Consider the following 144,179-nt stretch of genomic DNA (forward strand, 5'->3'; position numbering starts at 1 on the left):
TTGAAGCACTAAGAATCAATATGTAGCTTCAGGTCATTGTGGGCATGTGGAGCAGAAGAGGCTCAATCGGCTTGGACTAGAAAGATATTTAAGGATCACCACTATATCGACCTAAAGAGTAGGACCCGCCAAGAACGCAACACATTTATTCGCGTATTCCTTGAAGACAACCATTTATATGCGTCGCCCGAGGCTGGTCTGGCCTGTCTCTACCCAATCCATGTACTATCAGCTTGTGGTCACTTGGGAGCTCTCAGGTTCAGTCTAAAATGGCTTAATTCTAACATTCCAGACCTGTTATTCACATGCCGAATGAAACTCTCGGTACTGCATGTACATAGCCGTCTTACACAAGCAATACAAAACACTACGATACCTCTCCGGGCAACACTTTCCTTCAGACATTTATGGATTCCAGAAACGTTTCCAAAGCCATATCGGAAGATAATTCGCACTTTTCACTTGCAATACATCATGATAACATAAGGCGCTTTCTATCATGTTACGCGCTCACGAGAGATACTTCATTCCACTGATATCGGAGATGATGTCCGCAGCATTCAAGGCAGACTCCGAGAAAGTGTTACGATACTTCATTAATCGTCACGATTCTTTTGAAAGGTGTTTTGATTTAGCTACATCAGATAACATACTACGGGTCGTAATGGAAAGACACTCCACAAAACTTCTACAACTCCTGATAAGGAGACGGCTGTTTACATTAGATCAACTACTACAGGCAGCCATAGATTATTATGGTTCCATCAGAAAAAATGTCTTCTATTATTGTGGAAACCACATCAGTTTTCTTGCGTTGATGATGTGATGCACAGGGAAAATATATATCGGAAGAACATATTGTTGCAGAAGACGGGATAGGAGTCTCTGATACCAAAGTTAGGGAGGGATGGTAGTTTCTAATGGCCGAGTTAGGGAGGAATGGTAGTTTCTGATGGTCAAGGTAGGGAGTGAGGGGGTTTCTGAAGCCCGAGTAAAGGGCGTATCTCACTGGCGGAGACGTCGCCGCGATTGCCGCGACTGTGCGGCGACTCGGGAGAAAAAAAATGTTGTGCACTCTCACGAAGACGACACCAAGGCGACTTCCGAGAAGTTGACGATCAATTTGCACGAAAAGTCGCCGGGATGTCGCGGAAACGTCTCCTTAGTTGCGGCAGTATCGGCGATGTGAGCTTCGGGTGTGTCATGTGGTCTCTGAAATACGTCAAGCCCCAACGTCTCCTCAGTCTCAGTCTTATTAGTCTTTACTAGGTCATGGAGACGTCGCGTAAACATCTCTCTAGTCGCGGACAAAATTAATCTCCATCAGTTGCGGCGACGTTGCAGGGACGTCTCGGAGACGGCGCCGAGACTTGCTGGAGACCTACTGGAGACTAAAAAAAGTCTCCTAAAAAATTGAACATGTTCGATTCTCCCGCGACTCCACGGAGACTCGGTTAGTCTCAAGTAGGTCACCAGTTAGTCTCCAGGCCAGTGAGATACGCCCTTAAGGGAAGGATGGGGGTTTCTGAAGCCCAAGTAAGGGAGGGATGGGGGTTTCCGATGGCCGAGTTAGAGAAGGATAGGGGTTTCTAATGCCCAAGTAAGGAAGGGATGCCAGTTTCTGAAGTCGGAGTTACAGAGGAATGGGAGATTCTAATGCCCATGTTAGGGTGGGATGGGAATTGGTGATGTCCAAGTTAGGGAGGGTTGGGAATTGGTGATGCCCAAGATAGAACAGGATAGGAGTTTCTGACAATATCTGAACTCATGCCGGTTCTTGCAGAAAAAAGGTTTTTATATGAAATACATGTAAATATATTTGTATTAACATTATTGTATGTAGATAACGTGGAGGCTGCCAAAGTGATTCTTAAAAGGGGAGAGAAGAGAAAAGAGAGTTTATCTTCCAGCTATATTACATAGCTCTGTTTAGGATCCCCCAGCGTAACCCCTGGTACCATTTCCGAATACTACGAGAACTATAGGTTAGCCAGGACCATTGTGTGGGCAGAGGATTTCCATTTTAACGACTTTGTTTCAGTAATGGGTCAAAAAATCAATTTCCCTGAAATGAGTAAGTATTTACAAGGAATTAGCTATCTGCTCACCGACCTCTTTCATATAGAAATAAAGTCCAGCAAATTATCCAGAACAATGCTTTTAAGACGTTTGATAGACAAATGCTGGTCTGTGAATACGACAGATTCGTACAATATCACGCCTCTTATTAAAGCGTTCTACACGGATGCTGCTCTTTGCTGGAACAGATCCATGTTTAGGTGATGGATGTTTTTCTCTGTTGTGTAGGGAAGTTATCGGGGAAGTATTACATGTAAATATCGATATATACTTATATACATATATACATGCAATGTCTTTCAAACTTTAATATTGCAGGATGCAAATCCACGACTGAAGAATGAGAGCACTTCATAGTTTCCCTGTAGATCTGAAGGAACATCTTTCTCAAAGAATGGCTGGTTTTCTTAAGACCACTCCTCTACTCGAGAAATACATTCATGAACTAGATGATCTCATTAATCAGCCACGCCCTCTGTTTATTCTGTATAGAAATAGTCTGAGGATATACTTCCGAGTTCATATCCTCGATTTCGTCAGATCTGTTGAAGTACCCAATGAAGTTTTAAAAATATTACTTTTAGAAGACTGTTTACAAGACTTGTAAACCTAATGTAAATCACATATACACTTTTTATTTGTTTCCCGTTCGGAAATGTTGTCAGTGATTTCCGTTAGTTACGGGACACCATATTTTTTTTAAGAACACCCATCTTAATTCATCGTCCTGTTATGGTATCACCTTTAGTTTTGGTTTACTGATTCATTATTGGAAGTAATACTAGAGGTGTATTTTCCGTTTCTTTGTGGTGATCTTTGGTATAAAAACGATAAGACAGTTTTGTAGTATAATAATGGCTGGGTAGTTCATTGATCATTTTTATACATACGAATACAAAAACATTAACAATAAATACATTCAGGATTTATAAACTTGCAAATTGCGTACAATTCGTTCAGCAACTATAAATATGTACACAAGTTTACATGGTACGTGCAATATATCTTCTTTTACAAAAATACATTTACATATATACAAAACCTTTAGACATCAACATTCGTCTATGTACACATTACATAATGTTACAGGTTAGTGGATAGAACTTGCAATAACTCGTTAACAGTCGGGAGAATTGCTGTTATAACACACCAGTATATGAAGAAGCTGCCTTTCAGTCTGAATAATGTACAATATTTTGTAGCAGGTGTTACTAGTATTTGTTAGACCTAAGCCTGATGTAAGTATCTAACACTTTGATTAAAGATGCTATGAAATGAAGAATGGAGTTGAGTGACAAAACACACGTTTCAGATTACACTTCTGACATGACTCTGTATCCTTACACCAGAATTGTCACACGTACAAATACATCTCTGTATACTTACGTCTCTGTATCCTTACACAAGAATGTTCACACGTAGAAACAAGATATATTTTCTGTCAATGATGCCAGTTTTAACAAAGAATTAAAATCAATATAAAAATTCAGAAATATATACTACCAACATTCTCCCAAATATATCTAAGTATCTGCCATACGTACATATACGTCTATGTAATCCCACAACAAACAGACATACATACATACAGATAAGTCTGTGTATCCACATAATAAAAATGTAATACATACAGATACACATATGTATCCTCTTAACAGAAATGTATACACACAGATACCGTTGTGTATCCAAACAACAGAAATGTCATACATAAAGATATGTCTACGTATCATCTCAAATGAAATACCATACATACAGATACGCATCTGTATCCCCACAACAGAAATAACATACATACAACATATACATCTATGTATACTCTCTCAACAGAAATAACATGCATATATATACCTATTATGTATCTTAAAACCAGAATTGTCACACGTACAAATATGTCTCTGTACCCTTACGTCTCTGTATCCTTACGTCTCTGTATCCTTACGTCTCTGTACCATTACACCAGAATTGTAACACGCACAAATACATCTCTGTACCCTTACGTCTCTGTATCCTTACGTCTCTGTACCATTACACCAGAATTGTCACACGTACAAATACGTCTCTGTACCATTACACCAGAATTGTAACACGCACAAATACGTCTCTGTACCCTTACGTCTCTGTATCCATTACACCAGAATTGTAACACGCACAAATACGTCTCTGTACCATTACACCAGAATTGTAACACGCACAAATACGTCTCTGTACCATTACACCAGAATTGTAACACGCACAAATACGTCTCTGTACCATTACACCAGAATTTTCACACGTACAAATACCGGTACATCTCTGTACCCTTACGTCTCTGTACCATTACACCAGAATTGTCACACGTACAAATACATCTCTGTACCCTTACGTCTCTGTATCCTTACGTCTCTGTATCCTTACGTCTCTGTACCCTTACGTCTCTGTATCCTTACACCAGAATTGTCACACGCACAAATACATCTCTGTACCTTTACACCAGAATTTTCACATGTAAAAATATGTCTCTGTGAAAACGCAAGTGAAGAGAAACAAGGACAGTGGCTGAAAAAGACAAACCATTGTTGATTTTTAAAACTGAAAATCTGTAAATACAGATTATACAGAAGAGGATGTTTACATATCACTCTGGTATCTCTGGCAGTTGGGAAGGTAACATCAAAGGTACAGATAGAGTAAAGGTATTAACACTACAACATGTATCGTAAGTATTCATTATGCAATGACCTTGGGAAACACCACAATGTATGTAACACACACGTTATACTCTCCGGTTGACATGATACCACGGCTAACTTATACCTACATTTGTTAAGTTAATTGAATATGTCAAATGACAATGAAGCCTCTAATTGTAATGAAAATGTAAACATACCAATGTTTATGTACAAAAAATTGTTTCACCCCAAAAATCTGACTTGTATATCTACCTAAATTTAAGATTTAGGAAACCCAAACAACAAAATATATACAAATGATTCTTTTTTTTAAATGTAGAAAAAAAAATGAAATTTACATAGACTGTATATTGGTTAAAATTTAACAGTGTAAAAAATAACAAAAACATGCTGTCTATTGTTCTACTTAACAAGATAACTAATAACAAGAGGCCCAATGGGTCTGCATCAGTCACCTAGTATTCACTTATTTGATGATTCCAAGTCTTTCATTTAATCAGAAGAGCTTCATTCTAGGCCTTTCATGTGATCAAAGAATTATTAATTTTCACTCAGCCACAATTTGTGTGGAACAAGAGGTCAGAAAAATGTCTTTATGTATTTGAACAATTTGACCTAAAATATGGTTCAAAGCCAATTCTTTTCGCAAAATTTGTGGGGTCTCCATCATAGGGAACTAACAACCAAATATCATGATTATTAGCCTTTTGGTTAACATGAAGAAATTGTTAATGTTCCCTGTGACCTTGAATATGTGTCAAGGTTATTTTTTTCACAAACTTTGTGGAGCCTTAACTATGGAACCTTTTAGCTAAATATGATTCTTGGGGTTTTGATTAGCAAGAAGAAGTGTTTAAAGTTTTTAAGGAATTTGACACCTATGACCTTGAATATGGGTCAAGATAATTTCTTTCCGCAAACTTTGTCAGGTCTCATCCAAGGAACCCATCAGATTAATATCATGACTCTGAGACTTGGTAAGTGAGAAAAAGTTGTATAAATGGAAAAGTTGACACCAGACAGACGGATGGCACACCACAGCACAAGCTCACTTGGCCCTTTGAGCCAGGTGAACTAAAAACCTTAACACAAGGGCAGGGTTAATACAAAATTCTGTGCTCTATATCTATACATATCAAGCAGCACTTTCATTCTAAGCCATAGGCAATATGCACTTATCTTGGAAGAATATAAAAATAACTTTAATACATTAAATTTCAGAGAAGTAGCAATAGGGGTTTATAACTTTTGTTTACTTCTCACATATCTGTAAGTTAATTTGGTGTATTGAAACAATTTAAATCAAAATAAAGTATTAAATTTTAATAGGATATCAGAAAGCAACAGTTGTAAGATAGTGATATTCAAGGATGAAGATGGTACAGACAGGAGTGGTTTACAGTGATATTCACTGATAAAGTTAGTACAGACAGGAGTTGTTTACAGTGATATTCACTGATAAAGTTAGTACAGACAGGAGTTGTTTACAGTGATATTCACTGATAAAGTTAGTACAGACAGGAGTTGTTTACAGTGATATTCACTGATAAAGTTAGTACAGACAGGAGTTGTTTACAGTGATATTCACTGATAAAGTTAGTACAGACAGGAGTGGTTTACAGTGATATTCACGGATAAAGTTAGTACAGACAGGAGTTGTTTACAGTGATATTCACTGATAAAGTTAGTACAGACAGGAGTTGTTTACAGTGATATTCACTGATAAAGTTATTACAGACAGGAGTTGTTTACAGTGATATTCACGGATAAAGTTATTACAGACAGGAGTTGTTTACAGTGATATTCACTGATAAAGTTAGTACAGACAGGAGTTGTTTAGTGATATTCACTGATAAAGTTAGTACAGACAGGAGTTGTTTACAGTGATATTCACGGATAAAGTTATTACAGACAGGAGTTGTTTACAGTGATATTTACTGATAAAGTTAGTACAGACAGGAGTGGTTTACAGTGATATATACTGATAAAGTTAGTACAGACAGGAGTGATTTAAATGTGATCAATGATCATTATCGATGTCATCATTTTCAGGTTTTTAGGTTTGGACATTGAAAAAAGAAGATATACACTGAAGTACTAGGACATGACAAGACGGTCACCAGAACGACATTGGTGATCCTAGTATGCTAGAAATAGGCACTTAAGTCAACTTGGAATATTAGTCACATGCATTTTCTGTTCTCTATCTCTTCTAAGAGAACAGTCAATTGGCAAACAAATGTTTACCTTCAAAACCTTATAAATAAATTCAAATATCAACTATAGGATGTGCTGTCTTTTCTGTTGATATATAGTGGTAGTTATCAATACTTTAGGAAAAGTTTCATCATGAATGTTGGTTAACATCAGCTCATAGCCCAAACGAACCGTGTAGTGCATCCACTGTAATGGGGATATCTTAAATACTGTACAGACATAAAAATCATAGAAATATCATAATTAGCTTTTGGATGAGAAATAATAAAGTCTATATTGCACAAAAACATCATACAGTGTTAGTTTCAGGTTTAAAAGCTGTCAATTTTCAACACTGTGAATATTAGCACACACATATCAATGATGAAGTGGAAAATGTTCCACGGAACTTCCAATAAAGTTTGATATATTACTCAAAACGACATGAACAGCTTAAACCTTCCAGGAAAGCTCTGAACCCTGTATATTAAGGTAAATGACCAGTATAAAAAACAGAATGTCTACATTTCTTTTAGAAAATGTCTATATAGAGTAGAAACCAAGAAGTAACCAAACAATGTAACCAAACATGACAGCCTTGATTAATGAAATTTGAGTTTCCCTATGGCTTCCTTCAGGTGGTATCAGTACTAAGAATGAACTGAACGACTCTGTGTATCCATACAAAACACAACCAATCACCAACAGGTGTGTAGGATAAACATAATCTTACATGGGTCTGTTTCATGGACAGGGATACTTCAACCCGAGTTGAAGAGTTTGGCTGTTCAGCACAAGGCTTGCAGAGAGCTGGCCAGCCAAACCATTACACAAGGGTTGAGATATCCATCCACACAACTGGCCCATCTTTGATCATTTTCTCACACACTCATCAATAAACACAAAATTCCACTCTAAAAATATGTAATTCGTTCGCCAAAAAACATCCTATGGTTAAGATGGGGATTCCCCATTCACAACAATTCTATGTCACAAAACACAAAGCAATGACATCATGCCAGCAATTCATCATTATGATCCAGTAGTACCCTAAAACTGTGAAAAGGGCTATCACTCAAACAGAAAATGGAATATTGACACAGGGTTCAAACCCAAACTGTAATTCATTATGACAAAGCCACATACTCAGTTACAAATTGTAAAGAACAGTAAAGAAAAAGTCTGGAAAACTGAAGTGTCACAATGGACAAAGTGACAGCTAAGTGTCCCCCATTCTTCACAGGCGACACAACTAGGCAGAAAACTAATCTATTAGAAGAACTGAATCAAACATTAAAGCAGTTCTGATCATCTAACTTCAACATTATTTAACAATGAAAAATTGAAAATATTTTTTTTCACCAACAGTACTAGAAACAACCAAAACAATTCATTACCACAATCATACAGGCCCAACTCTACAGAAAATCAGTAGTCAAGTACTGTCAAGCAACAATTTACTATAACTATCACACAAAAATCCTACCAGTAGTCAATGATACTGTCAGATAAGCTAAGGATACTGTCAAAAAACAATTTACTACAACTATCACACAGACATTCTACCAGTAGTCAAGGATACTGTCAAACAAGAGAAGGATACGGACAGACAAACCAAGGATACTGTCATACAACAATTTACTGCAACTATCATACAGGCCAGGTTCTACAAGTAGCCATGTATACTGTCAGAAAAGCCAAAGATACTGTCAGACAACTATTTACTATTGACTATAACACAGGCCAAATTCTACCAGTAGTCAGGATACTTTCAGACAAGCCAAGGATACTGTCAGACAAAAATTTATTACAACCACCACACACACCTAATACTACCAGTAGTAAAGGATACTGCCAGACAAGCCAAGCCAAGGATTATGCCAGACAAGCCAAGCCAAGGATTGTGTCAGACAAGCCAAGCCAAGGATACTGCCAGACAAGCCAATCCAAGGATTATGTCAGACAAGCCAAGCCAAGGATTATGTCAGACAAGCCAAGCCAAGGATTATGCCAGACAAGCCAAGCCAAGGATACTGCCAGACAAGCCAAGCCAAGGATACTGCCAGACAAGCCAAGCCAAGGATACTGCCAGACAAGCCAAGCCAAGGATTATGTCAGACAAGCCAAGCCAAGGATACTGCCAGACAAGCCAAGCCAAGGATACTGCCAGACAAGCCAATCCAAGGATTATGTCAGACAAGCCAAGCCAAGGATTATGTCAGACAAGCCAAGCCAAGGATACTGCCAGACAAGCCAAGCCAAGGATTATGTCAGACAAGCCAAGCCAAGGATTATGTCAGACAAGCCAAGCCAAGGATACTGCCAGACAAGCCAAGCCAAGGATACTGCCAGACAAGCCAAGCCAAGGATTATGTCAGACAAGCCAAGCCAAGGATTATGTCAGACAAGCCAAGCCAAGGATACTGCCAGACAAGCCAAGCCAAGGATTATGTCAGACAAGCCAAGCCAAGGATTATGTCAGACAAGCCAAGCCAAGGATTATGTCAGACAAGCCAAGCCAAGGATTATGTCAGACAAGCCAAGCCAAGGATTATGTCAGACAAGCCAAGCCAAGGATTATGTCAGACAAGCCAAGCCAAGGATTATGTCAGACAAGCCAAGCCAAGGATACTGTCAGACAAGCCAAGCCAAGGATACTGCCAGACAAGCCAAGCCAAGGATACTGCCAGACAAGCCAAGCCAAGGATACTGCCAGACAAGCCAAGCCAAGGATTACTGTCAGACAAGCCAAGCCAAGGATTATGTCAGACAAGCCAAGCCAAGGATTATGTCAGACAAGCCAAGCCAAGGATACTGTCAGACAAGCCAAGCCAAGGATTACGTCAGACAAGCCAAGCCAAGGATACTGTCAGACAAAAATGTATTACAACCACCACACACACCTAATACTACCAGTAGTCAAGGATACTGCCAGACAAGCCAAGCCAAGGATTATGTCAGACAAGCCAAGCCAAGGATTATGTCAGACAAGCCAAGCCAAGGATTATGTCAGACAAGCCAAGCCAAGGATTATGTCAGACAAGCCAAGCCAAGGAAACTGCCAGACAAGCCAAGCCAAGGATTATGTCAGACAAGCCAAGCCAAGGATACTGCCAGACAAGCCAAGCCAAGGATTATGTCAGACAAGCCAAGCCAAGGATACTGCCAGACAAGCCAAGCCAAGGATTATGTCAGACAAGCCAAGTCAAGGATTATGTCAGACAAGCCAAGCCAAGGATTATGTCAGACAAGCCAAGGATACTGCCAGACAAGCCAGGAATACCGCCAGACAACAATTTACTACGACCACCACACAGACCTAATTCTACAGTAAATCTAACATTAACAAACAGCAGTACTGGAAGTTGGATTTGTAACAAGAGAGAAGCCTTTCTTTTTTTAACAAGCTGTTGATCATACTGATGAATGGTGATAGTCTACTTTCCCCGGCCTCTGTCAATAGATACAAAGCAAGTGGATTATTATCCCCCTCGTAGGCTTACTCTTCATCACCTTAATGATATGTTTAGACTTTTTATATGGTGAAAACGCATGTGTTTTTAATGACAAAAAGGAGATCACTCCAACATATAGATGGATAAAGCAGGTGAGAACTTTGTACATTGTCAGATCAATTCTCTTTGATACAAAACTTCATGTAGACTTGTCTATCTGATGTTGATCAGGCAAGGTTGTCCAAAGGAAACACATGACATATTATATCACACCGGTGAGACTGATGGAGATTTACAACTCCAGGGTGTCTAATTCCAAGTAAATAAACAATACATACCACACAAAGTTATACAGGAATAAATAACATAATACATATACAGTCTGTACCTCTTACAATAAAGAAGCTTCACAAGATAACACTTAGATTAATGTCTTGTTCAAACAACTTCTGTTCCACAGTGACAGTAAGATCAATATTTGCAATACAGATACCTTGATTGTGTATAATGGAAGGAGAACGACTTTCTATTTCATAAATCTGGAAGTGTAATTCTGGAAGTGTTTGACAAGTTCAATTGGGTAGTAACAATTTGGATAGTTTCAAATGTGTATTTAAAGGGTATCTCCTTTATTAGTACTTGATTGTGCGGAGGAAGAGTTCCACATTTGAGTGGAGTTTTTCACCTTTAATCATCCACAGTATTCTCCCTTAGATAACAAGATAGCACAACAAAAAGGAGCTTTCCGGTTTGGAGTTACTTCCCCTGCCACTGTGTTTTCCTTTAGATAAAAAGCCCAAAAGTTTACCACTGGTAATGTAAAGTTCAATTCTTCCAGAAATTCAGTCAAATGAGATAATGTAAAATGCATAGCCAAGTGTGATCAATGTGGTACACTTCTGCAGTAGAACATATCTTAATTTGATGGTGCACTTCACCTTAAGGAGGTATGCTACCTTTCAAAATCTAGGCGGCATATTGCATAAATAGTCAGGATGTAATACCAAAGTACATTCTGAAATTGCAGGGCATCCAGTAGACCCTTCAGAGTATGTTTTTGACTCTCCAAAATCATATCCAACTCTTTGGTTTGAAGGGACTTATCTATTTGACAGATGTTTTGACCCTTCAGATTTCTGAAAAAGTAATTTGATTTCTGAAATGGCTTAAAATCAAGGGTCAACTGGATGCCCTGAATTGCACATTAAATTTACTCCTACACATTCTATTGATTACTTTGCAATGAGGAATGTTACGTTACATTCCAACACACGTCCAATACATACCTATAGCAACACAATATTTTTTTCCCCATCAGATACAGGAGATTTTACTGTACAGTAGATTCAAGTCAATACCAGTACTACCAAGAGAGAGGAAATCTAAATAAAGAGGATAACCGACTACATACATGAAATCTAACTGGACACCGAACATGAAGCTGATGAACTGCAGCTGCAGATACAAAGATACGAATATTAGCACACATTCCAGCATTAACTGTCTGTGGAACAATGTCTGTGTCAATCTTCGCTCTTAGATCTGTGAACACTTGTGTTATACAGTATCACGAGGCTTGGATGATAACAACAATTCCTTGACTCGTTCTGGGGTTGGTCCCCACCTGGCAAAGCCAGCATTGTTCTGGAGGAACACCACCATTGTACCATGTAATGACTTGGAACTCATGTCCATCCTGAAATAGCAAAATAAATCTAATTTAATAGCAATAACATTTAAGACAAAATAATTTAGATTTATTTTCATGCTGATTTGTAGTGAAATAATTTAAAACAGGATCTAAAAAATAATTGGTTATAATTGCATTTGAAGCCCTGAAAAGAAATATTGCAGGTTACGAAGTACATGGTAAAAAAAAATATTACTGTTATGCTTAATACCATACAGCTTTCTTGTTCAACTTACTTTGGACAAATATGCTGAAAACCACTTCTATATTCATGCTCATACGGTGGAAATATCACCTGTTTTCTTTTAAATCTGAAAAAAGTTAAAATACAAAATATTTCATTTACTGAACAGTAAAACAAGCATATTGTCAAGTTGATGATTTTCAGAATGATTGATCTGATGGCATGTAAATACCAGTATGCTATCTAGTATATCTATAACCTAGAGTGTATATCTATAACCTATAGGGGTCAAAGAAGTAATATGAACAGTATAATCCAGATAACACTGGATCCTCACAGTATCCGCCTTCGGCCCACGTTTGCCGAAGGGTTCATTGTGGTTTCTCCAGTTACTAAAACATTATTCTTATTGTATTTTATTGTATTTCCAGTACTTCTTATATATATTATGTGATTGTATTTGTGATTTTTTGTGTTTTGATAAAGGGGTGGATTGCCTCGAAAATTTAACAAAACTTATTGTTTACACTGTTTGAATTACTTCTTTGCCCCATATAACCTAGAGTGTATATCTATAACCTAGAGTGTATATCTATAACCTAGAGTGTACATCTATAACCTAGAGTGTATATCTATAACCTAGATTGTATATCTATAACCTAGAGTGTATATCTATAACATATAGTGTATATCTATAACCTAGAGTGTATATCTATAACATAGAGTGTATATCTATAACATATAGTGTATATCTATAACATAGAGTGTATATCTATAACCTAGAGTGTATATCTATAACCTAGAGTGTATATCTATAACCTAGAGTGTATATCTATAATCTAGAGTGTATATCTATAACCTAGAGTGTATATCTATAACCTAGAGTGTATATATATAACCTAGAGTGTATATCTATAACCTAGAGTGTATATCTATAACCTATAGTGTATATCTATAACATAGAGTGTATATCTATAACATATAGTGTATATCTATAACCTATAGTGTATATCTATAACCTAGAGAGTATATCTATAACCTACAGTGTATATCTATAACCTAGAGTGTATATCTATAACATATAGTGTATATCTATAACCTATAGTGTATATCTATAACCTATAGTGTATATCTATAACCTAGAGTGTATATCTATAACCTAGAGTGTATATCTATAACCTAGAGTGTATATCTATAACCTAGAGTGTATATCTACAACCTATAGTGTATATCTATAACATAGAGTGTATATCTATAACCTAGAGTGTATATCTATAACCTAGAGTGTATATCTATAACCTAGATTGTATATCTATAACATATAGTGTATATCTATAACATAGAGTGTATATCTATAACATAGAGTGTATATCTATAACCTAGAGTGTATATATATAACCTAGAGTGTATATCTATAACCTAGAGTGTATATATATAACCTAGAGTGTATATCTATAACATATAGTGTATATCTATAACCTAGATTGTATATCTATAACATATAGTGTATATCTATAACATAGAGTGTATATCTATAACATAGAGTGTATATCTATAACATAGAGTGTATATATATAACCTAGAGTGTATATCTATAACCTAGAGTGTATATATATAACCTAGAGTGTATATCTATAACATATAGTGTATATCTATAACATAGAGTGTATATCTATAACCTAGAGTGTATATCTATAACCTAGAGTGTATATCTACAACCTATAGTGTATATCTATAACCTAGATTGTATATCTATAACCTAGAGAGTATATCTATAACCTATAGTGTATATCTATAACCTAGAGTGTATATCTATAACCTATAGAGTATATCTATAACCTATAGTGTATATCTATAACATATAGTGTATATCTATAACCTAGTGTATATCTATAACCTAGATTGTATATCTATAACCTAGAATGTATATCTATAACCTAGAGAGTATATCTATAACCTAGAGTGTATATCTATAACCTAGATTGTATATCTATAACCTAGAGAGTATATCTATAACCTAGAGTGTATATCTATAACCTAGAGTGTATATCTATAACCTAGAGAGTATATCTATAACCTATAGTGTATATCTATAACCTAGAGTGTATATCTATAACCTAGAGTGTATATCTATAACCTAGAGTGTATATCTATAACCTATAGTGTATATCTATAACCTAGAGTGTATATCTATAACCTAGATTGTATATCTATAATCTAGAATGTATATCTATAACCTATAGTGTATATCTTTAACCTAGAGTGTATATCTATAACCTAGAGTGTATATCTATACCCTAGAGTGTACATCTATAATCTAGAGTGTACATCTATAACCTATAGTGTATATCTATAACCTATAGTGTATATCTATAACCTATAGTGTATATCTATAACCTATAGTGTATATCTATAACCTAGAGTGTATATCTATAACCTAGAGTGTATATCTATAACATATAGTGTATATCTATAACCTAGAGTGTATATCTATAACCTAGAGTGTATATCTATAACCTAGAGTGTATATCTATAACCTAGAGTGTATATCTATAACCTAGAGTGTATATCTATAACCTAGAGTGTATATCTATAACCTAGAGTGTATATCTATAACCTAGATTGTATATCTATAACATATAGTGTATATCTATAACCTAGAGTGTATATCTATAACCTAGAGTGTATATCTATAATCTAGAGAGTATATCTATAACCTAGAGTGTATATCTATAACCTAGAGTGTATATCTATAACCTAGAGTGTATATCTATAACCTAGAGTGTATATCTATAACCTAGATTGTATATCTATAATCTAGAGTGTATATCTATAACCTAGAGTGTATATCTATAACCTAGAGTGTATATCTATAACCTAGAGTGTATATCTATAACCTAGAGTGTATATCTATAACCTAGAGTGTATATCTATAACCTAGAGTGTATATATATAACCTAGAGTGTATATCTATAACCTAGAGTGTATATCTATAACCTAGAGTGTATATCTATAACCTAGAATGTATATCTATAACCTAGAATGTATATATATAACCTAGAGTGTATATCTATAACCTAGAGTGTATATCTATAATCTAGAGTGTATATCTATAACCTAGAGTGTACATCTATAACCTAGAGTGTACATCTATAACCTAGAGTGTACATCTATAACCTAGAGTGTATATCTATAACCTAGAGTGTATATCTATAACCTAGAGTGTATATCTATAACCTAGATTGTATATCTATAATCTAGAGTGTATATCTATAACCTAGAGTGTATATCTATAACCTAGATTGTATATCTATAACCTAGAGTGTATATCTATAACCTAGAGTGTATATCTATAACCTAGAGTGTATATCTATAACCTAGAGTGTATATCTATAACCTAGATTGTATATCTATAATCTAGAGTGTATATCTATAACCTAGAGTGTATATCTATAACCTAGAGTGTATATCTATAACCTAGAGTGTATATCTATAACCTAGAGAGTATATCTATAACCTAGAGTGTATATCTATAACCTATAGTGTATATCTATAACCTATAGTGTATATCTATAACCTAGAGTGTATATCTATAACCTATAGTGTATATCTATAACCTATAGTGTATATCTATAACCTAGAGTGTATATCTATAACCTATAGTGTATATCTATAACCTAGAGTGTATATCTATAACCTATAGTGTATATCTATAACCTAGAGTGTATATCTATAACCTAGAGTGTATATCTATAACCTAGAGTGTATATATATAACCTAGAGTGTATATCTATAACCTAGGAGTGTATATCTATAACCTAGAGTGTATATCTATAACCTATAGTGTATATCTATAACCTATAGTGTATATCTATAACCTAGAGTGTATATCTATAACCTAGGAGTGTATATCTATAACCTATAGTGTATATCTATAACCTATAGTGTATATCTATAACCTATAGTGTATATCTATAACCTATAGTGTATATCTATAACCTAGGAGTGTATATCTATAACCTATAGTGTATATCTATAACCTATAGTGTATATCTATAACCTATAGTGTATATCTATAACCTATAGTGTATATCTATAACCTATAGTGTATATCTATAACCTATAGTGTATATCTATAACCTAGAGTGTATATCTATAACCTAGAGTGTATATCTATAACCTAGAGTGTATATATATAACCTATAGTGTACATCTATAACCTAGAGTGTATATCTATAACCTATAGTGTATATCTATAACCTATAGTGTATATCTATAACCTAGAGTGTATATCTATAACCTAGAGTGTATATCTATAACCTAGAGTGTATATATATAACCTATAGTGTACATCTATAACCTAGAGTGTATATCTATAACCTAGAGTGTATATCTATAACCTAGAGTGTATATCTATAACCTAGATTGTATATCTATAATCTAGAGTGTATATCTATAACCTAGAGTGTATATCTATAACCTAGAGTGTATATCTATAACCTAGAGTGTATATCTATAACCTAGAGTGTACATCTATAACCTAGAGTGTACATCTATAACCTAGAGTGTATATCTATAACCTAGAGTGTATATCTATAACCTAGAGTGTATATCTATAACCTAGAGTGTATATCTATAACCTAGAGTGTATATCTATAATCTAGAGAGTATATCTATAACCTAGAGTGTATATCTATAACCTAGAGTGTATATCTATAACCTAGAGTGTATATCTATAACCTAGAGTGTATATCTATAACCTAGATTGTATATCTATAATCTAGAGTGTATATCTATAACCTAGAGTGTATATCTATAACCTAGAGTGTATATCTATAACCTAGAGTGTATATCTATAACCTAGAGTGTATATCTATAATCTAGAGTGTATATCTATAACCTAGAGTGTATATCTATAACCTAGAGTGTATATATATAACCTAGAGTGTATATCTATAACCTAGAGTGTATATCTATAACCTAGAGTGTATATCTATAACCTAGAGTGTATATCTATAACCTAGAATGTATATCTATAACCTAGAATGTATATATATAACCTAGAGTGTATATCTATAACCTAGAGTGTATATCTATAACCTAGAGTGTATATCTATAACCTAGAGTGTACATCTATAACCTAGAGTGTACATCTATAACCTAGAGTGTACATCTATAACCTAGAGTGTATATCTATAACCTAGAGTGTATATCTATAACCTAGAGTGTATATCTATAACCTAGAGTGTATATCTATAACCTAGAGTGTATATCTATAACCTAGATTGTATATCTATAATCTAGAGTGTATATCTATAACCTAGAGTGTATATCTATAACCTAGAGTGTATATCTATAACCTAGATTGTATATCTATAATCTAGAGTGTATATCTATAACCTAGAGTGTATATCTATAACCTAGAGTGTATATCTATAACCTAGAGTGTATATCTATAACCTAGAGAGTATATCTATAACCTAGAGTGTATATCTATAACCTATAGTGTATATCTATAACCTATAGTGTATATCTATAACCTAGAGTGTATATCTATAACCTATAGTGTATATCTATAACCTAGAGTGTATATCTATAACCTAGGAGTGTATATCTATAACCTATAGTGTATATCTATAACCTATAGTGTATATCTATAACCTAGAGTGTATATCTATAACCTAGGAGTGTATATCTATAACCTATAGTGTATATCTATAACCTAGAGTGTATATCTATAACCTATAGTGTATATCTATAACCTATAGTGTATATCTATAACCTAGGAGTGTATATCTATAACCTATAGTGTATATCTATAACCTATAGTGTATATCTATAACCTATAGTGTATATCTATAACCTAGGAGTGTATATCTATAACCTATAGTGTATATCTATAACCTATAGTGTATATCTATAACCTATAGTGTATATCTATAACCTATAGTGTATATCTATAACCTATAGTGTATATCTATAACCTATAGTGTATATCTATAACCTAGAGTGTATATCTATTACCTAGAGTGTATATCTATAACCTAGAGTGTATATATATAACCTATAGTGTACATCTATAACCTAGAGTGTATATCTATAACCTATAGTGTATATCTATAACCTATAGTGTATATCTATAACCTAGAGTGTATATCTATAACCTAGAGTGTATATCTATAACCTAGAGTGTATATATATAACCTATAGTGTACATCTATAACCTAGAGTGTATATCTATAACCTAGAGTGTATATCTATAACCTAGAGTGTATATCTATAACCTAGAGTGTATATCTATAACCTAGATTGTATATCTATAACCTAGAGTGTATATCTATAACCTAGAGTGTATATCTATAACCTAGAGTGTATATCTATAACCTAGAGTGTACATCTATAACCTAGAGTGTACATCTATAACCTAGAGTGTATATCTATAACCTAGAGTGTACATCTATAACCTAGAGTGTATATCTATAACCTAGAGTGTATATCTATAACCTAGATTGTATATCTATAATCTAGAGTGTATATCTATAACCTAGAGTGTATATCTATAACCTAGAGTGTATATCTATAACCTAGAGTGTATATCTATAACCTAGAGAGTATATCTATAACCTAGAGTGTATATCTATAACCTATAGTGTATATCTATAACCTATAGTGTATATCTATAACCTAGAGTGTATATCTATAACCTAGAGTGTATATCTATAACCTAGAGTGTATATATATAACCTATAGTGTATATCTATAACCTAGAGTGTATATCTATAATCTAGAGTGTATATCTATAACCTAGAGTGTATATCTATAATCTAGAGTGTATATCTATAACCTAGAGTGTATATCTATAACCTATAGTGTATATCTATAACCTATAGTGTATATCTATAACCTAGAGTGTATATCTATAACCTAGAGTGTATATCTATAACCTAGAGTGTATATATATAACCTATAGTGTACATCTATAACCTAGAGTGTATATCTATAACCTAGAGTGTATATCTATAACATAGAGTGTATATCTATAACCTAGAGTGTATATCTATAATCTAGAGTGTATATCTATAACCTAGAGTGTATATCTATAGCCTAGAGTGTATATATATAACCTAGAGTGTATATCTATAACCTAGAGTGTATATCTATAACCTAGAGTGTATATCTATAACCTAGAGTGTATATCTATAACCTAGAGTGTATATCTATAACCTAGATTGTATATCTATAACCTAGAGTGTATATCTATAACCTATAGTGTACATCTATAACCTAGAGTGTATATCTATAACCTAGAGTGTATATCTATAACCTAGTGTATATCTATAACCTAGAGTGTATATATATAACCTAGAGTGTATATCTATAACCTAGAGTGTATATCTATAACCTAGAGTGTATGTCTATAACCTAGAGTGTATATCTATAACCTAGAGTGTATATCTATAACCTAGTGTATATCTATAACCTAGAGTGTATATCTATAACCTAGAGTGTATATCTATAACATAGAGTGTATATCTATAACCTAGAGTGTATATCTATAACCTAGAGTGTATATCTATAACCTAGAGTGTATATATATAACCTAGAGTGTATATCTACAACCTATAGTGTATATCTATAACCTAGAGTGTATATCTACAACCTATAGTGTACAGTCAAACCTGCTCTAACGACCCCCTGTATATAACGACTGCCTGTCTATAACGACCGGTTTTAAGATTCCCCGTGAGATTTTACTATATAACGACCCTCTGTATAGCGACTACCTGTCTAATGTGGCTAACGACCGGTGATTTCGGAACGGCGGTCGCTAATTTGTTTTCTATAGCGACCGATTTCTGTCAGCCATTTTCTGCTCTCGGCAGTCATCCCTCATAAAATCCCCGGAAAATTCAGACACATCGACCCTGGCTTGATTATACAAACAAAGGAGCACCACAACCCTGGCCTGAGTATATAAACAAAAGACCCCTACCACCTATTAGCCTATAATTACTGTAGCTGCCCTGGCCTGGGGCTCGGTAAGAGGGGAGTCGGGTCACCATGCGTGTCGGTATTACATTACAACTGTGCATAGGTGGCTTCATTTGACACGGACAGTTAATTTTGTGATTACAACTAGGATACACCACTTCAATAACAAACACTGGTCAAATCTGTCAACAAGATTTACTCACATGAAAGCCAATATTGCCTTTCTTAATCGTAGCTGTCGATACTAGCGTTTGTACTGCCGCCATCTTTAATTAGTCAATACTAATAAAAAGTCGTAAACTGACACAAATATTCGGATTTCAATTTGGGTCAGAAAAAAATATTTTGGTTTTAAGAAGTAAGACTATAACATGAAATAATTAGTAGTAACACAAATATAATTAATTAATTAATTATTGTGTATTCTTTTTCTTTATTTATGAAAGAAAGGGAGATAATTTGATAGATACATATAGCATTATTTCAGAACAAAATTAAAAAAAAAAAAATCTATAAGACCATTTTGAGTTATATTTTGTGTGTGGGTCCACAAATCATTAAATATTAAACCCTTCAGATTTATAAAGTTTATGCATTTATTTAACTTCTGACTGGTCTTCTGAATGCCCTGTTCAATGACAATTTATTTATGGCAGTTTTAAGTAAATTGGTTGGTGCAATAATTTTGACCTGTCTATAAAGGCAACCTGTCTATAGTGACCGTTTTTCTGCCTCCCCTTGGGCGGTCGCTATAGACAGGTTTGACTGTATATCTAGAACATAGAGTGTATATCTATAACCTAGTGTATATCTATAACCTAGAGTGTATATCTATAACCTAGAGTGTATATATATAACTTATAGTGTATATCTATAACCTATAGTGTATATCTATAACCTAGAGTGTATATCTATAACCTAGATTGTATATCTATAACATATAGTGTATATCTATAACCTAGAGTGTATATCTATAACCTAGAGTGTATATCTACAACCTATAGTGTATATCTATAACATAGAGTGTATATCTATAACCTAGAATGTATATCTATAACCTATAGTGTATATCTATAACCTATAGTGTAAGTGTCGATACATTTCCATAACCATATCAACATGACATCAGTATCGAATACATGTACATCCTATAAACTAGATTTTAAGTGTGGCTATCTTTTGATAAATACTACAGAATATCCTAAAATGAAATGATCCTTTATTAATTTAATTAATATCTAATTTAGATATTGGAGAGAGACTGTAGGGATGATTTGGATCAATCCATGTATGTCAATCAGATACTAACCTGCTGGACTCGAGGCGCATGAGGGCCTCAGTCGGAGGGTCTCTCCACTCCGGTATGAACACAATAAATGACAAAGGTTCCTGGGTATCGCCTAGCAAACCCTGCAAACATGTAAATGTCTTGTGTAAACTCACAATACATGTACTTATCAAGTATACAAGATTTAACTGAAACAGATGATCAACATTGTTAACCTAGCCAGCATTGATATAGTTGTCTCACTATAAAGTTGCACTAGTAATGAAGTTGTTTCTTTTTCCAGCCACTAGTAATCCAGCAGTCTGGCTATCCAGTTGATCCACTATCCAGTCACCACTAATCCAGTCACCACTAATCCAGTTGTCCTACTATCCAGTCACCACTAATCCATATGTCCTACTATCCAGTCACCACTAATCCATATGTCCTACTATCCAGTCACCACTAATCCATATGTCCTACTATCCAGTCACCACTAATCCATATGTCCTACTATCCAGTCACCACTAATCCATATGTCCTACTATCCAGTCACCACTAATCCATATGTCCTACTATCCAGTCACCACTAATCCATATGTCCTACTATCCAGTCACCACTAATCCAGTTGTCCTACTATCCAGTCACCACTAATCCAGTTGATCCACTATCCAGTCACCACTAATCCAGTTGTCCTTCTATCCAGTCACCACTAATCCATATGTCCCACTAATCCAGTTATCCTACTATCCAGTCACCACTAATCCAGTTATCCCACTATCCAGTCACCACTAATCCAGTTGATCCACTATCCAGTCACCACTAATCCAGTTGTCCTACTATCCAGTCACCACTAATCCATATGTCCCACTAATCCAGTTATCCTACTATCCAGTCACCACTAATCCAGTTATCCTACTATCCAGTCACCACTAATCCAGCTGTCCCACTAATCCAGTTGTCCTATTTTCCAGTCACCACTAATTCAGCTGTCCTACTATCCTGTCACTACCAATTTAGTTGTCCAACTATCCCGTCATCATTAATTAATCATTAAGAAAGCGTTTTTAACTTGGATAAATGAGTTGAAATTCTTACACCTTCTTACTCCCTATTCTCCTTGGATATGCTGAAAATATTACCTCAAAATGGTCCACCATTGCTTCCATGAGTTCCTCACAAAATGGTGGATTGGCTTCAAAAGACCCAGACACTGGATGGAATTTCAAAATTGATCTGTAAAATCAACATGCAAATTTTGTCAATGAATTTTACTGTATAATTCTAGAAAAGAAATTGTTTATAGCAATATAGCCAAATTGCCAAGTTTTTGCCCCACCCCTCAACCCCCGGGGCGGATCAGCCCAATGATTTGGATAATTTTGAATCCCAACCACTTTGGAGGGTCAGGTGCACCATTTGTACAATTTTAAATCATCATCACCTAGAGATGCTTCCAGTGATGTATTAGTGATATAAAATATGAGTGATATACAGTGCATAGTTCTAGAGATGGCGTTTATAACAATACAGCCAAATTGACCTCTTTTGGCCCTGCCCTTCAGTCCCCTGGCAGTCAACCTCACCATTTGTACAATTTTGAATCCCTTCCACCTTGTGATGCTTCCAGTCATATTAAGTTAAATTCCAATCAGTGGATTAAAGAAAAAGTTTTTTGAAGAACTTGATGGTGAAAAAACAGATGGCTATCAGATCACCTCTTCATACTACCAGAGTAACAAAATAGTAGCATAATCAAAGAAGTTTTCATGTACAATGTAAAGATGACTTACCCACGAGAACCAAAGTAAGAATCTGTATCTTCAAACGCTGAACAGTACTGCCTGAAGTAGCAGTTCAATGGGGATGCAAAACACTCAAATGAAACACCAAACACACGATTCAAACACTCAAACACAGGGACAGGAAGGGCTCCTTGTAAACCAAATCCTTCATTGGCATGAATCCCAAACAATGTCTGAAATACCAAGACAACAAATTGTGAGTAAATTATACTTCCCCACCAGAGCAAAAAACTATACTCCCCCACCACTCAACAGTAAGCAAACTATACTCCCCTACATGTGAACAGAAGACTAGAAAATGTCTGTAAAAAATGAACACTTGAAACCCCGAAACACAATTTGGTGAGGATCGCATCAGCAGTTCCTGAGATTAGCTAGGTTTTAATACATTGCATCGGGATGGGACGAAATGAGACGGAATGACAGGGGCATAAAAACCATACTCCCCAAACTTTGTCCAGAAAGAAAACCATATGTCCCAACCTCTCAACAGTAAGCAAACCAAACTCCCCCACCTGACCATAGAGAAAGCTATAATCCCCCCACTTCTACCCAGAAAGAAAACTATACTCCCCCATTTCTGACCAGTGGTATGTTACTACTTGGCTATTACTATCTAAAGTATGGCACATAATACTCTTCCATCCCAATAGGTATGCATTAATCAGTTTTCCAAGGTATACCCACACACAAATCATTAAGATCTTACACTCCAAAGTACAGGAAAAGCCCTGAATATTAGTTTCAGATAGACAAAAGTATATTGAATAGTAGCTCTCTTTTAGAATTCAAGGTATAGCTCACCTATATATTTCACCAAATTGACAAAAACTTCTATATGAATTATATAATAACCACTTTCCTAGTTAAGGATCTAAAATTGATTTAATTGGCATTGTTTAGTTTTAAAGAAGTTGTTTATATCAAATGCAGTCAAATTAATATAAATTGACCGACTTTGGCCCCCAAGGCCCCCAGGGGGTGGGGGGTCACCCTCACCATTTGTACAATTTTGGATCCCCACCCCATGGTGATGCTACCAGGCTTCATGGTTTCATCTACATCAATATAGCCAAACTGACCCCTTTTGGCCCCACTCCTCAGGACCCTAAGGGGTCAGCCCCGCCATTGTACAATTTTGAGTCCACACCCCATAAGGATGCTTCTGACCAAGTTTGGTCAAATTATGATCAGCGGTTATGAAGAAGTCAATTCCTTCAGATCAGGTGAGCTAAAAATGTGTTTCAAGACAAAGTCTAACATATACTTTCATCCAAAACGGCATTTGTATTAATAAAGAATAGTGATATCTATATTTATACACAACACACCAAAACAGTATGAAAGTCAAAAATTTATTGAATGGAACCAATAACTTGTTCAGGCTCATATTAAATATTATCTAAAGGTTTTGGCATTCTTAGGGGCTGCTCATTCTTACAACTAAATAACATCAACTAACAATATTACATAATAAATTTTTACTCGCTACTCAAAAGATACACCTAAACAATTAAGATACTAATTATACTATAGGGGCATGCAACCCCCAAGCTAGAGCGATCATAGCTTAGCTAGCTATGACTAATAGAGAGGAGAGAAACCTAGCTTGAGCGACCTCAAGCCACAGAGTAAGCAGTTGGTAGCTAAAAAGCAGGCAGTTCTGCTAAGACTGTTTCAGATGGGGCGACCCCCGAGCTTGGGCGATCCCAAGCATATCATCTACATAAGAAATAAATACACAAAATATGATATAATGAATTGGGGGCAAGAAATTCCCCGAATTTAAAAGTGCTAATATCACGGCGTGATAAATTCATTACTGTGAGTGATATCCTCTAACTATTCCTTACTAAGAAGAGCAGCCCAAAATAAAAATAAAAATGTGACAGCTTGCATTGTAACAAAATAAAGCTTATAATTAACCAACACAGATGTACAAAAAGGTGCTGCGAGCCGGCTGCCCCAACCTGAATCAGGGAGATAGGTTTATCCAATGCTCAGACCAGCTTGCCAGGTGTTGTCTCACCATGAGGCCTTACTTACCCCTAAACAAATGAGCCCGAAACAAGTAAAAAAGACATGTAATAAATATAAATATTATAAGTAAACACATATAATAAAAACAACATATACACATGAAAAGTACAGGCAATCAAAACAAAACAACAGTATATAAATATTAAAAGGTAATTATAATATAATATAAACAATTATACACAAACCACAGTAAAGAAAACTGCAAATTATCAAAGGTGGAGGTGGGGCGGATGGTGGATGATGAATAAAACACTGCTGCTACAAATAATCACGCTGCTTGAAAATGAATGCAGGTGGCGCTATCCCCTGACGTATTTCCATTGGTCAAGAACATCACGTGATCAAAGGCGCGAGGTTAGAAATAGATATTTACTAACATGAAGACTGTGACGGGGTTTTTAAATGTTGTGTACAAACAACTATTTAGTAAACAAAATATCATTTTATACACAACACACCAAAACAGTATGAAAGTCAAAAATTTATTGAATGGAACCAATAACTTGTTCAGGCTCATATTAAATATTATCTAAAGGTTTTGGCATTCTTAGGGGCTGCTCATTCTTACAACTAAATAACATCAACTAACAATATTACATAATAAATTTTTACTCGCTACTCAAAAGATACACCTAAACAATTAAGATACTAATTATACTATAGGGGCATGCAACCCCCAAGCTAGAGCGATCATAGCTTAGCTAGCTATGACTAATAGAGAGGAGAGAAACCTAGCTTGAGCGACCTCAAGCCACAGAGTAAGCAGTTGGTAGCTAAAAAGCAGGCAGTTCTGCTAAGACTGTTTCAGATGGGGCGACCCCCGAGCTTGGGCGATCCCAAGCATATCATCTACATAAGAAATAAATACACAAAATATGATATAATGAATTGGGGGCAAGAAATTCCCCGAATTTAAAAGGCCAAATCGAAGAGGTTACAATAAAGTAACCGAATGAGAGCCCCCATATACATAACGAGTACAAGAAATATTTAAAACATAAATAATAGGTAAGTTGAGGAGGTAGGAAATTAGACAATTAAATTAAATCATCTAACACTTACCTGATACCGCCGTAGCAAGCACCATACTCGGGCAAGAAAATGGTCAAACCTGGGATCATCCCTACAATTAAGTCTATAGAGCTGTTCCTGTAACATACACAAGTTTGTATTCGAGTCATCAGTGAACTTTGACCTAACATATCCAACCATCTACTGGTACAAACTAATTGCTGAATTTATACAGGGGCTTCAGTAATGTTTTTATTTATATGTATTAGACACCTATTAACTTGTTATACAGAAAGGCATGAAAGGGTCGAATTTTGTATGTATGAGACTTCTATTATACATAAAGGTATGATAGGGCAGAATTTTATATGTATTAGACATCTATTATACAGAAAGGTATGATAGGGCCGAATTTTATATGTATTAGACACCTATTATACATAAAGGTACAATAGGGCCAAATTTTATATGTATTAGACATCTATTATACAGAAAGGGACTAAAATTTTAACATCACAATTAACATATGTACTTGAAGACTTGGTTTATCAGTAAAAAAAATGACTGAGATTAATCACGTCTTAGAATTTTTGAATTCAACTCAGGATTCACATGCTTCTTACCAGTTTATGAAAATGTGAGCTGTTGATTCTTAGAGTTTCTGTTTTGAACTTAAGGCTGTGAACCTCATTTTCTGTCTGCATTTCGACCTGTGGCAGTCGCGGACATGGAATCACCATCTGTATTGGGTAACAAACTACCTTACGCTTGTGTGTTGGTTCTGGAAATGGTGGAACCTCTGAAAATGTAACAGAAACATCATGGTAAATTTATATGAGTATACAGCATGACATTGTACATGGAGAAGAAAGACTGAAAGTGATGCGTTAATTCTGTGTTAGTAAGTGAAAATTCTTGCATAAACTGTACAAGCTTTCATAAGTTGATCAACTATATCTGACAACCCCAATCCAAATAAACATTTTATTTTCCACAGAAAATGTTTCATAAACAGAAGGGGTAACTTGCTAACTCACGATTGATGTTGCTTTCTTTCAATATCTGCCAGTGTTTTTCATGCAGAGTTTTGACTGTGTCGACTGACATGTTGAAGATCTTACTACAGATGCCCTCCACCGATCCCTTAGCTGTTTCTGTGAGGTGAGGTTGACACTGCCGTTTGAGATGAGCAAGTCGTTCCTGTAACAAACAATGCTTACATTACGCAACAATATTATGTAACATACAGGAATGTGTAAATATGGGACCAATATGTAGATGATACATGTTGTAACATTTAGATAACATTATTGTATGGACCAATATGTAGGTGATACATGTTGTAACACTTCGATTACATTATTGTATGGACCAATATGTAGGTGATACATGTTGTAACACTTCGATTACATTATTGTATGGACCAATATGTAGGTGATACATGTTTTAACACTTCAATTACATTATTGTATGGACCAATATGTAGGTGATACATGTTTTAACACTTCGATTACATTATTGTATGGACCAATATGTAGGTGATACATGTTTTAACACTTCGATTACATTATTGTATGGACCAATATGTAGGTGATACATGTTTTAACACTTCAATTACATTATTGTATGGACCAATATGTAGGTGATACATGTTTTAACACTTCGATTACATTATTGTATGGACCAATATGTAGGTGATACATGTTTTAACACTTCGATTACATTATTGTATGGACCAATATGTAGGTGATACATGTTTTAACACTTCGATTACATTATTGTATGGACCAATATGTAGGTGATACATGTTTTAACACCTCGATTACATTATTGTATGGACCAATATGTAGGTGATACATGTTTTAACACTTCGATTACATTATTGTATGGACCAATATGTAGGTGATACATGTTTTAACACTTCGATTACATTATTGTATGGACCAATATGTAGGTGATACATGTTTTAACACTTCGATTACATTATTGTATGGACCAATATGTAGGTGATACATGTTTTAACACTTCGATTACATTATTGTATGGACCAATATGTAGGTGATACATGTTGTAACACTTGGATTACATTATTGTATGGACCAATATGTAGGTGGTACATGTTGTAACACTTGGATTACATTATTGTATGGACCAATATGTAGGTGGTACATGTTGTAACACTTTGATTACATTATTGTATGGACCAATATGTAGGTGATACATGTTGTAACACTTCGATTACATTATTGTATGGACCAATATGTAGGTGATACATGTTTTAACACCTCGATTACATTATTGTATGGACCAATATGTAGGTGATACATGTTTTAACACTTCGATTACATTATTGTATGGACCAATATGTAGGTGATACATGTTTTAACACTTCGATTACATTATTGTATGGACCAATATGTAGGTGATACATGTTTTAACACTTCGATTACATTATTGTATGGACCAATATGTAGGTGATACATGTTTTAACACTTCGATTACATTATTGTATGGACCAATATGTAGGTGATACATGTTGTAACACTTCGATTACATTATTGTATGGACCAATATGTAGGTGGTACATGTTGTAACACTTTGATTACATTATTGTATGGACCAATATGTAGGTGATACATGTTGTAACACTTCAATTACATTATTGTATGGACCAATATGTAGGTGATACATGTTTTAACACTTCGATTACATTATTGTATGGACCAATATGTAGGTGATACATGTTGTAACACTTCCATTACATTATTGTATGGACCAATATGTAGGTGATACATGTTTTAACACTTCGATTACATTATTGTATGGACCAATATGTAGGTGATACATGTTTTAACACTTCGATTACATTATTGTATGGACCAATATGTAGGTGATACATGTTTTAACACTTCGATTACATTATTGTATGGACCAATATGTAGGTGATACATGTTTTAACACTTCAATTACATTATTGTATGGACCAATATGTAGGTGATACATGTTGTAACACTTCGATTACATTATTGTATGGACCAATATGTAGGTGATGCATGTTGTAACACTTCGATTACATTATTGTATGGACCAATATGTAGGTGATGCATGTTTTAACACTTCAATTACATTATTGTATGGACCAATATGTAGGTGATACATGTTGTAACACTTCGATTACATTATTGTATGGACCAATATGTAGGTGATACATGTTTTAACACTTCGATTACATTATTGTATGGACCAATATGTAGGTGATGCATGTTGTAACACTTCAATTACATTATTGTATGGACCAATATGTAGGTGATACATGTTGTAACACTTCGATTACATTATTGTATGGACCAATATGTAGGTGATACATGTTGTAACACTTCGATTACATTATTGTATGGACCAATATGTAGGTGATACATGTTTATTGTATGGACCAATATGTAGGTGATAAATGTTGCATGTTGTAACACTTTGATTACATTATTGTATGGACCAATATGTAGGCGATACATGTTTATTGTATGGACCAATATGTAGGTGATAAATGTTGCATGTTGTAACACTTTGATTACATTATTGTATGGACCAATATGTAGGTGATGCATGTTGTAACATTTAGATTACATTATTGTATGGACCAATATGTAGGTGATACATGTTGTAACACTTTGATTACATTATTGTATGGACCAATATGTAGGTGATACATGTTGTAACACTTCAATTACATTATTGTATGGACCAATATGTTGGTGATACATGTTGTAACACTTCGATTACATTATTGTATGGACCAATATGTAGGTGATACATGTTGTAACACTTCGATTACATTATTGTATGGACCAATATGTAGGTGATACATGTTGTAACACTTAGATTACATTATTGTATGGACCAATATGTAGGTGATACATGTTGTAACACTTCGATATTATTATTAGATATGTAAAATGATGTCTGAAGAATTAACCCAATTAATATGCTAATTCTGTTCACGGTGTCCATATCGATTTTAGAATTTATTCAAATAGAGTTCCATATTTGTTATACTTACGAAAGATGATTCAGATCATTATGATAATATAAACAACCCCCAAACATAACACAAGAATCTCTTTAAAAGTTTACCAGGAAGTCCTCATAGCTTGCATTCTGTTGTTTTCTTAACCATGTGAATGTATCCTCTACATTCCATTTGACAATCTTGCGACTCTCAGAGGAAGCACTCCTACAGAACAAAATTTGAGGCAATTAAAAACATAGGAATAATATATAAATACATGTCCATCTCTTAAAACTGTCCACAAAATATCACACAAATGCTAACTTCTTTAGTAATGTATTCAATGTGGCCCATTTGAAAATAGTTGATTATACAATAAATATTCCTCAAATCCTGAAACTTGACTTCCAATTTTTCTTAGTTAATTATGATAATACTGCAAAATCATACAACAAATAAAGGAACATTGTTTTTCAAGTATTATTTTTAACCTATGAATTCTAACTTGAATAACAAACTCTTCAATTAGCAATTTACAGTATCAATATAAACCTCCAATAGGAGGATAGTTTAGAGATAATCACTATAGAGAGAATGTCCCTCAAAGGATTTAAGTGTACCAAGGCACAAGTATCATAACAAAGACACTTTTTCCACACTCAATCTATTTTTTAATGGCTAAGAGTAACTTCCCTTCACATGGAGTTCTATATACTAAAGCATTTACAGTTCCTGCATGGTAACATCCTCTTTTTAGTATGCAAGTTTAACATATCGGTATTGCAAATTGACTTGACATTCAAAAGCACTGCAGTAGAATGTAATTACCTGGTTTCAATCATTTTCTTTGCTGACTCAGCATATTTGAAGAGCTGTTTCTTGGCATCCCCAGAGTACTTGGGCTTGATCAGTTTCACAGGTATGTCATTCATAATTTCTCTGTACATAGATTGTGATATCTCAGGAGAGCACACCGATGGTAGGAAGGGGTCTGAACCCTTATCCATGACCTTTCTCTCCAGCAGCCACCTATTGAAGGACTCTGTAGGGGCATGTATTCCTGAAACAAAATCAACAACAAATACATACAAAAATAGTATATATTTAATCTGAGGCAGACATTCCATTCATTGAATTTCAGTTTATACAGCGATACCTTGTTAATGTAAAAATTTAGCATGGCGCCCCCCTACCCTTAGCTGGCTAACGCCACACTTACACAGCCAAATTCACTTGTTCCACCATGCATGTAATTGTTACCTTACACCCCTATTTTATATTGATTCCAAGCAGTTCCGTTTCTATAGGGTCCGAAAGTCATTACCTATGGTCCCTGTTTTTACAGGTGAACTAGGCCTAATTGATGAACAATAGGCGATCGCAACATTATGTTTTGATATAGTCGACTGACCTCTTGCTAATGTTTTGACCATGTGAACAAGAAATGTTGTGGTTGTATGGTTTTAGTCAGTACATCAGATAAAATGTACCAACAACATCAGAAAAGCTGCCGTCCTGACAAGATTCTACTTTCACAAGAATTAATATTCAGCTGGGATATTAGCAGAATGCAAGCCAATATTTGAGAAGCATGGATCAATTTTTGAAAATCCTTTCACGGCAGTGTCACCATGAAGAGAGGGGCAGATCAGATGTCCATCAGCTCCCTTTTTTGGAAAACCATCCAAATGACTTACAATCATGACACCTGATGGAAAACCTGCAGCCAACAGCACAAAATCTTCGAAACATTATGATACATTTTACAAGCCATGGCTACAGCAATACAAATGGATTATGTATGAAGATGACAAAGGTAAGCTTAAAATTAACCAAAATTGGATTTGATTGATTGATTCAGGAATATCTTGTGTACTTGGCTTTGGTTTTCTTGTCATGTGCTATTTTTAGAAAGTACCGTTAGAGTGATGTCCCTTCCCAAAATGTTCTCAAAACATAAAATAATATAAATAATCTCAGAATATCCCCTAAATCTCTGGATTTTATCATTTAATAACTGTTATCTATTCTTATCATAATTGGTGTTGTTTCTCGAAACGTGGCACCACATCATTTTGAAATTGTGGTGATCCCTGCTGCAGAATTTCTACAACTGTGATGTAATTTTCTGATAATGACCGAGTCATTGTCTCTGAACTACATTAATCTGAAAATCCCTTAAACTACACCAACCTTCTCTGGCTTGGCACAGCTCCTGGTAGTGTGTCCGGAGTCGGGCAACCATCTGTGCTCGGAGAATCTCCATGTCGGGATGTGGAGGAGGAAGCACAGGAGGAGCACGCTCAAATATAACAACATTACTTGGTACATCAAAATTCCAGAAAGGGCTGAAAAACATATTAATACATTTATGTTATACCTTTGGTTTTGAGTGTGAGGAAAACAAATATTTTTCAGGTCTCTGAATACATGATATATAGAAAGCAATCTCTCTTACCTATAAGCAAATGCAGGTCTCTTTGTTGGACTGAGTGGTCCCATCTCTGCACTAGACCGTCGCTTCTCCCCTACTTGTGCTGGTGGTATTTCTATACTTGGCCGACTCAGTCGGACGTCCCCTGAAATCTGAGGTGGTCCGGATCCTATACCCAGGGGGTCAGTCAACAAATCTGGCTGTTGCTACAAAACATCAACATCATTTCTTAGGATACTTGAAACGCAAGCATTATAAACATTGCAGCTATAACATCAAGTTCCCTCTGGGCAAGCAGAAATTAATTCCTCAGTATTTACCCCAATACTTCAATGTCTGGTGTTGGATTAAAGACGCCCAGTAATCCAGTTAAAACATTAATTCACACCAGAGTTTTATCACCTTGAATAAAGTATAAAAAGAAGTATTCACTTATCAAGTTATCATAAAATCATTCATGTTTCTTGAACTTATGTATCAATATGTATTACTATCTAATGCTAGCTCTTAAGCTTTCAACTTTTCTACTTACACCACCAATGGGTGGGGGCTGATCCCATAGAGATTCATTAGTGTTTTTGTTGAAAAAATATGGCCGTTGTTCTCGTTTGCTCCAAAACTTTCTCCATCCAGCCAGGAGTAGTTCCTCTGGCAGATCATGGACTGGGTCTGGAGACATGGGTTGCTGTGGTGACAGTGGGAGCGAGTCCTGTCGGGGGATGGGCGAGTGATTGATAGGTGGCGTCATAGTGATGCCATCCTTTGATAATCCTGCTACTGGGTCAATCACTTTCTTCAATTGGGGAGATCCATTGTCCCCATTCTGGGAAACCTTAGGCTGCGGTTCCATTTTCATCACCTACAATAATGCAGGAAAAGGTTAGTTTCTGAACTAAAATGTCTGCATTGCCATAGACATTTAAAATTAGTATACAATATAGCCAATTTAACCAGCACATGAAATTAAATATCTCCATAATTAACAGCAAATCATCATTGGCAACTTCAAGCAACCAGAATATATATGATATATGAACCTATATATACCTAGACACATGGAGATGCAATATCTTAAGTATACACTGGGACTTTGCATTGAATTTACCATCCTATTAATCAGCTTTGGGATAAAAACGATGAAATCAACTAAATATTTAAATCCAACCTAAATTCATGGGTCAATATGCAATTCACTAGTCAAGTTAATCCTTATCATACGACACATAAATTGTGCGATTTCTGGGCATTACATGTCATTGTTGAATTGTTATACATCTATATACAGCCACCATCTGCATAGCAGCTGCTTTGGAAATGTGTTCATAAAATAGCAGCTGCTTTGGAAATGTGTTCATAAAATATCTGATGTCGGCATTAGGGACTGTATTTATGGATGTCTGTGTAGATACTGAAATTTGTCTTGCTTATCCTTATTACGGATATGAATCAGATGACGTAATTTTGAGAACTGCGTCGCATATATTACTGGTGTAACATACAGCAAAATGTCCCCTTTTATTGATATAAGTGTTGCCATGAATTATATCCACATATTAAAAGAAATCACCAAGTACTTGCGAATGCCGCTACTTGTACTTGCTATCCTATTTCTATCTCGGTGTACACAGTTCAGTAACAACATAGACACTACGGGCACGAAATTTTCTTTCGTGTTCCATGATTTTGCATCCACAGATCGTGAATATCTTTTATCACATATAATAAACTAGTACATCCTCTATAATATGCACCAAAAATATATAACTACTTTCAGTTAACTTCCGCAAACACCGCTAAAAACGAGAGACGATCTCTCCCACGGCAAGCGAGATGACGCCATCGGCGGAGTGCTTTAATGAGGTAAATGTAAAATTATACCTCACTACAAAAATGAAACGAAAATGGTATTTAGAAATATTGTTAGAGCTATTACTGCTTTACAAAACAAAAATTCATAACACATGTAGTGAACGTATCATTGTATTAAAGTATAAAAAAAATGAGGATATTCTATAGATTTATTATTGTACACACAGAGAACTATAATATATTCCGTATGAAAAGTAAATCGGCATATTATATAGTCCAACGAGAACCCGGATGTTGATTCAGCACAATCAATCCAAATTCATTAGCATATTGTATGTAAATCTCATAGACTTGCTATAGTCCAACGAGAACCCGGATGTTGATTCAGCACAATCAATCCAAATTCATTAGCATATTGTATGTAAATCTCATTCACTTGCATTAGTCTAAATATTACGAGAGTCGTTCAATACATTTTTTCATTTTCCCAATTTTTGTGTGTTAAGTTTGGATCATATGTATATTATTAGAATCATAAGAATATAATTATTAGATCTGCAGCTTAATATTTTTGAAAGTTAATAGAGAAAAACAGGAGGCCCATGGGGCCTGTATTGTTCACCAAGCTATTTCAATAGACAATAATATTTTGGCAAAGCTTATAAGCACACAAGAGTTTCCCCATATTTTGGATCTAAAGCCTCTCAGTGTCACGCATTTCTGTCATTTTCTCCTTTAACTAAATATAACATAATGCTTCCAAAAGAAAATTGACAGTTCAACAATCAAGGCCCTGTAGCGTGGCTTTACTTATATATTGCTGAGGTTCAGTTTGATATATCTTCTTTTTTTCTTCTTCTTTTCTTCTTCTTCTTCTTCTTCTTCTTCTAATAATAATAATAACTCCCCTCCGTCAATAATGATGATTAATATGTGAAGTGTTGGGTGCACAGGGGTGCTAATTAAAAAGAGAGAGAGTTTAAAAAAAAAATTTGTATGGTTAAAAGGATAGTATGGTGCACTGTACTGCTGCTACCGAGAGGAGGTTCCATTGTGTAATTGTGTGAGGAAAGAAGGAGAATTTATATGTGTCGATATATGTGTCGACCTTTGTAGCAGATATGTGTTTGTAAGTGTAGGGGTGTGCTTGTCTGGTTCTAGTCTGTTGAGTGAAGGATGTTGCTGCATTCTATGGATACATGTTGGTGTATGATGTTGTAGAATAGAATGAGTCTTGTTTGTAGTCTTCTTGTTTGTAGTGATGTTGAGAAAAAATGTTCATCAGTGAAAAATTAGAAAAAATGACCTTGACCTTTAACTTTGGACATTTAGTTAGTTGACTCATTGATTAATTCCAAGCAATTTTGTTTTGTTTTTGTATATCATCATAAAATGTTTATTAGTGAAAAATCTGCCCCACACCTTTGACCCAATGACCTTGACATTTGGTCAGTTGACTTATTGTTTAATCATGACTAACGTTGCTTCATAATATCATCAAATGTATCAGTGAAGAGACACATTATTTTACCTTGACCTCTGACCCAGTGAACTTCACTTTCGGTCAGTTGATTCAATGTTTAATTCTGACCAATTTGTTTTGTAATGTTATAAAATGTTCTACATTGAAAAAAAAACAGGTGAGTTGTTCTTTAATTCCAATCCAACTTTTATACAAAATTGCAACTCTAATACAAGATTGGTTTCCCTTTACCCAAGGATGCTTAAGGCGAAATATTGACCAAAGTCTTTCATTCCTATAGAAGACGAAGAATTTGCTATATTTCCTCTATTGGGCCCTGCCCCTTATGCCCCTGGGGTTCCAGCTAGACATGTTCCCACTGTTTCTACAAAATTTGTTTCCCTTCATCTAAAAATGCTTCAGACCAAATTTAATATGGACCAATTTCTTTCATTTCTACAGATGAAGATTTTTAAATAATTTGCTATACATTTGTATTTCCCCTATTGGGTCCCACCCCTCAGGCCCCTGAGATTCCAGGCCCACTGTTTTTACAAAATAGGTTCTCCCTTTACCATTGGATGCTTAAGACCAAATACTTTTAATTCTATGGATGCAGAGGATTTTGAAGAATTTACCTGGGAGGCCACATTCACCGTTTATTTAAAATTGGTTCCCTTTAACCCAAGGATGTTTAAGACCTTTGGTCAAAATCCATTGACTGGTAATAGTAATTTAATGTAGGAAAAGTTGACAGATGTACAACACACAGATGTCAGAGGCCATATGTGCCAGGTGAGTAACAAGTGAACATAACTAATCTATACCTGTAGTATTCCTGAGTGCTATTTATGTGTATACGTTTTATAAATACATTTATTTTGTATATGTTAAACTTATTTTACAACAATTGCGAAACAAGTTACATCAACTTACATGTTATCAGGCCTGTTGGCTTGCATTGGAAGCAGGTTATTTTATAACATGCAGTCCCAATTCAGTTGGTCTGTATAGCTGATCAGTAATTCAGTGCTGTAAATGTCAAAGAAAGTCAAAACTGAATTCACTTGAACAATTTATAGCCTTTCACACCAAGATGCTACAAGGTGTATGATCTCTTGTGACCTTGAAAGTTGTCATTCATTACAAGCTAATGGTAGCAATACAATTGATACAATGCTGCATATAAATATAGGCATTATAGACTCACCTGCCCTCAGACACCAGGATAGAAGCTTGATCGTCTGTTTTTTTTAATTACTGTACCAATCAATTTCCCTGCTTCATCTCCATCCCCTTTACAATACTCTATACAATGAACCTGCCATCCCAAGACAATTATTTTCATTTCAAATGAAGAATAATTTTATACTGGAAGTGATAAATCTCAAGAGTTCTTTCACATTATTAATTGTACAGCGTGGTAATTTTCACATCCACAGGGTGGAATTGATTGTGTGGGAAGTTAAAATCACTGTTACCTTAATAACATAATGTACCTTTCCATTCATTAATGGAAAATATCTATTGTTTCTGGGTATAAAGGACACAAAAGATTTTACAGCCCTTTTCTCCTTTAAGGCCTGATGCACCAAGGTCTTAACTGAAAACCATAGCGACACCTTTCTAAACTGGATACCACAATGACACCTGTCTAAACTGGATACCACAATGACACCTGTCTAAACTAATAACAACAGTGGAATCTGTCTGAATTGGACACCACAGTGACATCTGTCTAAACTGGAAACCACAGTGATACATGTCCAAGCTGGACATCACAGATGGACCTGTCAAAACTAGACACCATAATGACACCTGTCATATCTGGATACTATCGTTACACCTGTCTGAATTGTACACCGCATTAAATATGTCTTAACTTGATATCAGTGATATCTGTTGGTGTGGAACACCACAGTGACACCTGTCTAAACTGAAAACCACAGTGACACCTGTCTAAACTGAAAACCACAGTGACACCTGTCTAAACTGGACACAACAGTGACACCTGTCTAAACTGGACACAACAGTGACATCTGTCTAAACTGGACACCACAGTGACACCTGTCTAAACTGGACACCACAGTGACACCTGTCTAAACTGGACACCACAGCCACATCTGTCTAAACTGGACACCACAGTGACACCTGTCTAAACTGGACACCACAGTGACACCTGTCTAAACTGGACACAACAGCCACATCTGTCTAAACTGGATACCACAGTGACACCTGTCTTAACTGAAAACCACAGTGACCCTTGTCTTAAATGATCACTACAGTGACACCTGTCTAAACTGGACACCACAGTGACATCTGTCTAAACTGGACACCACAGTGACACCTGTCTAAACTGAAAACCACAGTGACATCTGTCTAAACTGGACACCACAGTGACACCTGTCTAAACTGGACACCACAATGACACCTGTCTAAACTGGACACCACAGTGACATCTGTCTAAACTGGACACCACAGTGACACCTGTCTAAACTGGACACCACAGTGACACCTGTCTAAACTGAAAACCACAGTGACATCTGTCTAAACTGGACACCACAATGACACCTGTCTAAACTGAAAACCACAGTGACATCTGTCTAAACTGGACACCACAATGACACCTGTCTAAACTGAAAACCACAGTGACATCTGTCTAAACTGGACACCACAATGACACCTGTCTAAACTGAAAACCACAGTCACATCTGTCTAAACTGGACACAACAGCCACATCTGTCTAAACTGGACACCACAGTGACATCTGTCTAAACTGGACACCACAGTGACACCTGTCTAAACTGGACACCACAGTGACACCTGTCTAAACTGGACACCACAGTGACATCTGTCTAAACTGGACACCACAGTGACACCTGTCTAAACTGGACACCACAGTGACATCTGTCTAAACTGGACACCACAGTGACACCTGTCTAAACTGGACACCACAGTGACATCTGTCTAAACTGGACACCACAGTGACATCTGTCTAAACTGGACACCACAGTGACACCTGTCTAAACTGGACACCACAGTGACACCTGTCTAAACTGGACACAACAGCCACACCTGTCTAAACTGGACACCACAGTGGCATCTGTCTAAACTAGACACCACAGTGACACCTGTCTAAACTGGAAAACCACAGTGACATCTGTCTAAACTGGACACCACAGTGACATCTGTCTAAACTGGACACCACAGTGACACCTGTCTAAACTGGACACCACAGTGACACCTGTCTAAACTGGACACAACAGCCACATCTGTCTAAACTGGACACCACAGTGGCATCTGTCTAAACTAGACACCACAGTGACACCTGTCTAAACTGGAAAACCACAGTGACATCTGTCTAAACTGGACACCACAATGACACCTGTCTAAACTGGACACAACAGTGACATTTGTCTAAACTGGACACCACAGTGACACCTGTCTAAACTGGACACAACATCAAAACATTTGAAACTATTTATTTATTTCTGACAGTGTTGGTGCATTGTAGTTATGTTTAATTAAATCCTTTTGTGATCTTTCTGATATTTCATCAACATATTGCTTTCGTGAGCTAGACTTGCACCTAAGGGGGGGGGGGGGGTCTTTATATAGTTTCTTTCTGCAAATGTTCGATAAATAAATTGGTTCAAAGAGTCCAAATGATTCTCAAACGTTTGATAAATAAGTTGGTCCAAAGATTCTAAAATGCTCCATAACTATTTGTTTGTTTGCTTGGATTAACAGCCAGGGTAACTTTAAGGCAGGGTCTGCATGTAGTAGTTGGTGACTACCTCACTGAACAACATACAGGAGGCCCGTTCCATGCCACCAACTTATAGGGGGAAAGTGTCTTGTCCGAGCCACAGCCACAACTGAGCAGAACGGCCAATTTTTCATGCACCTTGGACCTACATATGAGGTTACTTGGGCAGGGCTCTAACTGACTGAACTATCTTGGCCCCCGTTCCATAAATAAATTTGTAAATAAGTTGGCTTACATATTCTCATATACATGTATTCCATAAATAAGTTGGCCCATAGATTCTTATATACATACATTTTTATGTATATGGTCCAGTTTTAAATAAAGTGTAGCCAAATCAACTTGTAGACTAATTACCAACACATTGTAATAACAAAAGGCGTAATGGGCCTGTATCACTCATCTGTTCTACAGCTTATCAAGTAAAGACTTTGTTGGAACATTACATTGGTGTGAATCATTAAGTTGCTTTAGGTCATGGAGATGTCAAATTCACTCATTCTTTGAAAAAAAAGAAGATTTATTTGAATAAACATGGTAGCACTTCCTAACAGTTTAAGCACATTTGACTCCAGTGGTCTTGTAAGGAGATCTAGGTTATTCATTTGCACCAGTGTGGTAGACCTTTATCCCAGCATGCTACTGGCCCATGCAATGTCATGAATCTTGATTTTTGAGAAGTTGTTCTAAAAGATTTAAATGCATTTGACCCTGAAAGTAGGTCAGGTTCATTCCTTTGAACCAAATTTGTTATCCTTCTTTCCACCATCCCTCAGACACAATATCAAGACCATCAGCATTTTGGTTTATGAGAAACCAACTGACGGACGATGTAACATGCAAATTTTAGCTAACAGAAATCCTTGTTCCAAACAAAATTAAAAGTTCATGAGATACATAAGTAGTATATAGATATGTAATTGATAAGATGTTAACATTTCTAATTTTGACAACTTCACTGCATATAAAGGATGAAATGTTAAATTTTCACATATATCACAATATTGTGGTGAAAGATGATTTTCAATGATAATGTGTAATATATATAATGTTAACAATGGCAAGTGTAGTCTACACACTAGAACAGCAAAAATATATGTCCATATAGAGGCTTGTCCAAGTGTAGACTACATCATTTGTGATCATACACTACTGTAGATCACCTTTGACAGGAGTCCAATCAAACCTCAGAGGAGTCAGTTCACCACTTACATGCTCAGAGGAGTCAGTTCACCACTTACATGCTCAGAGGAGTCAGTTCACCACTTACATGCTCAGAGGAGTCAGTTCATCACTTACATGCTCAGAGGAGTCAGTTCATCACTTACATTCACAGCAATGAAGACATGAGATAGAAATTTTAATAATTTTTTAATCTATGAACACTTCAATAGCAATACCTTTATTACAAATCAATGAAAAGCATAGCTAATGTTATAAATAAACTCATTCCACCCATCACATAAAAACTGCATGTTTATACACCTATTCACAAAAGTGAATGCTAACTAACTTTATCCTGCTGTTCATACAATAAATCGCGAGCCTCCTCAGCATTTAAGTCCATGATATCAATGAGCTCATTTGTCAAAGTATAAGTCTTTCCTTTCCAATCGAACTTGGTAGGTGGGTTATTTTCACCCTTTTCAAATTCAAAATATCGACTGATTTCAATGGCAATGCTAGATTTGATAAGTCCAATTCCACCAAGGGCCGAGGCTGCTGGGTGATACACACGTCCTGTGTTAGGTAACATACAAATTCTCTGAGGTTCAAATTTTACAGTCAGTGAAGTTCCTGCCCCTCCATATGACAAGAGGTCAAGGTCACCTGGAGATGGTGTGTCTAAAATATGTGTGTAAACAATAGGTCTATCGTCACACCGTATAAAGTTACGTTCCCTGCCACAGGGGGATAAAAAAGGAAAATCTTCTCTATATCTTGAAGTCTCATTCAATCTTAATCTTTTGAAGAAAAATGCCAGGAAATCTTTCTCTGAAAACAGAAATGAGAAGCAAGAATAATATAAATACTATGATATAATTCAGCCATTACCTGGACTTAAACAAATTGTACCAGTAATGCCTTTCAGTTATAAACATATTGATGTCCTTTTGTTTTCATTTGCTACCTTGCTTATTGACAATAGTGTCAAACCCACAATATACACTTAAAACTTCACTGGACAAAAGGTGACAGTTTGAATTTTTAACCTTCTATAGTCCTTGTGATTTGTAAGAAGGAATTACCTGAAATCTGACCTTTGGGATCTTGTCATAATCATTCATGTCAACATTTGATTCCCTATCCCTAAGCTATGATCTAATATCATAATCCCAGGCCTTGACATACTATGAACTTGAATGTAGGTTTAGGTAATTCATTTAAACACCCTATACCTGAACATGCAACATGTCAAATATTATAACTAGTGGTATTGAGGATTTGTTTGGTGGTGTTTTTATGACACTAATTCATTTACTCCTGTGTTCAATGGAAGACCAGTTAAACAAAATCTGATAGTCCTTTATCTTAGTAAGTTATGGTCAATAGCTTTTTACTGCATGTTTGAATGATTTTATTTCTACTTATGTAATACTATTTCTGCATTTAACACATACAATTGTGTTTCCCCATATTGGGCCAGGCCTTCAGGTCCTTGGGAGGCCAGGGACCACAGCTTATACATAATTGGTTCCCTTCACCCAAAGATGCTTTAAGCTAAATATGGACCAAATCTATTCATATCTATAGAAGAAGTCTTGCAACCATCATTCAAAATTGGTTCCCCTTCACCTAAGGATGCTTTAGGTCGCTTTAGACCAAATTTGGTTAAAATCTACTCAGTGGTTCATGACTAGTAGTGTTAAGTCAATGGACGATGGCTGCTGTGCCTTGACATAAGCTCACCGATCCTTCAGACAGCGAGCTAACAGGTATGGGAAAATACTCCTACAGATTACTTACCTTTGAAACATGAAGTGAAATTTTTCATCTTTGCATCATCAAGAAAGAGCTGTCAAAGATAAAAACATTACATGTTTATAATATACATATTAAGATAAAAATATGGTTTACCATTAGAATCATTTATTTCATAAAATTTGAAATTAATACAATACAAATGCCATACTTATTGTGAAAAGTTTAAGAATGTTATCATACTGATGCATATCATATAATAATATGATGAGATGTACCTTTTCCAAGAAGTGGAGAGCCATAATCTATACAGTTTATTGAAGAAATGTTCAAACTTCCAAATGTTTTATAACAAATACATGTATGACCTGTTTTTTTAACTGCATCTCTGAATCTCCATGTATCATAAGAGGAAGTTAACACTTTCCATCAAATAAGATTTAGCTTTCTGGTTCTAAAGATGATTCAAAGCAAAATCAGTTAAAAAGCATTCAACTTTAGTAACCAATTGTGACATCCTCTGATCTATTGGACCCATCCCCTCATGCATATATATATATATATATGGGATACATAATATACAATATTCAGGGACATTCCTCAAAGAATGCTGCAGACTGAATCAAAATCCCTTTATCCATACAGAAGAAAGACTTCAAATGAAATACTTTATTTCCCCTTTTAGAGCCACCACTTAGGCCTCAGAAGGACAGACCTACCAATGGATGCTCTTAACTAAATTAAGACAAAATGCCTTCATCCCAACAAACAGAAAAATATTTTGAAGCTATATGATCTTCTGCACTGAAGAATGCTCCAGATCAAATTTGATCAAATCTTTTTAACCGTTCAGGACTTAGAAGAGTTTACCTCTATTTCCCCCTATTGCACCCCACATCTCCTGTCTAGTCAAAGGGCAGCCACATCCTCCATCTATACAACATTGAATCTCTTTCATCCAATAATGATCCAGACAAAATTTTATCAAAATCCATTCATTTGTTCAGGACTAGTAGTTATTTAATTATTTGACTTCTGTATCCCCTTTTGGGCTCCATTTCTCTGGCCACAGGGAAGAAGACACTTAAATCTTCTTTGCCCATTAATTCTGAAAACCTAATTTCATCAAAATCCATTCAGTCATTCAGTACCAGAAAAGGATTAACCTTTATTTCCTCTATTGGGCCTCGCCCCTCTGACCTCCAAGTAAGCCCCTCCCTCCTTTTATGCAACACTGAATATCCTTTTCCCAATAATGCTCCAGACTAAATTTCACCAAACTTAATTCATGTTTTCAGGATAAGTAGCAGTTTAAAGGAAATATTGACAGTGATGGACATTGTGCCATCGCATAAGTTCATCACTCCTTCAGATTAGGTGAGCTAAAATATACACACCAGTACTGGTTCTCTTTTGACTTGCTGAAATATCAGAAATGAATCAGAAACTTTAATTTTGCAATCTGATTTCTTGATGATAATGAATTTTTCATGAATCAAGAGGCCAATGGACCTTTATAGTCAACTGATTTCTGAAATACATAACGATAGTTAATGTTTTGTTTGTTTGTAAATGCCACTGTCCCAATACCATAACCCTGTGCCTCTTGGCTATTGATAAGTCATTTCAAGATTTTAATCAACTTGACCCCAGTGACATTGAAAGTAGGTCAATGTCAATGATTTGAACAAACTTTGTAGTCCTTCATCCCAGCATGTTACGTGTTCAATATCATGACCTAGGGCATCTTGGTTATTGAGAAGTCAAAAATGTAACTTGTTTACGACAGATGACAGCAGATAAAAGGCTGATCATAATAGGTCACCTGAGACCCCACCTTGATGAAGTTACAGGGATGGTCAAGGGAGAGACCAATATATAGAGATATATTAAGCCAAAAATGCATACTGGTACCCATGTTTTTAAAAGATGTACCATAAGATTATCATTACACTCTATCCTTTATCAATGGTCCCTTTAAAAGATGTTATTCTGTGATATTATGCTATCAATTTAACAAAAAAATTCTAAGGATTTGTAGATCGTTAGTATAATATATTGACTTGTAACTGAGTGCATGGTTAATTACATCTAAATGACTGCCTCCGCTAAGGATCAAACCCGGGACCTCTGGCTTACCAGCCTTACACTCAACCAATCTAAAGAGAAGATTTGTCTAGATAAGGGGTATATTAACTAAGTATTTACCAGAGATACAGACTAGTCAATAGACTATAAAAGTAAATAGTTCATAGTTGTTGTTGTCCTCTAAGCTTCTTAGCTTCTTTTGATACATTTTGATATTGTCACTTGATTTCGCAACTTCACAGTTGCACAGAGGATAACCTTTACACACTATATACACTTATAACACACCAGATAAAAACTTCATGGGATGGATGATTAAACATAATCTATTGCAATTTGACTTGAATGCAATTACGATTGGTGACTCAACCACAATTGAGGGCAACAATTTCAATATATTTACAATTCTGTTTTCAAAAGCGTGGGCCCCTAACTGTGGTCATGAAACAGTTTTGTCTAAAGGTCCCCTAGCCCTTGGTATTTTGATTCTCTCGATCGGACACGACAAATGTAGAACGAATATTCATACCCTGCCTACACTGCTCTCCGGCAGGGTATGAAGTCCCTCCCGTTGCCGATAGTGTAGCAAGCCCCGATGTGATTCACATCGGGCAGTATTTAGCTGTGGTTAAAATTTTCTCTGATAAAAAAACACATGCAAATTGATGATTCTGGTATCTATTATCAATATTCAAGCCACAAACCTGCACATTACGTCAATTGTTTGATAATAAATAGTAAAATCCAAAACGAGCTCGAGCAAGACACAGAGATATCAGTTCAAACATACTGCCATCTTTGATACAAGCATAAAGGTCAATTTCCTTATAAGGAAATCAAAATAAATTGATGCTAATGATATTTCCTGCGAGATTTCAACAGAAAAACAGATTCGGAGTTATATACCTCGGTGAGGAAGGTCAATTCATTCTGAAATTTTCTAATTACGCAAAGTAAGATTCACTTTCTTCACAAGAGTTACAAAACAGTGGTTAAATATCTCTGATTATGTATTTATTTATCGTAGTAGCTTCATCCATATATGGTCACAGGTTCCATATTTGGGTCAGCATCCTCGCGAGAGTTCCTCGAGAAGTATATATCATGGCAGATCATGGAGACAACTCCGAGCAGTATGATATCAGAATTTGCGAATTAAAGATTTCCAGATTAGACGGTATGCTAACACATTGCAAAATTGTATTAGAAATGTTTAATTATACGAACTATTACTCCAAAGTTACACGATATCCGCTATTTGTAGCATTTTTGAGGTTCAATGTTTTGCAACACTACCGTCAATGGAAGGGAATCGTAGCTCTGACGACGACCATCTGTCAGAAATTGTCCGTCCGTCGTCCAGATCTACGTTGTCGCAGCTATGTGTTTCATAACTGCAATTTTATTGACATCTCTTTTTTATGCATACAGTGTACATGTCAGCGGTTCTCAAAAAGAGTTTGCATTACACTTCTTTGATGTCATTTCTGTTCAACAGATCAATAGATAGCCCGAGTTTTCTCTAGCGCTGACACCAGACTTAGACAAATGATGTCTGGTGTATCTGTCAGAATGCAATAGGCCTAAATTCATGCTACTGTAAGTGTAGTAGGCCTCAGTAACGGTACAGCCGATTTATTTACCTGGCCTTGATGGTCGATAAAGTAGAAATATTCCCTTATCTTTGGTTCAGGCGATTGTCCTTGTATATAATGTACACTTCGACACCATAGTTTTGGCTGGCAGTAATTCTTGGCATTGAACCGCAGTCTTAAAAGATGCATGTTCTATTTCCAGATGCAGTTTTGTTTTGGTCGGAAGTCATTTGACTTGACATGCGCATTTAGTTCAATAAACCCAAGTTGAAACCAACTAGCTGATTGGTCTGATGCTTACTTCCGATTTCAGTATTATCCAATCAACAAATTCGACACATTACAGTTAGAGCCATATTTCCCTGATGAGCACTTTTAACAATTGACATGCCTTTTCATTCCCAAGAATGACACTCTTAAATACTAAGAGCCCAAGAATGAATCGGAGGGTGGTTCTGGAATGATTGATATTTAGCGTATCAATAGAGAAACAAATATCTGTGTTTGAGGAAATCTGAATTGAAGATGTCGCATACGAAAAGAGCATGGAAACTTCGTAAGTCATCAAAGCTAATACGAGTAGAATCACTCTAGTTACGATACACACGGTGCATAAATACCTTCATAATTTCCCAATAAATGTGCTGTTACTATGACGTCATGGGGAACTTTATGTCATCAGACGTAAACTAAAACATATTTAGAATAAGACTAGGTTAGGCTTGTAAAATTTATTACCCCCCCCCCCCCCTCCCCGACAGAATTTATAATTTGTGTTCAGTTTGATATGTTCTTTGTAAGAATATACATAGTGAAGACGCGTTGAACAGGCTACGCTTTTAGGGACTTCCCCAGTTTATGGAAAACTCGATTGTGCATTATTAATGGCAAACTGTACAAAAATTGAGTCGTAATATATGAATATGACACTCAAAAAACACCTATTGTATTGCATAATGGACACAGTTTGGTTTGTTTTTGTTTCACGTCCTATTAACAGCCAGGGTCATTTAAGGACGTGCCTGGTTTTGGAGGTGGAGGAAAGCCGGAGTACCCGGAGAAAAACCACCGGCCTACAGTCAGTACCTGGCAACTGCCCCACGTGGGTGTGCCTAATGAGTGTCCTGTGAGGAATGAGTGTCCTGTGAGAGTTTTTTCACGCCCCGCAATTCGTTAAGTGATATTTTTAAATATTTTTTTCTGTATCATACAGATGAACATCGAACCCATTAACATGCAAAATTTCACTTTGATTGGACGTGTGCATATTATGCATTTTTAACGACATAGTTACGGTGCAGTGCACATGCGAGTGTCCTGTGAGGTTTTCGCACGCCCCGCAATTCATTAAACGATATTTTAAAATTATTTTTTCTGTATCATACAGATGAATATTAAACCTAATAACATGCAAAATTTGACTTTGATTGGACGGGTGCATAACATGCAAATGTAATGGCGAAGACGAAGTAACGGTGCCATAAAACTGCGAGTGTCCTGCGAGGAATGTGACCTGTGAGGAATGAGTGTCCTGTGAGTGTTTTTGCACGCCCCGCAATTCATTAAATGATATTTTAGAATTATTTTTTCTGTATCATACAGATGAATATCTAACCTATTAACATGTAAAATTTGACTGTGATATAACGAGTGCATACTATACAAATGTACCGGCGAACACGAAGTTACGGTGCCATAAACATACGAGTGTCCTGTGAGGAATGAGTGTACTGTGATTGTTTTTGCACGCCCCGCAACTCATTAAATGATATTTTAGAATTATTTTTTCTGCATCATACAAATGCACATTGAGCCTATTACCATGCAAAAGTTGACCTTGATTGCACGAGTGCATATTATATAAATGCACCGTCAAAGTTACATTGCAGGGTGTCCCGCGAGGTGTTCGCACGCCCCGTGATTTTGTTTACCTTTCGAATACAGTGTGTACTAGGCTAACTAGTGAGTGTCCTGTGGCGCCGTGCCAACCTCGGGTACCTTGCCGCAGGCATGGTCACTGGTGATTGAACTGCCCAAACTTCAAAACTATGTCCGTTATATAAGAAATACAAATACACCTATTTTCTCCCAAAGTCCGTTTATAAGAATTATACAATAAATAACTTTATTACGCCTGAAATATACGTATTTTATCCCAAAGTCCGTATATAATAATTATTCAAAAAATTAACTTTATCATGCTCGAAATATACGTATTTTCTCCCAAAGTCCGTTTATAAGAATTCTACAAGAATTAACTTTATTACGCCTACAATATACGTATTTTCTCCCTAAGTCCGTTTATAAGAATTATACTATAAATAACTTTATTACGCCTGAAATATACGTATTTTCTCCCTAAGTCCGTTTATAAGAATTATACAATAAATAACTTTATTACGCCTGAAATATACGTATTTTCTCCCTAAGTCCGTTTATAAGAATTATACAATAAATAACTTTATTACGCCTACAATATACGTATTTTCTCCCCAAGTCCGTATATAATAATTATACATGTATATGTATATAAAGTGAGTTAGTTGGCATCACCAATCAATTCATATACACTGTACTGTTAATTACCTTTTGAAAAAGGAACGATGTAAACAAATAATTATGGTTAATAAAATATAATGAAAAGTAAAATCCTTCAATATTTAACTAACGGTCACGATCAACATGTACACCAAGAAAATGCACAGTCTTAACTTTTAATGTAATTTCTAATTACACGTATTTAGTAAAAGTGCCAATACACTGTCTACATAGTTAACGCACTTTAAAGTTTAGATACATTTAAACATATAATTGACGGCAGTACTGCTTTTCGTACATTACCAATAACAGTTGTTTTTAACGTTTAAAATTTAAGGCCTTTATTTCGTAGAGCAGCGCAAAAATCTTAACCTATTTACCCTTTACTCAGTGATGACTTCAAAATAGTTATACTATTAGTTAATATTCATATCTATTACACGCCTATCAATTCAACAAAACGTGCAAAAAACTGACATGACACTCACCTTAAACTTACTGTAAATTCGTCGTAGCATTTATTTTATCCAAATATATTTTATTGACAAAAAGTACAGGGGGATTTGGCACAAGTTTTTGCAACTTATCAACGCCCTTTCCCAAAACAAATACAAAATTACAATATTTGACAAAATAAAGACTAAAGGTCACCAATTCAATATTTTTGTAATATCTTTGTAACATTGCTCTCCGATTTGTCAAGCGGCAGGAAGTACAGAACAAACAAATATCATGCATTTTAAAATCTATTACTTGTTTTTCGTAGCATTTGCTAAAATGTACTTGTTGATAGTAATAGACATCGCGTATATGTACGAATTGTGGGGTGTGCAAAAACCGCACTGGACACTGCATCGAAAATGAATAAATTTTCGATGTTCATCTGTATGGTACAGAAGGAGTTAACAAAAAGTACTACTTATCGAATTGTGGGGCGTACAAAAACTCTCACAGGACACTCATTCCTCACAGGACACTCACATATATGTATGGCACCGTAACTTCGCCGGTATATTTGCATATTATGCACTCGTCCAATCAGAGTCAAATTTTGCATGCTAATAGTTTATATGTTCATCTGTATGGTACAGACAAAATAATTTTAAAATATCTTTTAATGAATCGCGGGGCGTGAAAAAACTCTCACAGGACACTCATTCCTCACAGGACACTCATTCTTCTCAGGACGCTCACATGTGTAATGCATCGTAACTTTGGCGGTACATTAGCATAATATACACTCGTCCAATCAAAGTCAAATTTGGCATATTAATCGGTTAGATGTTCATCTATATGATACATAACAAAATATATTAAAATGTCACTTAACGAATTGCGGGGCGTGCAAAAACCTCACAGGACACTCGCATGTGCACTGCACCGTAACTTTGTCGTAAAAAATGCATCATATGCACACGTCCAATCCATGTCAAATTTAGCAGATTAATCTGTTAGATGTTCATCTGTATGATACAGAAAAAAATATTTAAAAATATCACTTAACGAATTGCGGGGTGTGAAAAAACTTTCACAGGACACTCATTCCTCACGGGACACTCATTCTTCTCAGGACGCTCACATGTGTAATGCATCGTAACTTTGGCGGTACATTAGCATAATATGCACACGTCCCATCTAAGTTAAATTTGGCATATTAATCGGTTAGATGTTTATCTGTATGATACAGAAAAAAATATTCGAAAATGTCGCTTAACGAATTGCGGGGCGTGAAAAAACTCTCACAGGACACTCATTCCTCACGGGACACTCATTCCTCTCAGGACGCTCACATCGTAACTTTGGCGGTACATTAGCATAATATGCACACGTCCCATCTAAGTTAAATTTGGCATATTAATCGGTTAGATGTTTTTCTGTATGATACAGAAAAAAAAAAATTAAAAATATCACTTAACGAATTGCGGGGCAGATCAATCGATTAGATGTCCATCTTTATTATACAGCAAACATAATTTTAAAACATCAGATAATGAATTGCGGGGCGTGAACAAAAACGCTCAAATTTTATTAACATGACAATATATCACCTGTCGACCTGTTTGTGATTGTACATTACAAGTTTTCAGACTGAGATTAACAAATTCTATGTATTAATAACAGTTTACCATTATATTTGGTTATATATTATGTATAAGTTATATTGTTCAATTCTATATTAATACGTCTAACTCAAGTAGCTTAAACAATGCATTAAGTTATCATATGTGCGTAAATTATATGTAAAAGGAGCAGCACAAACCGGCCCGCACATTTAAGAAAAAAAGGTTTCAGCAGTTTAATTAACAGTGATCCATGCCTGCGGCAAGGATATATAACTAACACGTCAAGGTACCCGAGGTTGGCACGGCGCCACAGGACACAGGTGGTACATGTGTATAACGATCGGTAAATGGGGCTTGCGAACAAATCGATCAGCACCGTAACTTTGTCGTAACAAATGCATCATATGCACACGTCCAATCGAAGTCAAATTTGGCATGGTTATGGGTTAGATGTTCATCTGTATGAAACAGAATTTTTTTTTTTAAATATCACTTAACGAATTGCGGGGCGTGTAAAATCACTCACAGGACACTCATTCCTCACAGGACACTCGCGTGTGTAGTGCACCGTAACTTCGCGGATAGATTTGCATATATTTGCATTATATGCCCTTGTCCAATCATAGTCAAATTTTGCGTGCTAATATGTTCTATGTTCATCTGTATGCTAGAGAAAAAATAATTTTAAAATGTCTATTAATGAATCGCGGGGCGTGAAAAAACTCTCACAGGACACTCATTCCTCACAGGACGCTCACATGTGTAATGCATCGTAACTTTGCCGGTACATTAGCATAATATGCACTCGTTCAATCAAAGTCAAATTTGGCAAATTAATCGGTTAGATGTTTATCTGTATGATACAGAAAAAAATATTCGAAAATGTCACTTAAAGAATTGCGGGGCGTGAAAAAACCTCACAGGACACTCGCATGTGCGCTGCACCGTAACTTTGTCGTAAAAAATGCATAATATGCACACGTCCAATCAAAGTGAAATTTGGCATGGTAATGGGTTCGACGTTCATCTGTATGATACAGAAAAAATTATTTAAAAATATTACTTAACGAATTGCGGGGCGTGAAAAAACTCTCACAGGACACTCATTCCCCACAGGTCACTCATTAGGTGGACCGGCCCCACGTAGGTTTCGAACTCGCAACCCAGTGGTGGAGGCTAGCTATATATAGTGATAAAGTGTCTGTACACCTTAACCACTCGGCCACCGCGGCCCCTATTGGACACAGACTAGAAACCTCTATATATGCCAATATCAATAAGTATAAGAAAAATAATTCATTTACGAAAAAAATAATTGTGCAATAACATGATCTGTTGATATTGAAGCAATTGTTGAATCAGTTAAACCAGTGTTTGCATTAACATTGCCAAGTGTGAATGTGCAATAAAATCTCAAAACATAGATTAGCTATTGCAAATTACTAGCCATCTTGTAGATTGTGTTCAATCATGATCACAACATCACTACTAATTAAATTCAAGCACATATCGAAACTGACATGTAGACTTTATCAACCTGGTTTTCTTCATGCTGATCAATTTAGGAAGGTATGATCTTAACCAAAATGAGGTAATAGCCAGAGTTTCTTCCTTCTCTAAATACTAGATGTTGTAACATGACAGACTTTTTGACAGGCAGCTGTCTGGTGAAGGGTTTGAGTGCACCACTCATATGAAAATTAACCTCAAAGACACAACAGGTGTTTAAGGTTGAGACAAAAGAAGTCTGAGATGATATAAATCCTCCCTAATACCGTATTTGACCTTATAAGGGTGCCTGCCCTAATAAGGGCGTCCCTACCTTTTTCAAGGAAACAAATCTTTGACTGAGTGTCAAAATGATGTTCAAAAGTAATAATTCATGTGAAAAGTTTTGCTACTTTGTGTTCTTTTTTCTTCAGCAAATTAAGTAACTGGAACACAAGTTTTCGCCACATTTTGTCTTTTCCTACAGATGACATGTCAGTGCAAAGAGCACTCGAAACTTAACACGCATACAAATAATAACTTACCATCTTTATTTCAAGATAAAGTAAAAGACTTCATTCTTGTTGATAAATAACATTTGTTCAGAACAGAAAGCTAGTAAAAGACATTTTAAATCAACTATTAGGTCAAAGAAACGATGTCTGGTCTAAAGATCAGCTGGCATGGTTTACAAGTTTACAGGAATATTCAAGTGATGTTTAAGCTTAATACCACAGGTATATGATAATAAATAGATGTCTTCATCTGGAATATTTTTATGACTTAATATTTTACCGTTTCCACAGCCTTGGGTATTCTGCTATAAGGTATAGTCTGCTTCATAAAACTTCAGAATAACTAAAATAGAATCTTAAAAAGGGTGCCCCCACTGTCAATTACCCGCGCCCTGGTCAAATACAGTATATAAATTGACCAATGAAGTATTTTGATTAAATTTATATTTGCATCACCAAAACAGTGTTTGATTAATGTCAGTACATGCCATATATAAATACCTACCCATAATCACATTGGACTGAAAAAAATGTTTATTTCCAGATACAAATACTTGTATAAGATATAAATAGTTTTGTGTAAAACTTGTTAATTTATATACTTTCAAAAGAAGAAAACCAAAACAATTGAAGTCTGTTTATTGTGTTACTTTTCAGTGATTTGTTGTATTATGATGGTTCATGCTCAAATATATGATAACTGTATCTGAGAATTTTCATATGTTGTATTGTGTTTTTTAGAGGAATTTGTGGCCCATGGTGCCAATGTAAACTGCCTTGCTATTGGACACAAGTCTGGTCGTGTAATGGTGACTGGAGGGGAAGACCGAAAAGTCAACCTGTGGGCTGTAGGCAAGCCCAACTGTATTATGGTAAGTGTGTAGTAGTGTTGCAGTAAATCAAGGAGTATATACCTCAGGCTCTGACACTTGTTTGAATTATAATATAACAAGATCTGCCGATACCAGGTTTAAATTGTCAGCAGAGAAAAATCTTCCTTGAGGAGAAAATTCCCTAAAGAACATTCAATATGTAAGAGTGTATATTGGAGTTCAAACAAACATCTACATATACTTGGTTTCAGAAGGATACCAAACATACATTCCTCTTAATATGTGAATTTGAATAGTGCTGGAACAATAGCAAAAATGCAAACCCAATAACCAACTTTGACTAATCAAACAGTAACCAGTTAACCATCTGTAGGACGTCAAAATCATAACTGTATTGTATACATTAGTAGATCACATTTCTAACACTAAATTTGAACAGTTTGACCTTGACTACATATCACCCAGATGATGAATGATTTTAAATGGTAGACCAAACATTTAGTGTTTAGAGGGATGGCTGTACTGCCCATTGTCTAGTGTCAGAACATTGGTATGACTTGTCCCTGGAAAGGACTTGTGTACACCATATAAGATTAGTCCTCTCTTGTCTGATGAAGACACTCTCAAGTGGTATTTGTTATAAATGGTGCTGTGACAAATGATGTTACTCTATGATGAATCTCATAGCAAAATGACAATGGTAGTTACCTTCTACATTATTGTATAAACACATAATACCATTTCAGAGTCTGACAGGACACACCACTCCAGTAGAGGCGGTACGATTTGGTCATGAAGAAGAAATTGTCGTAGCAGGATCTGTGTCAGGAGCTTTGAAAATATGGAACCTGGAGGAAGCGAAAAGTAAGCTGGTATAGCAATACTCAATTAAAAACTTCAAGTGACCTGAGGGATTGTTTAATGTATCGCTTACAGCTAACAACATCCATTATTTTACCAGACCATTGACTTTTTACGCATGTTTCCTGGATTTTGAAAATAGATCTTAAGATGAACAGGCAGAAACCTAAGTTTATTAGACATAGTTGGTTGATATATCTGTTTATGAAAGAATGGTGTAAGCTGTATCAGTTATTAGGAATGTTAGGAGTCAGAAGTCAGTCTTCATGCTTGCTTGTAAGGCTAGCCTGTAAAAAATAGAAAATACAAATTTGCCTATCAAATTGAACCACATGAAAGATTTGATTTTCATGATACAAGGAGTCTTGTTATCAAATCATTTGTTTGCTGTTGGTATTACTATTTTGTAGATTTTCACAAGAAAGGGTGAATTTGGTTTCTTCCTACATGTAGTACATTTGAACTTTGTGGCAAAGTATGGTTTAACGGAACTAAATGTTATTAAATCAGATTTAATTAATATCAAACAATTATTCAAATTATGTTTTCAGTCATGAGAACACTTACTGGTCACAATTCAAGCATTAAGAGCCTGGACTTCCATCCATTTGGAGACTACGCTGCTTCAGGATCTATGGACTGTAATATAAAGGTAAGGATTCATTTGAAGATCAATGTCACAAATTTTCTGTATTATACACTAGCCAGGAACATCTATTTCAAAGGTCTTTCCTTTAATATTCATAGTTTGATCTCTTGAGCTGTTCATATCACATTTCCATAATCTACATTATCTCCCCTTAATCTCCATCAATTTTATGAAGCCTGCATTATCTCCCCTTGTAGTTTTCCCACTGTTATGCCTGCACATTCTTATTCATTTGATCCTCATCTTCTACAATTAATTGGATATACATGATGATGATATCTCTCATTTGGCCTACATCCTCTTTATTTGCAGTTATGGGATATACGACGAAAAGGATGTATCTATACATACAAAGGTCACACTAACTATGTTAATTGTGTACGCTTCAGTCCTGATGGCAAGTGGATAGCTTCAGCCAGTGATGATGGATTGGTGAAGGTAGTGTACATAAAAATCAGTATCAAACACTCACTGGTCGACAAAAACATTGAAAGATGTATGAAAATATTCTTTAAAAGTCCTTAAATAGTCTTTATTCCAACCCAAAAGGTAAAAGCCTGCTGTTAAACACAGCAACTATATGTTTATGGTATTATCTAACTTATAATCATTGAAAGTTTAATCTGCATTACCTTTCAATTGTAGATCTGGGACATCACTGCTGGACGAATGCTTACAGAGCTTTCAGAACACACAGGGCCTGTCAATGTAGTAGAGTTTCATCCAAATGAACTGTTGATAGCCTCAGGCAGCTCTGATAGGTTAGTAAAACACTTCTTTTATATATAATACTGCTGTCACCATATACAAGTAACCAGAATATTGCAATGTGCAATGAAACTATTGTACTGTGATACATATGTGAAAGAACAGTCAGAATTTTGATTTTTTGCCTAAAATACTTTGATAATTAGACAAATATCTACAGTCTAACCGTATGACTCGTGTCATACGCCCTGCGTCTGTGATCCATCCGTGCATCTGTTCCTCCCTCCGTAAACAATTCTTGTTATCGCTATTTTTTCAGAAAGAATAAATTGCTGAGTCATGTTCATCAGTCTTCAACTTTCTAATAGGAATTTACATCTTTTCCAAGATGGCAGACATTGAAATTAGCAGCCATTTTTCTGTAGAATAATCTTGAAAAAATTCTACACCTGATTGTGTTATTTGCCCCAACCCCTAACTTCAAACTTTATTTCAGTACTGAAAGAATGCAAATTACTAGAAGACAATATTGGGACAAGTCACTAATTTTTGGTATATATCTCAATACAGTCATACATATCACATTTATCATGTTATGCTTTTTGTGTATTATGACAGCACTAGCATTTACTGATTGTATGTACTTAAAGCAGAAATTTAAAGCATTCACACTACATGAAATATGAAGAAGTAAGAAGTGTGCATCTTGACTTAACTCTCCACTATGTCTGGATTAACTTATACCTTGCCATTGTTGTCAAATTACTGGATATTCCTACATTGTTTCAGAACTGTGAAATTCTGGGACCTAGAGACGTTTAAGATGGTATCTACAACAGATGGAGATTCCTCTCCTGTCAGGTAACTTGTTCTGATAACAAACTTTGTAGAGGTATATCTCAACACTAGCTTAGTACCAGGTAATCATTTGACTGATTTATTCATCAAGCTCAAGTTAAATAAATTATTACATTAAAAAATGAGTGGGAATACATATGAATTAAAAGTCATAAAATGCTTAAAACTGGAGAATAGGGTACAAACAGTATTCTTACCTGTACCAAGTACGTACAGTATCAAGTAGGAGGTAGGCTTAAGCTTCTCCATTCATTCCCTCCAGATATTTGTGGAACACAGTGTTACATGGAATTTAATTGGGAATACAGACAATCGTAAATTTGTATTTTGTCCCATTTAATCAGGAAATTGTAAATTTGATTGGGTGGTGACTACCTTTAAGATTACTTGAAAGTGTAACAGGAGAGGGGAAAACGTAGCGCCAGACCGGGGTTCAAACCCGGGACCGCCGAACACTAGCCGGATGCTCTACCAATTGAGCTACCTGGTCACCGATGATCGACCCAGTCCAGTCTCGCTACACAAGTGTAAAAGTAATGAATTAAGTAATATAGTATTTAACAGGTATTACATCAGTGTACATAAAGTTATGTCAATAATTGAATCCAAGATATTAACAGTCATTTTTTAGGTTAAAGTCAATTATCTGTTATATTTCAATTGCTGTAATTGATTTTGCAGGCGGATATTTTTTCATCCTGAGGGTCAGTGTATGTTCAGTGGAGGTCGCGACATGATGAAAGTTTATGGCTGGGAGCCTGCAAAGTGCTACGACTCTATTCCAATGAGCTGGGGAGAGGTGGCTGATATAGGCGTGGCTCAAAACCAGCTCGTAAGTGTTGCTTGGGAAATAAATATAACGTTACCATAAGTTACAAAAATCTAAACTAATGAGACAGTAATTGCTTAATATTTTCTATGAACTGTATTGTCCATGTACTCTGGGTATATCTAATAATGTACATGTATTGTACATGTACTCCGGGTATATCTAATAATGTACATGTATTGTACGTGTATTGCCCATTGTTTTCTGTTGCCAGCTTTCTGTTTTGAAAACATGTTTTCAAGATCTATGAAGCATGCTTTTGATTTATTGTCTCAACTTACATTTACCTGAGTCTTGATTTGCTGGCTTGACTATTAATATGTTACCTGAGTTCATTAAAAAGAATTCTTTATGTATTTCAGCATCAGGTACAGTTATCTTGTACCATAAACAATAGGTATTGTAATACACATCTCTATAGCCATTCATTGTCAGGACATTATAAAGGAGGAAACAAGGTCTGGATACTAATCTTGTATTTACTGTTCATGATGAAAGAGTTTTATCACACTTTTATTTTACCCGTACAGTAAACATTGTTTGCTCATGAAACTTACTAATAGTGACTAAATAATACATATCATTTCTGTTGTCTTTCAGATTTGTGCTTCTTTTAGTAAAACAAATGTGTCAAGTTTTGTCGTAGATTTACAGGTATGTACAAGCCTTAATATCGAACTGATTTAATTAAGAGCAATGATAATACTTCATCATTACTGAAATGGTTAAAAGTTATTTGTTACGACACTCTCTCAGTGTGATGTACTCTCATTACTCTAGTTATTACTTTTCAAAGATATTTCTAACTAATCAGAATGCATATTTGATTTGAATTATTGTTCTCAAACCTCAATATCATTGTGCTTATTTCCAAATATGGTTTTGTCTGTACATTTATAATATATATATAAATGTTAACATATTTACCTACAGAGAGTGAAGCCATGTGGCACAGTACCTCACTCGGATGGACCGCCCAGTCCCTCTGTAGGTGTGACAGTTCACAATTCATCTAAGTAAGTACAACACTCTGTTTCCATAAAGCATGCTCTAAACCCCTGATATCTACGAAGAAGTCACATACTTAGTGTTTACAATTTAACAAGCAAGTCCATAATCATGATAAAGGATAATATAAAGTTATAGATGTCCATATTTATGCTGTTATCTGTATTTTGACATTTTCCATTTTTAGGTCACCTGAGACAAGTCTCAGTTGACCTATTGCAATCGCCTTTTGTCCGGCGTCGTCCGGCGTCCGTCGTGCGTCGTAAACAATTTACATTTTCAACTTCTTCTTAAAAACTGCTGAACTAAATTCAATGAAATTTTACAGGAAGCTTCCATGGCTGAGGGTGAACCAAAATGTGAATTATATGGTCCCCACCCCCCAGGGGCCTGAGGGGCGGGGCCTGAGGGGCGGGGCCTGAGGGGCGGGGCCAAAAAGGGTCAAATTGACTAAAATTTCAAAAATCTTCTTCTCTACTCTCAGATATGGTAGAATCAAATACTTTTCATAGATGGAAGGGTCTTAAGGTGCTTTACCAAAATTGTGAATTTCATGACCCTGGGGTCTCACGTTTGCCCCTGGGTAGGGGGTAAACTTTACTATAGTTTATATAGGGAAATCTCATTTTTGACTATTATTTGTTGGATATCTATTGGAATTCATTCTAAGTTGGTTCAAATTATCAGCATGGGATGACAGTTTGATGGTATGTACATGTTGGCCCTGGTTGACCCCCAGGGGCTGGTGGGCGGGGCCAAAAAGGGTCAAATTGACTGAAATTTCAAAAATCTTCTTCTCTACTCTCAGATATATTAGAATCAAATACTCTTCATAGATGGAAGGCTCTTAAGGTGCTTTACCAAAATTGTGAATTTCATGACCCTGGGGTCCCACGTTTGCCCCTGGGTAGGGGGTAAACTTTACTATAGTTTATATAGGGAAATCACATTTTTGACTATTATTTGTTGGATTTCTATTGGAATTTATTCCAACTTGGTTCAAATTATCAGCATAGGATAACAGTTTGATGGTATGTACATGTTGGCCCTGGTTGACCCCCAGGGGCTGGTGGGCGGGGCCAAAAAGGGTCAAATTGACTAAAATTTCAAAAATCTTCTTCTCTACTCTCAGATATGTTAGAATCAAATACTCTTCATAGATGAAGGGGTTTATGATGCTTTACCAAAATTGTGAATTTCATGACCCTGGGGTCTCACGTTTGCCCCTGGGTAGGGGGTAAACTTTACTATAGTTTATATAGGGAAATCACATTTTTGACTATTATTTGTTGGATTTTTATTGGAATTCATTCTAACTTCGTTAACGTTATCAGCTTGGGATGACAGTTTGATGTACATGTTGGCCCTGACTGACCCCCAGGGGCTGATGGGCGGGGCCAAAAAGGGTCAAATTAACTGAAATTTCAAAAATCATCTTTTTACAACCCAAATAAGGTAGAATTAAATACTCTTCACAGATCGAAGGGTCTTAAGGTGCTTTACCATAATTGTGAATTTCCTAGCCCTGGGGTCTCGCGTTTGCCCCATGGGAGGGGATAAACTTTACTATAGTTATAGGGAAATCACATTTTTGACTATCATTTGTTTTATTTGTTTTGAAATTCATTCTTTCATTCAAATTTACTGAAATATTTCAAAAATCAGGTGACCGTTAAGGCCCATGGGCCTCTTGTTTCACTAAAGCTATGTTGTATTATTTGATATAGTATATATTGTCGGTACACCAATTGAAAAATATGTATATAGATGTATATTGTGATGTGTTTTAAATTACTGTTGTATGTGTTGTCTCAGAAACAGTAGCGGTAGGAGAAGTTTCATCACAGAGAGACCTCCAACCACGTCAACAAGACAAGCGAGGTATGTTTAACTATTCCTGTTTCTGTGTCATGATTTGTGAAATTATAGCTGTTTTTACCGGCAAATTAAACAATGTTACCAGGAGTCAAAAGAAACTTTTATTTCCTTTGTAAGATCTATTGTTAAATAAAAGATTAATATGACAAAACTGCTGTTGATAAAGAGTAATTAAAATACATGTATCATATTATGAACTTCCAAATTTAGTAAATAATTTTTACCCCTTGGCTAAAAGGCTGATGAGTTAATGTTGTCATCATGTTGTCTGTCCATCCATTGGTTGGTCCATGATAATTCTCCTACAGTTCTTAATGGATATTGATGAAAGTTGGTACCAAGGAACACTAGGAATGATAGGTAGATGAAGGAGGGAATGTTTGTGAGTTTTACAGCCTGTGATACATGACTATGTAGATATTGTGATACAGATGTGGATTTAATTATGCCTTTTCTTACAAAGTGTATTTTAAGACAATTTTTTGTCGTTTTTAATAACTTATAAACAGTACGATCATGGAGAAAGCTTTACCTTACAATTTTTTGTCGTTTTTAATAATTTATAAACAGTATGATCATGGAGAGAGCTTTACCTTGTAGTGTACCTAAAGAGGAGGCTGAGGAGCCGACACATGACAAGGATGAAGGATCAGATGAATCTGTGGCAGACATACAGAACCCTAAGGACTACCAGAACATATTCCAGACAAAGTCAAAGATCTCGCGCTCTCCCACTAGACAGTCACCATTCATGCCACCTCCCGAGGATGGTATGTCTACTGTATGGTGTTAGCTGGCATTCTAAAAGGCTGTCTATAATGCATGTTAGGTCCTCCTTATAAAGGAAATACAGACATATTCAAAATTGTTTTTCCATTCCTATGCTATGTTTTGCTGTAAAAGTAGAAAATAAGTCCACTGTATGATTTAATTATGTGTATCTATCCTTATCAATATCAGCCTCTCAGATCACAGCTTTTTACACACATTTTTTAGCCTTTCATGTGATTTTCACCTTTCATGGTCCACTATATGTTCCATGAATATTATATTGTACCTAACACCTAGAGACTGTTATTGTACAGGTCAGTCTGATTTTATCAATTATACATTAACACGTAGAGACTGTTGTTGTACAGGTCAGTCTGATTTTATCAATTATACATTAACACGTAGAGACTGTTGTTGTACAGGTCAGCCTGATTTTATCAATTATACATTAACACCTAGAGACTGTTATTGTACAGGTCAGTCTGATTTTATCAATTATACATTAACACCTAGAGACTGTTATTGTATAGGTCAGCCTGAAGTTTTCCCAGTACATCAACCAGCCCCTACACCAGCCCCTGCCACACAGCGGACAAAACCAGTCTCCAAGGCCACCAGCAAACCCACTGCGGTCTCCAAAAGTGCTACTCCAGTTGTCAAACCACAACCCTCAAATCCTACTCCGAGGTCCAACCCCCCAACACCTGCACCACCGCCTAAAGAACCTGACCTGGTGTCTGGAATCGCTGCAGAAGACTTTTTACCTGTAAGATGATCACTAGAGAAAACAAATATTGATTTCCTTTGTCATATGCAGCTTGAAAAACCTGTTCCATATTTTTCACACCCAAAATTTCTTTTATGGTACATCTTTTATTTGTGATGTATCCATTTCACCTTCAGTTGCTAGAACAGCTCTGTCTAATTTTAGCCATAAAATTCAGCACTACATTATTTGATGTCAAGTTTGTGGTTTCAAAGATCTCAAGGTACAAGTATGATGATACATTTTTTATGTGATCAAAATCAGCTTGAATTATTACAAAAAATTGTTCCTTTTATTATTTCTTCTTTGAATATAAAGACCATTGTGTGTCTGACATTGGATTGTTGTTCCCAGTGTTCAATTTTACAAGTTGAAATAAAAAGTTAACAAAGTATATTAATATTTCAGAAAACTGGCCATGGTGGCTCAACCCCTAGTGGAGAGCAAGATGAGGATACAGTTCTTGGTGCTGTCCTCAAAGGTCATAGTGCAATGGCACAAGTTATGTCCAGTCGCAGTAAAAACATACAAATTGTCCGAGCTATGTGGACCAGTGGAAATACGAAGGTAAATAGGGCAGGTCCCTGTGCACTGTAATCACCAAAGTCAGTATGAATAACCCCTGTGCTCTTCACAATACTGTCTAAACTCATTAAGACATGTCCATGTGCCCTGTATAATAATAATCTATCCAGAGTGACATGTCCCTGTGCCCTGTATAATAATAATCTATTGAGGATGACATGTCCCAGTGCCCTGTATAATAATAATCTATCCAGTGTGACATGTCCCTGTGCCCTGTATAATAATAATCTATTGAGGATGACATGTCCCAGTGCCCTGTATAATAATAATCTATCCAGTGTGACATGTCCCTGTGTCCTGTATAATAACAATCTATTCAGGGTGGCATGTCCCTGTGCCCTGTATAATAACAATCTATTCAGGGTGGCATGTCCCTGTGCCCTGTATAATAATCTATCCAGGGTGACATGTCCCTGTGTCCTGTATAATAATAATATATCCAGGGTGACATGTCCCTGTGCCCTGTATAATAATAATCTATCCAGGGTGACATGTCCCTGTGTCCCTGTATAATAATAATCTATCCAGTGTGACATGTCCCTGTGCCCTGTATAATAATAATATATCCAGAGTGACATGTCCCTGTGCCCTGTATAATAATCTATCCAGGACGACATGTCCCTGTGCCCTGTATAATAATAATCTATCCAGGGTGACATGTCCCTGTGTCCTGTATAATAATAATCTATCCAGGGTGACATGTCCCTGTGTCCTGTATAATAATAATATATCCAGGGTGACATGTCCCTGTGCCCTGTATAATAATAATCTATCCAGGGTGACATGTCCCTGTTCCCTGTATAATAACAATCTATTCAGGGTGGCATGTCCCTGTGCCCTGTATAATAACAATCTATTCAGGGTGACATGTCCCTGTGCCCTGTATAATAATCTATCCAGGGTGACATGTCCCTGTGTCCTGTATAATAATAATATATCCAGGGTGACATGTCCCTGTGCCCTGTATAATAATAATCTATCCAGGGTGACATGTCCCTGTGCCCTGTATAATATAATCTATCCAGTGTGACATGTCCCTGTGCTCTGTATAATAACAATCTATCCAGAGTGACATGTCCCTGTGCCCTGTATAATAATCTATCCAGGACGACATGTCCCTGTGCCCTGTATAGTAATAATCTATCCAGGGTGACATGTCCCTGTGTCCTGTATAATAATAATCTATCCAGGTGACATGTCCCTGTGCCCTGTATAATAATAATCTATCCAGGGTGACATGTCCCTGTGCCCTGTATAATAATAATAATCTATCCAGGGTGACATGTCCCTGTGCCCTGTATAATAATCATCTATCTAGGTAACATGCCCCTGTGCCCTGAACAATGCTGTTAATAAGGATATTTTGTTAGTTTGTTTTTATTTGGTGCCTGGCATGAATACACACCGAATTGATAATGTTGTCAGTATTAAAATGCCAAAAATCCTTGACAAACTGTTTTCTGGCTTGGCACATAAACATGTAATTACAATAGGCAATGTGGCTTTATCCTGAAAGCAACGGAGGATTTTTTGCTAAGTATATTTGGTTATAATGGGTGGTTTTGTCATTCTTCAATAACGGTATCGTTCCTACAATTTGTGTTTTGTGCTTGTGAACTTTTGTTTTGAATTTTTCTTGGGTAAACACAAGCACTTCTCATGCTGTAGATTAGGTAAATTTACACATCAAAATAAAGTGACCCCTTTTTCAATGAAAAATACAAAAATTTTATGACACCAAAATATCCCAATTTTACATAATCTTCCATGCAGGTCTGATAGGTCCCTGTGACCTCTAGAATAATTTCCTATCCATACTGATAGGTCCCTGTGTCCTCTAGAATAATTTCCTATCCATACTGATAGGTCCCTGTGTCCTGTAGAATAATTTCCTATCATACTGACAGGTCCCTGTGTCCTGTAGAATAATTTCCTATCCATACTGATAGGTCCCTGTGACCTCTAGAATAATTTCCTATCCATACTGACAGGTCCCTGTGCCCTGTAGAATAATTTCCTATCCATACTGACAGGTCCCTGTGTCCTGTAGAATAATTTACTATCCATACTGACAGTCCCTGTGCCTGTAGAATAATTTCCTATCCATACTGACAGGTCCCTGTGCCCTGTAGAATAATTTCCTATCCATACTGATAGGTCCCTGTGTCCTGTAGAATAATTTACTATCCATACTGACAGGTCCCTGTGTCCTTGTAGAATAATTTCCTATCGATACTGACAGGTCCCTGTGTCCTGTAGAATAATTCCCTATCCATACTCACAGGTCCCTGTGTCCTGTAGAACAATTTCCTATCCATACTGACAGGTCCCTGTGCCTTGTAGAATAATTTCCTATCCATACTGACAGGTCTCTGTGCCTTGTAGAATAATTTCCTATCCATACTGACAGGTCCCTGTGCTTTGTAGAATAATTTCCTATCCATACTGACAGGTCCCTGTGCCTTGTAGAATAATTTCCTATCGATACTGACAGGTCCCTGTGCCTGTAGAATAATTTTCTATCCATACTGACAGGTCCCTGTGTCCTGTAGAATAATTTTTTATCCATACTGATAGGTCCCTGTGCCTGTAGAATAATTTACTATCCATACTGACAGGTCCCTGTGACCTGTAGAATAATTTCCTATCCATACTGACTGACGGGTCCCTGTGTCCTGTAGAATAATTTCCTATCCATACTGACAGGTCCCTGTGCCTTGTAGAATAATTTCCAATTCCATACTGACAGGTCCTTATGCTCTACAATAATCTGGTCTCTAAATATTTCTGATTCTATTTTCACTTAGGTTTCCACTTAAATGAATTGAGATATATTGTTAATTACTGGTTAAATCTTGTATCATTGTTTGGGCCATCCTTTTGAAATTAAGATATTTTTATGAAGTGTATAGGCTTGTCTCTTTCTGTTTTACAGACTGCTGTAGACTCCGCCATTAGTATGAACGACTTAGCTGTATTAGTAGATTTATTTAATGTTCTTAACCTCAAATCGTAAGTATCCTATTTCAAATTAAAAAAAGAAATGCTCTGCTCAATATTGTTGTTATAAATGTTGTTAGTAATGGCAAATTATGTAGGAATGTTGATATAAATTTTAATTAAATGATTATTTCGCATGCTGTATACATCTTGACACATAAGTAAACTATGAAATTTATTTTACTCTTAGATTATTGCTCATAATGTTATGTTATTTACTGAGCAACAATGAATCGCTCATGATTTCTTACTTCTATATACATATGTTTGTCATAGAGTCCTGACTACATATCCTAACTACATTATATATCTGTGTGTCGTAGTGTTCTAACTACATTACAAGTGACTGTCGTAGAGTCCTAACTACATTATATATCTGTGTCGTAGTGTTCTAACTACATTACAAGTGACTGTCGTAGTGTTCTAACTACATTACAAGTGACTGTCGTAGTGTTCTAACTACATTACAAGTGACTGTCGTAGTGTTCTAACTACATTACAAGTGACTGTCGTAGTGTTCTAACTACATTACAAGTGACTGTCGTAGTGTTCTAACTACATTACAAGTGACTGTCGTAGTGTTCTAACTACATTACAAGTGACTGTCGTAGTGTTCTAACTACATTACAAGTGACTGTCGTAGAGTCCTAACTACATTACAAGTGACTGTCGTAGTGTTCTAACTACATTACAAGTGACTGTCGTAGTGTCCTAACTACATTACAAGTGACTGTCGTAGAGTCCTAACTACATTACAAGTGACTGTCGTAGTGTTCTAACTACATTACAAATGACTGTCGTAGTGTTCTAACTACATTACATGTCTGTCTGTCGTAGTGTCCTAACTACATTACATGTCTGTCTGTCCTAGAGTCCTAACTACATTACATGTCTGTCTGTCGTAGTGTCCTAACTACATTACACGTCTGTCTGTCATAGTGTCCTAACTACATTACATGTCTGTCTGTCGTAGAGTCCTAACTACATTACACGTCTGTCTGTCCTAGAGTCCTAACTACATTACACATCTGTCTGTCGTAGTGTCCTAACTACATTACACGTCTGTCTGTCCTAGAGTCCTAACTACATTACATGTCTGTCTGTCGTAGTGTCCTAACTACATTACATGTCTGTCTGTCATAGAGTCCTAACTACATTACATGTATGTCTGTCGTAGTGTCCTAACTACATTACATGTCTGTCTGTCGTAGAGTCCTAACTACATTATATGTCTGTCTGTCGTAGTGTCCTAACTACATTACATGTCTGTCTGTCGTAGTGTCCTAACTACATTACATGTCTGTCTGTCATAGAGTCCTAACTACATTACATGTATGTCTGTCGTAGTGTCCTAACTACATTACATGTCTGTCTGTCATAGAGTCCTAACTACATTACAAGTGACTGTCGTAGTGTTCTAACTACATTACAAATGACTGTCGTAGTGTTCTAACTACATTACATGTCTGTCTGTCGTAGTGTCCTAACTAAATTACACATCTGTCTGTCCTGGAGTCCTAACTACATTACACATCTGTCTGTCCTGGAGTCCTAACTACATTACACGTCTGTCTGTCGTAGAGTCCTAACTACATTACAACTGTCTGTCGTAGTGTCCTAACTACATTACATGTCTGTCTGTCATAGAGTCCTAACTACATTACACGTTTGTCTGTCGTAGTGTCCTAACTACATTACATGTCTGTCTGTCCTAGAGTCCTAACTACATTACAAGTGACTGTCGTAGTGTCCTAACTACATTACATGTCTGTCTGTCATAGAGTCCGAACTACATTACATGTCTGTCTGTCATAGAGTCCGAACTACATTACATGTCTGTCTGTTGTAGTGTCCTAACTACATTACACGTCTGTCTGTCCTAGAGTCCTTACTACATTACATGTCTGTCTGTCCTAGAGTCCTTACTACATTACATGTCTGTCTGTCCTAGAGTCCTAACTACAGTACATGTCTGTCTGTTGTAGAGTCCTAACTACATTACACGTCTGTCTGTCGTAGAGTCCTAACTACATTACACGTCTGTCTATCGTAGTGTCCTAACTACATTACACGTCTGTCTGTCCTAGAGTCCTAACTACATTACACGTCTGTCTGTCGTAGTGTCCTAACTACATTACACGTCTGTCTGTCGTAGTGTCCTAACTACATTACATGTCTGTCTGTCATAGAGTCCTAACTACATTACATGTATGTCTGTCGTAGTGTCCTAACTACATTACACGTCTGTCTGTCGTAGAGTCCTAACTACATTACATGTCTGTCTGTCATAGAGTCCTAACTACATTACACGTCTGTCTGTCGTAGAGTCCTAACTACATTACATGTCTGTCTGTCATAGAGTCCTAACTACATTACACGTCTGTCTGTCGTAGAGTCCTAACTACATTACATGTCTGTCTGTCATAGAGTCCTAACTACATTACACGTCTGTCTGTCGTAGAGTCCTAACTACATTACATGTCTGTCTGTCGTAGAGTCCTAACTACATTACATGTCTGTCTGTCCTAGAGTCCTAACTACATTACATGTCTGTCTGTCGTAGAGTCCTAACTACATTACACGTCTGTCTGTCCTAGAGTCCTAACTACATTACATGTCTGTCTGTCGTAGTGTCCTAACTACATTACACGTCTGTCTGTCGTAGAGTCCTAACTACATTACATGTCTGTCTGTCGTAGTGTTCTAACTACATTACATGTCTGTCTGTCGTAGTGTCCTAACTACATTACATGTCTGTCTGTCATAGAGTCCTAACTACATTACACGTCTGTCTGTCGTAGAGTCCTAACTACATTACATGTCTGTCTGTCATAGAGTCCTAACTACATTAAACGTCTGTCTGTCATAGAGTCCTAACTACATTACATGACTGTCTGTCCTAGAGTCCTTACTACATTACATGTCTGTCTGTCCTAGAGTCCTAACTACAGTACATGTCTGTCTGTCATAGAGTCCTAACTACATTACACATCTGTCTGTCCTAGAGTCCTAACTACATTAAACGTCTGTCTGTCATAGAGTCCTAACTACATTACACGTCTGACTGTCGTAGAGTCCTAACTACATTAAACGTCTGTCTGTCCTAGGGTCCTAACTACATTACATGACTGTCTATTGTAGGGGACTCTGGAGTCTAGATCTGTGTGCTACGTTACTGCCTCACGTCAAGGATTTGCTGAAGAGTAAATATGACAGGTGTGTATTATACCATCCAGTATTACATAGTAGTTAATATGATATAGTCTATGGTAAGGTATTCTATAGTAGTTAATATGATACAGTCTATGGTAAGGTATTCTATAGTAGTTAATATGATATAGTCTATGGTAAGGTATTCTATAGTAGTCAATATGATACAGTCTATGGTAAGGTATTCTATAGTAGTCGATATGATATAGTCTACAGTAAGGTATTCTATAGTAGTTAATATGATATAGTCTATGGTAAGGCATTCTGTAGTAGTTAATATGATCTAGTCTACGGTAAGGTATTCTATAGTAGTCAATATGATATTGTCTATGGTAAGGTATTCTATAGTAGTTAATATGATATAGTCTATGGTAAGGTATTCTATAGTAGTCGATATGATATAGTCTACAGTAAGGTATTCTATAGTAGTCAATATGATATAGTCTACGGTGAGGTATTCTATAGTAGTTAATATGATATAGTCTATGGTAAGGTATTCTATAGTAGTTAATATGATACAGTCTATGGTAAGGTATTCTATAGTAGTCAATATGATATAGTCTATGGTAAGGTATTCTATAGTAGTCAATATGATATAGTCTATGGTAAGGTATTCTATAGTAGTCAATATGATATAGTCTATGGTAAGGTATTCTATAGTAGTCAATATGATATAGTCTATGGTAAGGTATTCTATAGTAGTTAATATGATATAGTCTATGGTAAGGTATTCTATAGTAGTCAATATGATATAGTCTATGGTAAGGTATTCTATAGTAGTCAATATGATATAGTCTATGGTAAGGTATTCTATAGTAGTCAATATGATATAGTCTATGGTAAGGTATTCTATAGTAGTTAATATGATATAGTCTATGGTAAGGTATTCTATAGTAGTCAATATGATATAGTCTATGGTAAGGTATTCTATAGTAGTCAATATGATATAGTCTATGGTAAGGTATTCTATAGTAGTTAATATGATATAGTCTATGGTAAGGTATTCTATAGTAGTCAATATGATATAGTCTATGGTAAGGTATTCTATAGTAGTCAATATGATATAGTCTATGGTAAGGTATTCTATAGTAGTCAATATGATATAGTCTATGGTAAGGTATTCTATAGTAGTCAATATGATATAGTCTATTGTAAGGTATTCTATAGTAGTTAATATGATATAGTCTATGGTAAGGTATTCTATAGTAGTTAATATGATATAGTCTATGGTAAGGTATTCTATAGTAGTCAATATGATATAGTCTATTGTAAGGTATTCTATAGTAGTTAATATGATATAGTCTATGGTAAGGTATTCTATAGTAGTTAATATGACATAGTCTATGGTAAGGTATTCTGTAGTAGTTAATATGATACAGTCTATGGTAAGGTATTCTATAGTAGTTAATATGATACAGTCTATGGTAAGGTATTCTATAGTAGTCAATATGATATAGTCTATTGTAAGGTATTCTATAGTAGTTAATATGATACAGTCTATGGTAAGGTATTCTATAGTAGTCAATATGATATAGTCTATTGTAAGGTATTCTATAGTAGTCAATATGATATAGTCTATGGTAAGGTATTCTATAGTAGTCAATATGATATAGTCTACGGTGAGGTATTCTATAGTAGTCAATATGATATAGTCTATGGTAAGGTATTCTATAGTAGTCAATATGATATAGTCTATTGTAAGGTATTCTATAGTAGTTAATATGATATTGTCTATGGTAAGGTATTCTATAGTAGTTAATATGATCTAGTCTATGGTAAGGTATTCTATAGTAGTCAATATGATATAGTCTATGGTAAGGTATTCTATAGTAGTTAATATGATGTAGTCTATGGTAAGGTATTCTATAGTAGTTAATATGATCTAGTCTATGGTAAGGTATTCTATAGTAGTTAATATGATATAGTCTATTGTAAGGTATTCTATAGTAGTCAATATGATATAGTCTATGGTAAGGTATTCTATAGTAGTCAAAATGATATAGTCTATGGTAAGGTATTCTATAGTAGTCAATATGATATAGTTTATGGTAAGGTATTCTATAGTAGCTTATATGATATAGTCTATGGTAAGGTATTCTATAGTAGTCAATATGATACAGTCTATGATAAGGTATTCTATAGTAGTTAATATGATATAGTATACAGTTAGGTATTCTATAGTAGTTAATATGATATAGTCTATGGTAAGGTATTCTATAGTAGTCAATATGATATAGTCTATGGTAAGGTATTCTATATTAGTCAATATGATACAGTCTATGGTAAGGTATTCTATAGTAGTTAATATGATTTAGTCTATGGTAAGGTATTCTATAGTAGTTAATATGATTTAGTCTATGGTAAGGTATTCTATAGTAGTCAATATGATTTAGTCTATGGTAAGGTATTCTATAGTAGTCAATATGATATAGTCTATGGTAAGGTATTCTATAGTAGTTAATATGATATAGTCTATGGTAAGGTATTCTATAGTAGTCAATATGATATAGTCTATGGTAAGGTATTCTATAGTAGTCAATATGATATAGTCTATGGTAAGGTATTCTATAGTAGTCAATATGATATATTCTATGGTAAGGTATTCTATAGTAGTCAATATGATATAGTCTATGGTAAGGTATTCTATAGTAGTTAATATGATACAGTCTATGGTAAGGTATTCTATAGTAGTCAATATGATATAGTCTATGGTAAGGTATTCTATAGTAGTCAATATGATATAGTCTATGGTAAGGTATTCTATAGTAGTCAATATGATATAGTCTATGGTAAGGTATTCTATAGTAGTCAATATGATATAGTCTATGGTAAGGTATTCTATAGTAGTTAATATGATATAGTCTATTGTAAGGTATTCTATAGTAGTTAATATGATATAGTCTATGGTAAGGTATTCTATAGTAGTCAATATGATATAGTCTATGGTAAGGTATTCTATAGTAGTTAATATGATACAGTCTATGGTAAGGTATTCTATAGTAGTTAATATGATATAGTCTATGGTAAGGTATTCTATATTAGTCAATATGATACAGTCTATGGTAAGGTATTCTATAGTAGTCAATATGATATAGTCTATGGTAAGGTATTCTATAGTAGTCAATATGATATAGTCTATGGTAAGGTATTCTATAGTAGTTAATGATATAGTCTATGGTAAGGTATTCTATAGTAGTCAATATGATATATTCTATGGTAAGGTATTCTATAGTAGTCAATATGATATAGTCTATGGTAAGGTATTCTATAGTAGTTAATATGATATAGTCTATGGTAAGGTATTCTATAGTAGTCAATATGATATAGTCTATGGTAAGGTATTCTATAGTAGTCAATATGATGTAGTCTATGGTAAGGTATTCTAAACAGTTAAACACAGAACCGGTCTTATCTTTGGTCTACCATATTGTTTAATCCTCTATAAAGCACAGGACACAGAAAAAAAAACGACCCCTGTTAGCTAGCTGATATAGTTATGATATATATTTACGTTATGATAATCTGTTTTCTCCACAGTTACGTTATGATAAACTGGTGATGTGGTCAGTCCGATGTTTTATGTACCAATCTGTTTTCTCCACAGTTACGTTATGACTGCCTGTAATGCCTTGAAAATTATCCTGAGAAACTTTGGGCCTGTGATAAAATCCAATTTAACAGCTCCCCCGTCTGTGGGTGTGGATATCTCACGGGAGGAGAGGTAAGTCTGATGTTGTCTATTGTACACCACAATGGAGTCCGGAGAACAACCAATCTAGATTAAAATATCTATCATTCAAGTCTTCACCAAATTGGACTGTTATGCCTTGTTGCAATAGAGTTATATCTGTTGTGGGTATAATAAGACTATTTAATGTGTTAATTTACTGCTATTCTGTTTGTTACTGATTCAGAAGTTTAGAGCTGGTGATATTTTCGTTAATACTAAAGCAACAAAACACTTCATTGTAATTTTGAGTTTAATTTGGTCCAGAGGATCTTGACAGATCCTGTATTGGCAGTTAAACTTACTCAAACATAGGTGTACCCTGAGGTTAAAATTATTTACTTCATGTAACTTTATAATAAAAAATGCTAAAATGTGCACTTTTATAGTAGAATCTGAAAAATTGGACTAGCTTGTCTAAATAAAATTTGATAAAACTAGATTCAGAGCGCTTGATATTTATTTGATTATTTACCAGTTATCATATTCTAAAAGAGGTTGGTTTTTAAATAAGAAAAATATTTTGGAACTTCCTTAGCAACTGACAAAACAAAAACATTTAAGTTTAAAAAAGATAGATAGAGATGTAAATTAAGAGAGAAGGCGATGTTATAAAGAGCTGTTACAGAATTGGTTGTATGGTAGGGACTAGGAGGTATTAGATATGTAATGCAGACTGTCAGAATCCTTATTTCTCATTTCAATTGTGTGTTGTTTAATTTAGTCGATGATTGGTCACATTTCCCTCTCGTACAATCAAACATAATCCAGCTCTGAAAGTTGATCTGTTGATGTCTCTCCATGTTAGAAGTTTCAGATTTATCCCAGATGTTTGATGTATGTTTTTGGTTTTATTCTAGGTATAGGAAGTGTAACGCCGCTTATAGTGTTATTTTACAAATTAGAAGTGACATGGACAAACGACAAAACATTCAGGGAAAAGTCGGTACCGTATTCCGTGAACTACAAATTCTTATGAACAACTTGGAGTAGACGTCCATTAAAGCATTCAAACCATTACATTCGCAAACCCTGTCTCAGCACAAGCATGTCAATAAATGTAATACGAAATATGTGAGACCTCATGGAGCTGTGCGTGATTCCAAATGTGTGCTATAATGGGACATTAACATACGATTACTTTAAAGTGGCTGTATGTTACTGTGGGATTTTGAAGTAAGGGAGAGAACTTTTGATGTTAATGTATTCAACACCAGATATAAAATAGGTACATTGTATTTACAAATCAAAAGTGATATGAACAAAGGAAAACTGTGTCCAGGGAAAAATTGGTACAATATTCTGTGAATCTGGAGTAAATCAATGCCAGGTTTGAACCATTTAAATTCATAATACCATCTTGACAAAAACATTGCAGTTTGGGAGAGGTGGAACAGTGCTAAATTCCATAATTGTGGTGTCACATTGAAATATTTACACAATATATCATATGTTATAGTGCTAGGATGTGCGATATTGACACAAGGGAGACAACTTTTACACTGAAGGTGTTTGGGGATACAGCAGAGACTGGTATAATCAGCCTGATGTTTAGTCCCCTATTTGTGATATGTATAGTATTCATTGTTCAGCATGGAGAAGGACTACATGTACCAGGACGGTTATCAGGTGTGTGGTTCGTCATCAAGGAATATGATTAACAAGAACAATGTTTTACCTGTCGTAAGCCCAGGAGGCCTGGTCCATCAGTATAGACTAGCTCTATCTGACCATTTATACTGGAGAAGTGATCCTCCGTGTTTGGGCATGATGCATCAGCTTATCAGTGGTTACACTCAGAAGCTTGATCATCTTGATGTTCAAAAAGTACAAAAGGAATAACAGTATGATTGGACATTCTATGTGATAACCTAAAGTGACCAGTGCATTACCTAAAGTGATCAGTGTATTACCTAAAGTGACCAGTTTATTACCTAAAGTGACCAGCCTTAACTAGCGATGCCCTTTTAGCAATATTTGTTTGGAAATGGCCTAGTAATGATTGTGTGTCTGTATGTGTGTTTATTATGTGTGTTACAGTGCTTATTTGGACAGGTAGGACTTAAGAAACTATTACACTTGTGTCTTTAACCTGTATGCTTAAGATGTTAAGGATCTCGACTGATTGCTGCTGATAGCCAGCTCAGTGCTGGTTGTGATAATGTAGAATATAAGTGATGTTATTGTGTTTGGTTAACATCCTCACAACACACAAACAAAGCAAACACAAATAAAAGCTTTATTAGTCAATAAACTTGTTGTATTCCAAGATATCTTTATTTAACTGGGGGAAAGGGTCTTGAAGATAAATTAAAAATGAAAGATAAAATGGGACAATGTCTTGTGTAAAATATAAAGATGTTTATTTTGTAACTTAGAGCAACATTTATGATTTAAGCTACTGTATAACATTATGTTATAGAGTTTACCCCCAATAATGACTGACATACTATTAATACTGAGGTTGTCTACCCCCAATAATGACTGAAATACTATTAATACTGAGGTTAAGGAGCATTGTGGTCAGTTCTCAGTAAAAACAAAAATAACAAACAGTGTTGTCTCGTCTTCAAATCAAAGACATTTTCTATTAGTACAAGAACATTGAATATTAAATGGGAACATGGGCAAAAAACAAATGTTTAGTTTCTTAATCAGGTAGTTCTCATCAGAATGTCTACAGGTCTTTATAGGCAATTTCAGGATCATTTATTTCCTGATCACCATATCTAAAATTCTATTTTATGAGCTTCTACAGCAATAAATTAAGGTTTTTCAATCTACATTTCTCGGAGCTTCATGAACAAATTGCTTTTTTTTTAGTTAATTTGCATTTGCAAATGCATCCTGTATTTTCTTCCTTCTTTTTTCTGTTTTTCACCATTTTTTATGTCACCTGAGACAAAGTTTTAAGTGACCTTTTCTAATCACCTTTGTCCGTCGTCGTGAGTTGTCCATCCTTAATCAATTTGCATTTTTGACTTCTTCTCAGAAACCCATGAACCAATTTTAATGAAATTTGCAGAAATCCTCCATGTCCAAAGGTCAACCAAAATTGTGAATTATATGGTTCCCACACTCCACCAGGGGACTGATGGGCGTGACCAAAAGGGGTCAAATTGACTGAAATTTCAAAAACTTCTCTAAACCCAAATGAGGTGGAATCAAATACTTTTCATAGATGGAAGGGGTCTTGAGGTGCTTTACCAAAATTGTGGATTTTATGACCCTGTAGTCTCATGTTTTCTACTTGGGGAGGGAGGTAAGCTTTACTATAGTTTATATAGGGAAATCACATTTTTGACTGATTTGATGGATCTCTTTTGGAATTAATTCTCAGTTAGAAATAGCAGCTTTGGAAGGCAGTTTGATGGTTTCCAAATGTTGGTCTGACTGACCCCTAAGGGCTGATGGGTGGGGTCAAAAAGGTCAAATTGGCAAAAATATTTCAGAAGTCAGGTGACTGTTCAGGCCCATGGGCCTTTTTGTTTTTTTGTGTGTCAATTGTTTGAAATGAAGACCTTACATGCTTGACAATAGATTGAAATGAAGTGTGCCTTCTACTTGCATGGTTTACTGGTGTGCTGTTTAGGTACCTGGGTCAGTACTTTTTAAATCCAGAATTATGCGAATATTGTCCAAAACCAAAATGCTACTATAGTAGTAAAATCAACATAGAGATGGCATGGTAGTGAGTTGACATGAATGGAACGGCTTCTCCTTACAAAGTTCCCTTCCTCTGTCTTCTATAGCTCAATGTGTACTAGTTCCATATTGAGAAGGTTGTGGTTTATACAGGGCCTCGGACAGGGAATTAATTGTGTAAACAATTGGTTGTGTGATGTAACAGGTAAACTTTCCATGATAAAGTACAATTTATAATTAATAAAAGTCTCAGATACATGACTGACCATAGATTATCGGGTATATGTTGTTTATGTAGTCAATATGATCATCTTTTAGGTGATTGGCAGAAATAAACAATCTTCATTAAATATAGGTTTGACTTTCCATGTAATAGTGATGCAGTATAGAAATACTGATTATAATGAAGGAGTACAGTGATAGTGATTGCTGTTCATATCTAACACATATGAATGTTAGTGTTTACAGTTTATTTGAGTTTTAACCCTTTCAACCCTAAGAAACTTAAGTGGACTCTGCCATGCATTCATCATTTGAAGTCTAATATGGTCAGTAAGGGTGAAAGGGTCGAAGTCAATAACATGTAGCATTCAGAGTCCTATCACTGTAGATATGACCATTTAAAATGAGAGATTGTGTTTTTGAAATATATGTACTTATGAGTGTGAATCTATGTATAAATGGATAATAAATCCATCAGTGTAGGATTTGATTCCTTTTCTAACTTTTCCTAAAAATGCCACTCTCTATAATGCCAAATATTGCTTATATTGTGTAGTTTTAGATTCACCAAACTTACACAAGAAACATATTTATCCCTAGAATTGTTTAATTTTACCATATGAAAGGTGGGTTGGTTACAGATCTGTGAACCATTAGGTAGAATAACTGTCTTCTGATGTGACTAAAAGATTGGAATAATTATATAAAATTGTCAATATTATAGTACAGAGGTATCACTCTTACATCTGATGTAAGTAATCATCAGTTAGCTAGGTAATATTCACTTCAACATACTACCCCAGTCTTCATTCCTAGTATATGGTTGTTAACAATACAGGTGAGTTTGAGGATGATTTAAAAAACGGGGATGAGTTATCTCCCTTGTATATATTCCCTGTTGTACAGAACATTAACCACACAGATACTATGATAATAAGGGTAATACAGTCACATTCTAGTCCACATGTCATGGATACAGGTGTATGGTATATCAACAGACTACATTGTCCCGAATGTTACAGTCACATTCTAGTCCACATGTCATGGATACAGGTGTATGTTATATCAACAGACTACATTGTCCCGAATGTTACAGTCACATTCTAGTCCACATGTCATGGATACAGGTGTATGGTATATCAACAGACTACATTGTCCCGAATGTTACAGTCACATTCTAGTCCACATGTCATGGATACAGGTGTATGTTATATCAACAGACTACATTGTCCCGAATGTTACAGTCACATTCTAGTCCACATGTCATGGATACAGGTGTATGGTATATCAACAGACTACATTGTCCCGAATGTTACAGTCACATTCTAGTCCACATGTCATGGATACAGGTGTATGGTATATCAACAGACTACATTGTCCCGAATGTTACAGTCACATTCTAGTCCACATGTCATGGATACAGGTGTATGGTATATCAACAGACTACATTGTCCCGAATGTTACAGTCACATTCTAGTCCACATGTCATGGATACAGGTGTATGTTATATCAACAGACTACATTGTCCCGAATGTTACAGTCACATTCTAGTCCACATGTCATGGATACAGGTGTATGTTATATCAACAGACTACATTGTCCCGAATGTTACAGTCACATTCTAGTCCACATGTCATGGATACAGGTGTATGTTATATCAACAGACTACATTGTCCCGAATGTTACAGTCACATTCTAGTCCACATGTCATGGATACAGGTGTATGTTATATCAACAGACTACATTGTCCCGAATGTTACAGTCACATTCTAGTCCACATGTCAGGGATACAGGTGTATGTTATATCAACAGACTACATTGTCTCGAATGTTGGTGTGTTTTAACAATCATATGTTATTTCATAAAACTAGCCCGGTGATCCACTTTCACCAAAATACTATCGTTTTAGAATTACTGCTAAAATCAATTTGCAATAAAATGTTTTAGATGTTTAAAATGAAAATATTGTTGCAAATATTTGTTTCTCAATTTAGATATAATAACTGAATTATTGGATGTTTTCAGTTCAGTAACGGGATCAGATTTGTAGCCTGCCATGTCTGTGTGAGATAGATCTAGATCATAACAAGACAAAAATCTTGGATGAATGACACATGTGCCCAATGGTATCTTCCTACTCGAGATATTCATTCTTCACTGTCATAGGCCACACTGTAGGTGTCCGTGTTTCTGTGAAATCTGGGGGACACTGAATTACAGAGAAAATGGTTTCATGTAAAATATAAGGTAAACTTTCTGCTAAATTTTTTTTAAAAAAAACCTATTTTTTCCAGAATTAGAAATGCTTTCTGTGTATCAGTGTTAAGGAAATAATTGTAAAGTAGTTACCTACAGTATAAACATTCCAACAAGCATTTTATGTAGCACTGAGCAGAAAAAGGTGGTTAACTTTTATAGCTCTTACTGTAGAAGGGACTCGTATTATAATGGGGTGTGTTCAATATTGTACTTGTACCGATAGCATTATGACCAGGCCTTTTCTTTTTAGAGAGGAGGGAAGTTTATGACATACCAGAGTTAAGTTTGAACATTTTAGTCTACATTTGCCACCAGAATCAATCTTGAATATGACAAGTTCAACGACCATCTTGCAGAATTTCCTTGGATTTGTTGGAATCCATCTTCATATGACAACGGATGTCTGCAGGCTAAATAGAAGCTGTCGGACTTCCTTCTCCTGTCCCTGCGGGTTTCAGACTTCCTTCTCCAGTCCCTGCAGGTTTCAGACTTCCTTCTCTGTCTCTGGGAGTTTTAGCATAACTATAATATGACCCATTTTAATAACACACCTGAAAGTTCCAAAGTTATCATCGTATCTAAGTAGTTTATGCTGTCTAGCATTGTGATATAATCCCCAGTATTATTTGTTTAGGAGAAATTATAATTTACCTTTTCCTTTTAATCAAATTTCTATTGTGTATCATAACTGTTATGTGGCATAGAACTAACCCATGACTAGATTTTTTGCTGCAATCTGAAGATATGTGCTGTCTGTATTGGAGGTAATCACAGAGTTGTACAGAAACAGGAGGGGTGGACTGAATTAGCTTGGAGATTTTACATTTCTGTCTTTGGTAAGAAATCTTGTCGATAAATGGGATTTCACATTTCTGTCACAGGTAAGAAATCTTGTCGATAGATGGGATTTCACATTTCTGTCACAGGTAAGAAATCTTGTCGATAGATGGGATTTCACATTTCTGTCACAGGTAAGAAATCTTGTCGATAACTGGGATTTCACATTTCTGTCACAGTAAGAAATCTTGTCGGTAGATGGGATTTCACATTTCTGTCACTGGTAAGAAATCTTGTCGATAGATGGGATTTCACATTTCTGTCACAGGTAAGAAATCTTGTCGATAGATGGGATTTCACATTTCTGTCACAGGTAAGACATCTTGTCGATAGATGGGATTTCACATTTCTGTCACAGTAAGAAATCTTGTCGGTAGATGGGATTTCACATTTCTGTCACTGGTAAGAAATCTTGTCGGTAGATGGGATTTCACATTTCTGTCACAGGTAAGAAATCTTGTCGATAGATGGGATTTCACATTTCTGTCACAGGTAAGACATCTTGTCGATAGATGGGATTTCACATTTCTGTCACAGGTAAGACATCTTGTCGATAGATGGGATTTCACATTTCTGTCACAGGTAAGACATCTTGTCGATAGATGGGATTTCACATTTCTGTCACAGGTAAGAAATCTTGTCGATAGATTCAATTTCACATTTCTGTCCATTGGTAAGAAATCCTTGTTGGTGGATAAGATTTTTTTTCTGCTCGGTCACAGGTAAAAAAATAGTCATTGGTAAAGAAAAATCACTACCTCTGAATAGAATTTTACAAAATTTTGAAATATATGAACTATTCTGTAACTATATTAAAAGAGATATTTTCTATACTTTTAATAATTCATTAGGGTTAATTTGTGCCTAGCCCAAGTTTCCTCTGGCCCTGACACCATATCTGGTGTACACCAGACCTGGTATCATGGCCAGAGGAAACTCGGGCTAATTTGTGCCCTATCTTTATGAACCACTCAAGTATTTTTGTTTTGAAATAATAGCCAATCTGATATATCACTCCTTTCTGAGTTCACCTATTGGCTGTCCTTTGTACATTTATTATAAATTGACCAATCAGCTGATGTGTAACATTAAAATGGGAATGTCCTTGGAATTATGGTTTGTAGAAATAACCTGCCAAAACCGCCCTTTCTGTGTAGTTCAAACCCAGGATTTGTCAAATCTGAATAAAAGGACTACCAGGGTAATTTTGTTAGTATTCCAATTAGACAGTTTTAACTGGTTTTCAGTTTAGACTTCATTCCCTCCTATTCTGTATCAAATCTGTCTCATATTTTTGTTCAGTTCAGTTATACAAAGGTCATACATTAAGAAGTAAATTTGGACGTACACTATATCGTACCTTTCTGGTAGGTGTTGGTACCTGGTGTTATATGGAGTTAACAAGAAATATTTCACATCACGTCATTATAGGAGAGCTCCACAGTTGCATTGTAAATGTAAACTTGATTCATTTTACAACAGTTGTGAAACAAGTTATATCAACTTACATTAATTATGTTTGTTCCTGGATGGAAGTGGACATGGTGTCTTAGTGGGGAAGGAAAATGGAGTATGTGTAGGAAACCCATGTGGATATGTAGGTGACCCCTAACCTTTTCATGTCCGCTCAGGGAATCGAACCCTGGCTGTCTAGGTGAAAGGCAGGCGTGTTACCACTGTACCACCCGACCACCCATTACATTCAACCCTCTGAATCAATAATATTTTCTTTTTAGTTTACTTGAAAGTACACTTGATTGTTAAAGATATTAAGAATGAAGGATGGGATGTGTAAAACAAACATGTACAAGGTGTTAATGTAAATCATCCAATATTTCACTACTTTTTTTGTTAAAAAGTACTGGTAGTTTAGAATCTCTTAAAGTAGTATTCATTTTGCTGAACTCTATAACCAGTTTTATGACTGCTGCAGTGTCTTATATGTTTAAATCATACTTAATCTTCTATGGTTTTGGGCCATATTTATCATGATTCTTCTGACAATCATACGTTCCACTCAGGCCTTGCACCAAATGTCTTACAAAACCAAGTTTCTCGGTCTACAGAGGTTGTGTTGGAAACTTGGTAAGGGGAGATAATTTGTGTCTGATATTACAATTACATTGTACATGTAAAAAGAATAACCATCCTCGTTTGCCAGACATTTAGTGATTAGGCCGAGAAAAGTCTCCATTATAGATCCATTAAGATGGGTTGTGTGTACTGAACTCACATACAAGGTCAATAGTGTGACAAAATATTAATGGAAAGTATAGAAGTATGTCAATATTCCTATGTTAAGAAAAAGTATATTATATTTAATAGTTTTAATTTTGCAAATAGTAATTATTACAGAGATATGATTCCAATTAAATATATTTGTTAATGTGTGTGAGTGAATGAATGTACTCAACCTAGTACAGGGTCGTTAGATTATTAATGAATTAAAATAATGTTACATTGGTTGAAGATATCTTACTTTATAACGAATGACTGTATTTAAGTTCTGCATGTATATTTAAAGGGAAGAAATACAAAATATTTTTCAATTTTTTTTTTTTTTTTGCGAAATAAAATTTTGTATTGATTGTCACCTAACCAGATAGAACAACTCAGCATTGTTGAAAGCATAAGTACTTGTAATTATTAAACTGTTGTGATTACAATATGCTGTACTCTGATGTAGGTTTTTCTTAAGGTCACAAGTTAGAATGTAAATGTATAAGATCTTGATTTTATAAAACTCATGTCACTTTAGAAATATGCCAAGTTGAAAAATTTAGAAAATGATTTTATATTATTAAGTAAAGCTGATTATTAGGAAAAATAATTAGTTCTGTTAAAATTATTGAAAATCAAAAATTTAGTTACAAATTAGTAGATTTAGTTTGGCAAGAGAAAAAAATGCAAAAATGTTCTAAAGTCCTGTTAATGATAATTTGTGACTGTTTGAGTTGTCATGGCTTTGAACATAGTGTTGTGGTGTTTAGAGGAGCCTGGATACCCCTTTTAGCAAGTCTACATTCTAACAGTTAATTCCATGAATAATTGATTACCTTGCATGTTGAAAAGGAAAAAAGGAAAACACAGAAATGATTCTCTTAGTGATGAAAACGGTCAGTGTGTTTAATCCAATGTGGGAATAGAACGAATGTGCTACTGAATATTGTTTCTCAGAACAAATTATCCCTATGCAAATGTGAAATAGGCTTCTTCATCGATATGTAGGTTATATTGTAATTTATTTGTGTTTTATGCTTCAATAAGTGCTGTTTTGTCTTAGTGACGAATGTGTTGTTCCACTTTGTATACGGCTAAGTCCACAGAACACTGCATTATTTTTACACAATAAATATTTCTGTACAATTGACAGAGGACTCTGCGTTATTTGTTACATCAACTACTATGACTTTACTGATGGGTGAGCCTAAACTACTGCCTGTTACATTATCACAATGGTATCGACTGCTATGACTGATGGGTGAGCCTAAACTACTGCCTGTTACATTATCACAATGGTATCGACTGCTATGATGATGGTCGAGTCTAAACTTCTACTGCCTGTTACATTATCACAATGGTACCAACTGCTATGACTGATGGGTGAGCCTAAACTACTGTCTGTTACATTATCACAATGGTATCGACTGCTATGACTGATGGTCGAGCCTAAACTACTGCCTGTTACATTATCACAATAGTATCAACTGCTATGACTGATGGTCGAGTCTAAACTACTGCCTGTTACATTATCACAATGGTATCAACTACTATGACTGATGGGTGAGCCTAAACTACTGCCTGTTAAATTATCACAATGGTATCGACTGCTATGACTGATGGGTGAGCCTAAACTACTGCTTGTTACATTATCACAATGGTATGGACTGCTATGACTGATGGGTGAGCCTAAACTACTGTCTGTTACATTATCACAATGGTATCGACTACTATGACTGATGGGTGAGCCTAAACTACTGCCTGTTACATTATCACAATGGTATCGACTGCTATGACTGATGGGTGAGCCTAAACTACTGCCTGTTACATTATCACAATGGTATCAACTGCTATGACTGATGGTCGAGCCTAAACTACTGCCTGTTACATTATCACAATAGTATCAACTGCTATGACTGATGGTCGAGTCTAAACTACTGCCTGTTACATTATCACAATGGTACCAACTGCTGTGACTGATGGGTGAGCCTAAACTACTGCCTGTTACATTATCACAATGGTATCGACTGCTATGACTGATGGGTGAGCCTAAACTACTGCCTGTTACATTATCACAATGGTATGGACTACTATGACTGATGGTCGAGTCTAAACTACTGCCTGTTACATTATCACAATGGTATCGACTGCTATGACTGATGGGTGAGCCTAAACTACTGTCTGTTACATTATCACAATGGTATCGACTACTATGACTGATGGGTGAGCCTAAACTACTGTCTGTTACATTATCACAATGGTATCGACTGCTATGACTGATTGGTGAGCCTAAACTACTGCCTGTTACATTATCACAATGGTATCGACTGCTATGACTGATTGGTGAGCCTAAACTACTGCCTGTTACATTATCACAATGGTATCGACTGCTATGACTGATGGGTGAGCCTAAACTACTGCCTGTTACATTATCACAATGGTATCAACTGCTATGACTGATGGGTGAGCCTAAACTACTGCCTGTTACATTATCACAACGGTATCGACTGCTATGACTGATGGGTGAGCCTAAACTACTGTCTGTTACATTATCACAATGGTATCGACTGCTATGACTGATGGTCGAGTCTAAACTTCTACTGCCTGTTACATTATCACAACGGTATCGACTGCTATGACTGATGGGTGAGCCTAAACTACTGCCTGTTACATTATCACAATGGTATCAACTACTATGACTGATGGGTGAGCCTAAACTACTGCCTGTTACATTATCACAATGGTATCGACTGCTATGACTGATGGTCGAGCCTAAACTACTGCCTGTTACATTATCACAATAGTATCAACTGCTATGACTGATGGTCGAGTCTAAACTACTGCCTGTTACATTATCACAATGGTATCAACTACTATGACTGATGGGTGAGCCTAAACTACTGCCTGTTACATTATCACAATGGTATCAACTGCTGTGACTTTACTGATGGGTGAGCCTAAACTACTGCCTGTTACATTATCACAATGGTATGGACTGCTATGACTGATGGGTGAGCCTAAACTACTGCCTGTTACATTATCACAATAGTATCAACTGCTATGACTGATGGTCGAGTCTAAACTACTGCCTGTTACATTATCACAATAGTATCAACTACTATGACTGATGGTCGAGTCTAAACTACTGCCTGTTACATTATCACAATGGTATCAACTACTATGACTGATGGGTGAGCCTAAACTACTGCCTGTTAAATTATCACAATGGTATCGACTGCTATGACTGATGGGTGAGCCTAAACTACTGTCTGTTACATTATCACAATGGTATGGACTACTATGACTGATGGGTGAGCCTAAACTACTGTCTGTTAAATTATCACAATGGTATCGACTACTATGACTGATGGGTGAGCCTAAACTACTGCCTGTTACATTATCACAATGGTATCGACTACTATGACTGATGGGTGAGCCTAAACTACTGCCTGTTACATTATCACAATGGTATCGACTGCTATGACTGATGGGTGAGCCTAAACTACTGCCTGTTACATTATCACAATGGTACCAACTGCTATGACTGATGGGTGAGCCTAAACTACTGCCTGTTACATTATCACAATGGTATCGACTGCTATGACTGATGGGTGAGCCTAAACTACTGCCTGTTACATTATCACAATGGTACCAACTGCTATGACTGATGGGTGAGCCTAAACTACTGTCTGTTACATTATCACAATGGTATCGACTGCTATGACTGATGGTCGAGCCTAAACTACTGCCTGTTACATTATCACAATAGTATCAACTGCTATGACTGATGGTCGAGTCTAAACTACTGCCTGTTACATTATCACAATGGTACCAACTGCTGTGACTGATGGGTGAGCCTAAACTACTGCCTGTTACATTATCACAATGGTATCGACTGCTATGACTGATGGGTGAGCCTAAACTACTGCCTGTTACATTATCACAATGGTATCGACTACTATGACTGATGGTCGAGTCTAAACTACTGCCTGTTACATTATCACAATGGTATCGACTGCTATGACTGATGGGTGAGCCTAAACTACTGTCTGTTACATTATCACAATGGTATCGACTACTATGACTGATGGGTGAGCCTAAACTACTGTCTGTTACATTATCACAACGGTATCGACTGCTATGACTGATGGGTGAGCCTAAACTACTGTCTGTTACATTATCACAATGGTATCGACTGCTATGACTGATGGTCGAGTCTAAACTTCTACTGCCTGTTACATTATCACAATGGTATCGACTGCTATGACTGATGGGTGAGCCTAAACTACTGTCTGTTACATTATCACAATGGTACCAACTGCTATGACTGATGGGTGAGCCTAAACTACTGTCTGTTACATTATCACAATGGTACCAACTGCTATGACTGATGGGTGAGCCTAAACTACTGCCTGTTACATTATCACAACGGTATCGACTGCTATGACTGATGGGTGAGCCTAAACTACTGCCTGTTACATTATCACAATGGTATCGACTGCTATGACTGATGGGTGAGCCTAAACTACTGCCTGTTACATTATCACAATGGTATCAACTGCTATGACTGATGGGTGAGTCTAAACTACTGCCTGTTACATTATCACAATGGTATCGACTGCTATGACTGATGGGTGAGCCTAAACTACTGCCTGTTACATTATCACAATGGTATCAACTGCTATGACTGATGGGTGAGTCTAAACTACTGCCTGTTACATTATCACAATGGTATCAACTGCTATGACTGATGGTCGAGTCTAAACTTCTACTGCCTGCATATTGCAGTCTGGAATGTCCTCAGTCATGTGTCGAGGAAGAGCAAGGATAACACAGAATTTAATGGAGCCAGTGGAAATGTTTTAACTCAAACATGAGCAGTCATCAGAACAATCAACCTTTTGTACGGATTCTGCTGTGTTGTCCAACATGTCCTTGCTCCTCTTGGACACTACCAGGTATTTTACTTGGGAGGATCTTGTATCTTGTCCACGAAGGACGGAGTCTTTTACACATCCACCAATCAGAGGACGGCTGTGACTCCATCCCATAGTAACTTCTCAGTCACGTTAGTTACCAGGTAAAGACTTGCTGGATATTGGTAAAAGAGCAAAAACCACCAAATATACTGTATATGGTAGAAATACAGCGAACAGCCCAATAGTGATCATCATCCAGCTGGTTAGAGGGGAGTAATTTCCTCACTGTTCCCATCATGTCATTATCAATGTCAATGATAGAAGGGCTCAGGTCATAGAGAAACATTGTAGTTGCTGTCAGCCATAGATTTTTAGCCTATTATTGGGCTGAATGGCAAAATAAGAATCATCATCTACAGTCGGGGTATATCATCATTTAAAGTCTTATTGAAGATAACACATCTTTTGGACTTAAATTTCTCTGTATTGTCCTACATGGGAATGGGATGAATCTGGCGCCCTTCTAGCTGAAACTATCGACCCCTCGTGGAAGAAGAAATTCTGTCAACTATCAAGCAAAAGTTACTGTAATACCTCTCATTGTAGGGGAAATTCTGTCAAGCTAAAGACAGAAATTTCTGTCATATCTCGCATGTCAAAGGTAATTCTGTCAAGCCAAAGACAGAAATGTCTGTTGTATTTCACATGCTAGAGGAAATTCTGTCAAAGCTTTGGTTGAAATTTCTGTCATATTCCACATGGTCGCCTCTAGGACTGAATACACATACATGTATATCATCACCAAGTTTCTCTGAAACCCTATTCAGGATAGCATTGACACGATGATGTGGAATTATGATCCAGTAATTACACTCATAAAGGCAACAGGATTCATGGACCAGCTTGATGTCTTGGTAATAAAAACACAGACAAGAAATGTCTTTTGAAAAATAAATCTCTTTTTATTTGCTTAAAATACAGGCACAGAGTATTTCTGAAATACTGAGTGTTCTGATTTGTATACTGTATGTTATAAGATTCCCTTGTCCATAATTGTGTCTGTGTGTAATCTAGAAATTTGTGAGTGTGTGTGTTTGAGTCACTTGCATATTTATATGATCGAGTAATTGTATGTGTGTGACCAAATCACTTGTGTATATGTGTGATCAAGTCATTTATATGTGTGACAGAGTTACTTTCATATGTGTGTGTGACCAAGTCACATGTGCATGTGGTTGAATCTCTTGTGTTTGTGTGTGACCGAGTCACTTGTGTTTGTGTGTGACCGAGTCACTTGTGTTTGTGTGTGACCGAGTCACTTGTGTTTGTGTGTGACCGAGTCACTTGTGTTTGTGTGTGACCGAGTCACTTGTGTTTGTGTGTGACCGAGTCACTTGTGTGTGTGTGACCGAGTCACTTGTGTTTGTGTGTGACCGAGTCACTTGTGTTTGTGTGTGACCGAGTCACTTGTGTTTGTGTGTGACCGAGTCACTTGTGTTTGTGTGTGACCGAGTCACTTGTGTTTGTGTGTGACCGAGTCACTTGTGTTTGTGTGTGACCGAGTCACTTGTGTTTGTGTGTGACCGAGTCACTTGTGTGTGTGTGACCGAGTCACTTGTGTTTGTGTGACCGAGTCACTTGTGTTTGTGTGTGACCGAGTCACTTGTGTTTGTGTGTGACCGAGTCACTTGTGTTTGTGTGTGACCGAGTCACTTGTGTGTGTGTGTGACCGAGTCACTTGTGTTTGTGTGTGACCGAGTCACTTGTGTTTGTGTGTGACCGAGTCACTTGTGTTTGTGTGTGACTGAGTCACTTATGTATATGTGTACATATGCTTACATGTGTATGTAAAATATGTGATTATAGCTTTGGATTTATTTACTGTAAAATGTCAACTTTGCAGTTCATTTAGATAAAGCATATGACAAAGTACATGTACCACAGATTATTGTCAGTATTATTGGTTTACAATACAATATGTTTTGTACAAAAAATAATTTTGACACATTTACGTAATCTTCGCACTTTGTTGCTATGTTTGAAACTTCTGAACTTTTCATGACAAGAAAAAAAATTTGAATAAAAATACTGACGTACTCTATCTGGTAATAAGGTCTGGCACAAAAAAAACCCCAACACATTGGCTAAAAGTAGGAGGAGGGCTTACTACAGGACAAATTCATTGTTATTTTCACTGATGTGTAATGGGTTTGAGTATGCTTATTACCAGACAAAGGCTTATTACCAGACAAATAGGGTATCATTATAATTGATTGTCTAATCAGATGATTTTTGTAAATAAATGATGATAATCAAGTTATGGAATGAACAAAAATTCCTTATAAAAATACATAAATAAACGATAAGTATAATATTGCAATGCATTGTGGCATTGTTCTCAAGTGTCTGGAATGATTCTTCGGAATATTTTAAGTGACACAATAGATATGACTGATGAATTAGATAGCACACAGGTTGCATAGTCATAACATAGGCTATTGTAATCTGGTATTAATCATCATGTCTGACCCATCCATAAATACAATCATCATTTTTACATCCTTTATTGGATTTTCTTGTGCTTATGTAATTTTTCTATGAAAATATATGTCACATGGAAGTCACATAAACTCGCATCCATGATTATACATATGCAGAATATGAGAATGAATTTCGATGGCTGAACTTTTATGACCTATATTGGATCTCCTTAGTTGTGACACATCCACCAATCAGCATGCAAGGATACAATACATAATCCAACATAGCTAGTCAAATTAACATAATCCAACATAGCTAGTCAAATTAACATAATCCAACATAGCTAGTCAAATTGACATAATCCAACATAGCTAGTCAAATTGACATATCCAACATAGCTAGTCAAATTAACATAATCCAACATAGCTAGTCAAATTGACATAATCCAACATAGCTAGTCAAATTAACATAATCCAACATAGCTAGTCAAATTAACATAATCCAACAAAGCTAGTCAAATTAACATAATCCAACATAGCTAGTCAAATTGACATAATCCAACATAGCTAGTCAAATTGACATAATCCAACATAGCTAGTCAAATTGACATAATCCAACATAGCTAGTCAAATTAACATATCCAACATAGCTAGGCAAATCAACATAATCCAACATAGCTAGTCAAATTAACATAATCCAACATAGCTAGTCAAATTAACATAATCCAACAGAGCTAGTCAAACGAAGAATCAAAATTATATAATTTTTGGAGTTTTAAATACACATCTGAAATCCATACCAATTAGTCAACATTTTGAGGAATACAAAATAAAGAGTCCACTGTAAGACAATTACAAAAATCTGATTGGTACAGTTGATCAACATTACATTAAAAAATAAATGATAAAAAAACAACTCATGGTACACATGTTTGTATCCAAAATAAAATCTGCATTATATCATGTCTGACTGTTCATGTTATTGTGTAACGTTTAAAGAAATATAGCATTTTAACAATGGAATAAATATATACTAAAACACAATAGTAATACTATATAGTATGTACAGACTAGGGGTACATAGAACTGACTCTGCTCAACAGCAGACTTTTTAAAAATTATCAGTTTTATAAATCAATGGCCTAATGGTTAAACAAAATATGAGAAGTGTACTAAAAAAAGTGTTTTCGTTTTCAGATTTTTTAAAGTTTGAATTACCTCCCCTTGTTCAATATGCCTCTACACCAAACTATGAACAGTATCTCGTTAAAAAACAACTATTTCAAAGATATTCGAAGTAAGTTACTGAAAGTGCATAACTTATCTCCTTCAAACGGCACACACATTAAAACAAACAATGAACATACACTTAAGGACACATTTGCCCAATTAGGCTCGACTAGAACATAAGACCAGTATGGTTGGTCTGTTTTAGTACTATAAAAAATATTGCACCACCCCAGAACATTGTGTATACAGGATCAGTTCCATCTCCATTCAAACAGTATAATATGTCTAATCTATTTGCATCATTTTTAGCACTAAAACCATGGTTTTAGCTGCAGATATTATGGTATTCAACCTACGGTAATAAACACGCTTGTCTATAAGAGCAGGAAAGAGGATTAATCTTTGAAAGACACTTTAAAGAAATGATTCAGACACTACTTCTAAAATATATATTTCCATCCCTGATTTTTAAAAAGCTCAGTGATTTTCCTGAAAATGATTTAAATAAAAAACAGTTAAGCTTATTAGGTTGAAACTGGTACATCTATTAAAAAATAATGATCATTTAGATGTTAACCATAACTGGAACATATTTAATTAGTTAAGGACAACTCTGTTAAGTAGCAACAGGAACCTTTTTAACATGTTCACTTATGAAACAAGTAGTCTGAACTTGATCATTTAAATGAAAAAGCATTCAATATAAAATTGGAGACAATATTACTAGAAGTTTTACCCCAAAGCTTTGCTTGATGTCTATATTAGTGGAAGATCTGTATCAATGTAACAATTTATGTAGTTATATCTGTATAAAAGATGAATATCCCCACTGTAGAATATATTTATGAAAATGTTGAAATAAAAGTGATGATTTTGTTTGTATTTCCACGGACTATATTTTTTGCCAATTACAGTGATATTTGTATGGTTACTAATTACAGTAATGTAAATATTGTAACTAATTCTAGTAAATCAAGTACGGTTACTAATTATATTAAAGTATGCTTACTGGAATATTTGTATGGTTAAGTAGGATTTGTGTCAAATAACATCATACACATATATATAGAGAAGAAAATAACAATACTAGATAGGAGTCAGTAACATATATTGGTGTGTAGTGTTGTACTGTACATTGTAATAGTCTCCCTATCAGTAACATATATTGGGGTGTAGTGTTGTACTGTACATTGTAATAGTCTCCCTATCAGTAACATATATTGGGGTGTAGTGTTGTACTGTACATTGTAATAGTTTCCCTAGCAGTAACATATATTGGGGTGTAGTGTTGTACTGTACATTGTAATAGTCTCCCTATCAGTAACATATATTGGTGTGTAGTGTTGTAGTGTACATTGTAATAGTCTCCAGTAACATATTTTGGGGTGTAGTGTTGTAGTGTACATTGTAATAGTTTCCCTATCAGTAACATATATTGGTGTGTAGTGTTGTAGTGTACATTGTAATAGTCTCCAGTAACATATATTGGTGTGTAGTGTTGTACTGTACATTGTAATAGTCTCCCTATCAGTAACATATATTGGTGTGTAGTGTTGTACTGTACATTGTAATAGTCTCCCTATCAGTAACATATATTGGGGTGTAGTGTTGTACTGTACATTGTAATAGTCTCCCTATCAGTAACATATATTGGGGTGTAGTGTTGTACTGTACATTGTAATAGTCTCCCTATTAGTAACATATATTGGGGTATAGTGTTGTACTGTACATTGTAATAGTCTCCCTATCAGTAACATATATTGGGGTGTAGTGTTGTAGTGTACATTGTAATAGTTTCCCTATCAGTAACATATATTGGGGTGTAGTGTTGTACTGTACATTGTAATAGTCTCCCTATCAGTAACATATATTGGGGTGTAGTGTTGTACTGTACATTGTAATAGTCTCCCTATCAGTAACATATATTGGGGTGTAGTGTTGTACTGTACATTGTAATAGTTTCCCTAGCAGTAACATATATTGGTGTGTAGTGTTGTACTGTACATTGTAATAGTCTCCCTATCAGTAACATATATTGGGGTGTAGTGTTGTACTGTACATTGTAATAGTCTCCCTATCAGTAACATATATTGGGGTGTAGTGTTGTACTGTACATTGTAATAGTCTCCAGTAACATATATTGGGGTGTAGTGTTGTACTGTACATTGTAATAGTCTCCAGTAACATATATTGGGGTGTAGTGTTGTACTATACATTGTAATAGTCTCCAGTAACATATATTGGGGTGTAGTGTTGTACTATACATTGTAATAGTCTCCAGTAACATATATTGGGGTGTAGTGTTGTACTGTACAGTGTAATAGTTTCCCTATCAGTAACATATATTGGGGTGTAGTGTTGTACTGTACATTGTAATAGTCTCCAGTAACATATTTTGGGGTGTAGTGTTGTAGTGTACATTGTAATAGTTTCCCTATCAGTAACATATATTGGTGTGTAGTGTTGTAGTGTACATTGTAATAGTCTCCAGTAACATATATTGGTGTGTAGTGTTGTACTGTACATTGTAATAGTCTCCCTATCAGTAACATATATTGGTGTGTAGTGTTGTACTGTACATTGTAATAGTCTCCCTATCAGTAACATATATTGGGGTGTAGTGTTGTACTGTACATTGTAATAGTCTCCCTATCAGTAACATATATTGGGGTGTAGTGTTGTACTGTACATTGTAATAGTCTCCCTATTAGTAACATATATTGGGGTATAGTGTTGTACTGTACATTGTAATAGTCTCCCTATCAGTAACATATATTGGGGTGTAGTGTTGTAGTGTACATTGTAATAGTTTCCCTATCAGTAACATATATTGGGGTGTAGTGTTGTCAGGGGTAGAATTTAACTTTTTTAGTAACTCGCACGTTGTTGCGAGTGGATAAAATTTTAACTCGCAAAATTACAAACTTACTCGCAATTTTGAAATTATGTGTTAACATTAAATATAACAGATGTTTTATGATAAATAATCTTTACTTTTCAGAACCACAAACAAAAGAACAGTTGCTTCAAATAAAGTTTTTATATGAGCCAAAATACAATTAATTTTGTTTTTGTTTTATTTAACTCACTGTTCATATAAGCCAGGGTATACTCCCTTCAAATATCATCAACTTCAAGATCAATGAATATTGAAGGATTTTGATCCTATTACTTACATGTTATAATTTATTTTCAAGAGAACAAAAAAAAATCAGTCATTTCATTTGATTTAATCACGTATGATTTCTCATAAAATCTTTGACTAATAATGAAATAAGTATTAAAACTCTCGTTTCTTTTCCATTACAATATATTCATGTATATCGTAGTCTTTGAGACGCTTGAAACTAACGATTGCTGTGTACAAGCGTCACCAAGATAATGCATTGTCTGTGTGTCGGTTTTTGTTTAAAGTTTTCGTCGATGTTTTACTATGTGTGTCTGTTTTACCAGGATTTATATGCACTCGCAGAAAAATGCGAGTACCACAATTTTCTACTCGCAAAATGAAAAATCAGCTCGCATTTAGCGAGTGTGCGAGCGTTAAATTCGAACGCTGGTTGTACTGTACATTGTAATAGTCTCCCTATCAGTAACATATATTGGGGTGTAGTGTTGTACTGTACATTGTAATAGTCTCCCTATCAGTAACATATATTGGGGTGTAGTGTTGTACTGTACATTGTAATAGTTTCCCTAGCAGTAACATATATTGGTGTGTAGTGTTGTACTGTACATTGTAATAGTCTCCCTATCAGTAACATATATTGGGGTGTAGTGTTGTACTGTACATTGTAATAGTCTCCCTATCAGTAACATATATTGGGGTGTAGTGTTGTACTGTACATTGTAATAGTCTCCAGTAACATATATTGGGGTGTAGTGTTGTACTGTACATTGTAATAGTCTCCAGTAACATATATTGGGGTGTAGTGTTGTACTATACATTGTAATAGTCTCCAGTAACATATATTGGGGTGTAGTGTTGTACTATACATTGTAATAGTCTCCAGTAACATATATTGGGGTGTAGTGTTGTACTGTACAGTGTAATAGTTTCCCTATCAGTAACATATATTGGTGTGTAGTGTTGTAGTGTACATTGTAATAGTTTCCCTATCAGTAACATATATTGTAATAGTCTTCCTATCAGTAACATATATTGGGGTGTAGTGTTGTACTGTACATTGTAATAGTTTCCCTATCAGTAACATATATTGGTGTGTAGTGTTGTACTGTACATTGTAATAGTCTCCCTATCAGTAACATATATTGGGGTGTAGTGTTGTACTGTACATTGTAATAGTTTCCCTAGCAGTAACATATATTGGGGTGTAGTGTTGTACTGTACAGTGTAATAGTTTCCCTATCAGTAACATATATTGGTGTGTAGTGTTGTACTGTACATTGTAATAGTCTCCCTATCAGTAACATATATCGGTGTGTAGTGTTGTAGTGTACATTGTAATAGTCTCCAGTAACATATATTGGGGTGTAGTGTTGTGCTGTACATTGTAATAGTTTCCCTATCAGTAACATATATTGGGGTGTAGTGTTGAAGTGTACATTTTAATAGTCTCCCTATCAGTAACATATATTGGGGTGTAGTGTTGTACTGTACATTGTAATAGTTTCCCTATCAGTAACATATATTGGGGTATAGTGTTGTACTATACATTGTAATAGTTTCCCTATCAGTAACATATATTGGGGTATAGTGTTGTACTGTACATTGTAATAGTTTCCCTATTAGTAACATATATTGGGGTGTAGTGTTGTACTGTACATTGTAATAGTTTCCCTATTAGTAACATATATTGTAATAGTTTCCCTATCAGTAACATATATTGGGGTGTAGTGTTGTACTGTACAGTGTAATAGTTTCCCTATTAGTAACATATATTGGGGTGTAGTGTTGTACTGTACATTGTAATAGTCTCCCTATCAGTAACATATATTGGTGTGTAGTGTTGTAGTGTACATTGTAATAGTTTCCCTATCAGTAACATATATTGGTGTGTAGTGTTGTACTGTACATTGTAATAGTTTCCCTATCAGTAACATATATTGGGGTGTAGTGTTGTAGTGTACATTGTAATAGTCTCCCTATCAGTAACATATATTGGTGTGTAGTGTTGTACTGTACATTGTAATAGTCTCCCTATCAGTAACATATATTCGGGTATAGTGTTGTACTGTACATTGTAATAGTTTCCCTATCAGTAACATATATTGGGGTATAGTGTTGTACTGTACATTGTAATAGTTTCCCTATCAGTAACATATATTCGGGTATAGTGTTGTACTGTACATTGTAATAGTTTCCCTATCAGTAACATATATTCGGGTATAGTGTTGTACTGTACATTGTAATAGTCTCCCTATCAGTAACATATATTGGGGTGTAGTGTTGTACTATACATTGTAATAGTCTCCAGTAACATATATTGGGGTGTAGTGTTGTACTGTACATTGTAATAGTCTCCCTATCAGTAACATATATTGGGGTGTAGTGTTGTACTGTACATTGTAATAGTCTCCCTATCAGTTAAAATAATAATGGTAACTTCTTTGCTATTAATCAATATCTGTTATTTATCTTCTGGCCTATAAGATTTTTTCTCTTTTGAAACTGATTGAACCTGTCATAATAATTGTAACACCAGAATGTGTTCAGCCGATCATACGTGACCACGGGTGTGTTAGCCGATCATACGTGGCCACAGATGTTTTCAGCTGATCATACGTGACCACGGATGTGTTCAGCCGATCATATGTGACCACGGATTCGTTCAGCCGATCATACGTGACCAGATTCGTTCAGCTGATAATGCGTGACCACGGATGTGTTCAGCCGATCATACATGACCACAGATGTGTTCAGCCGATCATACATGACCACAGATGTGTTCAGCTGATCATACGTGACCACGGATGTGTTCAGCCGATCATACATGACCACAGATGTGTTCAGCCGATCATACGTGACCCCGGATGTGTTCAGCCGATCATACGTGACCACGGATGTGTTCAGCTGACCACAGAAAGCCCTCTTCTATATGTTATTACTAACAACATAACTAAGACATTTCAATATCACAATATCAATACATGTATGAAGGAGAGGCAGTATGGGGGAGAGACGGTATGGGGAGAGTGAAAGTTAAATTCTCTATTTAACCAAGAGATTTTACCATCAAAAAGGCTCATGAAATGAACAGTTTGATCACATAAATGCATTAAGCAATGATATTATTGATGTCAAACACATAAGTGTATTAATTCTCTAGTGATTGACCTGGTCAACATGTGCACATGTTTTTGATATTCACTTTGTCATCAAAATGTTGTCTCCATACATGTTCCCTCCCCAAAATTACTTTTGTTACACAGGGGCCCTACCTCCATGTGTCGGCGATCAATATGACCCTTCCCTATATCAACCAATGAAACAGAGATCTCCCCTTAACAGGGGTCATCCCAACCAATGAAACAGAGATCTCCCTCTAGTGACTTCCCAACCAACGAAAAAGGGATCTCCCTCTATGGTCATCCCAACCAATGAAACAGAGATCTCCCCTTAACAGGGGTCATCCCAACCAATGAAACAGAGATCTCCCCTTAACAGGGGTCATCCCAGCCAATGAAACAGAGATCTCCCTCTATGGTCTCCCCAACCAATAAAACAGGAATCTCCCCCTTGAGTCTCCCCATCCAATTAAACAAGGATGTCTCCCCTGGGATCTTCCCATCCAATTAAACATTGACCTCCCCCTGGGGTCTTCCCCAGGATTTAGACAACCAATGATATGTAAATCGACAAACAATTATAATTCCTACGAAACGGTGTAGTTCTTTAACAATTCCAATGTAGTGCTACTCTCTCAAGTATATATCATATTTATATAAAATTCTTTAATAAAATAGAATAAATTATACTCCAGTTTTGGAGATTTTCAAATATTTCTACAATATGTACATGCGTTGTTTCCATGGGAACACAAAATGGCCGTCATTCGCTACCACTGGTCTCAGTGGGACTGGTACGTGAACTTCTGTGCCGTGTCTGTGGATAAAATAAAAGAGCGTTTGTTAGATTATGTCAGGTGTGAATGATATTTGTACAAAGCTTTTAACCTTATAGGTTAGTTAAATACAGGTTAAATATAAATCTATGTTGCAGACAGGCAAAATATCTGCAGAAATTAAACAGAAACATTTTCAAACATAAATCTGTCACAGTTTCATTAATATATGATGACAACACTGGGTAATTGTCATGTTGTCCTGTTATGGTATTTAAGGACAAGGCTAAGTTACCGCCCTTTGTACCAATGAGATAAACACTTTTCGGTGAGATAAAGCCTGATACTACATTTCTCATTTGCAAAGAGAAAAAAAAACATTTATCAAGTTTATCAAAATAGATTTTTAAAATGTCAAAAAGATTGTTTAATTTGTATTTATAGACAGTAATTGATTTACACATTGTGATAATTAATTTGTTATTATTGTTAAATGTAGTGTATTATAAAATCCTGAATGTTCTACCAGATGCTGCAGTATCACCAGTGATATGTTACAAAAGTACATCAAAAACCTTGAATCAGAGTGGAAAAATGAGGACTTTTTTCTCATACTTTTAGAAGCTATACCAACGTTTTCCTGTTTTGGGGGATTTTTTTTTCATTTAAGGTTGTCTGTTGTAAAAATCTCCATATTTCAGGTGAAAATACAGCATATTTAAATTATTTAATAGAAGACTTTTTAAGAGTGTGATCAGTTAAAAATTCTAGATAAAACAATAATTGTGTCGGACATCAAGCTAACCATACCAAAAGTTGTCCCCCAAAAAGTAGATAAAAGGATGACTAATACCTATATACAGACAATAACCTACAGACCTAGTGCCACTCAGGTAGTTAATACAGTACCTGTGTTACATACAGGTATCACATTCCTCCTACCAAGGCCGTGACAAGTCACCATGGCATGTTGACCACACAAATACCGGAAATGCGGGGTTGGTCAATATTGTACTTTGATAGTTGGATTTGTCTATTGCTGGACATTGACCTACTTTTTGCTTGACTGAGCATGCTATTGCAGGTTTCACAATTTGGCATAATAGATAAATAGATATAAGAAGGTCATGGAAGTAGAATTCCCGATTTATATTGCGGAGGTGGTCACACTTACTGACCACCAGTATTACAGGATTATAGGTGTAAGGTGTGTCCTATGTGCCAGGGTCAGCTGCCCTACTGCCAGGTGAGAACCGTTGTTATCATTATGAGTGTGTTGAGTTAACACACGAGGGTATAATATACAGGAGTGAGGGGAAGGGAGGCCCATACAAAACCAGTACAGGTGTTTATAATGATCATCAGGTCAATAGTCAGATTTACTGACATTCTACCCTAAACCATCAGGCCTAACAAATGGTTTACCTGTTCACCCACCTGTATACTAAACCCCTCCCCACATTTTCAATAGACACAAAGTGAAAATTAAAAAAAAGTATTCTTCCATCTTATCATTTATAGCTGGATAGAAACTAAATAATCAAAATAACAATGTTTCAATTATCATACCAAGTCAAAAAACCTAAATTCTGTTATATGTTTGGTTGACTATACTTTTGATAGCTCGATCACCTGAATTGATAAGTTAATCTTTATATACCTTTATACACCCTATTTATAGATACAGGTAATTCCAGGTTGTTAAGAATTTGTTTTATTCCAAGCATGTCCCCTTACTTCATAGATAACATATTTGACATTCCTTGTTTACCCGTGAGCTTTTGAATACACACCAGTTCTCCCTATAAATGTTGAGATCAATCACGATAAAGACTACACAGTCAATATGACAGTGTTCAGTAGTGTAGACCACAAAAATGTTCAAACAGCAAAACTCATCTCAACTGAAATGGGTTACCTTGATTTATCAACTGAAATGTGTTACCTTGATTTATCAACTGAAACGGGTTACCTTGATTTATCAACTGAAACGGGTTACCTTGATTTATCAACTGAAACGGGTTACCTTGATTTATCAACTGAAATGGGTTACCTTAATTTATCAACTGAAACGGGTTACCTTGATTTATCAACTGAAATGGGTTACCTTGATTTATCAACTGAAATGGGTTATATTTTCAGCAATTTTAGGTGAATTTCAAAAATAAGTGGGACCATTCTATGTAAAATTGAAGTTGTATTTTTTAATCTTTGAAGAGCCTTTGTATATTGTTGTTAGTGTTTCAAACAGAAATTAAAAAACAACCAAAAAATAACTGTTTTTATGATTTTTGTTTTTGTTTTGAATTGATTGTATGTTTATATGGAAAGTTGATCGATAGATTGTTTTGAAGGGAAAAATGATGCACAATTTAGAAATGATATTACATTTGTACTTTAGGAACCAAGAACATGCAACTATCTCATAAATGTGTATTCTAACTTTTCCACCATATCATTATTTAAAGATTTCATTTATTGTTTAGCTGAAAATGAGAATATCTCATTGGAAGAAAATCCTCATCAAAAAGGATGTACAAAAATGTATTTAAGTTTGTTTTTTTTTAAATTTATTTATGCAGAAACGTTGAGGTATAACTGTTTGATATTTTTGAGATTATGTTGCTGAAAAAAATATTTGATAAAAACATCAGTACACGTGTATATTAATTGATAAAAAGTTATTTTGAAATATCATTTGTTCATTGGGATAAAACGTTGATTGGGATTATATATATGACAAAGCCAGATAAGGCTCTAGTGTAATAGATGTTATACTTGCTGTGGAGTTCCTACAGTTTCCTTCCCCTACCAAAGAAAGCCTTTGACAAATGAAGCCTGTAATACATTTATCATTCTATCGTGGCTTTGTATCGTCCACCCATTACACGTGATTATTACTCGCGGCCTCAAAAAAATGTTTTTGTTTGAATGACAGTAAGATCTAATACAAGATGATACATGAATTTTATATACAAATGATCAGAGTGAAATGCCTTTATTGAAAAGATGTTGTACTTTAACCCGGGCTGTATGCGCGATATAAACGTCTGTGAATTACATGATAATTAGTATACTACCACCATAAAATGGAGCTCTCCACCATGAAAAATTCATTAAGAATTTGTGGTTAATTAGTTGGTGATACAATTTTCCCTCTCTGTGTCAACAAACCCACTTTTTTTCTTTGTTCAGTTGATAATGCAAATATGATACAGAAATATCAGAATATCATTATGGACGCTATAAAGCCCAGCCAGACTTTCCTTTCTTGTGTTTTTTTATTAGCGATCTAATAATGAGACATACTGGTCAGATGTATGAGCGGGTCGACCAATGACTTGGGCAGGTGTCTACACTTAGTAATATCGTATTCATAATGGCCAGATTAAGTTCACGATAGCCGCAGATTCGACCAACCGTTAACTCTGTGTCCACATCCGAAACTGTAGCCATAAATGCGTAACACATACTGGCCATCTCCACCCGCTCACAATGTGTCACTTCCTCCAGGCCTGAGCCACTTTCCCATTTTGACCAAATTATTTAAATTGTTTAAGAACGGTTTTTTATGGGGTGTATACTCAGAGAAGTGTGAAATTTGATTGGTGTTTAATGTCCACAGAGCGTTGGCGAGTTAATCGTAGCGAGTGTTGTGAGCGTGCACAGTGTCTCCACTACCTGTATAATCCACAATGACCATGCTCTGTGGTAGTGACAGCATTTCACCATTATTTTTAATAATGAGTTTTTGGGATAGCGAAAGTCACCCAAGTGTAGTGTTATAGCCGACGGATACAAAACACATCTCACCAACAACTCAAAAATCATCTACGGTACATGCTTTTCATCTTGCGAAATTGTTCTTCGATAATTAGGATTAATATTTTACAATTCATAAATCTCCTTAAAAAGAAATTACTGTTTATTGAATAATTGAAATGATGCACACAGGGAGACCATTGTGTTCTTATTGAAAGAAATTCGTTCAAAAGGCAAAGATGGTAGGAGAGCGGAAGATGAAGTCAAGCCGTGTCTGTGGAGAGAGGGAGAGATCCACGCGTGGATGCAACACATTGGGGAGAATTGCTAGTATGAATTGGTGCTGTTGTTTCGTTAAGCCTATTAGCAGTTTATAAAGGATGGCTCTGGACCCCAGTCGGTGTGAGGGAGGGTCCGGTATAAAGGGGAGGTAAAAAGGTCACAGCGGTTTTCTGAGGGGTAGGTCTGCAGGTCTTGTTAGTACAAGTTTTTCCCTAATCTGAAAAACTCGACATAATTAACACTGAATAATAGATTTGTGATTACGATTTTAATTGAGTGTTTCCCAACATCACTTGTGGACAATGGTATCTTCAAGATAGAAATCGTGTCTTTGTTAGTCGACAACAATTAATAGGTAGGCATTATCAGGCGAGATCTTTAAACCAACACTAGATTCAATAAAATTGGCTGCAGCAGACGACACAAAATTCATTCATCAAAAAAAAAAAAAAAATTAAAGTTGAAATTGAAGAAAAAAATTGTTAGAAAATAACATCCATAGAAAATTGAGATGTGTGACTCACTGTCGGAAATACATTGTTCATTGTATATGTCGCCATTAAATCAAAGATTATCAGAGTTGTAAAGGTCCCAAAATAATACAGGGATTTTTTTACATTCTCCTCCTACCCAAGTCATCCCACATATTGTTTACTAAAAACGCTATCCTCCGACATCTTCCTGGTTAATTCTTATCAATATATACTTTTTTATTTTGTTCACTTAATGAATGCTCTAATAACCAGGAGTAAAGTTTAGTACCAAATGAAAATCAACTTTTTCATGAAATAATTTTATTAACTAAATTCTTCCAGAAATCACTGATATGCAAAACTATAAAGTCAATAGATAATTAGTTTGAATGGTTTTAAATCATAACAAGATACCAGTAGGTTGTCCTATATAACAAGATACCAGTAGGCTGTCCTATATAACAAGATACCAGTAGGTTGTCCTCTATAACAAGATACCAATAGGTTGTCCTATATAACAAGATACCAGTAGGTTGTCCTATATAACAATATACCAGTAGGTTGTCCTATATAACAAGATACCAGTAGGTTGTCCTATATAACAAGATACCAGTAGGCTGTCCTGTATAACAATATACAAATAGGTTGTCCTATATAACAAGATACCAGTAGGTTGTCCTATATAACAAGATACCAGTAGGTTGTCCTATATAACAAGATACCAGTAGGTTGTCCTATATAACAAGATACCAGTAGGTTGTCCTGTATAACAAGAAGATACCAGTAGGTTGTCCTGTATAACAAGATACCAGTAGGTTGTCCTGTATAACAAGACACCAGTAGGTTGTCCTGTATATAACAAGATACCAGTAGGTTGTCCTATATAACAAGATACCAGTAGGTTGTCCTATATAACAAGATACCAGTAGGTTGTCCTATATAATAAGACACCAGTAGGTTGTCCTCTATAATAAGATACCAGTAGGTTGTCCTGTATAACAAGATACCAGTAGGTTGTCCTATATAACAAGATACCAGTAGGTTGTCCTATATAACAAGATACCAGTAGGTTGTCCCGTATAACAAGATACCAGTAGGTTGTCCTATATATAACAAGATACCAGTAGGTTGTCCTATATAACAAGATACCAGTAGGTTGTCCTATATAACAAGATACCAGTAGGTTGTCCTATATAACAATATACCAGTAGGTTGTCCTATATAACAAGATACCAGTAGGTTGTCCTATACAACAAGATACCAGTAGGTTGTCCTATATATAACAAGATACCAGTAGGTTGTCCTGTATAACAAGAAGATACCAGTAGGTTGTCCTATATAACAAGATACCAGTAGGTTGTCCTATATAACAATATACCAGTAGGTTGTCCTATATAACAAGATACCAGTAGGTTGTCCTATATAACAAGATACCAGTAGGTTGTCCTATATAACAAGATACCAGTAGGTTGTCCTATATAACAAGATACCAGTAGGTTGTCCTATATAATAAGACACCAGTAGGTTGTCCTGTATAACAAGATACCAGTAGGCTGTCCTATATAACAAGATACCAGTAGGTTGTCCTATATAACAAGATACCAGTAGGTTGTCCTATATAACAATATACCAGTAGGTTGTCCTATATAACAATATACCAGTAGGTTGTCCTATATAACAAGATACCAGTAGGCTGTCCTATATAACAAGATACCAGTAGGTTGTCCTATATAACAAGATACCAGTAGGTTGTCCTATATAACAAGATACCAGTAGGTTGTCCTCTATAATAAGATACCAGTAGGTTGTCCTATATAACAAGATACCAGTAGGTTGTCCTATATAACAAGATACCAGTAGGCTGTCCTGTATAACGAGATACCAGTAGGTTGTCCAATATAACAAGATACCAGTAGGTTGTCCAATATAACAAGATACCAGTAGGTTGTCCTATATAACAAGATACCAGTAGGTTGTCCTATATAACAAGATACCAGTAGGCTGTCCTATATAACAAGATACCAGTAGGTTGTCCTCTATAATAAGATACCAGTAGGTTGTCCTGTATAACAAGATACCAGTAGGTTGTCCTATATAACAAGATACCAGTAGGTTGTCCTATATAACAAGATACCAGTAGGCTGTCCTATATAACAAGATACCAGTAGGTTGTCCTCTATAATAAGATACCAGTAGGTTGTCCTGTATAACAAGATACCAGTAGGTTGTCCTATATAACAAGATACCAGTAGGTTGTCCTATATAACAAGATACCAGTAGGCTGTCCTATATAACAAGATACCAGTAGGTTGTCCTATATAACAAGATACCAGTAGGTTGTCCTATATAACAAGATACCAGTAGGTTGTCCTGTATAACAAGATACCAGTAGGCTGTCCTATATAACAAAATACCAGTAGGTTGTCCTGTATAACAAGATACCAGTAGGCTGTCCTATATAACAAGATACCAGTAGGTTGTCCTATATAACAAGATACCAGAAGGTTGTCCTATATAACAAGATACCAGTAGGTTGTCCTATATAACAAGATACCAGTAGGCTGTCCTATATAACAAAATACCAGTAGGTTGTCCTTTATAATAAGACACCAGTAGGTTGTCCTATATAACAAGATACCAGTAGGCTGTCCTATATAACAAAATACCAGTAGGTTGTCCTTTATAATAAGACACCAGTAGGTTGTCCTATATAACAAGATACCAGTAGGCTGTCCTATATAACAAGATACCAGTAGGTTGTCCTATATAACAAGATACCAGAAGGTTGTCCTATATAACAAGATACCAGTAGGTTGTCCTATATAACAAGATACCAGAAGGTTGTCCTATATAACAATATACCAGTAGGTTGTCCTATATAATAAGACACCAGTAGGTTGTCCTATATAACAAGATACCAGTAGGCTGTCCTATATAACAAAATACCAGTAGGTTGTCCTTTATAATAAGACACCAGTAGGTTGTCCTATATAACAAGATACCAGTAGGTTGTCCTATATAATAAGACACCAGTAGGTTGTCCTATATAACAAGATACCAGTAGGTTGTCCTATATAACAGTAGTAGGTGTGTTATCAATTTCATGATTCAGTGTTTATTTTATTTCAAGTTTTAATTTATAATAGTAATTATTCCACAGAAAAGTTAAGGTTATCATTTTGCCAGTGTAAAAACTAAACAACCAATACTTAAATCATTACCCGTGACAGTTAACGGGACAGAAAAAAACCACCATGGATGTCATTTTCTCTTACATTTCACTGTTTTTGTGCAATATTTCATATAACACCACTATTTTCTAATTCATCAATCTCCTAACATAAATAAAATAAATGAGAGTGCTTTTAGCCAAAAAAGGAGAAGATGCTAGTGAGGTTTGAGTGATTATCTATAAGGATATTGACATAAGCCTAACTAGGGTATTTCTTTAACAAAAACGTCACTAGTTTTCTTGTCACATGGGATACAGCTATTCGAACTCTCGGATCTTCTAAAACCGATGTGATTGATGGCGATATTTTCAGGTTATTGTAAGATTTAAAAAAATAAAGTTCCAATTAAAACTGATTGACTCGTTGAAACAGAATACATATAATTTAAGAGGCTGGTATTGTGTGGATTGAATCTGGCCATAACTATTCTGAAGATAATTACTAGGTATATTTAATCTCCTCAGTACAAGTCAATTAACACTGGATACAATACCAGCACAGATTTTTTTTATTGCCGTTGAGAAAAGATTTAACAGTTGAGCACTTGATTTTCTTGACTTTTCAACTGGAGATCCAGTTGTTTTTTTCTTCATTTTTTTCTTTTTTTTTTTCCTGTCTTGATATTTTTGAAAAAGGAAGATTGATGATTAATTCAGAATTGGATGAAAGACAAAGAAATGGTATTAATGATTATCACGATCGCAGCTTCCCATTTGACATCCATGACATTAATTGTGACCATGTGAATATGTTGGTTGGATTCCATCTTATCTGAGTAAACAGCCGTGTTACCGACGGGCTGTGGTAGGACCGAAGTCAGTTCTTCCTCTCTCTATGCTGGTTTGCAAAGCGATTACTGCATCTGACAAATTAACTAGGTCTTGGATCCGCCCCTTCACGATTTATAATGAATTAATTGAGTACACAAAAATTAAGTGATGAAAGATTGTGTTAAGCCGAATGAAGACTGTAGGGTGGCAGTATCAAATACCACTAGATAATTTGCCGTCAATAGGGCCCGCTCAAAACCTTCTGTGCATTGAATTCAACTGCACTTGTTTAGACTAAAATTAATTCCGCTATCTGGATTTGTTCATCTGTGAAGAAGGGTCCCCACACAATCAACAGCGAAGTGAGCCGATGACAGACCTTGGAGGATGAAAGCAGGCACAAACTCCTGTGATGAGGCACTCATCCTCTACCCATTCATCGTTTTCCTTGTAATAAATCCGTCCTGTGGTGAGTTATCACAAACACACACATATTTACTCACTGTTGTCACATGCTAATCTAGCCCCATATTGGTTGTGTTGGACTCCGATCTGCTCACTGTTGAAGTTTTAACTCCTACTGGCACACCTCCTGGTAAAGTGTCGGTGTACTTAATTCTGATGTAACTACCCAAAATGTCAATTAATGTTTCACATTGAGAAGTATACAAAATCTAATATAAAATGTTAATTAAAAAAAAGAACAAAATAGTTAAGTATGCAAACTAGTAATGTATTTGACCAAGATAATGTGTTAATTGATAGGTGAAACAATGGGGGGGGGGGGGGGGGGGGGGGGGGGGACTTTGTGATAATAATCTTAATAAAAAAATATGTTAATTGATAAAATAAGACAAAGATGACAATTCTAATTGATAGGTCAGACAAAGGACAAGATTATATGTTAATTGCTAATAAAAAGACCAAAAAATATTTTAAGTGACAAATGAAAACAAAGATGATATCTAAATTGATAAAAAAAAGGGGGCCAATATCATAATACTTTTTTTTTTATTGATAAAATGGAAAAATATTCTAATATTCTAATATGTTAATTGGTTAAGTAAGGCCAATATTATAGATCTTCATTGATAAAACAAGACCAAGATAATATATTGATTGGTAAATTAAGACAAGAAAATATCTTAATGGGTAAAACGAGACCAAATAATAACTTAATTGGTAAATTAAAACAAGGGTATATCTTAATCGGTAAAACTGTACCAAAATAATAACTTAATTGGTAAATTAAAACAAGGGTATGTCTTTATCGGTAAATCTGTACCAAAATAATAACTTAATTGGTAAATTAAAACAAGACTATATCTTAATCGGTAAAACAAGGCCAAAATAGTAGTTGGTAAATTAAGAAATTAAGACAAGATGCTATCTTATTAGTTAAAACAAGACCAATATAATAACTGCATTGGTAATTAAGACAATATGATATCTTAATGAGTAAAATATGGGCGAAGACCAATATTATAATAGTTTAATTGGTAAACAAAAATAAGGTCACAAGATGATGAAATACAATGATTTTAGTTAAAGAACAATAAAAATGTAATCCTGCATTGTTTCCCTGTCTAAGACACAGTTGGAGCTAACAGACATGTGATACAGTGTAGTCAAATGTACAAGTGTCCTGAATCTCCTTCACGAGGCTTCAGTGTCATTAAGGTCATGAACAAGTGGTCAAAAGTGGTCATCAGACTTCAATGACCATTGATTGACCAGTATCTTGTTCTGCCAGAAATCTGCAGCCAAATAATAATGAATCAAAAAATCCACCCATAAATCGGAGATATGGACAAAAGGTTTCTGATGTGTCAAATCTAGGCTTATTTGGGACCCAGTTTCCATTGAAGGGACCACCAATCAAGGTGATTAAAATAGCTTTAAGTGAAAGGTAACAAATTCCATATTTTTAGTTTATATGAATTGGTACATAGAGAAGCTGAGGAACTCTATTCAGGTATATGCTAAAGTCGGACTGTGTTTAACAAACATAGTGATGAAGTACAGGTTGGCCGAGTTATATGTACTCTGTTTAACAAGCGTTGTGATACCCCTATCACAAAATAATGTCTGATGTTACAACCTCTTTGATGTCTTTCATCCAGCCGTGACATTACCATAGAAAGATTAACCTTAAAATTCAATATTTTGATATTCTGTCAGCTTGATATGTGGACGGCTGTGTTCAACATGCGGGCCAGGGTTAGATTTTGTATAGAGGTTTCAGAGAAAATTATAGGTCATGACCAAATTTTGTTTAATTTTCAAGAAAACTGTTTCAATTGTGCTTGGTCAATGACACAAGTTGTGTGGACGCCACAGAGGTGTTGAAATTTGCATTTTGAATATGAAGGGTAACCTGATGCCAGGGTTTTTCTATATAGTTATTGTAAGGATTTCCATCTTTAGAAATATGAGACTGCCCTCTAAATCATCTCCATACAGGTACTGCATGGCTCTCCCATACACTAATGGTATTATTGGTCTTTTGTTAAACAATTTATTTTCTTTCCGTTTTTTTCTTTTTTATGTTTTAGACATGCACACACAATATTACCTGAACCCTATGGGATAACTATTCAATACAGGTATCTTGTTATGGTGAAGAATAGTCGCAAGTTTCGTAGAGAAAGATGTTACTGAAATCACAACAATGGAGGTTTATATAATGCTTTTGATGCTTGGCTCATTTTGCGAAGACAAGTTGACAAGTCCCCAGACTTCTTATCTTACAAAGCCCAGCAATAGGAAGGTGGTGCAGCTCCTTTGTATGTATCTCACCCTCTCTATTGTACTCAATCAAAATTTTCACACCTTTTATGTATCTGACACCATAACAGTCCAAGTCATTACCCTACTACAAAGGACATGAATATCTTAAGTTTAAAAGACATTCTTCAAAAATCCTACTAAAGTTCTAATATAAAGAATCACTTTTTTTTTTCTGGTTATTTTTCCTGTTTTTCATTCTTTTTTTCAAAATTTGCCATGACTGCAGAAAGCCCTAAAGACGTGGCTGTTATGAACGTTGTATTTAAGCATTGATTAATTTGGAACGTTTTAAACGTGCACAAGTCCCCAACTAATGATTCCTCCAGCTAGCCTTACAACTCACAAAACATAATGCAGAGATATTCAGGGGCTTTCTAAAAGTGTTTGTAGTATTGAGTGAAGTGACAAACTTCAGTTTCAACACTGGGATCATCTGATGGAGCCATATGGTAATTACTGAAACTGGCACACTGTGATACGTTCACGGTCGACCCTTCCTTCCTGATTGTCCCTAAAATCACTTGGTACAATAACAGATATTTGAATAGCGCAATAACAACGTTAGAATTATAATTCAAAAATTACACAGCACAGAATGTTGACATTTCTGTTCCGCTTCAAACAGAACCTTTTTTATGTTTATGTATTTAGAGAATTCCCTTTTCAAATTACAACATAACAAAATATTTGTTTCCAGTACAAGATTTAAAATTCTATTATAATTATGTTTCGTTGACAGCCTTGTAATAATTTCCTGTTTTATCATAAAATATTGTCACTTATTGATATCTAACATATCAATTCTGCCCTAGAGAAAGGTTTTTTCTCTTCATATTTTTTAGATAAAATTATCAAATGCAGACTTTCTCCATGAATGATAACTGTGTGTATATTGAATAGAATGTTTTTTACCCTTTGTTAATAAATGTAATAAATCTGTCAACAGTAAATTAAAAGAAGAAAATTACAAATGACATCTAAATAAATACCCTTTTAGGCAATCATTGCTATTAAAAAAAATAGTATCTATTTCACCAATTATCTCACCTGATTTCAATATAGGCAGGATTTTTTTTTGAAAGCTGATATGAACATGGTCAATTAAATGAAATTAGAAAAGTACATTTTTATTTGTTTGTGTTTAATAATGGAACAGATTACACAGTAATAGCAGATTACTGTGGGAAAAATGTTGCGACTTACATATGGATAATTGTCATTTAAAACGCCTTTGTAGGAATTGAGTGATACAGTGAAACTATTGAGATAACCAAGATTTATTAGAATAAAAGCTTTTCCGTGAAAAACTGGTCTTTGTTGTTTTGTAATAGAGCTAGCCTTAGTTTTTCATAAGAGTTACCTCCACGATACAAATTACTCAGCCTGGATGCCTCAGTGGCATTTAATGGCATTTAATGGTAATAATGTCAGATAAATGTACCGATACAAAAGCAGCACTAAGGCGGTCAATCCTGCCACGATATCATCTACAGAATGTAATCCCGTAATATCGGTGCTGCCGAGCCAAGACCCTGTTCTCCAGATCGTGGTAGTCATCTGTCTGCACGCGCACCGATGATTTACCGCGATTCTTGCGCCCTTCAGTCTTTGTTCTATATGATAGCTTTCTAGCCCAACGTAAATGGACCCTAGGTTCTGACAGTTTTTTTTAATATTTATCCATGAATGAAGTTGTGAGGAGCTATATCGTTACACGCATCGGCGGGTGGTGCGGCATGGTTGACCGACCATGTGTGTCGCATTACAATATAATTGCGCATTTTCAATCAAAGTTGGCCTCTTCTATAATATCCAGGTGAACATTATTTATATAATCTATTGTGCTGCTCACCTTTGTTCATACACGGCATTAACCATAAAACTGACAAATTTACAGGTAGATTTAGTGTCAGCATTGACTTACCACCAGTTCAAAGGGTCTCTTCTCCCTCACACATTTTAATCTTTGATTTAATCCATGAACGAGTAAACTCTCGCCCCATACCCATTATCACATGTTTTATAGACTTGTACACCCACTGTCTAATTATCTAAAGTTGCGAGAAATTTTGTTTCTAAAAACAATAAATTTCTTTTTGTCAATTGCATTTTTTATTTTGCAGATTTCAACACCAGTAAAAGAAATCTTCACAATTAACGTAGATATATTATTATTGATGGCAATAATTCTTTTTTATTCTTATTCAAATATTTTGGACCGAAATTCTGAATTCATTTTTCCTTTAATTTGTTCTTGATGCCGATTTGAATATCAAAAGACTGAGAATTTTGCCGACATCAATGGAATTCTGTAATTGTATTTTGTTACTGATGCGAGAATATATGTTTGATAGATTCCTTAACTACAGAACGGATTTCATGTTTACCTGAATCTTTCAGTTGACAAATATCTAAAATTGATGAGATATTTTTGTAAGATACCATTTTATTTTCATTTTAGGTAGCTTTTCAATTTTATTTTAAACAAAAACTTAATTAAGTTCAAAGATACTCTTTCATTCATTAAATATAAAATCACCCTATCACATATGGATCATTATATTATACAAGACAACACCATTGCTCCATTTGTACCAAGAACATGACTCAATTCTAAATGAACAGACTTAAGTTATAAAGATTTAACTTTTGATAAAGAAAAAAGGTATTTTCTATGGAATCTATTTTGGTTTCTTATCAAATTCTGGCAACTTAAAAGGGAAGGTGTATCTTTATTAATTTTCCTCCTTCAAAAGGATTAAGGAAGCTTTGAAATTTTAGGAGGCATTCTATCGTTATCAATTCTGCATTCATGCATTCAGAAATATTGATGAGACAAACTATAAGTGATTGATTAGAAGACTTCAGTAGCCATTGTCTGTTAGCCTTCAAACAGAATGGATATAACAAAATTCAATAGGTACAGCAGGATGTCTGTTACACCTGAATTAACAGAAGCTTTAATTAGTCCAAGTCAAAATAATTCACTTTTAAAGATTAAAGGTTACAGACAGATTCTGTACACAAGGTTACAGACAGATTCTGTACACAAGGATACAGACAGATTCTGTACACAAGGATACAGACAGATTCTGTACACAAGGTTACAGACAGATTCTGTACACAAGGTTACAGACAGATTCTGTACACAAGGTTACAGACAGATTCTGTACACAAGGATACAGACAGATACTGTACACAAGGATACAGACAGGTTCTGTACACAAGGATACAGACAGGTTCTGTACACAAGATCACAGACAGATTCTGTACACAAGGATACAGACAGATTCTGTACACAAGGATACAGACAGGTTCTGTACACAAGATTACAGACAGATTCTGTACACAAGGTTACAGACAGATACTGTACACAAGGATACAGACAGATTCTGTACACATGGATACAGACAGATACTGTACACAAGGATACAGACAGATTCTGTACACAAGATTCTGTACACAAGGATACAGACAGATTCTGTACACATGGATACAGACAGATTCTGTACACATGGATACAGACAGATTCTGTACACATGGATACAGACAGATTCTGTACACAAGGTTACATACAGATTCTGTACACAAGGATACAGACAGATTCTGTACACAAGGATACAGACAGATACTGTACACAAGGATACAGACAGATTCTGTACACAAGGATACAGACAGATACTGTACACAAGGATACAGACAGATTCTGTACACATGGATACAGACAGATTCTGTACACAAGGTTACAGACAGATACTGTACACAAGGTTACAGACAGATTCTGTACACAAGGATACAGACAGATTCTGTACACAAGGTTACAGACAGATACTGTACACAAGGATACAGACAGATTCTGTACACAAGATTCTGTACACAAGGATACAGACAGATTCTGTACACAAGGATACAGACAGATACTGTACACAAGGATACAGACAGATTCTGTACACAAGGATACAGACAGATACTGTACACAAGGATACAGACAGATTCTGTACACATGGATACAGACAGATTCTGTACACAAGGTTACAGACAGATACTGTACACAAGGTTACAGACAGATTCTGTACACAAGGATACAGACAGATTCTGTACACAAGGTTACAGACAGATACTGTACACAAGGATACAGACAGATTCTGTACACAAGATTCTGTACACAAGGATACAGACAGATTCTGTACACAAGGATACAGACAGATTCTGTACACAAGGATACAGACAGATTCTGTACACAAGGATACAGACAGATTCTGTACACAAGGTTACAGACAGATTCTGTACACAAGGTTACAGACAGATTCTGTACACAAGGATACAGACAGATTCTGTACACAAGGATACAGACAGATTCTGTACACAAGGTTACAGACAGATTCTGTACACAAGGATACAGACAGATTCTGTACACAAGATTCTGTACACAAGGATACAGACAGATTCTGTACACAAGGATACAGACAGATTCTGTACACAAGGTTACAGACAGATTCTGTACACAAGGATACAGACAGATTCTGTACACAAGGTTACAGACAGATTCTGTACACAAGGATACAGACAGATTCTGTACACATGGATACAGACAGATTCTGTACACAAGGATACAGACAGATTCTGTACACAAGGATACAGACAGATTCTGTACACAAGGTTACAGACAGATTCTGTACACAAGGTTACAGACAGATTCTGTACACAAGGTTACAGACAGATACTGTACACAAGGATACAGACAGGTTCTGTACACAAGATTCTGTACACAAGGTTACAGACAGATTCTGTACACAAGGATACAGACAGATTCTGTACACAAGGATACAGACAGATTCTGTACACAAGGTTACAGACAGATACTGTACACAAGGATACAGACAGATTCTGTACACATGGATACAGACAGATTCTGTACACAAGGATACAGACAGATTCTGTACACAAGGATACAGACAGATTCTGTACACATGGATACAGACAGGTTCTGTACACAAGATTCTGTACACAAGGTTACCAGGAACAATTAATTCTGATTCATCAAAATCTGTAAACTAATTTCCTCAAAAGGTGTTGGCAACAGTAAAATGACTTCATGACTTAAGCTACAAGTTGGTTTCTAAAAAAAGTGACAGTGACCACACAACCATGCAATTCAGTACAGGGAGTTAATGAAAATAACAACTGTGTGCAATTTCATCAAAATCAGCCATTTTGGAGTGGAATGATGCTGATATGATATCTGAAGATAACAAAGGTACAAAAACACAAGTTTAGGTACAGAAAATAAAACTCTAGTATAAAAATACCAATTTCTATCTTAACATAAGTAACACAGGTCTGAAACATATTGTTACTGGACAGCGGAGGACCAACTGCAAACCTCACCCTCTAATATGCTGTACTAGCATCCACTCAAAGGAAAAGTCCAAAATGTTCAAGAGAAAAAGTAAAAGTTAGACTAGCCAAAATATAAATGTTAACATAGGGAACGGTACTGACTAACCAAAATATAAATGTAACATTGGGAACGGTACTGACTACACCAAAATATAAATGTAACATAGGGAACGGTACTAACTAACCAAAATATAAATGTAATATAGGGAACGGTACTGACTAACCAAAATATAAATGTAACCTAGGGACTGGTACTGACTAACCAAAATATAAATGTAACATTGGGACCGGTACTGACTAACCAAAATATAAATGTAACATAGGAAACGGTACTAACTAACCAAAATATAAATGTAACATAGGGAACGGTACTGACTAACCAAAATATAAATGTAACATAGGGAACGGTACTGACTAATCAAAATATAAATGTAACGTAGGGAACGGTACTGACTAACCAAAATATAAATGTAACATAGGGAACGCCACTAACTAACCAAAATATAAATGTAACATAGGGAACGGTACCGACTAACCAAAATACAAATGTAACATAGGGAACGGTACTGACTAACCAAAATATAAATGTAACATAGGGAACGGCTACATAACCATGTTTATACTTAAAAGCTGCAATGTTCACACAAAAAAAACACATGGTCAAACATTTTGATCTCAGGTTTCCTTGATTGTAATGTTAATGAGAGTTACATCTAACCCACATTAACCAAGGTCAGCTAATGTTAGTCTGATCCTATCCATTTATTCTTCACAACTATTAATTAAAACCAGGGTCAGCTAATGTTATTCTCATCCTATCCATTTATTCTTCACAACTATTAATTAAAACCAGAAGGTTTTAGTACACATTATATGAGAAGGGGAGGGGAAATAAAAACCTCATTAACATCTTTTTATTTCCAAATCCGTTACGATATAGAAGATAACAATATGTGATGCAGTGACCGAAGGACCGGGTAGAGGTAGGCCAATTTTGTGTGATGGATGGGATGAATGACATTAACTGATCAGGTCATTCCAATCACCAATTATGACTTTGTCCTATCAAAAAGGGATCAAAATGGTCAAAAGGTTTTGTTTTTAATGAACCCCATTAACTTTGAAGTGCCAGGAAGATGATTTGATACCAGGTCGTGTTGATAGAGAACAAAGTGAGGCTGGCGTAGTTACGAAGGTGGTGGCGTAACGGTAAGGGGATCTATTTAGGATGAGAAACAAAATAGCCAGCTATCTTTTCTATTATCATAGAGGGTAGAAATTATTTGCCCGCCATGTGATGGATTTATGTGAGGTGAGCACGCCTGGTGGAGCGGACTTCTGGAGCAAACAGGCGTGCATCCGGTCCAATCACCGTCCGAGCGTCCACACCTCGCGGCCAGAGTCACATGGCCTAGTACGGATACGACACTATTGTATCATCTTAAATAATGTCAACCTCATGTCTGTATGTAGCCTCGAGCAGTAATCCGGTTAAAACTTCACGAACCTGGTCATTATGGCATGGCGATTATAAATCGGACAACAAAGCTGCCAACCAGAAGACCTTCTGAATAAAACGAAATCAAAACTGAGCCTGTTTTATGACTTGTTTGTGACAATTTACCATCCTCAGGGCTATTTTTTCTATTGCCCTGCAATCTGAATCAATGACCATTTAATTCTATTTTCTAAATGGCAAAGGGATCATGACATTTTCACCCTAGATAATGGAGGCATTGGAGTGGGAAAAAAATGCTTAAATCACTGCTGGACCGACAGCGGTATTAAGAAAAAATTATTTCAAATTTGTTGATGACAGGTGATGAAAAAAATAGCCGATAGGAAATCAATCGGAGATTCCTCACGTTTTTTTGTACAATACCGCATCAATGGTCGCGTGCGAGACACATGTATATGGGGACTCCCTCTACTCTCTACACATAGGTACTTAGCTCGGTGGTAACGCCACCTTAGAAAGCCGTGCGGGTGATTTTTTGATCTGACGGATAATTACCTGTCAAGTTTCAGCGAGTCATATACCCCCAGGTGAGAAAAATGCAAACAAGGAGCACAAAAACCGAGTTACCGAACACACAGCATTCCTTGTGCCTTCCCACTTATCCTCAAGTCTACCTCATAATTCCTGGTTTTAATGTAGTTATCTATAGAAATCAGTCCTAAACAGATTGCTGACACCACGTTTACAAAAGAATTCTTCCCAGGAGTATTATTGTGTCACAAAGAACTAGAATGATTGGCTATTTGTCGTCGTTGTTGGTCCAATGTTTTACAACATGTATTTATGCTCCAGCTTCCAACTCATAAAGGAGACAGTGAGTAGCGACAGAGCCAAAAAAATCTCTGACAGAACAAAACATACTGTGATCAAAGCCCCTTACCTCGTAAGAAGTCAAGCATGCAACAAACTACTTTAACAACAGTACTAGAAAAGAAAATGTTTAAAATGATAATCAGTACGATTTAATCTAAAACTTATTATTAAATATCATTGCGTTCCTTTAGAATAGCATTTGTATAAAATTCCAAATCAAGATAAACATTCAATGCTTCTTTAAGATGTTTGTGTAATGGTGAAACTCATAAATCAGGTAAAAAATCCAAATGAACTCAGAATTAGAAAGTAATCAAATGGAACTGTAAGAGAAAGTTTGTTGGAATATTACTGTTATCTCTACCACAATCTTAAAAGCACCAACATGTCTTGATTAAGTCAGAAGTGTGCTTGTCTCATCTGATCAGACTTGGCCCATCTCACCACAATCTATCAAAAAACGTTTCAATTCATAACGCATTTGCTCCTGCTCCTTCCCACTGGGAAAGTGATCTTTTGGCCTCAAATTTAAAATAATTGAATTAGAAAGTAACCACATCCGATGAAGAAAGTGTGTGATTTGACCACAGAAGGTAAATCATAGTATTACCGTGATAATGGAAAGTTAGGGTGCATAAATATGCCCTTCAGAGAAATTATCAAATCAAGTTTGTTTTAATATCTTTAGAATTATGAATATTGCAAAGTATTTTGTATCATTGAGATAATTTTCAATTCCAGAATTATGATGAATTATTAGCATTCATATGTTCAGTCCATCTGAACAAGCATTGAATTATCTTTTTTTGGGTCTATGGCTCTTATGTTAGACAGATTTTTCTATCCTTTTTCATCTTTCCTTTTTTCTTTTTAATCATCTTAATCATTGAAAGCAAGTTATACCAACATATGTAATCTGAGCAAAATCCATCATGAGCCATCAATACATTCCAATATGGACACCTGTCAGCCATTTTGTTTCCCTGATCAGTCTCAAAATTTAAAGGACATAACAAGAGACTAAGGGGGACCAAGTGAGCAAAATCCTTCCAGTTCTTAAGATACAGTGATGAAAAAATTCCAAGATGGCCACTTGTCTGTCATTTTGTTTTCCTGATCAGTCTCCAAATTGAATTGGCAGAAATTGATATAAAAAACTACTAAAAAATTTGAGAAAAATCCTTCCAGCCCTCAGAAAAATCTTTCAAGTACATCTAAAAAATTAGTGATAACAATCTTCAATAGTCCAAATCAAAGATTGCCATATATCAGCCATTTTCCTCCAGATCAGACTAACATTGAATGGGCACATCTATGGAGCAATGGGAACTTAGATATCAAGTTTGAAAAAAAAAGAAACCTTCCAGTACTTCTCAAGAAATTGTTATCGCAAACTTCAACTGTCGAAATCCAAGATGGCCACCTATCAGCCATTTTGTTTTCACAATCAGACTCAGAATTGAATGGTCACAACTATGGACCAAGGTCTACACTGAGTTAAGAAATATCCTTCAATTACTTCTTGGGAAATTTGAATTGTCACAGGACATCCCTCCATCAAATGACCTTTATTGGATCACTGTTGGAATGACCTTTTCTCTACTTTTCTATTGCTCCTATTTGAAAACAAAGAGAATCCTACATATGAAATCTGAGACAGATCCAGGAAAAACTTTCTGAGATCAACTGTCAAAACTCAAAATGACCACCTGTCAACCATCTTGTTTTACGCTCAGTTCTCAAATGAAACATGCACAACTAGGCACCAAGGGGAACCTACATATGAAAATGGAGAAAGGTCAATGAATATCTTTCTAAAAAATAGTGAAAAGAATCAAATGTTGAATTAAAAAAGGGCAAACTGTCAGCCATCTTTCTGAGAAATAGTGATAAAAAACTTTCACTTTCCAAATTCATAATGGCCACCTGTCAGACTTTTTTTTACCGTTTATTCTAAAAATGAAACATGCACAACTACTGACAATGGGAAAACTACATAAGAATTTGAGAATCCATCACAAACTTCCACAGAATTAATGATAAAAAACTTTCTCTTTCAAAATTCAAAATGTCCGCCTGTCAGCCATCTTATTTACAATTCATTTTCAAAATGGAACATCTCAACTGCTTCAGAGATATAACCTAGAAACGAGGTCAAGGCTCAACATGGTTGTGTTTAAAGAAATTATCAGTCTCTTGGGGTGGGGAAAGATCCCTGGGCCTATTTTTACATCAGAAATGTGTTCATCTGTTGATGCCCAGCAATGCTACCACTGAAATGTCAATATCATACATTGCTTAGTTCCACAGAAGAAGTCATTTATATCAATATTGCCAAATGGAACTCTATTGGCCCTGTCCCTGGGGGGTCAGCTCCACCATTTGTTCAGTTTGTACAATCTGCACCCTTAATAGATGCCACCAGTCAGATATGAGCAATATCCATTGCTTAGTTCGAGAGAAGTCGTTTATCAATAAAGCCAAATTGACCCCTTTTGGCTTCGCCCTTCAGGCCCCCATGGGGTCAGCCCCACCATTTGTACAATTTTGTCTCCCTACCCGATAATGATGCTACCAGACAAATATGAGCAATATCCATTGCATGGTTTCAGAGAAGAAGTCGTTTATATCAATATAGTCAAATTGAACATTTTTGGCCTCGCTCCCCTGGTCCCGGGGGGTCAGTCCCACTTTTTGTACAATTTTGACTCCATATCCCATAAGGATGCTTCTAACCAAATTTGGTCAAATTCCGTTGAGCAGTTATGAAGAAGTTGATTGTTGCGGACAGACAATGGATGCAACAGTATGGCATAAGCTTCGGACCAGGTGAGCTAATAATAACAAGGATTGCTTATTGACAGACAACTGATTGAAGGATGAAGGGCAATTTGAACAGCCCCTCATCATCAGATGAATATCGAAGTTAGCCACCTGTTAGCCATTTTGTTTTCTTGATCAGCCTCAAAAGTGAATGGGAACAACTTTGGTTCCAAGGCAAACCTATGCACCCAGTTAACAAACAATCATTTTAGCACTTTTTGAAAAATAAGGAATAACTACACACTATACACCACCTAACTACACATCACACACCACCTAACTACACATCACACACCACCTAACTACACATCACACACCACCTAACTATACACTACACACCACCTAACTACACATCACACACCACCTAACTATACACTAAACTTCTGTAGTACACACCACCTAACTACACATCACACACCACCTAACTACACACTAAACTTCTGTAGTACAAACCACCTAACTACACACTACACACCACCTAACTACACACTAAACTTCTGTAGTACACACCACCTAACTACACACTACACACCACCTAACTACACATCACACACCACCTAACTATACACTAAACTTCTGTAGTACACACCACCTAACTACACATCACACACCACCTAACTACACACTAAACTTCTGTAGTACAAACCACCTAACTACACACTACACACCACCTAACTACACACTTAACTTCTGTAGTACAGACCACCTAACTACACACTAAACTTCTGTAGTACACACCACCTAACTACACACTAAACTTCTGTAGTACACACCACCTAACTACACATCACACACCACCTAACTACACATCACACACCACCTAACTACACATCACACACCACCTAACTACACACTAAACTTCTGTAGTACACACCACCTAACTACACACTAAACTTCTGTAGTACACACCACCTAACTTCACACTACACACCACCTAACTACACACAACTACTTACAACTATAACTACATACACACCACTAACACACTCACACACACAACTAACACCACACTAACTAACACTACTCTGTAGTACACACCACCTAACTACACACTAACTCGTAGTACACCACAACTCACACACTAACTACACACAACCTCTTAGTACCACACCACCATAACAACATACTACACACTACACACCACCTAAAAACTCTTCTGTAGTACACACACACCTAACTACACACTACACTAAGTATACACACACCACTAACTACACACACCCATAACATACACACCACCTAACTACACACTAACACACACCACTAACTACACACTAAACTATCTGTAGTAACACCACCACTACACACTACACACCACCTAACTACACACTACACACCACCTAACTACACACTACACACCACCTAACTACACACCACCTAACTTCACACTACACACCACCTAACTACAAACTACACACTACACTTATGTAGTACACACCACCTAACTACACACTACACACCACCTAACTACACACTAAACTTCTGTAGTACACACCACCTAACTACACACTACACTTCTGTAGTACACACCACCTAACTACACACTACACACCACCTAGCTACACACTTAACTTCTGTAGTACACACCACCTAACTACACACTACACACCACCTAACTACATACTACACACCACCTAACTACACACTACACACCACCTAACTACACACTAAACTTCTGTAGTACACACCACCTAACTACACACTACACACCACCTAACTACACACTACACACCACCTAACTACACACTACACACCACCTAACTACACACTAAACTTCTGTAGTACACACCACCTAACTACACACTACACTTCTGTAGTACAAACCACCTAACTACACACTACACTTCTGTAGTACACACCACCTAACTACACACTACACACCACCTAACTACACACTACACACCACCTAACTACACACTACACACCACCTAACTACACACTACACTTCTGTAGTACACACCACCTAACTACACACTACACACCACCTAGCTACACACTTAACTTCTGTAGTACACACCACCTAACTACACACTAAACTTCTGTAGTATACACCACCTAGCCTTATAAATCATGAAATACAAATGATCATGGATCACTTTTCTTATTATCTCATTAGGACATGCTATGAGAATCTACCTTCTCCTGGAAAATGTTTACAATGTTTTTATTTCTGCTTAAGATATTTGCAAACTGACTGAAATTAGAAATGAAAAGACACTCTCTTCACCAAGTTGTTATTGATGGGAACAACTTCTGTAGCTATTGTGTTACTGAAGAAGGTGAAAAGGTTAAAGAGAATTACACAAACAATGACAGCATTGCTTCATCAGTGACAGCTGACCAAACAGAACCAAGCTCACTTCTATTATCAGATCCTTACTTCCACTTTAATCACATTTCCTAGATAACCAGTAAACACCAAACATAAGAAGCACCTTACTGTAAAGAATCCTACAGGATTCAGTCAAAAGTCTTTTATGAAATTGAAAAGCACTTAAATTCTGCAACAATGTACTCTCTCCATGTGCTGTGTGACCCCTGTAAATTGACCTTTGTTCCAAACATCCATAAGACATGGACAATGAGACTCAATTTCATAACTTGCTCAGTGACATGGAATACAGTGTTGATTATTTTTTTTGTTGATCCTTTCAAAGTATTCGATCTCCTCAAGTGTGTTGGACACTGGATATTTTTTTCATTTCGCTCGGCAGATCACGGCCAGTGAAATCAAACAGATATCTCAAGTTCATTTCAAGCTCTTCTTCAAGTAAACTGTTTATAATTTCTATTACATGGCTGTCATGTAACTACTAGTATTGTCCCCTGAAGGGTCTGCCACCCTTCTATTATCAATGGAACAGAAAACTCTTCACCTTTCGGACAATAAAGGTCAATTGATCAGCTGCTACAATGATACCAGTCATGCTGAAACTTTTTTTGACCAAGAAACTCCTTTATGTCTAAATCAATTAGAGAGTAGATTTCATATTTGCTTTATTTGAGCTTTTAATGAGAATGATTGGCTCCATCAAACCTGATTGGTTTAATACATTTTTGACCAAGGCATTTATTGTTAAAACTTAAAATACAGCAATGAAATAGTAATTTTTTTTTGGAAGCTAAAAATTCAGAATGCAATTTTCACATGAAAAAATTAAGCAAACTTTGATATAATTAACATTTGTAAGATCTTGAATAAGAAACATTGTCTTGTCCAAGTCATCAATTCAAGATGAAGAAATAAAACATAATATTGATACAAGATTTGAGAATAATCAGTTCCAGTGTTGAGTCCTATTAATGTGTATTGAAATAAAGAGTATCAGATGATACATTAAGGGTTCTGAATTAGATCCTGTATGTGTGATAGCCTGCTAAACTATTGGCTGATTAAGGACAGAGCTTTAATGACCGGTGTATCTGGTATCACTAATGACCTAACTCATTAGGCTGGCCACACATGTCCCCTGGACAACATCTAGGTCACTTTCCCAGGGATTGTCACAGATCCTAAACCAAGGAAAAACTATCCCATGGTCTGTGTGGTAACCCCATTTGACCCGAATGATGTAAAACAGTTTTGTGGAAAGCTAGAAGCCAGCTCGTGTTAAAAAATCTGTCAAAAGCTAAGATTTCGACAGACACCATTCTTGCCAGAATTGACATTATGTGTGCTCAGAGTCAAATTCTGTTTCAGCCATTATATAGACAAGGTGGTGAAAGCTTGTGGGTGTAATCAGCCAGCACCGGACCACCATCAGGAGCCATTGGGAGATGGACCATGATCAAGGAAAGGTGCTTAGGAGCTTGTGACAATGGTATCACCATGCTGGCCTGGGTGTATTGTTATCTAAACTCTTATGGAAAAGTTAAGTGATACGCAAATAAAAGTCTGTCAACTTATACACCTTTGTCCTTTTGTCACTTGTGAACTTAAATGAAGATATGATATAAAATCACCTCACACAAAAACGACAAATTGAAGCTGTGACAAAAGAATCATCAACCACAAAGTAACACAATGGTGTAAATTTGATGCGGATAATAATTCACCAAATTATTCTGTCAACAGACAAATTTTTAGGCAAGGTTCTAAATTAGATATTCGATGAACACAGGAAAATTTAAATCATGGTTTAGAATATTTTAGAATAGTTTTTGAAACATATAAGTATAATCCTGCTGCAATGTACAAATTATTTCAATAATAGGTATATAAACTACACACGTAAACATAAGCAACAAAAAGAATAAAAACAGAAATAAACAAACTCATTTTCTTAAAACGAAACCAATTAAAAGTAAAAACAAATGAACATGTTACAAAATTAGCAGACAATATATAAATCATGCAATCCCTTCCCCCACCCCCAAGCCCTTGATCCCTCCTCCCTCCCAGGCCCTCCATCCGTCCTCCCTCCCAGGCCCTCCATCCGTCCTCCTTCCCAGGCCGTCCCCCCTCCCAGGCCCTCCATGAATCCTCCCTCCCAGGCCCTCCCTCCGTCCCCCCTCCCAGGGCCTCTGGCCACATAAAGACACAACAGGACACAAATTCCTCTCTGGTCATTGACTCCCTAACCTAATGTAGAGGGATAATTGTGAGTTTTAATTTCACAAAGGAGAACTGAATCCCTCTGGCCATTGATATTCAGTGATACAGGTTATATATAATGATTATAGCTTTGATTAGCAATTCAACTTTTCTTTCGTGTTTTTATATGTTTTCAATTTTTCCCATCATCATTTTTACATGGCAAGATTATTAATAAGAATTTCAATAAACCATATTGTTACTTTGTTTTTAGTCTGATTAAATGTTAAACTTAAATCTACAAACCACATGACACCATAATATATTTTTATACATTTATAATTGATCTTCATTTCCTGTCTTTGAACGAAACAATATCCATGTAGTGTGTCAATATATCAGTGATATCCAGAGGTACAACAGTTCAATATGTTACTTTGTCAACCATCAGCCACCCACCAACAACACAAACAATACATCTGAAGATGACAATATGACAACAAATAATATCAGTACATTGTCACAATGACCTTAATGCCTTTTATAATTTACTGCTTATGTGTTGACGTCATCATCTCTGATATTTTTGGAATGTTATGAATGTGGTAATATACAATGTAGCTAACATGTGTTTACTAAAAATATTAATATAATGCAAGTTTCAATGCTTGTGCATTCTAAAATTAGAAATTTCACGGAAGTCTGATTGTTAAGGAATTTGGGTCAAAACATGAAATAGTAATGTTATGTGTGTAATGTGTATTGTCTAAGAAGATACAGATGTAGGAAAAACCTCAAATATGTCAGATGAGGGATTGTTAACCTGATTTCACTAATTTGGACACATGATGTTTCCATTCCATTGTCTCAAATCAATGCTTAAATTCAAGTTACAAGAGAAAAACAAACTCATTCATCATAATAAATATACTTGTGACTGCAAGATATGATACTCTTGGTGCTGTGATGTATTTATCACATTGGCAGAAACTTTTTCATAAATATGCCAGTCATGAATACAATGATAATATATAGCCACTGTGATGTATTTCCTGTAAACGTTAAGTACAACTCATTGAATGTGTCTTATATCTCTTCCCTCTAACTGTATTTTATGTTTAGTGATTAATTAGTTCTTATCATTATTAGCATGATTTCATACTGATGTATATAGTCGGTTATCAAAGCCAGTCAAATGCTTGTGTTTCTTCAATGTTGTAATGATGTACCAGCTCAAATAAAATTTACTTTGTTTTACCAATAGTTTTAAGTTCAGAGATTAAACACAACAGAGACATCATATAACACATAAAGAACTAAAAGCAAAAAAAAAAAAAGCCAAATAAAACAGCTAGATAAAAATATACAACACTGACCCAAACTTTTAATATCAGAAAACTTCTGATGTGGAGAAAAGCAAACCCTCAGAATAATGGCAAATGCTTAAATGATAAAAATGTTAGCCTCCACATGCTGAAGAGTTCTGTTACCAAAATGTTTGTCATTTTATCAAGATGATTTCATGCCCACAATCCAATGACCAACAGTTAATAAAACTGATACCATCCAACGGAACATCAACAATGGCCAGAGATGGAATGTCCTAGACGGAAGATGGACAGAGACACTTGACCACTGGCTAATGGGCATCAATTCATTGGTCATTCATTTTTCTAGTCTAAGGGCTTTTTAACTGAGTCTTTGTAAAATCAGTGGAGCGTGATAAATACCGCTACATTCTATATACCCATCTTGACTTAAGAGATAATTAGGACAAAATAAAGATCAAGCCAGTCCTACCCCAAAACTGTGACCTTGAGCTATATTGGGTGGTGACCTTGAGGGGTGTATGGTAATGTGACACAGTAGAGATGATTGTGTTATGAGGATGGGATGGCAGTAGACGGCGCCAGCCAGGAAGGCATCTGTTCCCAGGATGTGGCCGACACTGCTACAATTCGGCTGCTGTATTACATTTATGGGTGCAAGCTTCGTGACCATATGTCACGCCCTAAGTCGCTCTATCATGCTACGGGTATGTAAAGTCGAGGATACACAATTTAACAATGGTTCATCTCCTGCTGTATCTGTCGCTAACACACTTCCTGTCATCCTCTAGCCTATATTGAACTATTATAACTTTTATATGACTTTTTAAAGACTTTTCTTGTTCATTATCATAATTTTAATTGCATTAATTATGATTACTGTTGCCTTATTCTGATTTCAACCAAATCTGTTTGTCTCAAATCTCCATCTATTCTTCATTTATTCTCTGGAAGGTCGCTACTCCTAAGTTACAAATTCACCCTATGCATAAATTAGCCCAAAAATTGTGACCTGTCCCTTATCAAGATCGTGACCATGAGGCACCCACTAAGCCCATGGGAGATATCAATAAAAATCATTTGACATTCAAAATAATTCTCCAATTCAAAACAGGAAGTATTGATTAGTATAGCTTAAAAAATAATACGATGAAGGATTGAAGCTTTGTTTTTTAATTTTGATTAAATGGCAGGCTTAGATGCATACAATGGGCACAGACTAAGCTGTATGTGAATGACTTATGAACTAAGATTAAATGAACAATGATGCAAAAAATTATCACTTCATATTTGTCGTCAGTGTGATCAATGAAGGGTAGCTATAATTGATCATGGGGTATCAGTCTGACCCAGGCCACGTCAAGCTTGTTCAAATCATCTCCCTTTTTGGAACAACAGAGAAGCAGTCAAAAGGCTTTCAGAAGATTTTGCTTTGTTAATTTGCTATTTGTTTACATGTCTATATACACGATTCCTGTAGAAATGCATGATGCTGTAGATGAGTTCTGAAGATGATTTTGTACAGGAACATAGGTTTGGTATATGAATTAAAGCAGAGGATATCAGATGAGATCAAACCATCTCTGGACAATTTCAAGGATGAACTTTTCCAGTGTTTCAGGGTAAATGTCAATGACTTTGAAGGTCTTAAGGTAAATCCTTACAACGAGTTTGAAGATACTAAATTAAGTTCTTTCTAAAGAGTTGGATGGTATTTAGGTAAATTCTTCTTAATTAGTTTGGAGATATTACGGTAATTATTCCTAACGAGTTTGACAGTATTTAGGTAAATCCTTTTCCAATTAGTTTGACAGTATTTAGGTAAATCCTTTTCCAATTAGTTTGACAGTATTTAGGTAAATCCTTTTCCAATTAGTTTGACAGTATTTAGGTAAATCCTTTTCCAATTAGTTTGACAGTATTTAGGTAAATCCTTTTCTAATTAGTTTGACAGTATTTAGGTAAATCCTTTCTAATGAGTTTGACAGTATTTAGGTAAATCCTTTTCCAATTAGTTTGACAGTATTTAGGTAAATCCTTTTCTAATGAGTTTGACAGTATTTAGGTAAATTCTTTCTAATGAGTTTGACAGTATTTAGGTAAATCCTTTCTAATGAGTTTAAAGGTATTTAGGGAGTAGTTTCAAGTGAGTTTAAACTTATTCAAGTTAAATCCTTTCTGATGAGTTAGAAGGTATTCATGTGTATATTATCAGTTGAGCTTGAACATATTTATCTACATCGTTTGTGATATGTTTGAGTTTGAAGGTATTTAAGTAAATAATTTCTGATTGGTTTGGAGGTATTTAGGTAAAAAGATTTCTGAAGGGTTTGAAAGTATTTCGGTAAATCTTTTCTAATATAAGTTTGACAGTATTTAGGTAAATCTTTTCAAATAGGTTTGAAGGTATTTAGGTAAAAAGATTTCTGAAGGGTTTGGAAGTATTTCGGTAAATCTTTTCTAATATAAGTTTGACAGTATTTAGGTAAATCTTTTCAAATAGGTTTGAAAGTATTCAGGTAAAACATTTTCTGAAGGGTTTGAAGGTATTTAGGTAAATCTTTTCTGAAGGGTTTGAAGGTATTTAGGTAAATCTTTTCCAATGGGTTTAAAGTTATTTAGGTAAATCTTTTCTGATGGGTTTGGAGGTATTTAGGAAATCTTTTCTGATAGGTTTTTAAAGGTTTTTAGGTAAATCTTTTCTGATGTGTTTGAAGGTATTTAGGTAAATCTTTTCTGATGGGTTTGGAGGTATTTAGGAAATCTTTTCTGATAGGTTTTTAAAGGTTTTTAGGTAAAACAAATTCTGAAGGGTTTGAAGGTATTTAGGTAAATCAGTTCTGATTTGTCAGTTTTAGTGATGGTATTTAGGTAAATCAGTTCTGATTTGTCAGTTTTAGTGATGGTATTGTTATGGTACAAACTTCTGATGAATGTGGGAGGTGGTGCTGGGTATAGGTGGACTTATGGGACAGAAATAAAGGAAGCCTAGTGATAAATAATGGACTCCTAATCATCTTCCATCTAGACATTCCATCTACTGAGAATGGAAATTGCTTACTTTGTCTTGGATGATCTGTCCGGCAGGGTGGGTTGGTGGGATGAACTCACCTGGGTTGGCAGATAGCAAAAATGATTGATAAAATAACAAGTCAATTTTCTGTACTCCCGACATAGTCTTCATACAGATCTCAGATAATGGTGCAGACGTAAAAGACACCTGACTCACAATTCCTTTTGATTTACAATGCAGACATTTGTAACCTTGTACATATTTAAGTCCTGGTGTATTTAATAGTAGCAACAAATATGAACCTCAGTCCTTGTGGTAAAGTATGTGTGTTACACAGACATTTGGATTTATGAGTATCATCTTTTAGATTTCAATTTGGTACATGTATATAACATTGTGTTGTGATGTGGAAAAAATCCTACAATTGAAGTAAAAAAAATTAACAAATAAACGATTTTGTTACCAGACTGATTTTGTTGCAAAGTATGATTTTGTTATCAGTTTCATTTAATTTTGTTACACAGTATGTTTATTACCAGTTTGATTTTGTTACTAGACTGATTTTGTGACACAGTATGATTTTGTGACACAGTATGATTTTGTTACTAGTATAATTTTGTTACCAGTATGATTTTGTGACACAGTATGATTTTGTGACACAGTATGATTTTGTTACCAAGCTGATTTTGTTACCAAACTGATTTTGTTACTAGTATGATTTTGTAACACATTATGATTTTGTTACCAGTATGATTTTGATTTTGTTACACAATGTTTATTACCAGTATGATTTTGTTACAATATAACTTTTTTTTTACAATTACTGTGCATTGATGACAATTGACATCAGTTAAATCAGAAAGCATTATCTTTACAACTTTAAGTTAAATCTTGAAAATGAAAAAAGCAATTCATTTAAAAGTTATTTCAATTCAATGTGCGTATTTGTGTACACAAGGTGCAATAATTCCCGTCGCATACAACCAACATGCATACTACAGTGATTCCACACGAGTGCACATCGCATGCATGAATGATTCCCATTTTATATCTGCTATTAGAGATGAAGGAGGCCATTAGTTTTGGAGCCTGATATAACAGTAAACTTTGACATCATGCCCTCGCCTATGGTAAATTAAATGCCTAATTTGCATAGCCCATGTACTTTAAGAATAAACAGGTCAGCCATTATCCAGGAAAAGGCCGGGTATCTGTTCTTGCAATTTATCTCTTTTTCTCTCTCCAAAAACTTGCTTCCCTCCCAAAATGGACATTTTATTCAAATTACTACCATTGCTGAAAATTAAGCATTTGAATGACACTGATCTTCATTCTTTGACCATGCAGTATCAAGTGCTTGTCTTTAAAACCTTTATTTCAAATAGAATCCTTTAAATTATTTTAATCTTAAACTAATGACTTACACCGAACATTGATAGATTTGAATAATAACTATGGTATATAACTTATAGATCAACAGAATAAAATAAAAAAGTAAAAATGTTTTCAAATAACAGTTCGAAATTATTTTTCCATGAATAGTTATTAAGAGTAAAATAGTTTAACATCTCTATATTAATGGAGTACGAGTTATGGTACTACATCATAAATATTGGTTTTACAAGGGGAGAGAAACAATACTCATATCATCATCTGCATGAAACATGTACCGTATTTGACCTAATAAGGGCGCAGGGCGCGGGTAATTGACAGTGGGGGGCGCCCTTATTAAGATTAGTTATTCTGAAGTTTTATGAAACAGACTATACCTTATAGCAGAATACCCAAGGTTGTAGAAACGGTAAAATATTCAGTCATAAAAATATTCCAGATGAAGATATCTATTCATTATCATATATTAAGCTTAAACATCACTTGAATACTCCTGTAAACTTGTAAACCATGCCAGCTGATCTTTAGACCAGAGAACGTGTGTTCCACCATTTATGTTCAAATGGAACTCTTTTGTGTTCTATTTATAGAAACAGGTGATTTCCCAGATCATATTAGACATCGTTTTCTTTGACCTAATAATTGATTTACAATGTCTTTTACTAGCTTTCTGTTCTGAACAAAAGTTATGTATCAACAAGAATGAAGTCTTTACTTTATCATCAAATAAAGATGGTAAGTTATTATTTGTATGTGTGTTTAGTTTTGGGTGCTCTTTGCACTGACACGTCATCTGTAGCCTGTAGGAATACACAAAATGTGGCGAAAACATGTATTCCAGTTACTTAATTTGCTGAAGAAAATTGAACACATAAAGTAGCAAAATATTTCACATGAATTATTACTTTTGAACACCATTTTGACACTCAGTCAAAGATTTATTTCCTTGAAAAAAGGTAGGGGCGCCCTTATTAGGGCAGGCGCCCTTATTAGGTCAAATACGGTATTCTAATTACTTGAATAATTCTACATCCTGCTGATCAAATTAATTGAACTTGTTTACGTAAGTCGAAATGATCTCAGTTAAGTTAGTATTCAAATGTGCAAATGCAAAGCATGTCATCATCCTTGTGATAAGGCCATTTCTGCAGTAAAACCTAGCTATATTGCCACCAGATGTTCAGTAAAACCTAGCTATATTGCCACCAGATGTTCAGTAAAACCTTGCTATATTGCCACCAGACGTTCAGTAAAACATTGCTATATTGCCACCAGACGTTCAGTAAAACCTTGCTATATTTCCACCAGATGTTCAGTAAAACCTTGCTATATTGCCACCAGATGTTCAGTTAAACCTAGCTATATTGCCACCAGATGTTCAGTAAAACATTGCTATATTGCCACCAGATGTTCAGTAAAACCTAGCTTTATTGCCACCAGATGTTCAATAAAACATTGCTATATTGCCACCAGATGTTCAGTAAAACCTTGCTATATTTCCACCAGATGTTCAGTAAAACCTTGCTATATTGCCACCAGATGTTCAGTAAAACCTAGCTTTATTGCCACCAGATGTTCAATAAAACATTGCTATATTGCCACCAGATGTTCAGTAAAACCTAGCTTTATTGCCACCAGATGTTCAATAAAACATTGCTATATTGCCACCAGATGTTCAGTAAAACCTAGCTTTATTGCCACCAGATGTTCAATAAAACATTGCTATATTGCCACCAGATGTTCAGTAAAACCTTGTTATATTGCCACCAGATGTTCAATAAAACATTGCTATATTGCCACCAGATGTTCAGTAAAACCTTTTTATATTGCCACCAGATGTTCAATAAAACATTGCTATATTGCCACCAGATGTTCAGTAAAACATTACTATATTGCCACCAGATGTTCAGTAAAACCTAGCTATATTGCCACCAGATGTTTAGTAAAACATTACTATATTGCCACCAGATGTTCAGTAAAACATTACTATATTGCCACCAGATGTTCAGTAAAACCTTTTTATATTGCCACCAGATGTTCAGTAAAACATTACTATATTGCCACCAGATGTTCAGTAAAACATTACTATATTGCCACCAGATGTTCAGTAAAACATTACTATATTGCCACCAGATGTTCAGTAAAACCTTGTTATATTGCCACCAGATGTTCAGTAAAACCTTTTTATATTGCCACCAGATGTTCAGTAAAACCTATTTATATTGCCACCAGATGTTCAAGTAAAACCTTTTTATATTGCCACCAGATATTCAGTAAAACCTAGCTATATTGCCACCAGATGTTCAGTAAAACATTACTATATTGCCACCAGATGTTCAGTAAAACATTACTATATTGCCACCAGATGTTCAGTAAAACCTCGCTATATTGCCACCAGATGTTCAGTAAAACATTGCTATATTGCCACCAGATGTTCAGTAAAACCTCGCTATATTGCCACCAGATGTTCAGTAAAACCTCGCTATATTGCCACCAGATGTTCAGTAAAACCTTGCTATATTGCCACCAGATGTTCAGTAAAACCTAGCTATATTGCCACCAGATGTTCAGTAAAACCTAGCTATATTGCCACCAGATGTTCAGTAAAACCTAGCTATATTGCCACCAGATGTTCAGTAAAACCTAGCTTTATTGCCACCAGATGTTCAGTAAAACCTTGTTATATTGCCACCAGATGTTCAGTAAAACCTTGCTTTATTGCCACCAGATGTTCAGTAAAACCTAGCTTATATTGCCACCAGATGTTCAGTAAAACCTTGCTATATTGCCACCAGATGTTCAGTAAAACCTAGCTATATTGCCACCAGATGTTCAGTAAAACCTTGCTATATTGCCACCAGATGTTCAGTAAAACCTTGCTATATTGCCACCAGATGTTCAGTAAAACCTAGCTATATTGCCACCAGATGTTCAGGAAAACCTAGCTATATTGCCACCAGACGTTCAGTAAAACCTAGTTATATTGCCACCAGATGTTCAGTAAAACCTAGCTATATTGCCACCAGATGTTCAGTAAAACCTAGCTATATTGCCACCAGATGTTCAGTAAAACCTAGCTTTATTGCCACCAGATGTTCAGTAAAACCTTTTTATTATGCCACCAGATGTTCAGTAAAACCTAACTATATTGCCACCAGATGTTCAGTAAAACCTAACTATATTGCCACCAGATGTTCAGTAAAACCTAACTATATTGCCACCAGATGTTCAGTAAAACATTGCTATATTGCCACCAGATGTTCAGTAAAACCTTTTTATATTGCCACCAGATGTTCAGTAAAACCTTGTTATATTGCCACCAGATGTTCAGTAAAACCTTTTTATATTGCCACCAGATGTTAAGTAAAACCTTGCTATATTGCCACCAGATGTTCAGTAAAACCTTGCTATATTGCCACTTTTTTTTTGTAAAAGTTTGTGTCTAATTAATTCTTATTATTGTGCAACTATTTTAACTGAAATGGGTGAATTGTTATTGTTAGACTTTAACTTTTGTTAATTCCAATACAATCTTGGTGCCAGATACATATAATAGGGCCTAATTAGATTGCCATTCTATTTATCTTAAAATAAACTGTTTAAGATAACCTTGTTATGTCACTTTTAGTTGATAAACCTTGTTATAATGTCACTATTGGTTGATAAACCTTGTTATAATGTCACTATCTGTCGATAAACCTTGCTATGTCACTATCTGTCGATAAACCTTGCTATAATGTCACTATCTGTCGATAAACCTTGTTATAATATCACTATCTGTTGATAAAACCTTGTTATAATGTCACTATCTGTTGATAAACCTTGTTATAATGTCACTTTTAGTTGATAAAATCTTGTTATAATGTCACTATCTGTTGATAAAACCTTGCTATAATGTCACTATCTGTTGATAAAATCTTGCTATAATGTCACTATCTGTCGATAAAACCTTGTTATAATGTCACTATCTGTTGATAAAACCTTGTTATAATGTCACAAGTGGTCGATAAACCTTGTTATAATGTCACAGTTTAGTTACTTTATTTCACTGTCAATGACTGCCACCACTTTTCAGGCAAACACTGCTTTACTGACACTTTTGGCAGTAAAAATGAGTAAGTTATATAAGATCTAAGGAGATGTGTTCAGGAATTGGATTGAAAAAAAAAAGAAATTGAAAAACACTGCCAAATATTACAGGTGGCACTATATCAAGGTTTTATATTATAATGAGTAGCATTGTTCACAGGGTTTTTTTTTTTTTTATTTTCTAATTTAATTTTATTGCTCACATGTTTAATTGTACTTATTGTGACAATGTGTCATGTATTCCATTGTATGATAATAAGACTGATAGATAATACTCAACTATGTATCAAATCATGTTACTTTATCATTTGTTGAATTATCATATGTTAATGCCCCTTGAAGTATATAATAAACTCTTTTTGACCTTTTACCTTTGTGTTGGAGATCTAGAGAACAATCTAGAGTATATTTGATATGTAAAGTACTTGCCTTTCATTATCACAAGTGTCCAATGAGGACCTTTTATTCAAAGTAAATTATTTTATTTGCAAATAACAACCTAAGTGACAGAACATATGTTTACTAATGTTAAAACCTGTCTTTGGTTTTCAACATGTCCTACAAAAATGTCAAAAAGTAGCAATTTGGTGACAGATGTAAATTTAGTGTCAGATGCAGTCGTGTAAGCAGACGTATGTAAACAAATAAATAACCCTTCATACTTAATATCCATATAGAAACTCACAGATGAAATATTTGGCATTCTTTTCATTTCTGGTATTTGAAAAGTCACAAATAGGCAATAAACCGGAAAAGCTGCCTGACACTCCTGTTTAACTGGTGACAATAGCTGGGAATTGTTGAAGCACTATTTATATGTACAACTGCGGTTACTTTAACTAAAATTATCCTTTTGTAAAAAGATTTTTTTTTTCTCCAGACACTTCAACAGAACAGATTTTTTCAAGATCCATTAAAGTACAACAATGACAGAGTGAGATCTCTGTGTCAACTGTTTCATTATCACGGACAGTTACAGTGACAAATCCTAAAATACGCTTTCTTACAGCTATGATATTCAGATTTCAGATCAACATTATTTAAACATTAGGAATTTTTGATTTAAGATTAGACTTCCTTCTTGTTTTCATTAAAATAAGTTTTCAAATAAACATTATTTAAACATTCCTCTCAGGAATTTTGAATTTAAGATGATGTGACTTTCTAATTTTCTTTGAATTTTATGTCATTTTGTTTACACAGAAATACAATTGGAGATATCCTTGTTAAGATAGGTAACAATAATGATCAGGAATCTGTGAGTGTGTATATGAAAAGTATGGCACATTTTGTTATTTGTTACAGAAAGAAATACCCACAAAGATGTGTAGTAGTGGGTGAACTTATAACAAGGGTGTAATGGATACTATTGAGTGGGAGTTCAGCACTCCTCGCTTTTGACAGTTCATCTCTAAAGGAAGGGCATCTTTGTCTCTCTTGGTCTAGGTCAAGCCACGCTTGTCAAAAATAGTCTTTTTAAAACATACAAAAAAGATTGATATACAATGACTTAATATGTAGTGTCACTGGATCAAGTCTGGTCTAAAACATTAATCTATTAAATTATACTGAGGTGAGTTGTTCAAATGTGACTGTAAAATGTGACAAAAACATCCATGTGGAGATACAGTGTGTTATAATCTACTCGTGAACCAGTGTATTATAATCCCATACAGAGGTCTATATATAATCAATACTAAGGGTATTTTATATTAAATCTAAAATATATTTTGATTTCTTACTAAGACTTGACAGATATCTTATCTCATAATTGACAAATGATTGTAACATACAAAGTTGTGGAGGTACAAGGACAAGTGTCTTACATTAACACCCAACATTAAATCTAATTTGAAAATATCACTATTCACTTTTTAAAAGTCTGATTTGAAAACTAAACATGACAGTCAAGAAACCTCATTTATCTATACTCATCTTCATCTAGTTATTATCTAGTTTGATTTAAAAATGTATCATGTGATTTAAAATGTATCATGTTCCTTTCTTGTTTTATTGCATGAAATTGACAATACACTGACTTCAATATATTGCTAAGACGATGAGCAGACCTGTTGTCAGTGAGTCAACAGGGCCTAGATAAATCCCCCACAATCTATCAGACACGATATTGAAATGGTTTTGTTGGACGAGAAAGCATCAGGTTTAAATCAGATAAACCTGGATATCACTTCATATGATGATATTCATTTTCCATGTTTCAAGTCTTTTGAATTTTAACCACATATTTTCCATACACTTAACACAGCACTCATTCAGATATCTTGTTTCCTTTGTGACTGACATTTTATCAAACATTCTACTTATATTTATCTTCATGTATCTCATTGAGTCTGGGATTTTTTACTGATTCAGGTTTTTTTTTTTATCAACATTCTTCAACATTTCAAAACTTTCAACTTTAGTGTATTGTTATATATGAAAAACTCTTAAAACTGTAAAATTTACTTCCTTAATGATGATTTCTCTTTCACTTAAGGAAAAAATAATCATTAAATTTCAGTTTTATTATTTTTAACGATAAAGTGGAAACATCAGGGGTTTTTTTATATTCAAATATCTATAAAATAATTGCAGAAAAAGTTTTGAAGTTGAAGTTGTTATTTGCTGCTGAATGTTTGGTTTCATTATTTTCAGCAAACAATAAGTGATATTTTATCATTTAACTCTGTTCTGATTTTTAATCTTGAATTAAATTCCGATATGTTTTAAATAAATTGTTTGGTACTTCTTTTGTCTGTGATTTGGGTGTTTTTTGGAGACCAGTTTTTGCCTTCATGGCAGTCTTTAGTGTTCAGTGTACATGTGACAGACACTACAACAAACCTCTGATGTACTTCAAAACTGTAGTGAAAATTATTTATTGCTACATAAAGATAATTTTTATAAAAGCATTGCATGAAAATATTTGGTTAGTGAGTTTCCTGATGAGAAAGACAGTACACTCTGCCTATAGGAGCCTCTCTCTAATGTGAAGAGCTGACATGTGTCAAGCAGAATATCTGCATGCTTATTAGCCACTGACTCTCTATATAGTGTAATCAACATAGGGTACAACAAGAACAGAAGAGAGGTTCATATCTGTGCTACTCTGGTCCATTCTTGTGAATGTGAATGGTAATTTAGAATCTCCTATCATTACAAGTATATATGCAGGTGGTAGCGAGTTTTAGTCCTCGCATGTGCTGTGTTCGCGCACTTTTATGACACAAAATTAAGTAGCTGAAGCATCACATGAAAACAAAAGGAAGCAACGAGTCAGATAGCTCAAACACAAAGGCAAAGTGAATCAAACAAGCATAAAACATTGTTAAATCAGGTTAAAAAACATAAACAAATAAGAAATGAAAAAAACTTTGTAAAATCAAACATTTATTCAACTTAGTAATATGACCCAGAAAGGTTATAATAATTTTACAAAAAATAAACCATTCATATATATAATCTTTATATAGAATTTTATGGTACAAACCAGCAGTATCATCTCAACACTATGAAGGGAGATAACTCTAACCTTTTTTGAAGAAATTATTGATTTTTTACACATGTTAGAGTATAGGAATGAATGTGAGGGTGGCTTGTGGATAGCTACAGTCAGATCTGTTGCTCTCCAAGAGGGGGGCTCACATTCTTCCTTACCAAACTTCTCACACATTTTACTTCATAAATCTCATCATATATATCACATTCATACATAAATCTACCATTTTTACACAATATCACCAACTCATTTAAGCACTATTTGATATTTCATATGATTTGATAATTTATTCAGACACATTCACTCAATCACAGATATGTAGAGGTTAATAAAGTTTTACAAAGTTACTCAAACTTAATGCAAAGTAGTTTTTCCTATTTACATATCACTAGTATATCATCCTCTCAATTTTTCTCTACAAATATATGTTGCATTCTCAGGCATTGCATGAATTATTTAAGGCTATCATAGGATCTATATACCGTCATCTTGGTCCATTTCATATGACTAGAAAGTTTCATATGAACTAAAAAAGTTCCATACAACACTTTTGAATGATCTTTAAACAATTTACAACATCAAAATCTCACAATACTGAATAGACATGAACTAAAAATAACAGAAAAGCATTCATAAACAAATTGTTGGCAGTGAGAATGAAAAACAATAGGCATTCTAAATAATTGATGTTTAAATCAAATATTGTAGCCACATAAACTTCAAAAAATGAAAAGTTGAGACAAAAAATGAAATCATAATCATAATGAAAAAATAATATCACAAATATCAGAGAGAATATTTTGCCTTGACAACATTTTACAACAGTCACTGGAGCAGAAGAAAGAAGTTTGGTCTGCACCTCCAGGGAGGAAGCACGGACACATGGACAGATATCCAAGACGATTGCACAACACTGAATGTGTTCCCCATGACAACGGAGAAAACATGCATGGTGAACAGGCCTAACTCCACTCGTCATCCCATAGCTGGCCCTGAAAGTGGTGTAAAACAGTGGATGAAGCGTCTGTCAGGGTATAAATTACCACAACGATAACACAGCATGCAGGCCCGGTCCCTCCCCCGCCACGCCTCGGTCAACTGTGGTCAGTCCAAGACTCACGACCAAACTCTACCCTAATCTAGATAGACCCAGGAATACACACACTTCCCTATATAAACTTTCTGTGCTGCCGAACAATACTTTTTCTGTACTTTATTGCCATTTTAAAAAGTTTTGTACAAGTTTATAAAAGTTTTGTTAAGAGTGAATTTGTCTAACGTGAAGTGCCTATGGGTTGGCGTTTAGCAGGGGGGAGGGTGGGGGAGTCTAGTGCTTGCCTTCTTCTGCTATACACAACAAAGCCTCTACTACCTCTGCTTCCTGCTCAGCCTGTCTCTCCTGCTGCTGGCGGTACTGTCGTTGTCGTTCCTCAAACTCGCGCAGCCGTCGGTTATACTGTTCTATTTGATCTCTCAGCATCGCCGCTTCCACCTGCGGAAATACAAAACAAGGACGGGTCAGCAGGCAAAGTATACATAGGACACGAGCCCTGTGGGCTCCACACCCTGCTTTCTCACACTGTATCATACCAGCACCATGCACAGCGTCCGCCAACAGCTTCCGCATCACACAACAACTTTTGTCATCCTCTCACTTTGGGATGCAAAAAAGTTGAAAAGAGTTATAAATTATTGCACTTTTTGCTCATTTAGTGAAAAAAATATCTTCTTATTAGTTTCACCTGGTGTTTTTAGTGCTTTCATCATTCAATTAAGGGGACACACTCCGATAACGTGTGCTCAAGCTTAAGAAGTTTACGCAGTCGCCAGCTGAATCCACGCGGCCACATGCATCCCTAGGTCTCAGTCCCAGGGGTGTATCTAAAAACATTTCATCTTCAGTGTGCACGAGTTAAACATCATCAGCTGCCAATCTCAATGTGTTTCTTTTTGAAAATCCAAACAATGTAAAATTTTAATTGGTTTTTAAAGTTATTTTTCTTTGCCATACCCTTTAGGCCTATGAGTTTGCCTGCTACATATGGTAGAGATGTGAACATTTGCTGGCCCTATTACAAACTAGTCTCTAATAAAAGCCAAGCAAGTTTGATGCCAGCTGACTTCTACTTCAATCCATGGCTTTTATTGATTTTTTCTTTGTCTTATTGTTTCCATTGTCCCAGGGAAAACTTTAATTTCCCTCTGTTGCAGAAGTAAAGACTTATGAAATTCATCTGGCAGTTTGGGTTTAGGTGACCCTGGCATGAAGCATTAAGGGCCTTACACACAAAATCTGGATGCAAACTTCACATGCAAAAATTAAAAAGTGTGTGGAAGTTGAACAAGCCCATGATGGGTGTCTTTGTTTCCTTTGTGCCGGCTACTGGTACTGGAAACTGGAGGAAACAGATGCAACCAACATAGGGGTCAAACATCACCATGTAACAGAGGCCACACTGCTTCAACCTCACCCCATTGGTTTGAACCATGCAAGCAGCCTTCGTCTCAACCACACAGCTTCCTAATTGTGGAAATACTACACAAAAAAGCACTTTAACTACAGTTAGCTAATAGTGGGATAAGGAAGATGAAGTAACATATGGCTTGATTAAGTGTGCCCCCCTCCAGACAGCCAACCAGTCAGCCACCCCTGCACCCAGGTCAGGCAGCAGACTTAGGGTAGATAAGACTTCTCACACACACTGGGCCAACTCTGCTTAGCACTGTTGGCTTGTCGGTCTAGGGGCTCAAGTGATTCCTGACCAAAGTGTGGTGCCCATTTCCAAAACCTCGCGACCACAACAACGCTACAGCTGCTTCTTCTTCTGGTCCCCCCATAATTTACAGTCTGGGTGTGTACGATAAAACAGGGAAATATCAGAGGAGTAATTAAATATTACTGATTAATTATTGGAATTTCACAGAGCTATTGAGACAGGCATGAAAAATTGTATGGTGTAGGAAACACATCCCAAATCAATCATCTCCAACTAAACAAGCAGAATTTAATCAGACATCACCACAAGGATTAATTATGACATCAATATTCATTTCTGCATTCAATGTGCTAATATTCTTTGCAGAAGTTTTATTAAACATTTCCAAAAAAATGAGTCTGAAGCGCCAAACACGCCAATTCCAGTCGAGCACCTGATGTTTAATTAAGCACCCCACCAGAGAAATGTTGGGAAGGACAATCATAAACCATTTTCTCTTGCAAAGTTCCGCTTTAGACCAAAATTAGAGGAAATGTTTATCTTTGGGTGCACTGATTAACGACATGGAAATGTCAACATACCATGTCAAACAAGCCAAACTGTACATTACAACCAGAACCAAACATCTCCTCACCATCCCCCATATGTTGTGTGGTTACAAGCTGGTAACATTGCCTAAAGCACCTCTCACACAAAACATATCTCAGAAGGCAATCCTTTGGGGCATTCCAAGCAGCTCCAAGACACAGGAACTGGGAAACAGCCACAAATTGGCCTAACAGAACCTTTTGTTGTTATTGAATGATTTATTGTCTTTGGGTTTGGAAAAGTTTAAAAGTAAATAGACCTGGGTTTATTTTGATGAAAAGTGTTGTTGTTATGCAATGGAAGAAATAAACATTACATCTTGATTCTTCCTATTTGACCTATATAATTTTATAAAGTCTAACTTCACAATGAACAACTGCAATGGCAAATTAGTTTAGCACCAATACATATGCTGAATACCAGCACTGCTTGCTTCCAAACGTGGCTCTATATATTGCAGGTTTTCAAATCTCACAAATAAGCAACTTCAATATGACAATATGTCCTCCTTTCACTGAAGAGTTCCACTATTGAGGTTAAAGACCCAACATAATAGAGACAGGAAGTGTTAGGAGTCCTGGGTATTCATACAGGCTGGGATGGGTTCCCTGTGTGGGATATTGGGTGTCACCTGACATTTATAACACTTAATTACCATGGCAACCACATGTAGAGGATGCCTGTAAGTAGAGCCTAACAGGCTGGGTTTATTTTCTACCCAGACAAAAACTTACATAACCTCTACCTGCCAGCAAGTGTTCACACAATGACCTTACTAAATACACCCCTTCAGCTTCATTTGGTAACCAACATTGGAGCAAGGTGAGTTTGTCTTGTTGTAATGGGTTTACACCCTACCTAACCTCATCCAGGGACACATCTTGATTACTGCCTTAATTTATACATATATAATAAAACAGCTATTTCCTGTCAAAATACTTTTAAAAATTTTATAATGATGCTATGCAGATAAATTATTTAACTTTCAAATACAAATTTCTTTGGAAAATCTTCATTGAAATATGTAAGTAAAACAGTATATATTATCACTATTGTTATCATGAATCATTCTAACTATGTATAAAAGCAATTTGCATTTATTAGTAACTGTACTTCAGTAATGATTAAAGAATATATATATCATCTATTATTGAAATTAATGTATATTTTTATTCATGCTGGTATAATCCCATATCCTACTATAACAGAAGTATTAAATAAATCAGATTCTTCAATTAGACATTAAATTTTTTTTAATAAAAGAGGAAAAAATTGAATTAAGTTAAATTAATTTGAATTATTTCTTGTTCCGATTTGGTACTCTAATTCATCACAGCATTAGATCAATAATTACAGAATGAATTATTGCTATTTAAAATTCCTTCTCTAATTTACATTCATTGTTAATTTTGAGGTTTACCAATTCTACAACAATATTACCAAGAAGTTATTCACGAAAAATTCATTTTAAAGAAAAGCATAATTTTGGCATAATTTCCCTGTCACTGCTGCAAGATTTCTTTAGGAACTGGAATAGATTCCGAGCTTGTTTATCTGATATTTCAAGACTAAAAGACATTTCTCAACATTGCCATTAATCAAGAAGATGAGATGGACTACGTCTCCGTGGTGTGACCCTGATCCGCCCCCCTCATCCAGTTCTGTCACCTTTTGAAGAGTTTGCAATCTGTTTCACTTTTCCAAATTTCAACAGATGCAGAACAGCTACATTAACTGAGGTGCCTAATCCCTTATGTAACAAAGCTGTGTTTATACACAGACAGTGATTACTGTTGAAAAAATCTATCATTATGATGTATTGATACATATGCTTCACCATTTCTACTTGACAAATTGTATTTCATTGCTCTTCCAGATTTCTGTTGTGCTGTGATATGAATACAAAACACCCCTATATGTGTTTGTTGTAACATCAGAGTGAGAGCTGAACTCTCTAGTCTCTGGAGGTATTTCTGTTTATGAATACCAGCACCCAGCTGTAATGTCATATACGACCTTCATAATGTATTCATCTAACCTTCCCAAGCATGCTTTTTAATTCATGTTTATATTTTTTCATTTACTTAAAGAATGATAACTTTTTATATGTAAAGAACTTGTTTATATAGCGAATATTATTTTCGACTGAATATAGTTGAGTAGAAAGTTATATTTCTATGTAAAGATAGATGTAAAGGAGTCACTGAACATCATGCTGATAGGGAACACAAATTTACCAAAAAAGTATACATGTATTCATATATATGACATATGTATGGCTTTTTTAACTTAATATCACATGAAAAAGTATGTATAATGATACCAGTTTAGCCTGCACCCAAACCTGTATCAAACAGGTTTTACAACCTCATTTCTTAATGTTAAATGAACATTGAAAATAGTATTAGACGTAAACTAATTCTGTCTTTTATCGAGTCAGGAGTCTGCGATTGTTTTTTCAATTCTATAATTTCTTGATCTTCACTACTTTCATCAGAAAAACATTTCAGGTGAGTTTGATTATTTGATTGTATTCGACAATAGAGACAGACTGGAAGGCCTCATGCACTTCTTCCCAATTTAAAAATTAGCAGGTACAGAACAATTCAAGTACAATGAAGTAAATTTTCCTGATTAACTGATGTTCAGTGAAAATAATTCACATCTGTATTATATACCTGCATATACAAATGACATATTGATTAGTTTCTCTGTAGCTACAGTTTGTTACCACCTACATGACTGCCCATTGCTAGGTTTCGTCTCACCAACTGTATAGTCGATTTCGTAATTTACTGGTTTACCACCTACATGACTGCCCATTGCTAGGTTTCGTCTCACCAACTGTATAGTCGATTTCGTAATTTACTGGTTTACCACCTACATCACTGCCCATTGCTAGGTTTCGTCTCACCAACTGTATAGTCAATTTCGCAATTTACTGGTTTACCACCTACATGACTGCCCACTGCTAGGTTTCGTCTCACCAACTGTATAGTCGATTTCGTAATTTACTGGTTTACCACCTACATGACTGCCCATTGCTAGGTTTCGTCTCACCAACTGTATAGTCGGTTTCGTAATTTACTGGTTTACCACCTACATGACTGCCCACTGCTAGGTTTCGTCTCACCAACTGTATAGTCAATTTCGCAATTTACTGGTTTACCACCTACATGACTGCCCATTGCTAGGTTTCGTCTCACCAACTGTATAGTCGATTTCGTAATTTACTTGTTTACCACCTACATGACTGCCCACTGCTAGGTTTCGTCTCACCAACTGTATAGTCAATTTCGCAATTTACTGGTTTACCACCTACATGACTGCCCATTGCTAGGTTTCGTCTCACCAACTGTATAGTCGATTTCGTAATTTACTGGTTTACCACCTACATGACTGCCCATTGCTAGGTTTCGTCTCACCAACTGTATAGTCGGTTTCGTAATTTACTGGTTTACCACCTACATGACTGCCCACTGCTAGGTTTCGTCTCACCAACTGTATAGTCAATTTCGCAATTTACTGGTTTACCACCTACATGACTGCCCAT

General features: G+C 35.6%; 5 protein-coding genes across 7 annotated transcripts in view; 1 reads left to right on the top strand and 4 right to left on the bottom strand.

The window, feature by feature from the left end:
* Positions 1-4,957: 4,957 nt before the first annotated feature.
* LOC117337107 (mRNA (2'-O-methyladenosine-N(6)-)-methyltransferase-like) lies at positions 4,958-34,695 on the bottom strand. The gene is made up of 15 exons (XM_033897896.1): positions 34,601-34,695; positions 33,365-33,691; positions 32,857-33,038; positions 32,592-32,746; positions 31,227-31,458; positions 30,524-30,623; positions 27,430-27,592; positions 27,016-27,191; positions 26,444-26,530; positions 23,330-23,514; positions 22,679-22,772; positions 21,578-21,678; positions 12,329-12,403; positions 9,877-12,098; positions 4,958-9,683 (listed from the first exon to the last, which is right to left on the bottom strand). The coding sequence occupies exons 2-14, from the start codon at positions 33,686-33,688 to the stop codon at positions 11,960-11,962; spliced, it is 2,013 nt and encodes a 670-aa protein (XP_033753787.1). The 5' UTR covers positions 33,689-33,691; positions 34,601-34,695; the 3' UTR covers positions 4,958-9,683; positions 9,877-11,959.
* Positions 34,696-40,371: 5,676 nt separating this feature from the next.
* On the bottom strand, positions 40,372-46,714 carry LOC117338204 (UPF0598 protein CG30010-like). The gene is made up of 3 exons (XM_033899461.1): positions 46,526-46,714; positions 42,840-42,888; positions 40,372-41,867 (listed from the first exon to the last, which is right to left on the bottom strand). The coding sequence occupies exons 1-3, from the start codon at positions 46,664-46,666 to the stop codon at positions 41,377-41,379; spliced, it is 681 nt and encodes a 226-aa protein (XP_033755352.1). The 5' UTR covers positions 46,667-46,714; the 3' UTR covers positions 40,372-41,376.
* A 124-nt stretch (positions 46,715-46,838) lies between these two features.
* LOC117337890 (katanin p80 WD40 repeat-containing subunit B1-like) lies at positions 46,839-83,097 on the top strand. Of its 2 annotated transcripts, XR_004534912.1 has the most exons (19): positions 46,839-47,033; positions 53,823-53,953; positions 54,661-54,778; positions 55,327-55,427; positions 55,737-55,862; positions 56,070-56,185; positions 56,922-56,993; positions 57,672-57,822; positions 58,420-58,473; positions 58,753-58,835; positions 60,643-60,708; positions 61,306-61,475; positions 62,007-62,242; positions 62,651-62,809; positions 65,763-65,839; positions 68,969-69,043; positions 72,642-72,758; positions 73,625-75,227; positions 75,271-83,097. XR_004534912.1 is itself a non-coding variant. In XM_033899032.1 (18 exons), the coding sequence occupies exons 1-18, from the start codon at positions 47,003-47,005 to the stop codon at positions 73,755-73,757; spliced, it is 2,016 nt and encodes a 671-aa protein (XP_033754923.1). In that variant the 5' UTR covers positions 46,839-47,002; the 3' UTR covers positions 73,758-83,097. The 2 variants fall into 2 exon arrangements, 1 of the variants encoding a protein (XP_033754923.1); XM_033899032.1 differs by having other exon boundaries at positions 73,625-83,097.
* A 753-nt stretch (positions 83,098-83,850) lies between these two features.
* On the bottom strand, positions 83,851-86,998 carry LOC117338579 (dentin sialophosphoprotein-like). Its single transcript, XM_033899936.1, has 4 exons — positions 86,821-86,998; positions 85,784-86,479; positions 85,127-85,696; positions 83,851-84,368 (listed from the first exon to the last, which is right to left on the bottom strand). The coding sequence occupies exons 1-4, from the start codon at positions 86,996-86,998 to the stop codon at positions 83,851-83,853; spliced, it is 1,962 nt and encodes a 653-aa protein (XP_033755827.1).
* A 50,021-nt stretch (positions 86,999-137,019) lies between these two features.
* LOC117337891 (core-binding factor subunit beta-like) overlaps positions 137,020-144,179 on the bottom strand; it is a 26,425-nt gene continuing 19,265 nt past the window's right edge. The window contains exons 5-6 of one of the 2 annotated variants that reach the window (XM_033899034.1): positions 138,694-138,813; positions 137,020-138,313 (exon numbers count right to left, since the gene is read on the bottom strand). In XM_033899034.1, coding sequence (XP_033754925.1) covers positions 138,284-138,313; positions 138,694-138,813 — 150 coding nt within the window. In that variant the 3' untranslated portion in view covers positions 137,020-138,283. Of the gene's footprint in view, positions 138,814-144,179 lie in introns of both variants that reach the window. The other variant, XM_033899033.1, reaches the window with a different exon arrangement.

The sequence above is a fragment of the Pecten maximus genome, chromosome 11 (genome assembly GCF_902652985.1).
Source record: "Pecten maximus chromosome 11, xPecMax1.1, whole genome shotgun sequence".
Taxonomy (NCBI): domain Eukaryota; kingdom Metazoa; phylum Mollusca; class Bivalvia; order Pectinida; family Pectinidae; genus Pecten; species Pecten maximus.

Excerpts from the sequence above, each read along its gene's own strand:
- LOC117337107 (XM_033897896.1), bottom strand. The coding sequence starts at position 33,688 with ATGAAAATGGAACCGCAGCCTAAGGTTTCCCAGAATGGGGACAATGGA. Across the intron at positions 31,459-32,591 it reads GCTGTGCCAAGCCAGAGAAG|GAATACATGCCCCTACAGAG; the intron begins GTTGGTGTAGTT and ends ATTTTGTTTCAG. Across the intron at positions 27,593-30,523 it reads CAAGCTATGAGGACTTCCTG|GAACGACTTGCTCATCTCAA; the intron begins GTAAACTTTTAA and ends TGTTTGTTACAG.
- LOC117338204 (XM_033899461.1), bottom strand. The coding sequence starts at position 46,666 with ATGCATCTTTTAAGACTGCGGTTCAATGCCAAGAATTACTGCCAGCCA. Across the intron at positions 42,889-46,525 it reads TTATCGACCATCAAGGCCAG|CTCTTTCTTGATGATGCAAA; the intron begins GTAAATAAATCG and ends TATCTTTGACAG. Across the intron at positions 41,868-42,839 it reads TTTCACTTCATGTTTCAAAG|AGAAAGATTTCCTGGCATTT; the intron begins GTAAGTAATCTG and ends TTCTGTTTTCAG.
- LOC117337890 (XM_033899032.1), top strand. The coding sequence starts at position 47,003 with ATGTCGCATACGAAAAGAGCATGGAAACTTC. Across the intron at positions 54,779-55,326 it reads GAACCTGGAGGAAGCGAAAA|TCATGAGAACACTTACTGGT; the intron begins GTAAGCTGGTAT and ends TTATGTTTTCAG. Across the intron at positions 61,476-62,006 it reads CATGCCACCTCCCGAGGATG|GTCAGCCTGAAGTTTTCCCA; the intron begins GTATGTCTACTG and ends GTTATTGTATAG.
- LOC117338579 (XM_033899936.1), bottom strand. The coding sequence starts at position 86,998 with ATGGGATGGAGTCACAGCCGTCCTCTGATTGGTGGATGTGTAAAAGAC. Across the intron at positions 86,480-86,820 it reads TTGTTCTGATGACTGCTCAT|GCAGTAGTTTAGGCTCACCC; the intron begins GTTTGAGTTAAA and ends ATAATGTAACAG. Across the intron at positions 85,697-85,783 it reads CTCACCCATCAGTCACAGCA|GCAGTAGTTTAGGCTCGACC; the intron begins GTTGGTACCATT and ends ATAATGTAACAG.